We start from the raw sequence: 144179 nt of genomic DNA on the forward strand, positions 1-144179 counted from the left end.
ACTGAGAACTTTGTTCAGCCAGTGGGTTTTAGTGTTTTAGCAATTGTAAAAAACTGTAATAGGTGCGTAAACGCTATTTCCAAAATTCCAGAGGTGCATAAACGGCGTTTACGTGCGTTTACCCTCCACTACAGCCCTGTGTGTGTGTGAGTGTCTTTGTATGTGTATGTGTGAGAGTGTCTGTGTTTGTGTGAGAGTTTGTGTCTGTCTGTCTCTCTGTCTCGCTGTCTGTTTGTGGGATTATTGTGAGTTGAGAATGATGGGTCTACTTGGCTGCTGTGTCACTCACAACCACTCCTGGCCAAGATATAAAGCAGGAGACATACAGTAGTCTGCACAGTAGCAGAAGAGTTACACACATACAAGCACGCACTCACGCATGCACACACAGACACACGCACACGCACACACACACGCACAAGCACACGCACACGCACTCGCACACGCACCAGCACAAACATAAGCACATATGGTGTGGGCTTGTTGTGTTTCATTAGATCACTTTGTATCCAGGTCAGATTAATAAAAACCTTATTAATGTCATGAGCCCATTACAAAGGTCTCAGTTGCATGAACTCATGTAGCTAATTGTGCAGTCTGTTGTCAATACCTTAAACTATTCCACATGATAAAACACAATTTGCAGATCTCACTTTAACTTTTCAGCAAAACTCTAAACACATTCTCAGTCTCAAAACACATTCTGCACTATAATTCACATGTCATCCATTCTGGTAAACACAAGTGGCAACCATCAGATACAAAGAGAGAATAAATGTCATTGATTGAACACAACCACTCAAACTGTATTCCACTTGTATCAAATGATGTGCCACAACCAATATCAGCCAGTTTAGAGTGCAAACAGGTTGTTGAAGGTGGGGAGGAGAATGTCTGAGAATGGATAGAAGAAACAATGTGAGAGGACGAGAATGAGTGTGTATGCTAGGTGGCCGCGAGGAGGAAGAGGAGTAGTAGTGTAGGTATACTGTAGTAGGCCTACAGTGCATTGTAGGCTGTATAATGCACAATAAACAAGTTGTATGGCCCTGAACATTGTGCTTTCTATTGGTTACAGTACCAGTACTGACTGTTCAATAGAGTTTGACTGGTTGCAGGTTCATATCAACAAAGCACCGGAGTGAGTTGTGAGTAGTGAGATGCAGGGTACAGTACTACGTATATGGGGTACAAGGAGGGGAACGAAACAACCAAAGTTAGAGCAAAGCAGAGTAGTTATTTCTGATACATTTGTAGTTATTATGAGAGAACATGTTTTCATTCATCAAAAGACAATGATGGATAAATAGGAAATTTGATTAAGATTAATAATGTATTTCTCCCTGAGATGTTTTGAACAATGTGTTTTCTATTTTTTGGTGTATTGTTTACTTGAAAGTGTATATCATTTTGATCACTTTGTTTATGACTTGAGAGCAGTGTTTTATTTTGAGCACAGGTAAAACTGTTTTGAGGTTTTGTGTTTACAGTTTCGAGAAAATGGGTGACTGTTTCAAGAAATGTGTTTTAGCAATCTTGAAAAACTGTAAGAATCACAGTCCCTGTGTCATTTTGTGCATCTGACAAATGAAATACTTGTAACTTGTAACAATCAGAAGCGTGTATCAAAGTATCAATTTTGGTGCCTCTGTGTACTTTGCTACTTTTGTTGGGGGTGGGTGGGGCTGTGGGTACTCTCCATTCTGAAAAGGAGGGACAAGCAAAGGGGAGTGTTTAGTAGTCTTCACCAACGTCCTCTCATTGAGCATGAGTACGCTCACTGCAGCGCAATGAGGTATATCTTTTGACTGTAACAATACAGAAGACAACCTGAAATCATGTCTGGCAGAGGCAAAGGAGGCAAGGGACTCGGTAAAGGGGGCGCTAAGCGTCATCGCAAGGTTCTCCGTGATAACATCCAGGGTATCACAAAGCCAGCAATCCGTCGTCTGGCTCGCCGTGGTGGCGTGAAGCGTATCTCCGGCCTCATCTACGAGGAGACTCGTGGTGTGCTGAAGGTTTTCCTGGAGAATGTCATCCGTGATGCCGTCACCTACACCGAACACGCCAAGAGAAAGACCGTGACCGCCATGGATGTGGTCTATGCTCTGAAGCGTCAGGGCCGCACTCTGTACGGCTTCGGCGGATAAAGATTTGATCACACATTCAAACTGAACCCAAAGGCTCTTTTAAGAGCCACCCAATTGCTTTACAAAGGCTGTATCCCAACGTTGATGGCGTGACACCAACCGACAATATAAAAGTGTTCCCCTTGAATGGGGATTCTAATAACTCAGATCTGGCAGGAGATTCTATCATTGGTGCAAATAAATGGCAAGATTATGATCAGACCATTTGCCACATCACTATATTATATAAACAACAGACGTGCCTAACGTGATTAGATCAGTACATTCATTTCTGTCCGTAAGCTACCTTGCATTTAATGGTGTGATATAAAAACAAGAACCCCTCTCCTCGCCCGGATGCGTACGGCGCGACGTAAATAAATGTTCTCTTTGGATCGAAGTTTTGTGAATTTATAATTCTTGCAAACTTGGTGTAACATTGGGCTCATACCACGACTCACATATGTGCGTAAAAATGGCAGAATCTCCAGAAACAAAACACAAGTAATTGATTACGCAATCTAAGGCTAGTTTATATATGTATATCTATACATTTGGCATACATCTATTTCGTAGGATTTTCTCCATTTCAACGAAAAGTGCGGGGAATGAGACAAAAGAAGGGGAGGGGGTAACTGCTGATCTGTGGGGGCTGGAGTTGTTTCATTGACCGCCCCCTTCGCTACAAATTGACCAACTGTGCCTGGGCGCTTGGTGTTGGAGGGAAATTACAGAGAATTCTGGACACAGGAGTCTGAAGTGACGCAGTCAGTCATTTGCATAGCACTTTGTATAAACAAGTCACAACCTCACTGAAGCAGCTATATTCTGTTTGCCATAGACAGTGATACATCATGCCTGAAGTAGCGAAGCCAGCACCCAAGAAAGGATCAAAGAAAGCAGTGACAAAGGCTGCAGGAAAAGGAGGCAAGAAGCGCCGAAAGACCAGGAAGGAGAGCTATGCCATCTACGTGTACAAGGTGCTGAAGCAGGTCCACCCCGATACCGGTATCTCCTCTAAGGCGATGGGAATCATGAACTCTTTCGTGAACGACATCTTCGAGCGCATCGCTGGAGAGTCTTCCCGTCTGGCTCACTACAACAAGCGTTCCACCATCACCTCCAGGGAGATCCAGACCGCAGTGCGTCTGCTTCTGCCCGGTGAGCTGGCCAAGCACGCCGTGTCTGAGGGAACCAAGGCCGTCACCAAGTACACCAGCTCCAAGTAAAGACTTCTCTTTACGCACACCAACCCAAAGGCTCTTTTAAGAGCCACCCACCTCTTCCTTGAAAAGTCATTCCAATGCTTTGTTTCATGTAAACCGTTTAATTCTCTCCACACTATTTCTCTTACAATAATACAAGACAAGGGTGAGTTTGACTAAAAAGGCCATGGATTCTTTGCGCACAGATAAGGCATGTTCATGACCTGCGTTTAATGTGAATGGCGACCCCAAGCGTCGCTAAATGGCCTTGTTGTGATACAGCTGAAATGTGTCACAAAAGCTTGTATTTTCTTAGCCAGTGGTCAACCTTTTAGTGGTGTATAAGCCTCAATAAAAAATACGCACACTCCACTCTCACAGTGGAACTGTTGCTTTGATGCACGTATGGCACAAAAGAGTCATGCGTGAAAATGTCGCTAGTAGGCAAATGTTGCATTAGTATATCTGGAGTGTTCCACATGTAAAAGGATAGTGAATTATTTAAGCACGTTGCCCATGGATGCAATGTGTTATATTCAAGACCTGGCAAACGTGAGTAGTTGTGAAAGTAAAAAAGGTGCAGATGCTGCTTAATTCATAAAACAACACGTTTTGAAAGGTCACGAACTGTAAATAGAATTTAGTGCAGAACACACTGAGCATCGTGTATGTCACCATTGACAACTAAACGGAATAGAGCTTTGATCGACAGTTTGGTGGCTCTTAAAAGAGCCTTTTGATTTCTAGAGTGATGAATGAACTTAAGCACGCTCCCCACGGATGCGACGGGCCAGCTGGATGTCCTTGGGCATGATGGTGACCCTCTTGGCGTGGATGGCGCACAGGTTGGTGTCCTCGAACAGACCAACTAGGTAAGCCTCGCTAGCCTCCTGAAGAGCCATGACGGCAGAGCTCTGGAAACGCAGGTCGGTCTTGAAGTCCTGAGCGATCTCTCTGACCAGACGCTGGAAGGGCAGCTTGCGGATCAGCAGCTCAGTGGACTTCTGGTAACGGCGGATCTCTCTCAGAGCCACGGTACCGGGCCTGTAACGATGGGGCTTCTTCACGCCACCGGTAGCTGGTGCGCTTTTACGCGCAGCCTTGGTGGCGAGCTGCTTTCTTGGGGCTTTGCCGCCAGTTGATTTACGTGCTGTTTGCTTTGTTCTTGCCATTGTAACACGCCGAGTTCTCCGCAATACACGTTCTTGACTAGGCAGTCATATATATACTCCAAACACGCTCGCCCCCTGGTGTTTTTCTCCCCAATGATTGGGCGAGATACACAATTTCCGGATGGCGCCACAATTTCAAACATGTGAATACACCCACGCACAAACGGCTCCGCAGATGACGTCTCTGTTTGCAACATAATATGTCAATGTAAGTAGCCTAAAATACCCCCAAAAAGTCACCACAGAACAAAATCATCGGCTGAACAACACAGAGTGTATCCTGTATCAATTATTGTCCATAATAATATGTTGTACTACACTTAATAGCCTGCCACTCTGATTTGTGAAAGTAGTATACGCATGGCCTTATTCCCTGCCCCCCACCCATAAACATGCTTGTGTATTTCTCACTCACTTAATTCTGAATAAAAGCATTCAGTAATGCTGTAGATTCTGGTTTTTATATGCTGACCAGTGGCATTTGGCCTTCTACACATTTGTTTACCACATTAGTGAATAGGCATGGTATGATAAATGAATGATACTTATAGTACACAATAACATGTATGCCTGTAGTTATGATAAATAATGTTTGGAAATATTTCGGAGCATTTTATCTGATGGAATTATGTTGTAACAACAGTGTTTTGATGTCCTTGTTAATCACTGCAAAACCTTTGACTTGGAGACATTGTGTATTCCTTGCTAAAATAAGTGAACTTAGTGACACATTTTATGCAGGAACATTTTGTTTTCGTAAATGTGTGGTATTGAACTGCATTAATTGGTTAAGAGTACCTCGACTAGATCGACTCGTGGTTGTTTTTGCCAGTTCAATTTGGCAGTGCTTTGCACTGTTTTTGAACGGTAACGTTTTGGTGGTCCTTAAAAGTGCTCTTTATCCATTTTTAATTTAGCCCTCTCTCGCTAATTTTTCTAGGTATAGAAGTAAGTTTCTCGTTGCGACAATGACCAAAAAAGAGAACCATTCTATTCATGCGGGCAGCATTGACATAGGCATACTACTAGCTCAGAGCTTCACTTGCTGATGTGAGGATGCTTAGAGCCAATCGTGTCTCACTGTGGTACTACAAGCCCAGCCTACATTCACTGCCGCCTTCTGTTCTTTCCGCTACCGCCTCTTTGACTCCACTCATTAGGATCTATACAAAAGAAATATCCTCGCTAAAAGTTTACACAAAACATTAAGCTGTACATAAAACAAATCACTACAATAGAAATCACGATTCGCAAGGCCTATACATTTGGAATACTGCTTCCACTTATCGATGCGGATATCTGGAACTATATTCTGGAATTTTGTACATTCGATACTCGAATATGTGTTGTTCATAAAGATGATACCCATAGTAATACTTTAGAATATGCATTTCAATGATATGGTTGGGTGGCTCTTAAAAGAGCCTTTTGAATTTAGAAAGTAGCATACACTTGGAAGATTTACTTCTTCTTGGGAGCTGCCTTCTTCGGTTTAACTGTTTTAGGCTTCGCAACCTTGGGTTTAGCTGCCTTAACCTTTTTAGGGCTCTTGGTTGCCTTAGCTACGACGGGCTTCGTTGCCTTCTTGGGGCTCTTTGTGGCCTTTTTGAGCGCTGCGGGTTTCTTCACTTTCTTCGGTGACTTTTTGGCAGCAGCAGGTTTCTTGGCCACTGCCTTCTTGGGCTTCTTTGCTGCAACCGGTTTCTTCGCTGCTGGCTTCTTGGCTTTAGGGGCTGCCTTCTTAACGACCTTCTTCTCCTCTGCCTGTTTCTTGTTCAGCTTGAAGGAGCCGGAGGCGCCTGTTCCTTTGGTCTGGACCAGCGTTCCCTTAGTAACAAGACTCTTGATGGCCACCTTCACACGAGCGTTATTCTTTTCAACGTCGTATCCGCCAGCCACCAAAGCCTTCTTCAGCGCAGCTAGGGAAATCCCTTTCTTCTCTTTGGAAGCAGAAATAGCCTTGACGACGAGTTCACCCACACTAGGACCAGTTTTCTTCGGTCTGGGTGCCTTCTTCTTCGGGGATTTAGCCGGAGCAGGGGCGGGTGCTGGAGCAACTTCTGCCATTGTAGATCCGAGAGTACTAACACTGTTATTCAGAATGAACAAATCCCATGGAAGTGGATTGGTATTAAAGTCGCTATGAGAACCTTTTAGACTCAACCCTATACGCTCACAGTCGACTTGCCTCCTTGGTGCGCCTGATTGTGTTTTCTGTTCTCACATTTTGTAAAAATACGAAACCAGCGGAATGAAATAAAAAGTCAAAAATACATTTCTTCAGTCATATGAAACCTTTTCTCAAGATTAAACTATCCGAGGCTAAATCTCCGGGTAAATGCTCGTTACAAAAACGCATCAACAGCAGAAGTCGGCGTGTGTCTCGAGCAATCACTGTTCATTTTGCGTAACATTTACATGCATACAAATAACTAAATTATGTTATGGTCAAGAAATAAACATCAGCTAATGAAGAAATAAGGCTTAGTTAGTTATACGAGAGATAATATGTTCCGGTGTGTGAGCTACGTGTTTTAAAACAACAGTTTTTTAGACGATGTAAAACACAGAGACGCCATGCCTGTTCAGTCGGCTCGAGCTACGCAGAAGACAATCCCTTACAAAGAACAACGGTCCATAGAAAATATTTTTGGACCACAAAACCTTATCAACATATTGGTGGGCCTAATAAAGTCCACGTTTATGTTGATGTAGCCTACACGCTGGTAGATAAATTGTCGAAAAGTTACAGGCTATAAGACAAAACCGAATTCCTCGATTGTTTGGTGCGCTGGACTGGATGCACTGGCTGAAGTAATAGGATGTTTGTAAATTGTGGACTGTGTTCTTTGGCCAGGTCCAAGTCAAATATATTCGAGGAAACATGTTGTGGTAAACTAGAACGCAAAGCTTTTCAATTGATTGGCAGAATAAGCCTTTACTCGTGGGACAGCCAATAGTGCAATAGCCTGTGTATAACCAAATGCGTTACACGGGCGGACCACGACGTTTTAGATTATTTCAAAGAATATCATACGTTTCCAGTCCTAGGCTAGCTTGAGGTAATATTTTGCAAAGCCTGCTAAATATAAGGCTAAAGGAGTGGACCGAGGCGCAATACCCGTACAGAGTAGTGGCTGAAGTTTATCAAGTTAATAGCCCGCGTCATCATAACGACATTCTTACCGCCATCGTTCGTTCCATATGGCGAACTAGGTTGTCTAGGTTGCAGTCGCGCAAACACCATCATCGCGTTCTCATTGTGATGTCATAACTCATAACGGGTAACCACTTTATAATCTCATGTCTGCAAAGCGATGTATCCATAGCGTACAGCTCGCATACCGTAGTAGACTGATTTTAACACATCAAGATTGTTTGGACTAGAACACACAGTGAAATAAGGTAGGCACAGTAGCCTTGAACAGTGGTCGGGCCTCATGCCCATGTTTCTAAGCCAGTGAATTGCGGGCCAGAACATAATCAAATGCTAATGTAAGGAATATATTGATAAAAAAATGCAACTGGAATTTTAACTGTATACTATCACACGAGAATAAGGTAGGGGTTTGGATTCTTTAACATTTGGATATCTGTTCATTTTAATGTATTATTGACCTGAACAATCTGAATACTTTTTTGAGTTGTCAAGCTAAGGTAACATGGCATGGTGTGGCACAATTGTGAAATTGTGATTTTTCAGTTCCATAGTATGTGTGTAGATAATAATTATTTTATATTATATCATACTAGTGCAGTGCCCGTAGGAATCATGCATTCTAGTGTTAGCAGACGTATGTGTAGCTGTTGAGTAATGTAATAGCAAGACATATTTGCACTCCACATAGGTACAGGTTACACTGAAGTATTATTGTGATGCATGTTTCCTTTTCATTAAGAAATGTTTTAATGTTAGCCTTTTTGGAGATATACCAACAAATAAAGTTTGAGATTATGTAGTGGATGCAGTTGAATATAGATGTCAAAGTTGCTGTCTAAACTATAAACTAAATGTCATGAAGAAAGAAATGATTTAAAATGAAGTTATGGTTGAAATAGGATCACTTCTTTATTGTAAGGGTAAGTGTAGGGTAAGAATGGTCATGCAGTTGGACTCAAATGTAGGTTCATTTTATTGAATGTATGTAGCCTACTGTACTGTAGGCTACTGTATGACTTCGATGATGCTAGCTTTGACAGCCCATTCTCAGACAGATCGTAATCTAATTATGTCCTTACAATGGGAACATAGTTTAAATACTCTGACTGGAGATGGCGTTACTATCCCCCACCCGAATTCAGTGCAGGACTGGGAGGATAACATGACGACGTGGGCCCAACATAATTTACAGCGAGATTTGCGCGTATTTCGTGGACTCCATAGCAACAGATGGGAAAGCAATGGACAATCTGAAAGCCTCCGAGGCTTATCAAAATATTTATATTGTTCATTAGTATAGCGTATTTTTACAGTACATTTCTGCACTTATTTGACTTACAACTTGGCAAACTCATTTCATAAGCATGGTTGAAATGTGACTGTGATTACAGCACTTATTCATGGCATATGCAAAACGCATGAATTTTACTCTATACAACTCTCTCTCTGAATTCATAGTTCGCGAGATATTTCTATTTTATCGTTCGCGTTTGGATTACGCGTGGATTACTATTCCCTGTCTGTTAGATGACTGTACAACTCTAGACATTACTTTAAAACTTAATATAAAGAAGCTTATATAAACGAATAGATAAAATCAATCACTGTCTTAAGATTACCTGAGCAAAAGTCTGTATCTGTTCACCAAGAAGAATTTGAATGCGGACCTCCTTATCGTATCCAACGCTATTCTGAACTTTGAGTGAAGGCAGGATAGTTTAATACTGCTAGGCTTTATTGTTTGATTGTGACGTCACTACCCATAGTGCCGACGGGACGGGAAACGATAACCCATTGTTTCCTACGGGAAACGGTAAAATACAAATATCTCACAAACTATAAATTCAAAAATCTTCAAAATCAAGGATGCACAGCTTCATGACATGCGTAAGCTACATGCGAAATATCATAACTAACGTAACTACCGTCAGGGAGATACGCCCTAGACAGACTGATATAAGCTCATGTACTGGATGTCAGGCTCTTAACTGTAATTGTATTAAATAAAATGTGAACCAGTTAATGTAAAATGTGCCATAACTAATGATGAATATTTTCTAATTCTATGCTGGACAGCCAACATTTGTTACCATGTAATGTAGTAAATTGAAGTTGGCTTCTTGCTGTGAAGGTAACGCTGTATGTAGTTTAATTATATTTCAACTCTGTCTATTTGACATTTTGTTTTGTGATACTTAAGTTTCTATCATGCATAAAGGCAGTATGATGGAGGTGGCAGTGGTACCATAAACATATGAACACCGCATTCGTCTTTGTTTTCGTAATCTACGGCCATCACTGGTCTGGGCGGAACTTAATGGAATCAATCACAAAACGGTTAAAAGGAGATCGGTGGAACAACGGGCTGTGTGTATAACAAATAACATACCCAGTAGTCATAAGTGACCTTTGACCTTTGACCTGTAGTTTATTTGTATCTGTATTTGGTAGCTTAATTAAGTTGAGAGCTGGCTAGTCACTTTAGTTACCGTTATAAACATTCGTGTCCAATAGTAAGGTGGAAGCAGATATAAGTTAACCACATCCTGCTGTGTATTTAAGGTAATCAATGATGACATTGGAATATGATATGCAATGTAACGTTACTCACTTTCTCAATATGGCATTGATAGGCTTCTGTACGTAGAACTTGTCGATGTAGCCTATAACATATATGGGTTAGCCTAATGTTGGATTTACCTAGATATTTGGTGCTGTCATAGGCTACTTCTAGATAACCTTAGTGAAAGTGTTTGTTGTGTCCCTTGTGTTAAATTTCACTTTAGGCCCTCCATCTAGCAAGTGTCTTTGTTTCAGTTCAGCCAGACCAATGACTAAAACACAGACACCTGTACACACTCGAACACCCGGCACACACACACACCTACAGTATAGCCTATGATCCCATCCCACCCACCCCATAATATTTCATGGGATATACATATCCTAGGTCTCATGATTTCTATGCAATTATGCTCAAATAAATTGCAGTTATGCCTACAGACAGCAGTCACATAATATAGAGAGCTGAAGTAGTCCTAATGTACTGACATCACCTGCTGACTGTGATGTAATAAAGGTTTCCATGGAAGGAATTTGTTGAAAACCCCAATAAAGACTTGAATACTCTATTCACTTCTCATACAGCAATACTGAAATCACATGTATAAGAACTGTTTTCTATAAGTGCACAGAATATCACAATATATTAAGGTAGGTGTTTTGATTGCACATTAATATCACTTAAAGAATGTAAATTACTTATTACATTTTATTTTTAATGTCAATTCCAGTTAAATACTATCTACAAATGTGCTATGGCCAATACATTGTGCCAATAGCATTGTGCCTTCCATGCCTCTTATGTTTGTGTACACCATTTGGTTAAATATTCAGTAATAATTCATACATTGTAAACATTTATAAATACATATGACACTGAATAAGTCACCAGTCATTACAAGTTATTTAAGATATAATGAGTTCAATGGAAATTGTTTGTTGTTACAATATTATATTGTTCATTGTGACTGTGATCCTGTTCACATGGTAAATCTGTTTTCAAAATCACTTTCTGAGGTGCATAAATCTGTAGATGCCGGGTTTGTGCTGCATTTGGAAAACGATACAAAAATGATACTGTGGATGGAGAGCGTTTTTTACATTTAATCAGCGTTTTCAAATGTACCTGGCTCAGTGTAGACTCAGTCTGAAGTGGAATTTGAGTACAAACATTATAAATTGTATTCTCCAAGGAACCGTTGTATGACATCACTTGCTGGTTGTGATGTCATAATGGTTGGCAATTAGGTAAAACAGTTAGTAGCACAATTAGTAAGTCACTTCTCATGAAACAGTATAGAGAGCACACACATTTTAAAGAACAGAGAATATCAATAGAGAATAAGGTAGGTGTTTTCATTGTAGACACTTTAATGTTATTTAACTGATTTGATTTATCATAGATTCATCCAATAACTCAAAAAGCCTAGATAGTAAAATAATGTAATACGTTCGATTGGTCTGACTGACCGTAACTGTGGCTAACTAAAGTAGGCCTATACACTGTGTATAGCCTTTGACTTCCATACCCATAGTATTGCATGTATTAGAAAATTATATATTTGAGTAAAATGATATCTTAAATGATATCTTATAGTCTAATGTTATTGGTGTCAGGTTTTAAATGGGAATTTCATTGTCTTCTAGAAGGCCCCGTAGAAGACCTGCTGCAGTGGACACAAGCCAGTCTGCTGGAGGTGAGGGACCTTACTTGTGGAGGAGGTTGTACGGTTTTAATCAATATTCTGATGGCACAATATCAAATATAATAAACTGTGTTAGATGAAGTGGACAGAAGACACATCTGATAAAGGTAGAGGGTGACATGTCTGGGGATAGTAGTGGTTAGATTAATATCATTAACGTCTTAACATTTCAGCGCTTACGGTGTTGTACAATTGCAGAAACATCAAATGGTTTGAACATAATCTAACATTAATTTATATATTTGTACTTATTATATGATATATCTAAGACCAACATTCATTTATATACTTGGATGCAACCTGTGTTGTGGGGGACTGAGATTCACTCGCTGCACAGCTCTGTACCAGCTACCATTACAAATATGTCTCTTTGTCTCTCTCTCACTGTGTGTGTGTGTGTGTGTGTGTGTGTGTGTGTGTCTCTGTCTCTCTGGATGCAACCTGTGTTGTGGGGGACTGAGATTCACTCGCTGCACAGCTCTGTACCAGCTACCATTACAAATATGTCTCTTTGTCTCTCTCTCACTGTGTGTGTGTGTGTGTGTGTGTGTGTGTGTGTGTGTCTCTGTCTCTCTCTCTCTCTCTCTCTCTCTCTCTCTCTCTCTCTCTCTCTCTCTCTCTCTCTCTCTCTCTCTCTCTCTCTCTCTCTCTCTCTCTCTCTCTCTCTCTCTCTCTCTCTCTCTCTCTCTCTCTCTCTCTCTCTCTCAGCTACTCCTACCATGGCCCAGTCTCTGTCAGGGAAATCCTCTCCAGAGGAATCTGCAGAGAAAGACCTCTGTGTCTTTGAGCTTCAGGAAAAGTTTCCATTTCTGTCAGATTACTTGACAGGTCTAAAGGATGAGTAAGTACCATTTCCCTCAGATTATCTGACAGGTATTCTCTAAATCTGATCCATTCCCTCTGCACGTAATCTCTATATATCTCTATGTATTCAAATCAAATGCACAATGTTCACTACAGAGGCACGTCTATGTTTGCATGTATGTATTTCCAATGCTAAATCATTCTTTTCATTTTCTACAGGGAATGGATTACCTTCCGTGATGTCATGGCTAATCCTGTGAGTGTTTTCATTTATATAAATGCATTAAAGTATCACTGCCTGCATCTACACATAGACTTGTCATAATGACACACTTTTCACCGCAATAATACCCCATAATTATGTTTTGGGCGTGCACATTAAGCAATACTCATGTGTGCAATGATGATGATCACTCAGAACTGCCAGGAAGTAATGTCAGTGGAGCTTGTCAATACACAATACACATGTGTCTATGAGACTGCGAGACTTCCGTTTCGCAGCAAACTCGACTGACTCCCTGGCTAAAAGTTCCCTTCTTTCTATCAGTAGATAGTTCTTAACATTTTCTTTGAATTGAAATGCGAACTATAAATACAAATATGCTATCATTAACAATCACTAAATATGAATCTAAATTATATATTGTCTAAATCTGAACAACAATATGAAAATGGCTCTAACACCCTCGTTCTTGTCATATGACACAGATGACCAAGGCAGAGTTTTTCAAGCTCCTGATTGACTTGGTGAAGCACGTAGACCTGACCTCAATGCAGGTGGTCATCCCAGCTCTCCTTAAGATGCTGGGGGAGATGCCCAGGAGCTTCCAAAGTGCCTCCCAAGAGCTTCCCTCTGTCACATATGTTGAGGATGAAACCGATATCATGGTGCTGAAGAATGAGGTCCTGACGGAAATCATTCCCAAAGTAAAAAGTAAAAGTAAAAAGTCATTGTGCTCCTCAAGAAAGAGGTAAGTTAAAGCGTTTAACATATAGGTAACACCTTGCTTTCACATAGAAAACTGTTTCAATCCATGCGACAGCACGATACATTAAAACAACATGCGAATGTTGAGAGGTTTGTTTTCAAATTTTGGGTAAAAGTGTAAATATCTAAAGGGTTGAACACATAGGTAACCTAACACCTTGCTTTCTCCTAGAAAACACGATACATTAAAACAACACATGGATATATAAAGATGTTTGATTTAAAGTTCGGGTCACACAAACTAATAAGAGTGCATTAACGTTTCAAGGTCCCAGTCTTCTCTGCTGAGTGAACTTGGCGTCTCCGAGGACAATATAAAATGCAGCGTTCAGGACACACTGAGCAAAATGCTTGTGATTGGCTCTAACACTGGACATGCAGAAGAGCTGATCAATGCCATTGTCCAGCAGATAGTGGTTAGCATTAAGGTTAGCCTAGCCGAGATGAAGAGAACTGGTACCAAGTCACCCAGAGCTGCTGCTCTACGGAGGAAGTCCAGCACTGAGCAGCTGGTCCAAGAGGTATCCAGAAAGCTCAGTGAGTTCGCAAGTGCACAAGACCCGGTCTGCATTTCTGAGCGAGACGTCGAGTCATCTTTGGCTTCAACAGCGGGGGAAGCAATGACTGCAGTGACCCAGGGTTTGAAAAGAGGTTTGGATGACCAGGAGACCAAGAGAGAATGGGCAAAAAGGTGTCTGGCACGCATCAAAATAGCTGTGCCCGCTCTTACGTGCCAATGTGCCTGTTCCACGGGCGTTATTTCTGATGTGGAGGGTGAAGAGGAGGCCAAGGAAGTGCGGCGTGAAAGTCAGAGGTCTGAGCAGAACATCAAAACTGTTTCCAGTGAGGAATTCCACAGCAAGGCCAAGAAAGCGGTCAGTGATGCTCTCATTGGAAAAATTAAAACATTGCACTCTGCTCCTCGTACTCCTTCCAGTGCCTCACCTGGAGCTGGCAGTGAGGCTTCGTTGTTACCTCCCCAGCCCGTCGAGGAAGCTGCCACCATCCTCATCGAGACATTCGTGGAGGAGATGAAGAAGGTGGCTCAGTCTGCTGAATGTGCGGATGAGCCCATGTCTCCTGACGATCATCTCCCCGGAGTCTCCGGTGTGAAAAAGAAGGAAACGGTTCAGTTGGCCGCAGCAAAGATTCATAGGAAAGTCCAAAAGACACTGAAGGATTTCTTCAACAGGCTTCCCCTCCAGCAGAGCCAACACTGTGCTACCACAGTAACCACTCTCCAACACTGTGCCACCACACTGAGAACTGAGGACCCACAGGGATCCGTTTCATTGGCCCCGGGTGGTCAGTCTGCCGGAGACGAACAGGAAACAGAGCTCCCGGCAAGCAGCAGGAGTGGACAAGCTCTTCCTGTGGCTGAAGCACAGAGGTCAGTTGACATTGGCGGGGTGCGGAGTGACACCGGTTGCCTTTTGACCCCACTTCAGCTGGAGGCCTGCACCAGAAATGTGTTAAAAGGAGTGGTGGCCTCCTATATCTCTGGACAGGAGCAAAAATTGCCCCGTGAACAGGTGGCTTCACTAGAGCTGCCGGGTGCTAAGAGCTGTTTGTTAGACCGCGTAATCTTACAGTTGAAGGATATGGCTTGCTCTAGCTCCAATGTATGCCATGAGGACGATCCCTCAAAACTGTCAGGAACGGATTTCACTGGAGGGCTTAGTAAGCCCTGCTCACTGACTAGCTTGAAGAGATTGTCCAGTGTAGAATTTCAAATGAACGCTTTTGAGTCGGTTACGAATGTGCTCGTTGCTTCAGTGCGCAGCTACTGTTCCTTAAAGTCGTACGCTTCGGACATCGACAAAGACGAGTTCCGAGGAGTACCATGGCAACACTTTTTCTCCAAAGATGTGGATGCTGTCGTCTCAGAAATAGTCAATCAATTTGTGAGTGACATACAGACGGATAGTTCCCTTGCATCTCCAAGTCCGGACCCAAGTTATATGGACGCCTGCTCACCTGAAGCCGAGCCACAGGCGCGGAGGAGCAAGCTTGCCCTCTCACGTAAGCCATTCATTTCCTCAGCTTCGAAAATGTATGAGAATCTGCTGAGTAAAGTTGAAAAGTGTTTTGCTCAGTGCTCCATCGGGTGTAACGCCCCAGGGAGGCAGCCAGATGATGAGCATGAGATGTATTCATCTCTGAACACCCGTGATGCAACACAGAGCAACAATTATACGGAGCAATTAAAGGAGGACACCGCCACCGCCAACGTCACCAAAAAGCGATCCACTACCGCGACGACATACATTTTGGTGGACCCTTCCATCCACAGTTTTGCTGATGGAGAACATTCTGATAAATTTGCTCAGAAGGATTGCAGTGTTTCACTGACCTCAATAAACGAGTTGATTGAGGAAATGATGTTGGACCCATACCTCCACAGTCTTTCCGATGGAGAACGTTCTGTCAAATCTGCTGAGAAGGATTGCAGTGTTTCACTGGCCTCAATAACTGAACTGTTCGAGGAATTCTGCAGGGAGAGTGATCAGATGAATGCAGTCAAGCAAGGCAGTCAAGTGTTGCATCACTCTGCCATCAACCTATCAAGGCCTTCCAGCTCCTCAAGAACAGAGCAGACTGCATGTCAAGTGGCCAAAATATGCTGTAAGCTTTCAACAACGGTTTCGGAGTCAACTTCATCATGCGATACGAAGGATAACCCCTCCTCTGAGGAGGAGGAGGACGGAGACAGTGTGCCCAGTTCACAGTGTACTGAGCAAATGAGGGAAGATCTTAACATAAAAATCCGGACAAGAATTTGTGGGATGTTCAGTACCCCACTGCGAAAAGTGAAGGATTCGTTTAGGACGAGCCAGCCGCTTTACTCCAAGACCACATGCAAATCGTATGCACATGCAAAGGAGGTTATTAGCAAAGCTCTCATCAGGATTAGAGGAAGCCTTCTAAAGTCAGGGGATCTTGACAATCTAGATAATCTTAGCTTTGTTAACGAGATCATACGTAATATACTGGTAAACATTGGAGAGGCAGAGGACCATGCAGTACCAGAGCAAACTTCTACTGAGCTCGAGAGACCTGCTTCCACTTCATGTAAATGGTCAGAGAGCAGCTCCAATTTCCCCAGGGCTGTCACTGTTACAAAGGAACCTGCAGAAGGCGCCACAGAGAGACAGAAAGTCTTCAACTCCCTCACTGACGACTTTGTTGGTGAAATTTATGGCCTTTTCAGGGGCAGCAACAGAACGACCGCCCGAAAGTCTGCTTCAGACTCTGTGCTTCTGGAGTTGGGGCACTGCAGTGCATCAAAGAGACGCCTTGTCTCTCAACTCATCCACGTCTACTCTGAGGAGACAGTGAAACACTACCTTCTTCCTCATTTCAATCTGCCTTCTTCACAGAATGTCAGTCAGGGAGGTCTCTTAAGGCCTGCCTCAGCACCAGTGCGTTGTCCCGGCAACAGCTCCTCATCTGAAACAGCAGTCGATGCACAAGCTACAACAGAAGGGCCAAGGCCCCCGTCAAAAGTCCTATGTGACATAATGGGCCTTGTCATTAAATCTATGGTCAAGGATGTCATGAGCAGCCTCTCTCTGGCATTACAGTCTGGCCAGAATATGGAAGACTGCTTAGGTCAGTCACTTATACCCGCTCATGAGAATATGGAAGACCGCTTAGGTCGGTCACTTATAACCGCTCATGAGAATCTGGAAGACCGCTTAGGTCAGCCAATTACACCCGATCATGAGAATCTACTGAGCACCCAAAGCTCAGCTGCCTCACCTCAAGAGACAGGTTCTGACAGATACGAAGACGCCTCACCTGATTATTTTCCTAAGATCATGCCAGTGGACCTCGACACCTACGCCGGCCTAGTCACCCTGCTGGTCGTTCGGCTGATGATGAAGATCGAGGGCCAGGGGCTGCAGTCCGAAGAAATGCTGGACAAATCCAGGCAGCTGATCGACAATATCTTGTACGTTTTTGATATTGTCTCAGGGAGATCAAGAACGGACCCCTTCCTTCGCGGCACCCGAATCCATGGACTATTCAGAACTGTCTACGGAGATCTCCTAGGTGCGTTTGACACTGAGGAGGCCCTTTCGAAAGCCATGGAAACAGATGACGCCTCCTTTGAGAAGACCCTGGTGACCTCGATCACTAAACAGCTCCTACGGATATGCGAAGAGGATTTGATGGCAGATTCCAGTGGCCCTGTAAAGAAAAAAAAGTGGAGGAAGAGGATTCTAAGATTCATACCAAGAATTCCAACATTGAAGATCTTCCAAAAGGTAAAAAGTTAGCTTAAGAAAAAACATACATTTCTTTGACGGCTTAAACTTGAAGTTTCAGAAATATATATTTGTTATACTTATTTAGCTATACTGTATATATTTGATTTATTAAGTAATGCATAAAAATGGTCTCTCAATCAGAAATCCAAGTCAGCGAACATGGAAGATTTTCAGGACTCCAGAGAAGATCAGACCAGTAAGTTCAGCCGTGCCTATAAGGATAAGACAGAGTTATAATGATCCACTCAACTATTATTAACAAGGATTGAGCACAAGGCCCTGAGTACGTACAGTATGTGACCTTTAGGCTCTGGAATTGAGTAGGTGCGAAAGTGTTATAATGTAAGTCTCATATTGAGTATTGTGGACTACGGTTAGGCCGCCCCTACAAATGTATGTATCATATTAGTCTCATAGTGTGTGCGTGTGCGTGTGCGTGTGCGTCTGTGTCTATATTTGTGTGTGCGTGCGTGTGAGTGTGAGTGTGCGTGTGCGTGTGCGTGTGCGTGTGCGCGTGTGCACGTGTGTGTGCGTGCGTGCGTGTGCGAGTGCCTTTGTGTGCATGTGCGTGTGTGCGTGAGTGCGTGTGTGCGTGCGTCTGTGCATGAGTGAGTGAGTGAGTGAGTGAGTATTAAATATTTCAGTGGTTAGATACTTATTCATGAAAAAATCGTGTCTCTCATCTCACCTCTCCACCGCTGCACAGAATCCACTGTCAGTGCTGACACTCTCAGTGGGAGTCCCACTCCCTCCCAGCAGGGGGCAGAAGGGCGCAAGTCCATCAAATGCCCATCCCTCCTCAGGAGATTCTCTGCCATCATTAGAAGGAAGCCAGCTCTGAGTGACTAAACTAAAGGCCATCATCATCTTCAGCATCCTCATCACCACAATCATCATCATCTTCACCACTCCAAATATTCATCATTCACATCAATACTATTTTATTTCTATTTTTTTTTATCTAACCAATAACACAATAAAAAAATCAATGTTAAAGTCATTGTCATTTCATTTTCTTCTCTTTTTGCCCAGCTGGTAAAAGTTAAGCTAGGCAGAAACAATAAACTCTGCAGTATTGACTATATTAACAAGGGAACAAATGTTGGATTTAGACATATTTTGTTTTACTTGCTAAATATGCCTTTGGATGTGACTGTGAAATAATACAGTTGTTGTGTTTTGCTGGGAAAGTTATTATATGACAACCACAGGGACGGGCAAGGAAAATGTTGACCAGCTGGGTCACTGTTTGAATGGCCACTGGTAAAAAAAAAAAAAAGCCATCATGATTCAATTCAATTAATTTCATTGATGATTGCATTATTTTCATTTGCAGTATTCTAGCATAATCACCGTAATGGATGTTGTGGTTTAGACCAGTGGATGGTGAAGTTTAGAGCAGTGTATGGTGTAGTTTAGGCACTTAGACTTGACTCTAAAAATCTGTGGTTGTTTAAGGTCTTAGACTTTGTTTTCATTAGTACAGGGTTGAAGTAGCCTGGATACCAGCCTGAACTCCGCCCACAAAATTTTTGGTCTGGGAGATTCAGTCTGGAGTCGAGCTAGTTGGGAGGGTTTAAACGGCCCCGAAAAGGGATCTGACCATTCAAATTGTAAGGGCGGGCTTTATACGTTGATTGACAGACATAGATAGAATACCGGTATACATCGAACAAAGATGGCGCCGTCTCGGGAGCTTAGTGGGACATATTTGATATGATTTAAGGTATCTACACGACTTTTTTTATGTCTACATTGACTCGGTTAGTTGTGTATACGCAACACCAATGTTGCCTAGGATTGTAGGTCTTAACTTATGCTCTCTAGACCATTATTGAAAGGTTATGCTAACAGCGTAGACAAAAAAAACGTTTAAACTAATGGTAGCTTCTAGCCTTGAGTGCTAATTAAGTAACATGAGCAGGCATATCTCAACAGATATTGACAGCGCATTCATTTTGAATGGAACAGAGAAACGCGATCAAGGCATTTGTCGATTGAAAAGATGTTTTTGCCGTCCTTCCTACGGGATCAGGTAAAAGTTTAATCTATCAGATGGTAATAATACTACGTTGCTCTGATTGGTTCTAGGTATCCAATTCAGCGAAGAGGAATTTTCTTTCCTGGTTCGTTGAAACACGCCCCATAATCACAGCCCAGTGGTCCGGTCTCAGACTCATATTCTGACTAGAATTATGAGTATGACATCGTCAGGCTAGGGTTGAAGAGTAATGTGAATATAATCTATAGCCTATGTCGGTATATCATATCATAGTATACCTGCTGTTATAATAATAATAATAATAATAATAATAACTTAGATTTATATAGCGCCTTTCAAGTAACCCAAGGTCGCTGTTAGGCCTACTAGGCTACACCTGCCATATACACCTGGAATGTATGTGCTCATTACCTGGTTATTGCCAACTTAAAGCATGTATTATGATGCTTAGGAAGTTCACATTGTTTTATTAGTATACTAGTGTACTCTTCATTCAATTATTGCTCGTCGCCCTTGGTGTGCATGTGAACGTCATTAAAGGTCCCACCTTCAAATTTCGCGCTAGTTAAAAATATATAAAAATATATGGACATGACTGTGATTACGCTATTAATATGCTATTGAAAATTCACTGGGAACTTATGTGTTAATTGAGTATTTGTATTTTTAACTAGAAAATGCATTTCCTGAAGGAAATACCAGTGCATGAAATGCAAAGGTTAAGAAAGGAAGAAGAAAAGAAAGAAGAGTGAAAGAAGGAAAGAAGAAAGGAAAGAAGAGTGGAAGAAGGAAAGACAAAAGGAAAGAAGAGTGAAGAAAGGAGAGAAGAGCAGAAGAAGGAAAGAAGAAAGGAAAGAAGAGTGAAAGAAGGAAAGAAGAAAAGAAAGAAGAGTGAAGAAAGGAAAGAAGAGTGGAAGGAGGAAAGAAGAAAAGAAAGAAGAGTGAAATAATGAAAGAAGGAAGGAAAGAAGAGTGGAAGAAGGAAATAAGAAAAGAAAGAAGAGTGAAAGAAGGAAAGAAGAGTGAAAGAAGAAAATAAGAAAGGAAAGAAGAGTGGAAGAAGGAAAGAATAGTGAACAAGAGTGGCTCTGGATGAAGAGATAAAGAGAGAGTGAAAATATTGAAAAAAGGAGATAAAAATGGATTGAAGAAGAGAGATTGAGTGTGAGAGAAAGTTGACTGAGAGAGAAAGATGGAGAGATGGAGAGAAAAAAAATAGAGAATGGATGGTGTCTTAATGTTCCTAGTTACAGTTAAATTGAGAGGGACAGAGAGAGTAGAGGTTCCTTTGATTTGGTGCAGCTGTCAGTGAAGCACAGGTGCAAGCCAGTTTAAAGACCCTATTATGATGTCATAATGGCCCAATGTAAGTCAATGGGAGACATTTATATTCGTTTTTCTTTAATATCTTAAAAAGTATAAAGTTTAGAAAAGTGAAAAATACATAGCATAAGTGTCGTTTACAAGACCTACGCGACAAAGTTTGAATGAAGTTTCTACGTTAAGCGGTTCGGGCTGAATTAATCGCAGAAAAAGGTAACAAGAATAAGAAGAAGAAGCCTAGGAATAACAATACAGGGCATTTCATGCACTGTAATTATTGCGCATTCATAAGCTATATCTGCCCCGTTTTGAACACAGGGGGCGAAACCCTTTTAGGACAGGCGGTCCACAGACTTCTAAAAGCTCAAACTCGACGTCATTCGTACATGAAGGACCCAACTAGCCATGCTCAAATGTTGATTTCATGCAGTGTCGTAGTAGTAGTGTAGACTGCAGAGGTTTGCCGGCTGCCAACCTACATTTTTCTTGGATGTGATTAGACTAAAGAATTATAAATATGGCGGACGTAAAGGTGAAAAAGGAATCTACAGATCCAGTGGACATAGAAAACAGGTCAGATCATCTCCCCGAATTGACGATATGGCTAGCCGTAGCCAGATAGCTAACGTTATGTTTGTAAGGATAAATATCCATTCATATCTTTTTTTCCCCCCAATTTCCATTGATTATCACCCTTAACATGCGGAAGTTATTAAAGCATTGATGTGTTGGCAAGCTTTTTGGGTCAATGTAAAGTCAACTAACAGTTATTCGAGCTACGTTGCTAAGATGCATAGACCGGTAGCTCATTCGCAAACTTCCAGAGGTTAACGACTCCCTTTCGGGTGTTCGGTAAGCTAATGTTTATCAACGTTTGCACTTAACTGCAACGAACTGACGACACGTTATTCGTATGTGTGTACGTCACCAGTATACATTATACTTCTCTCTCGACGACCACTAATTTTCTGTGCCGTTTTGTCCTACTGTTGAAAAGGATTAAGGAACTGTGTGGGCAGTTCCCGCACGGGATCACTGACCAGGTGATCCAGAATGACATGCCGCACGTGGAACCCAAGCAGCGGGCTATGGCCATCAACAGGCTGTTGTCGGTGGTAAGATTTAGTCTTGTATAGGCGACATGCCACGACCAACGTTAAGCAATACTAGTACTCCGTTTCAGGAAAACATTGAGTTCAGATTTTCTGCTGCATATCTTAATAATGTTACTCTTGTAGACATTGCATGCTATCTGCTGGATGTCAATGCTCACTGTAGCTGACACTGATTTCATTATGTGTGATACTATTATTTATATCACTTCGATATGATTCTAGGTGATCTTTGTGTCATGTTAGACTCAAATGTTTGTGTTTGTGTGTGTGTGTGTGTGTGTGTGTGTGTGTGTGTACGCATAGGGTCAGCTGGACCTCCTCAGGAACAGCAATGGTCTGCTCTATAGAATGAAGGACAACCAGTCAACAAGGTGAGTGCCATTTCACTTTCATCAACCACTAACACCTTCCTAAGGTAGCACACACATAGACTGTCTATGATAGACATGTAATCAGTAACACCACCCTAATGTAACACACATGTAGACATGTAACATTCATCAGACCCTACATTCAACACACACATAGACATGTAGCCACTAACACCACCCTAAAGTAACTGACGCATAGACATGAAGCTACTAACTAACACCCTAAAGTAACACACACATAGACATGTAACATTCATTAGCCCCTATCACCACCCTAAAGTAACACATGTAGGCACTAACACCACCCTAAGATAACACACACACAGACACACAGACATGTAGCCACTAACACCAGCATAAAGTAACTGACATATAGACATGAAGCTACTAACTAACACCCTAAAGTAACACACACATAGACATGTAACATTCATTAGCCCCTAACACCACCCTAAAGTAACACATGTAGGCACTAACACCACCCTAAGATAACACACACACACAGACATGTAGCCACTAACACCAGCATAAAGTAACTGACACACAGACATGAAGCTACTAACTAACACCCTAAGGTAACACCCTTACATAGACATGTAAAGGGCCTTATATAGTACACAAAACGGTCGTGTCGGATGGTTGGACAGTGGGCGGGCGGCCGGATAGTACGTACTAGTTAGCATTTGTGTCCCTTTATAGTACTCCAACGGCTGTGGGTGCTGAAAACAATTCTCTTCCAGAACAGTAGGGGGAGTAACGGTTTAAGTCCCGAAAGACAAGCTACCCCATGACGTCTTTAAGCGATGGAAATCGTTAGTTGGCTTTACCTCTCCTCCACACCAGTCGATTTCTACTCTCCCACCAGCTGCCACTACTCAAATGCAACAGGTGTCAGCAGACACACAATATTGTCACTGTGTCTAATGCTATATATACACCTGATAGGGCAAACTTATCTTTATCATGGTAGGTTTTTTTTTGTGGGAGAAAAAGTAGCAATCTACAACAAAATGATATGCTTAACTTACACTATAGGCCTTGTTTCTCCCAAAAGGAAAGAAGATTTTCCTCTGCTGATCCCGCGTCTATATGGAAGTTTGTAGAGAGAATGCGGGGGAGTAAAATGCTCCCGAAGTAGATTACATGTTTTTAACTTCGGGGTTAATTCCCTTTCGTCTAGGCCTACTGCTGGCTAGTTCATACATACAGACAGCCGGAAAGGTTAATAAACGGAATGAAATAGCTACACATTACACACTATGTTTTAATAAAACCCACGTTACTCACATACTGGTTAACACTGTTTGTTACAGCACATAAACGTTTGTCGCTACATCCAAACCGCGTCACCGTTGTCCCTCCCTGTATCTGCTCCAGCCGCACCATTTTACTTGCAATGTGAATCATTTAATTTAAATATGCTTATTGCCATTTGTTGCACCTTAATCATTTTCTACAAACATGATATGCGGTGTAGTAAACTGAGACTCTATTCACTACTGCACAAAAACTAGACAGGTTTGCAAAACTAGACGTTTGAAATGAAACAACTTTCGCCAATATCTCCGTAAGGGAGATGGGTTGTGTGCTCAAATTTCCTGGGATCAAAGAAGACGTTAGTATTCATGTGCAGACTAAAAATCACGTCTCAGGATTTCTGCGCATGCACGTTATTTCGGGTGTCTCAACTGTAACTAATACCACTGTCATATAATTATGAGTTCAGTAAAATACGGAGCAAACACAGTTTTCTACTGTTGTTGAAACACATCTTTAATTGCCGTCGCTCGTGCTGGTTCTCTGGCAGTAGGCTACTTGGGCCGGCTCATGTATTGTGATATACAGGGAATAGTTTTCAAGGAAAGGATCTGCGCCTTTGACAGTGGCTGTTATGCATATATATATATGGATATAAAGGTAATGAAACAGGAAACGCTAGGTCCAGAAATGTTAGTTTCCGGAGTTGATGTCGTATGGAAATGATGTCGTAGTGTGCCAATCACGGCCAAGGAGTATCCGTCGCCATGAGCGGACCGACAGAAATTTTTGCGGGGACACGGAGAGCTGTCCGACGTCTCTGGAGAGCACGGAGAGGGCGTTTCAGCTACCGGAGAAGGCGTTTCACTTACCTGAAGGCGTTCCTATGTGCCCAAAAACGTGTCGTACGGAGTAGCATAAAAATGCCTTAACATTCATTAGCCCCTATCACCACCCTAAAGTAACACATGTAGGCACTAACACCACCCTAAGATAACACACACACACAGACATGTAGCCACTAACACCACCCTAAAGTAACACACACATAGACATGTAACATTCATTAGCCCCTAACACCACCCTAAAGTAACACATGTAGGCACTAGCACCACCCTAAGATAACACACACACAGACACACAGACATGTAGCCACTAACACCAGCATAAAGTAACTGACAAATAGACATGAAGCTACTAACTAACACCCTAAAGTAACACACACATATACATGTCACATTCATTAGCCCCTAACACCACCCTAAAGTAACAGACACACAGACATGTAGCCACTAACACCAGCATAAAGTAACTGACACCTGGACATGAAGCTACTAACTAACAGGTAGGTTACACACACACAGACATGTAGCCCATAACACCAGCCTAAGGTGACACACACATAGACTTTCAGCATGTTGAATTCATTATCCCTGACGCGATGGCATCCAATTAGTTATTCTCGTAAGAAGAATTTGTAATCTGGTGAATTGATAATGTCACTGTACAGATCAAATCTGAAAGATGTGTTTGGTTTTGTTTAATGGCCATGGGAGAGGTGAGGGTATCCCCTCTGGTGTAAACCAACCATCGCGTCCCAGAATCCCCTCTGGTGTAAACCAACCATCGCGTCCCAGAATCCCCTCTGGTGTAAACCAACCATCGTGTCTCCAGTAGAGATGCGCGGATGGGCTATTATTTCATCCGCAACCGCATCACAAAACGCATGATCCGTCCGCTATCCATCCGCACCAATTTTTTTGACCAATTTTCAAAACCGCACCCGCCCGCCATCCGCCTGTTGTTTTTAGATATAGGCGCTGCTGACGCGAGGCTAGAAAGTTCTTGCCTGTTCTTGAAAGGAGACTGATCCAATGCCGCAAAGATATTTAAAGGATAAAGCCCCTAGTATGAAAGCCTATTGGCTATGTTGTAGCCTATCCCCCGAATATTATCAGTGAAGTGACGTCTGTCTCCGATCGATGCACAGGGAGAAACTTTAAAATAGCCAAGCACATCGGCAAACCTGACCTTACCATAGGCTAGTAGGCCTACACTTTTTTATCATTGTAATAAAACGCAATTTGGTACACCATTTTACTATGGTAATATAGCCTACTGTTTTTAGTTTAGAAGGAAACGCCGAAATTTCACCGCATTGTAGGCTTTATACTGTAACAACCCCAACACTTGCCTGCTTGCCTTGCAAATCAAAGTTTTCCGACTATTTTTCTTACCTTCTTTCTGGTGATGTTACTGAGCTAGAAGTTTAACTTGTTCATCTCGCGCTGACAATGCCCAATGTCACTTCTGAGTCAAATCACTCCATCATCTCTTTGAAATTCCTTATTCCACGAGTGGTAGGCTACAATGACTGGCTGTTTTAAAATATAACTAATAGCCTAACGAAACAAAAAAACCCAGGCAGTTTCATCTACGACACATTAAGGCTGAATCCCATTTCTCCCCCTACCCCTTCGTCTTTCCCCTTCCCCTCCGTTTTGCGCGTTCATGTGGAGGGGTAGGGCTGTCCCAATTCACGTTAAGACAGAAGGTAGGGGAAGGGGAAGCGCTTTCTACCCCTCCAAACGGAGATTTTCCGAGGGCACACTTCAAACGGAGGGGTAGACTGATTTCCCTCAATGCATTGCGAACCCGTGATCATTAAAGAAAAAAAAAACATCGCGCGAGTCCATTTAAAAATGTCGGAAACAGCAGGGAAAGCATCACACAAATGAAAGTATTTTCTTTGTAATTCATGATTATAAAACTTGTTTGATGAAATGTTGCATTGTGTAAATAACAGCTGCAGGCGCCATGTTTGTTTATGTCTGGTGAGTGACAGCTGTCGCTCTCCGGTAACGTAACAGCTGACGCTTCGTACTGATGACGTACGTAATTGTTGAAGTGCTATCCCAATTCGAAGGGCTAGCGTTTCAACCCCTTCGGCTACCCCTCCGTTTGAAAAAGCGAAGGCGAAGGGGTAGGGGTAAGGGTAGGGGTAGAGATTAAAAATGGGATTGGGCCTAAGGCTTCTTCCAATACTGACAGCTGACTCATAGCTTGCAGGTTTGCGGCGTTGCAAAGAGACGCGACATGATAGGGAGCGTCACTTAATTTAAACTTTTTTGCTTCCTTTGTTTGCTTTGTATGCATACACGGAACAAGGCCAATTTACTGCCTGATGAAAATTTTATTATTTCAAAATGTGCTTGGATGTAGGTAACAACATTTAACAATGTGTATATATTTTGAATTTCTTTGGGTAAACCGCCACCCGCCCGAATTTAATTAAAATATAATTTTTTGTCACGTCATCCGCCCGATCCGCAGTTTAACCGCGGAGTCCGCGGGTGCAACCGCCAACCGCGCATCTCTAGTCTCCAGTGCCCTGTGTCTGATGACTATTTATCCATCTCTACAGCAAGATGAAGGGCTCGGACAATCAGGAGAAGCTGGTCTACCAGGTCATAGAAGATGCCGGAAACAAAGGTGGGCAAACTGAATTTTTGACGGGTTCCCCTCTCAGCCCCTCCCCTATTTATGTATGTGTTGTTAATGTGAATTAATCTGTCTCATCAAGATCATGAAGCATCCTACATATGTCAATTTGTTATATGATTATGAAGTTTCAAATATATAAGTTGTTAAAAGATCATATGTCCAGTTGTTATATGATTACTTGTTGTTTGAATGTTACACACACTGACTGATATTGCAGCTTATCTGTGTTTCATTTAGCTCATGTCATTGAGGCCTATAGATTTATATCACAAATAATTCACGTATTTACATTTTCTTTAACTTTTGGATAAGTGTCATTTTTAACGACTCACTATCATTCATGTTGACTTATTATGATTATATCGTCGTCCATTCCAAGCATCTTCATGTCCTACAGATGTAGGCCTATAGATTTACATCAAAGGTGTCATTCTTAACAACTCATAATCCTTCACATTGACATATTATGATCTCCTCGACTCTTTCGTGATGTTCACTGTGTTCTTTGTGTGATTGTGTGTGTGTGTGTGTGTGTGTCCGTCCGTCCGTCCTTCCGTCCGTCTCAGGCATCTGGAGCAGAGACATCCGGTTCAAGAGTAACCTCCCTCTGACGGAGATCAACAAGATCCTGAAGAACCTGGAGAGCAAGAAGCTCATCAAGGCCGTTAAATCTGTCGCTGTGAGTCAACACCGCTCTGTGTGTCTGTGTGTCTGTGTGTCTGTGTGTCTGTGTGTGTGTGTGTGTCTGTGTGTGTGTGTGTGTGTGTGTGTGTGTGTGTGTGTGTGTGTGTGAGAGAGTCCTGTGATATGATGGATGTAGTCTAGTAAGGGGGACTCCACTATTGATTGCTCTTCCTGTGATCCCATGGGATCTTGTCTAGTAAGGGGAACTCTAGTATCCATTGTGTTACCTGTGATCTCATGGATATATTCAAGTTAAGGGGACTCTAGTCTTGATTGTTCTTCCTGTGATATCATTGACATATATGGGTAGATAGATAGATTGATAGATACTTAATTAATCCAGAGGGAAATGTTAGGTAATCCAGTATTTTATACACTTATACACTCAGACATACTTAGATCAGTCACATACATGTAGGAAGAACATGTTCACAACGAGTGGGTCTGACTATAAGGTACAATATGCATTGATTTTGAAAGTGTAGATGCCCAGGATGAAAGTGATCTTGTTCTGCTAGTGTGGATAGTGCAAAGATAGTGTTCTTGTGCTTGTGTGGATAGTGCAAAGATAGTGTGCTTGTGTGGATAGTGCAAAGCTAGTGTCCTTGTGCTTGTGTGGATAGTGCAAAGATAGTGTGCTTGTGTGGATAGTGCAAAGATAGTGTTCTTGTGCTTGTGTGGATAGTGCAAAGATAGTGTGCTTGTGTGGATAGTGCAAAGCTAGTGTCCTTGTGCTTGTGTGGATAGTGCAAAGATAGTCTTCTTGAGCTTGTGTGCGTGGATAGTGCAAATAGATTGTGCAGAATATAAGTGGTTAAGTCTGTGCAAGGGGGCTAGTATAGCCAGTAAAGGGATGGACAGTGAGATGAGTTGAGAAGGGGTGGGCAGACTGAGGTAGACTCATGCAGGGAATACCATCTCCCCCCTTCCCTTCTGCCTGTCGTTGTAAAGCTGAATGGCCTTGGGGACAAACGACCTCCTCAGCCTGTCTGATGAGCATGACCGTGACCGGAGTCTGCCACTGAATATGCTCCTCTGTCTGTTGAGTTCTGTGAAGTGGGTGGTGTACATTGTCCAAGATAGTCAGCAACCGCCTCAGGGTCCTTCTCTCCGCCACTGTTGTGAGGCAGTCCAGTTCAGTGCTAACAACGGCTCCCGCCCTCATCACCAGCCTGTCCAGTCGCCCTGCCTCCCTCTTCTGCCTCCCCAGCACACCACGGCATAAAAGAGGACGCTGGCAAAAACAGCATGGTAAAACATGCGTAGGAGTTTGTTGCAGACATTGAAGGACCTCGGCCTCCTCAGGAAGTAGAGCCGGCTCTGACCCTTCTTGTAGATTGCATCAGTGTTCGCTGACCAGTCCAGTTTAAATTCCAGATGAACTACAAAGTATTTGTAGGTGTTTACCACCTCCACACCAACTCTAGTATTGATGTAGTCTAGCAAGAGGAACTCTAGTATTGATTGTTTTTCCTGTGATCTGATGGATGTAGTCTAGTAAGTGGGACTTAAGTATGAGTGGGAGGTCATACGTCTTGTGTGACGGCTGCTGTGTGCGTGGCAGAAGTAGGTGTGCCATGTTTAGAGTGAAGAAAGGGTATTTTAACACTCGTGGGAGGTGAGACGTCTGGTACATGTACTGGTGTCTGGTGTGATGACTTGTCTGATGTCTCTTGTGCGATTACTCTTGTCTGAATACTGGTGTGTGATTTACTCTTGTTTGATTACTCTAGTCTGATGACCCTTGTGTGATGACCCTTGCAGGCCTCCAAGAAGAAGGTGTACATGCTGTACAACATCCAGCCAGACCGGTCAGTGACGGGAGGCGCCTGGTACAGCGACCAGGACTTTGAGTCTGAGTTTGTGGAGGTGCTCAACCAGCAGTGCTTCAAGTTCCTGCAGAGCAAGGTGCGCAAAGAGGGAGGGGTCTTACACTGTCTGTCTGTCTGTCTGTCTGTCTGTCTGTCTGTCTGTCTGTCTGTCTGTGTCTGTCTGTCTGTCTTTCTATCTGCCTGTCTACCTGTTTGTCTGTCTGTCTCGCGTGCGCTCTCTCTCTCTGTATGTCTGTCTGTCTGTCTGTCTGTCTGTCTGTCTGTCTGTCTGTCTGTCTGTCTGTCTGTCTGTCTGTCTGTCTCTGTCTGTCTGTCTTTCTATCTGCCTGTCTACCTGTTTGTCTGTCTGTCTCGCGTGCGCTGTCTGTCTGTCTGTCTCTCTTGCTCTCTGTCTGTTGTTCTTGCACGCTCTCTCTCTCTGTCTGTCTGTGTGTCTGTCTGTCTGTCTGTCTCTCTTGCTCTCTGTCTGTCTGTCGTTCTCGCGCTCTCTCTCTCTGTCTCTCTCTCGTTTTTGTGCGCTCTCGCTCTCTCTCCCTGTCTGTATCTCTCTTTCGCTGGCCCGTCCATGTTTTTTTCTCTCCCTGTGTTGATGATATTGAATTGGTGAAGTGCATAATTGTACCATGGTGTTGGTCTGTGTGTGTGTGTGTGTGTGTGTGTGTGTGTGTGTGGGGGGGGGGGGGGGGGGGGGATCCATATAATGTTTAAATAAAGGGTTTGAAAGAGTCAGAAAGTCTCTCTCTCCCTCTCGTTCTTAAAATGTATTTTTGTTTTTGCGTGAAGTTCTGTTTATAACGTGTCGTGTGTGTTTAGGCTGAAGTAGCGCGGGACAGTAAGCAGTCTCCTATGGTCCAGAGGAACAGCTCCTTTGCAACGTCCCACGAGGTCTGGAAGTACATCTCAGAGCTGGGCATCAGCAAGGCAAGATCTATCACTCTGTTCGTCTGTCTGTCTGCCTGCCTGTCCCTCCGGTCATCTGTTTGTCCATCTGTTCGTCTGTCTGTCTCCATTTACCTGCCTATCTATCCGTTCATCCATCTGTCTTTCTATCTATCTATCCATCTGTCTCTCTGTCTGTCTGTCTATGTATTTATTTATTTATTTATTCATCTCTCTATTTCTCTCCCTTATTGTTTTTCTCTCCCTCTCTCGCAGGCACACATGCATGTATAAACACATTCTCTATAACACTCACTCACACATTCTCGCTCTCTCTATCTCACACACACACACACACACACACACACACACACACACACACACACTCACTCACGCTCTCTCTATATCACACACCCACACACGCATGCTCTCTCTATCACACACAAACACGCACACTCACTCGTTCTCTATCGGACACACACGGTCATTCTCCTGTGATTGTTATTAACTCTCCTCTCGTCCCCTCTCCTCAGGTGGATTTGTCCATGGAGGACATTGAGACGATCCTAAACACGCTGATCTTTGACGGGAAGGTGGAGATGACCATCATCGCCGCCAAGGAGGGGACGCTGGGCAGTGTGGACGGACAGATGAAGCTCTACCGGGGGGTCAACCCCATCATCCAGCCCACCGGCCTCGTCAAGACGCCGTGCGGACTCTGCCCGGTACGTGTGTGTGTGCGTGTATGTATGTGTATGTATATACAGCGGGTAAAATAAGTATTGAACACGTCACCATTTTTCTTATTAAATATATTTCCAAAGGTGCTCCTGACATGATTGTTTTCACCAGATGTTGGTAACGACCCAAGTAATCCATACATACAAAGAAACCAAAACAAATAAGTTCAGAAAATATATTACGGAAATAATTTAATAATGCACACCATGTTTGGATCAGAAATAGCACTGCACATCATCCCAACAGTGACATTTGGAGGTGGCAACATCATGGTGTGGGGCTGCTTTTCAGCATACAGCAGTGGCGGCTCGTCCATAAGGGCGATTGGGGCGACGCACTGCCTATGGGAAAAGGAAGAAAAAAAAAAAAAAAAATGATAATTCCTGATGTATAAATTCAATTGCATGACTACATGTAAATGTAAATTTCATATTTTTTTTCTGTCGGATTCTACCACTAGACCGTCTGATATGCCTCTGTATGTCTTTGTCGAATCAGGTAACAGTCATTCAGTCAGCCTAGAGTCGTGATTCAAATGGCCCCGCCCCGTCAGGGCGATCTTGTGCAAAATGAAAATCGCCCCAGACCTCTCCCATTGACTCCCATGTTAAATGCGTTTTTTTTCACAAAACAGAGCTCTCAATGCATTCTCTATGGCTTCCGGGAGGGCTCGCCCCTCCAAGTCTAGTCATAAGTAAGCGACGCAAAAGCCTATGGTAAAATGCAATGAGGACGTTGTGTCACACAGCTTCGACAAAGGCATGTCAAGATGGCACCTGTTCAGCACAACAACTCATCCGCTCTTTGACAGAGACTTCTTTTTAGTCAGCGTAATATTGAAGATAAATTGACCAAAAAACCCTAGACCAAAAGTATCCATTCAACAGTTTTCTACAAAGGGAGGGAAATTGGAACAAAAGAAAATTGCGGTCGTGAAGTGGCTAACCCGGTCTGTATCTATATACCACTGTCACTTTTCATAGGTTTCACAGCGTGAACTAACTTTAAATAATGTTTTATGTGATGACCTATTTTGCTTTTGTAAGCCAATACTTTCAAGATCAGTCAATAAATATCGTTGGTTTTGACGTAAGTTGCCCCCTTTATGTTGTTAGTGGACATATCATGTGTCCTGTTCAGCTAGGTTACATCATACAACATTTGAGACGTGTGGATAATGAAAAAGTGGGATCATTTAATGTGGAGCCACATCATGTTTGCTTATGAAGGCTCCTGAATGTAACTTTCTTCCATAGCGTTCCACTTGTATCTTGCTACTCTAGCTATGTAGAAAGAGGGGAGATATTACTGTTGGTTGCTGCCAATAGTGGACAAAAAGGTTTTGCTGTATGAGTAAATCGGATAACTTAATGTGCCTACTGAATAGGTCGCCTTAATCATTATCAAAAAAATTGCCCCCCCTGAGAATTTTTTCAGGAGCCGCCACTGGCATACAGTACTGGCAAATGTCACACAATTGAAGGAAGGATGAATGGAAAAATTGACCAAGCCATTCTAAATAAAAATCTGCTGCCATCTACCAGGATGATGAAGATAAAACGAGGGTGGACATTTCACCAAGACAGTGAACAGCCAAGGAAACTCTCAATTGGTTTCAGAGAAAGAAAATAAAGCTGCTAGAATGACCCAGCCAATCACCTGACTAAAATCTATGTAAATAACTGAAAATCAGAGTTCATAGAAGAGGCCTAGGGAACTTTCAAGATTTGAGGACTGTTTGTGTGGAAGAATTGCCCAAACTCACACCTGTGCAATGCATACGACTAGTTTCTCCATACAGGAAGCGTCTTAAAGTTGTCATTACCTACAAAGGCTTTTGTACAAAGTATTAAATAAATATCAGTTAGCGTGTTCAATACTTTTTCCCTGTGTCATTTCACATTATTACACATAACTTAATTTCTGAACTAATTTGTTCTGGTTTCTTTGTATGTTTGGATTACCTGGGTTGTTACCAACATCTGGTAAAATTTCATGTCAATAGCACCTTTGGAAATATATGTACTGAGAAAAATGGTGACGTGTTCTATACTTATTTTACCCGCTGTGTGTATATACAGTCGTATGCAAAAGTTTAGGCACCCCTCTAAGGCTGCATGATAATTTACTCTGTCTTCACCAAAAAAGATCACAGTGGTCAAATATTTATTTTGTAGTTATCACTGAGTGCTAGGGTGTTTTCCAGACAAAGATATTTAGTGTAGCAGTATTTATTGGTGTGAAATTAAATCAAATGTAAAAAATAGGCTGTGCAAAAGTTTGGGCACCCTCATAATTTTGTTGATTTGAATACCTGTACCTACTCAATGCTGATAAAATGCAACACAGAATTAGTCTGGTTAGCTCGTCAAGCCTATAATTCCATAGAAAGGTGCATCCAACCATTAGAAAAGGTATTTAAGGTAGCCAATTGCAAGTTGTGCTTCTCTTTGATTCTCCTCTGAACAGTGGCAACATGGGGGCATCAAAACAGCCATCAAATGATCTGAAAACAAAGATTGTTCAGCAGTTTTGTTTAGGGGAAGGCTACAAAAAGTTATCCTGGAGGTTTCAGCTATCAGTTTCCACTGTGATGAATTTTATTATGAAGTAGAAGGCAACAGGCAGAGTTCTTGCTAAGGATAAGGAAAAATAACAAAGAGGCAAAGGCGAATAATGGTCAGAATGGTCAAGAATAACCCTCAGACCACCTCCAAAGATCTGCAAGGTCATCTTGCTGCAAATGGTGTCACTGTGCATTGCTCAACCATTCAGCGCACATTGCACAGAAAACAGCTGTATGGGAGAGTGATGCAGAAGAAGCCTTTTCCGCACACACGCCACAAACAAGCTCGCTTGAGGTTTGCCAAACTATATTTGAACAAGCCAGGCTAATTTTGGAACAAAGATAGAGATATTTGGTCACAACAAGAGGCATTATGCATGGAGGCAAATTAATACAGCATTCCTAGAAAAACACTTGCTGCCCACAGTAAAATTAGGTGGGGGGTCCATCATGCTGTGGACTGTGTGGGTAGTACAGGGGCTGGAAATCTATTTAAAGTTGATGGTCGCATGGATTCAACTCAGTACCAGCAAATTCTTGACAATAATGTTCAAGAATCTGTAACCAGGCTGAAGTTACGGCGGAGTTGGGTGTTCCAGCAGGACAATAACACGAAACATTGCTCCAAATCCACTAAGCCATTTATGCAGAGGAACAACTACAATGTTCTAGAATGGCCATCCCAGTCCCCAGACTTGAATATAATTGAAAATACATGGGATGTCTTGAAGCAGGCTGTCCACGCTCGGCACCCATCAAACCTTACAGAGCTGGAGCTGTATTGTAAGAAAGAGTGGTCCAAAATACCTTCATCCAGAATCCAAACACTCATCAGAGGCTATAAGAAGCGTCTAGAGGCTGTTGTTTTGGCAAAAGGAGGCTCCAGTAAATATTATTGTGATTTTTCTGTTGGGGTGCCCAAATGTATGCACCTGTCTAATTCTGTTATTATACATTTGGCATATTCTCTGTTTATCTAATTTACCTTATTTCACTTCTAAAATATCACTGTGTCCATGTAGTATTATATATGTGACAAAGAAGTTCCTGATCCAAATGCCCAACAATTTATAAATGAAAGTAATAAAGATTATCAGGGGTGCCTAAACTTTTGCATACGACTGTGTGTATATATATATATATATATATATATATATATATATATATACACATAATCAACCCTATCATTCAAGAGGTCCAGTCATAGTTAAATGGTCCAACACACAGATTGAATCACGACCTCACAAGAGTTTGTGTTGGAAATGGAGCCAAAAGAGGCCATTACTGGATCTGTAACTTTCACACTGTATAGACCCTTTCGCCGTTGGTAAACAATGCTCAGCGTTCTAGGTTGCGCACGCATTCTGGGGGCAAAAGAAATGGCTTAAGTTCATACCTGCGTTCGCTTTATCCTAATGATCTCGGAAGTTACGTTAATAAATTGACATTAAGTTATGGAATCCAACTTCCCGATCCATATTCGATCACGGATTGGATAGTTGACCCATCAAAATGGACAGATATTTATACATACTTAATAGAAAAACCCAGTGTTTACACAAAAGATACAGTACGATCATTCAAGTCACTCGATGCCTATAACTACGTTGTCTGCGGGCATGTCCACTCCAGGATATTAAGTACTGCGACCTCAATGATGATTTCTGCGTCCTAAAATCTGAGGTGCTACCAAGCCAATGACAAGGAACAAAGACAATAATGTATAAACCATGTGTTTTTATCAACAAACCCACCAACGCTACCGCTTCACGTTAAATTGCACATGCATGGCAGAGTAAGTCGACCTTATCATAAACGTTTCATCGTCAAGGTTTACGTGTAGGAACTACATAACCATTGCAACCACGGTTAACTGTAATGTTAGCGAATGAGCTAATATTTACACTCTTTTAAGTCTCCTGTACGTCCAAGCCCAAACCTATTCTTGAGGTTTCAAACATTTTCCAGGCTATTTGGCATCTAACAAAAAAAAAGCGTTGTAACTCTTATTTATGCTACAATACAACTTATATTTGTTATGATAGCCACATTTAGTATACTCGTTTTTGTCTTATACCATTTTTTTTATCTGACATTGCAGGCTATAGGGTCTTGTTGCAGCCATGCAGCAGCAGTGCTGTTAAAGATTGAGCTCTATGTTAGGATGGGGAGGACAGGGAGGGCATCTTGTACATCAGGAGCATGTAAAACAACACAAGCCTACATACAGTGTGAAAAGCCAGACTATGGTAAAATGATTCACTGTGTCCAATGTGACAGCCACTTCCACTACGGCTGTGTGCAAATTTAAAGAAAGCAGTGAAAGAGGTAAAAAAGCATGAGCTTAAGACAAGGTTCAAATAGTTTTAATTTAATAAAGAAAGTATAGTACATGGGTCGGGAACCTATGGCTCGCGAGCCACCACTGGCTCTTTTGCTGATGGCCGGGGCTCTCGGACGATATGGGTTGGAGAAAAACACGGAGAAAAAAAACGTGTAATCAAGAGATCAGCCTAGGCCTAGTAGAAGGCTTAAATAACAGTCAATACTAGTTATATTAAAATGACAAGGCTTCGTGACAAATACGTAGGTCTATCTGAGTTATTTAAATTTAACTTTCCACCTCACTTGACTCCGTAACCATAGCCTGCAAAATATTGTTACATTCGCGGCTGGTTGCCATGCCAATATCTAACAAAATCACAGATTTCCCTACATTTCCGTAAACGAGAAAACTTCTATTGTTAAAGTTGATAGGCTAGAGAAAAATATTGAAAAGGAAAAAACGTATTGTGCATCCCTGGTGTTTCTATCGGAGATTTCGAAATAGAGGTTGCCGACCTGACCTCGTCTGGCATCTGGGTGGGCAAGTTCAAATCACTGAACGATCAGCTTGGAAGGAATCGCACGTCAGTGAGCGAACACAAGTGGACTGACATGGGAAAGCTTCCATCTCAAGACGAACTGCTTCTAAAAACATGGAATGACCTGCCCATTTCATATTGCAAATTGCAATATGTTAGTATTGCTGTGTTACCCATTTTCCGTTCCACTTATGCATGCGAGAAATCTTTCTCACATATGAAAAATATAAAGACGAACCTGCGCTCGCGTTTAAACGACGAAAGCCTCAATGCTTGCATGAAGCTTCATCTCACAGAATATGAGCCAGACTACAAGGCCATCAGCAAGTCTATGCAGCACCAGAAGTCGCATTAATCTCTGGTAGGCCTAATGTTCAATTTCGAGTGTTGTGTTGTCAACGTTGTTAACTTCATGTCGTTGTTACGCTGTAACGTTGTTAACTTCTGTCATTTCCCATTGCCATTTACATTTCAAGTTACTGGTACAATAACTTTAAAAACTACTAGAAAATGTATTTAAAATACTCTGTTGAATAAAAGTAACTGTTAGTTAAATATCCAAACTTTTTCTTGTAACTGTCTTTTTGTGGCTCTTCTGAGATAAAAAAAATAATAAAAAATGGTAAAAGTGGCTCTCCAGGCAAAAAAGGTTCCCGACCCCTGGTATAGTACATAGTCATTTATTTGTCTGAATATCATTTGTGGATTACATTTATCAGCAAACACAGTTCATTTTATATCATTTGGAAACAACAGACTTGCAGAGATTTGTGAGGGCACCACACACATTCACTATATCATCTAGGAGGTCAACTTGTGACACTGGAATGACCGATTGTAAGATTTTAAAATTCTTCCACCGGCCAATAACTCTTTCTATGTGAATTCTTACAAGTGAAAGTTGTGTTGATGTGTCAACCTCATTAGCTGGTAGTTGTCTTTTTCCTTCGGTGAAATTTGGAATAAGCAGGGTGGCACCAAACGCGGCAAGCTCTTCTCTAATTAAAAAGCCCCTATCAGCTAAAATGTCATCTGTAGGCTCCAAAAGATCTAAAAATCCCATTGATTGGTAATCTGCTTGTCTGACACCCGGCCACCCGAACCTGGGGATAGAAAGGATATGGCCCCGGCGGGTGTAATGCCAACTAAATACTTAACTGAATTGTGGTGTTTATATGTAGACCATGTCTGGGCCTGGGCAGTCAAGTTACTAGGTCTGTCTATAAAAATCTCTGTGCACTTTTGGGCATGTTCTTTAAAACAGCAGTCTGACTTGGCCATTTTATAAGTGGTTTCAACACTTTAGCCATAGAAGGTAACCAGGTTCTCAAAATGCATGATATTGTGCTGTTCGATACTTTAAACCTAAATGCTATGTCAGTGTTAGTGAGACCCAATCTAAGTTTCATAAGCACAATCAGTAGGTGATCTCCCAGGGTACGTATTTCAGTAAACTTTTCTACATTGCCTTTTAGTTTTTTCAATAACCAGTCAAAGATTATAGTAGTTATTCCTGTGAGAAAAAGAAACTGTACACTGTTATTTCTGATTGAGTGGTAAGAATACTTGTTGTTCTGAAGCTCTTCTATTAGCTTCTTGTTTTCATTTTGGATTTCACCAAACTCTTAGTGCAGGCTCACATATTCAACCTGAATCTGTTCATACATGTGCCTCAGATTTTCATAATCTTTCTTTGGGCACATGGCATCCTCTTCCAATGGGGCTCATCTTCAACTGTAAGACATTAATGTGAAGACAGGAATTATAAGTTTTACTGACAACACATGTAAAACACAAATAATGAGTAGCACAAGTACATTTTACATGTTTGATTGAATTGAAAAGTGTGTTCTCACCAGGGCAAAGATCAGTAGTCAATAGGGAAGGTGATTTAACAGATCTCTCAGATAGCAGTTTATTCCTTTGAAAATCTGTAAGATTAGATTGCACATAATAGAGGTAACTACTGACTGTCATTTCTCTCAAAGCTTGCAATACAGAGCAGGCGATGTTACCTTGGATAGCTAGCTTTGATGCCATAAGTTAACATCACCTGCTCTAGGTTGCAGGCACTGTTGGCTGCTAACTTATCAAGAGCAAACACGCCTTACCTCTCCAATTTAGCTTCAGGTCTCTGGCGAAGGGACAATGTCGGGGCTTTCGTAGTTAATTGAGGCTTTTCCTACGAGTAAATTAAGCACAGACTCAACCCACGATCATTGTATGCATTGTATAAGTGTATGAAATGAATAAATGAATGTACTATGAACTAGCTAACATTAACGGTTAGCTAACGTTAATGGTTAGATATCGTTAACGTTAAGTTAACCTAAAATTGCAAGGCTAAAGTTAGATATGGATAACATTAGCTATCTAGGGAGCTGTTTTGGCCAACTAAGTTATCTCAGATTTAACTAACACAATTTCAAGTCAGCTAACATAAACAAAATTCACTTACCGGATATAAAATGTGACCCACATATGCGTGCATTTTTAATGATGTCTTCAGTCCAGTCCACTCGTTTTATAGCTTGAAGCCAGAATCTACGCCTGTTTGCATTAAACAGTCTTTTCCCCGAAGGAATGCGGTAGAAATTGAGACCTTTTTTTTTTAGTTGACCTGTTTTGGCATCCCACAACACAACAAGATGGCATTTTTTTAACGAAGAAACCGAGACGAAGAAATCCTTAGCTTTATCTCTCCAAAATCCTCTTGCACTGTCACTAACTATGGCTAAAATTTCCGCTTTTTTGCCTCCAGAATGTTTGCGCTTAACGTTTATGACGTAGGTCATAAAAGGGTCTATTCCTCTTTTAGGAGTACGATCACAGATATGTGATTAGAATGTTGCAAACTGAAGGTTCCATTTGATGGTGTAATAATGAACTGAAGCGACCCTTATGAATGGCAGTTAACGTAATGATGAATTAAACAATTCTGTAATGTTTTGCAGAAAACTCACTGCTAAAGGGTTACTTTTTTCTATTCTGTTCCCAGGTGTTTGATGACTGTCACGAGGGAGGAGAGATCTCGCCGTCAAACTGCATCTACATGTCTGAGTGGCTGGACTTTTGACCAATTGCATTTAAGCATTTCAACCTTAGTCCTTCCACCTCCTGTATTTTCTCTGTTGAGAAAGAACATGCATCGTTTTTTCCTGGAAGACAAAAGTATGAAAGGAATACTTCTGTGCATCTGTGGAACTTCTTTATATGGACTTGCATGTGAAGCTCTTATGCCTTTCAGCAACCATCAAACAAAACAGAAGACAACAAATGTCAGTGTTTCCTGTGTCTCTAGTTTCAGTTTGATTGTTTACAACAACACTGTAGGTGTCCTGTGCTTGCTGTTCAGCTGATCTGTAGGCAAGGTGAGGAACAAACTGTGAAAGATCAGGTCTGATCCATGCCAGATCATGGCCAAGTCCGTGACCAGAGGTCAGGACCAATTTGTCCCGTATCAGGGCTGGTTAGTTCCAGATCAGGGCTGGTTGTTCCAGATCAGGGTCGATTAGTTCCTTATCTGTTAATTCAGTACTGGCTCTCTCACTGGTGCCTGAACATGACTTTTACTTGTTATACAGACCTGTTTTCAGTTTGGAGAGCTTTTCAGAGTGTTTCTTTTTTTTTTTTTTTTTTGGAGTGGAACATAATTAACTCGAGCGAGGTTTCCAGAGGTAAGAGCAGGGTCTGCATTGGTTACCTTGAGCTTGCACTAGAATATACACCCAGCGCAGAAGCCAGATGTCTGAAATGTGTTTGCTATGTGATTTATTTTACCCTGGTGCCTCATGAAGAAGCCAATAAATATGTAATTAAATATGAACTTGTTTATGGTTTTAAATTAAGCAATAAGCCCCAAGAGGCCGTGCTTTGCGCTGATTTTAGAACAGGTAAGGGAGTTGTTAGGCACGACGCGAAGCGGAGTGCCGTTAAACCCCCTTACCTGTTCTAAAATCAGCGCAAAGCACGGACTCGCGGGGCTTATTGCTTTTCTAAACCGGTTACTACACATATTTGATATGGTTTCATAAATAAAGACAATTCAATTTAAGAAACAATAGTTTAATGATAAACCGTCATTCTTCCGCCACTAAAAATTATAGTTCCTAAATAAATCGTTGCCACGCAACCCTTGAAGCAACGCAACAGCCAGATGGAACACTGGTATGAAATGCGCTATATGAATGCCTTGCCAATTGCTGCGCAGTAATATGGAATGTAATCAGGTCAAATTGTAAGGTAATGCTGGATTTTACAACGGCTTTTAGCCAATCACAATCAAGGATTTGAACAATCAGGTTTAGAATGACATTTAAGCGGAGTGCAACAAAAACAGTAGACATTGTTGACGTTGTCATAAGACTTTATTTTCACTCTCCAGTCAGGTTAGATCGAGTGTTCTGATTTAGTATATCACAGACAACAGCAGAGTAAAAACCCTATCCTCTGATTATTAAAAACATTATTGGATAAAGAGACAATTTATAAGTAGCATTTTCTGTGTTTCCAAAATTTGACACACAAGCATATGGTTCTGAGCACAGATTAAAGCAGTGTGCATGATTTTCTTATAAATGTTTAGATTGTGGTTTATGCAAACATAACATCCCACCCCCACCCCACAAACACACACATACACACTAAAAGCAGGCTACACTAAGTGATTAGATTTCAATTTATTACAGGTACTTCTAAGCCTACTGAAAATTTCAATTAAAAATACAAATCTCAAATTTTCAAGTACTTCTATTTTGCTCATGACATGTATTTTATATAGGAACACAATATCCTCCTTCACTATACTGTCAAAGTAAGCTACACTCTGCCTCTTAAATGTATCTGATTCTGAAGCATGTGCACATTAATTAGGATTATACATACTTTGCTATTTTAGGGAGGCCTATTCAATCCTACACAGCAACACACTATCCTCAGTGTGAAAATTGGAGACAAACCCGATTCCTGGGTAGAGGGGCTCTGTGAATCTGTGATGAAATGTGTGCAGGTGGTTGAGCGTGTCAGAGGAGACGCTGTAGAAGGACAGTGTGCCAGCCAACCAGTCCAGGTACACTCCTACTCGTGTGGAGGAGCACCCAGACGATTCGATCATGGTCATTTCACCTTTTTCGTAAGCGCTGTAAGAATTCACTTCTAAGACGGAGCCGATGTAGTCGCACCGCAGCGCCCAAGACTTCTCGTTGTGTCCCAGGCGACCCTTCCCGCCTTGCCTTTCCACGTCTTTGTATGTCATGCCGAGGTACACATGGAACCCCTTCCACTCGGCCTCCCAGTAGCAGCGCCCTTTGAATCCCTCTGTGGCCAGAACCTGCTCGACCGACGCAAACCTCTCTGGGTGAAGCGGGTAGTCGTGTTCCCCAAACTCACACTTCACCCTCCGGTTCCCTTCTGACAGGTAGAGCTGCTTGTTCATGGTGTTGGTGTCCATTGTGAGCTCACAGGCATCTGCCGACAGGGAGAGAGATTGGACAGGAAGGCATATTGAACATTTCAACATGGAAAGGGATGAGGCTAGATGGTTTGGGACGGTCTCTACACACAGTTAAGAACCGGATGATAGATGATGGATAGATAGAAGGCACTCAGAAAGTGCATACCTTCACCAAGGCCATATGTCATATGTTATATAGTAGAGAATCAGGGAACATTTAACTAAATTCATGCATACAGTTTCATGACAAGATGATACAAGAACTGTTATGACCTGCTAACAGGCCTACTACTTCCACAGCAGTTAAAACCAACAGAAAACAATTACCAGGGGCTACTGCTACTATAACTACCACTACTACTGCTACCACTACTACAATTACTACTGCTACTATAACTACCACTACTATTACTACCACTTCTACTGCTACGACTACTACCACTTCTACTGCTACGACTACTACAATTACTACTGCTACTATAACTACCACTACTATTGCTACCACTACTACAATTACTACTGCTACTACTACTACTAATACTACTGCTACCCATACTGCTACTACTAGTACAACTACTAATGCTACTACTGCTACTAGCAAGGACTTTATAAGGCACATACTATAAGCTATGACTGATTCCACAAATATCAATAGTCAATACAACACTTATGTAGTAATACAGTCGTATGCAAAAGTTTAGGCACCCCTCTAAGGCTGCATGATAATTTACTCTGTCTTCACCAAAAAAGATCACAGTGGTCAAATATTTATTTTGTAGTTATCACTGAGTGCTGGGGTGTTTTCCAGACAAAGATATTTAGTGTAGCAGTATTTATTGGTGTGAAATTAAATCAAATGTGAAAAATAGGCTGTGCAAAAGTTTGGGCACCCTTATAATTTTGTTGTTTGAATACCTGTACCTACTCAATGCTGATAAAATGCAACACAGAATTAGTCTGATTAGCTCGTCAAGCCTTCAATTCCATAGAAAGGTGCATCCAACCATTAGAAAAGGTATTTAAGGTAGCCAATTGCAAGTTGTGCTTCTCTTTGATTCTCCTCTGAACAGTGGCAACATGGGGGCATCAAAACAGCTATCAAATTATCTGAAAACAAAGATTGTTCAGCAGTTTTGTTTAGGGGAAGGCTACAAAAAGTTATCCTGGAGGTTTCAGCTATCAGTTTCTACTGCAATGAATTTAATTATGAAGTGGAAGGCAACAGGCACAGTTCTTGCTAAGGCTAGAAGTGGCAGGCCAAGAAAAATAACAAAAAGGCAAAGGCGAATAATGGTCAGAATGGTCAAGAATAACCCTCAGACCACCTCCAAAGATCTGCAAGGTCATCTTGCTTCAGATGGTGTCACTGTGCATTGCTCAACCATTCAGCGCACATTGCACCGAAAACAGCTGTATGGGAGAGTGATGCAGAAGAAGCCTTTTCCGCACACACGCCACAAACAAGCTCGCTTGAGGTTTGCCAAACTACATTTGAACAAGCCAGGCTCATTTTGGAACAAAGTGCTGTGGAATGATGAGACAAAGATAGAGATATTTGGTCACAACAAGAGGCGTTACGCATGGAGGCAAATTAATGCAGCATTCCTGGAAAAACACATACTGCCGACAGTAAAATTAGGTGGGGGGTCCATCATGCTGTGGGACTGTGTGACTAGTACAGGAACTGGAAATCTATTTAAAGATGATGGTCGCATGGATTCAACTCAGTACCAGCAAATTCTTGACAATAATGTTCAAGAATCTGTAACAAAGCTGAAGTTACGGCGGAGTTGGGTGTTCCAGCAGGACAATAACACGAAACATTGCTCCAAATCCACTAAGCGGGACATCTACAATGTTCTAGAATGGCCATCCCAGTCCCCAGACTTGAATATAATTGAAAATACGTGGGATGTCTTGAAGCAGGCTGTCCACGCTAGGCACCCATCAAACCTTACAGAGCTGGAGCTGTATTGTAAGGAAGAATGGTCCAAAATACCTTCATCCAGAATCCAGACACTCATCAGAGGCTATAAGAAGCGTCTAGAGGCTGTTATTTTGGCAAAAGGAGGCTCTAGTAAATATTATTGTGATTTTTCTGTTGGGGTGCCCAAATTTATGCACCTGTCTAATTCTGTTATTATAAATTTGGCATATTCTCTGTTTATCTAATTAACCTTATTTCACTTCTAAAATATCACTGTGTCCATGTAGTATTATATATGTGACAAAGAAGTTCCTGATCCAAACGCCCAACAATTTATAAATGAAAGTAATAAAGATTATCAGGGGTGCCTAAACTTTTGCATACGACTGTAAATGCTATACTTGTTTTGAGTATTTTTGACTTACATTTCCTGAGCCCTGACTTCATCCAGCACTCTGCGTCCTTTTCCACGCTATAGGACACAAAGATGTACAGGTCAGTGTGTGTGTTTGTGTGTGTGAGAGATCATCTGAACATTTGTGATGTTTAGACTCAGCTCAAAAGTTAATTTCAGCATTTAGTCACATTTGATGAACTAAGGAGAATACAAGAAGACCAGTAAAGTCAATACATCGAAGATAATAGCAATTAAACACTATTCATAATGCTCTCCATCTCTCAAACTTTCTGTATCCATCTCTCTCTCATTCCTCAGATTCTGATTCAGCACTACTCACTTGAGTGTCTCCAGTTTGCAGTCTGGGTCGTCCTTTTTCCCAGTCAGAAGTCTGACTCCTGTCTCTCCTGGGTGATTGTAGCTCAGGTCTAGATCTCTCAGGTAGGAGGGGTTTGCACTCAGGGCAGAAGCCAGACTCTCACAGCCTTTCTCAGTCACACCACAGAAAGACAACCTACAGGAGGAGGAGCTGTCATTCTCACACACTATCTCCCGGCTTTTACCAGACAATCCACAGACACATTTCTTATTTTACTACTGAATTAATAGTAGCATTATAGATGTATACTCATGATTCTGTGTGTGTGTGTGTGTGTGAGAGAGGGATTGTGAGTGTGTGTGTGTGTGTACCTCAGTATCTCCAGTAAACACTGTGAGCTCTTGAGTCCATAGCAGAGCTGCTCCACTCCTGAGTCCTGCAGGTCGTTGTGTCCCAAGTCCAAACCTCTCAGGTGGGACCCATCTGAACTGAGGACTGAAGCCAAAACTTCACAGTGGCTATCCTTCAGAAAGCACTTATTCAGTCTGTTAACAAATGAGAAGAGGAGGAACTTATAGGTTTGTTCGAAATCAACACAGTCGTGCATTAGTGTTTGTATTGAATAACCCATTTCTATTGTTTATATGCCGTAACGCACAGCCACACCTGAGGGTGTTCAGTCTGCAGTCTGGGCTCCTCAGTGCTGTTGACAGCTGCTCCAGCACTAACAGCTGCAGGCTGCTCTCACTTAGGTCCAGTGTCCCCTGGAAGACGGACGTCAAACGCCTCCAGGACGACTCGGTGAGGTTACAGCCAGCAAGTCTGATAAGGAACGGATCACTCAAAGTTAAATGAGAGAGATGTGTTGTGTCGTAACGTGTCATCAAGTAGGGAATGAGGGTCACATGTTCATTGAACATTCCACATCTGAGGTAACCTCAAAGACACTTATCATTTGAATTGATGCAAACACAATGAAGCAAACTCTTTTTATACATCATGCATTGTTAGGCCAATACAGAGTTACATGTCAAGTAACTAATATGTATTATTATACATACATACAGTATTATAATTCTTTAGTTTAATATTATTTCTTTGGATTAGTTAAGATTATATATCACAAGACATATTGATTACTGGATATACAGGAGATAAGCTCATGTGTAACAGAAAACCTTGGCCCCAGGCTAACCTCAATTTCTCCAGGTTACACTGTGGGGTCTTCATCCCCTCAGACAGCAGCTCTATCCCTGTGTCTCTCAATGTGTTGTCCCTCAAGTCCAGCTCTCTCAGGCTGCACGGGTCCGAGCAGAGAACACCTGCCAGCATCTCACAGCCATGATCTGTAAGGGAGCACTTCTGCAACCTGAGAGAAATATCACAATTATTTTTTTAAATGCTATTGCTATTTTTTTAAATGCTAATTCATTTTGAAAAAACACGAATGCTAATTCATGGGTTTTTTTTATTCAATCACGTAGAAGAGACTTATATACATGAGAAATTTACATTATTTTGCAACAACTGCCACTGATAAAAAAAACTAGCTGGCTAGCGAAAAGATTGGTTGTAGATGTGGAGGAGTTGAGTGGTTAATCTAACTACTGCAATGCCTCACCTCAGTTTCTTAACCTTACAGCCGGGATTCTTGAGTCCAGAGGCGAGTGCCCTCATGTCATCACTGCACAGCATATTGTAGCTCACGTCCAGCTCTGTGAGGTGGGAGCTGATGGACTGGAGAGCCGTGCCCAGCGCCGGACACATGAAGTCTGACGTGTGTCTGGCACCAGATAGACTGCAAGAGAGACGAGAGATATGGATCAACAGGAACAATATATCTGAAGATATCTGTATTGTCAGCCTGGAAAACGAATAGGCTTAGTTTAAGGGTTAGGGTCAGAATATGCACACACCGTCCTTTCAAAGGGCCTTTTTAGTCAACACACACATCGGAGCCTGCCATTTAAACTGTTTGTTCATAACGCTATCCCACTCACCTCAGAGCCTGTAGTTTGCAGTGTGGGGTCTTGAGACCAGAGCAGACTGCCTCCAGTCCAGGCTCTGTGAGGAAGCTCATCTCCAGATCCAGCACCCTCAGAGGCGAGTGCTCTGACTGAAGTGCTGAGGCCACAATCTCCCCACAGTCGGCCGTGAGCTTGCATTCAGTAAGCCTGAAACGGCAATCCGGAAAAAAAGGTGTTTAGCTTAGTTGAGGTTTAAGATTGGGAGGAATTATAATACTCTATGACTCTGGTATCCATTGGAATTTATTTATTAAAGAGAAATAGGAAAAATGTTAGGAGTAGTCACATTTTTAGAATTATTTAGTTGAATATTGGTTTCTTTTTTGCTACTGAAAGTTTTTGCTCTTATTACACTAAAGAGCATGAAAAACATTATCATGCAGATATATACCTGGCTTTCTTGCACCACCTAACAGCTGGCATGAGCCTCTTTCTCCCCTCGTCTCCCACATTGTAGCGTCTGAGGTCGAACTCCTCCATTGGTTCCTCCAACAGCAGGGTCATGTTGGCCAGTGCAGAACAGTGGGCTGGCTCAAGCTCTGTTTCCGGGCTTTTTACATACTGCAGGTACCGCTGCAGCTCCTTGTGGACCGAGCTGTCCTTCATCTCCGTCAGGCAGTTCATGAGGTTTATGAATCTCTCGGGGGAAAGATCATTCTCCACCAACGATTTGATGTGCCTGACTGTCAATTCCATGGACTTTCTGTTGTCTTCCTTGTCCTCGTCCACGGGTTCTGGCAGCAGGCCTTGCAGAAAGGTCTGGTTGGAATCCAGCGAGATTCCCACTAGGAAGCGGACAAAGAGATCCAGGTGGCCGTTGTTGCTCTGAAGGGCTTTGGCTATGGCGCTCTTCAGGAGTAGGTACAGGAACACCTTCTTCGGTCTCTTCTCAAGAAAAGGCTTCAGTGCCACCATGTCCTTCTTCAGGAAGGAGGCGAACACGTGGAGGGCAGCAAGGAATTCCTGTATACTGAGGTGCACAAAGCTGTAGAACCTCTTCTGAAACATCACGGGTTCCACCTTGAAGACTTCTGTGCACAGGCCGCACAGGATGGACGCCTCTTCCAAATTGATACCGCACTCTCTCAGGTCGTCTTCGTAAAATAGGATTGACCCTTCTGTCCCTTCCAGTTTGCGGAAGGCAAGTTCTGCTAGCTTGAGGATACCATCCTTGTTTTCTGCCAGGAAAGCCTCCATGACCATTATCTTGTTTCCGACAAACTTGTGGTTTGTCATCTTCAGCTGCGTACGAAGGAAGTGGACGTACATTTCTGTGAGGGTTTTAGGAATCTGCTCAGTGTTTCCCTGGGCCATCATGCCCTGCATCACAGTGGCAGTGATGCAGCAGAACATTGGTATGTGGCACATGATGAAGAGGCTCCTTGTTGTCTTGACCTGGGTGATGATTTTCTCTGTCTGAGGATCATCACCGAGTTTCTTCTTGAAGTACTTGACCTTTTGTTCGTCGTTGAAGCCCCGTATTTCGGTAAATCGGTCAATGTATTCGGAGGGGACTGGAACTGCGGCTGCTGGACGTGAAGTTATCCACACTAGGGCTGATCGAAGAAGATTTCCCTTAAGGAGATTGGTTATCAGCACATCCAACGATGTCTTCTTATCGATGTTGAACACAGGTTTATTTTTCTGAAAATCCAGCGGAAATTTGCACTCATCCAGACCATCGAGAATGAACATGATCTTAAAATTCTGGAAGTTAATCGTTTCTTTCAGTGGTCCGAGCTCCTCATAGAAATCAAACACAAGGTCTCGAAGACTATACTCGTCGTCTTTGAGCAGGTTAAGTTCTCTGAAAGGAAGACAGATGATGAAATTCACGTCATCATTGGCTGGTCCCTCTGCCCAGTCTAGTATAAACTTCTGCACGGACACCGTCTTTCCAACACCAGCAACACCCTTGGTCATCACAGTCCTGATGTGCCTTTCCTCCCCTGTAAAGATTTTATTGATGCTAATTGCAGTATGCTGCTGACTTCTTTGTTTCCTGGATGCCGTCTCAATCTGCCATATTTCATGGTCGCTGTTCACTTCTTTGCTCTTCCCCTCCGTAATGTAGAGCTGAGTGAAGATCTTGTTGAGAGGCGTTTGGTGGTTCTCCTGCACAAGGCCCTCATACACAGCGCCATACTGCTCATGCATACGCTTCCTGTGGGCTTCTGAGACTTTCTTGAGAGTGGCAGGATCTGAAAAATTAAATGAATACTTAGATACACACTTAGCAGATCCTGTACATGATCAGCTGGGGGGTGGGGGGTGGGGGATCCAAGGAAGCTGTGTGCATTTTCTTTGTGTTTGTCTAAGAAACCAAGTGAGCTGGAACTAGATCTGAAACCAGAGCCGTGTGTGTGTGTGTGTGTGAGTGTGTGTGTGTGTGCGTGCATTGCTTTCAGTGGATGATCATCTCTAAATACATATGCTGCTGCCATCAGTGCAGAGAATATACCTGGTCCTTTTGTTTCTTCTGGATAATTTCTAACGTTACAATTAATAAATGTAGGAGCGTTGATTTGGCCTCCATTTTGAGCTGTGTAAGTGGCATTTACTGAAGGCAGTTGCTGTTGGAGGCCACTTCCTGCGTTTGTGAGAGGAGAGAGAGACGACAGAAAGAGCGACAGAGAGATGGTTTGGACCTTAACACTCATTGTATTTTCATAACCTCACATACACAGCATACAATTAAACAGATGACATTTTGATTACAGGCATTGATGAGATGTTCACTCAAAATGTTTTTTATCCAAAGCAACTTTCAGGCAGCGCTGCTAATCACTGTATCACATCCACCTTGTGTGTCTGTGTCTGTGTCTGTGTCTGTGTCTGTGTCTGTGTCTGTGTCTGTGTCTGTGTCTGTGTCTGTGTCTGTGCCTGTGCCTGTGTCTGTGTCTGTGTCTGTGTCTGTGCCTGTGCCTGTGCCTGTGCCTGTGCCTGCGCCTGCGCCTGCGCCTGCGCCTGCGCCTGCGTCTGCGTCTGCGTCTGCGTCTGCGTCTGTGTCTGTGTCTGTGTCTGTGTCTATCCAAAGCAACTTTCAGGCAGCGCTGCTATGTCTGTGTCTGTGTCTGTGCCTGTGCCTGTGTCTGTGTCTGTGTCTGTGTCTGTGTCTGTGTCTGTGTCTGTGTCTGTGTCTGTGTCTGTGTCTGTGTCTGTGTCTGTGTCTGTGTCTGTGTAAAGAAGTAACCTACCTCCGCCCGTCCTCTCGCAATCCTCCATTGGCTCTGACATTGTGGAAGAGTCAGGTGATCCAGAGGATTAAATTAGTGCTGAAAACAATTAGAAAAGACAAAAAATTAAGCTAATATGTCTTCCAATGTTTGTTAAAGGGTTCTTGAAGATTTCCAAAAATTAAGATAATATGTCTTCCAGATTTCAGGAAATTAAGGAGGCCTCTCCTGTTGACTCCCGTTTTTTCACAAAACACAGCTCTCAATGCGTTCTCTATAGCTTTCAGGAGGGCTCGCCCCTTCATTTCGTGTCATAAGTAATGAACGTAAAAGCCTATGGTAAAAGCCTATAAGGACGTCACACAGCTTCGACAGAGGCATGTCAAGATGGCACGTCTTCAGAACAACAACTCCATCCGCTCTTTGACAGAACCTCCTTTTTAGTCGGCGTACTAAGGAAGATACATTGAAAAAAAAAAAACTAGACCAAATGTATCCATTCAACAGGTTTGTACAAAGGGAGGGAAATTGGAACGAAAGAAAATCGCAGTCGTGAAGTGGTAACGCGGTCTGTATTTCTATGTACCACTGTCACTTTTCATAGGTTTCATAGTGTGAACTAACACTGAATTATATTTTATGTGATGACTTATTTTGCTTTTGTAAGCCAATACTTTCAAGATCAGTCAATAAATATTGTTGGTTTTGACTTATATTGCCCTCTTCTTTATTTTGGTACAGGACATAGTATCATGTGTCCTGTTCAGCTATGTTACATCATACAACATTTGAGACAGGTGGATGATGAAAAAGTGTGATCATTTACAGTTTTTTTTACCATCGGATACACACAATTTTGACTCCTTGGTTTTGTTTTTCAATCGGCCTCACACAATAAGCACAACCACACACCCAATGAGCAAAACCCCTCAGATCTTTTGCAAATGAAACACTCTTGTAAAATCTATACACTTATTTAACAAAACCATATTTTGTTACCATATGAAACACACACATTGCATATGACTGAATTCTGTTTGTACCACTTACAGACTGCTGTTATAAACCTAAAACACTTTTAGCAATTCTATTTCTCAGTGATTAGTGTAAGTGAAGTACACAGAGAAAGTGAAAATCAGTCAACATGTCAACATGGAGAATCACAACAAAACATGTCTCAGTTTTCATGCTACTTCAGTAGTGTGCATAACACTGTAAGCTCAGCAAATATCAGATGTAAAAAGATGTTTCCTGTACAGGTTACAATTTGAAAAAATGAAAATAAAATTGCATTTTACCCTGATGATTTTTTAGGATGTCAGTGTTGACTGAGAGACCTGATGGACATTACTGTATTGAAAATGGCATGGTCACCGATAATGTTCGCTTGAATTTCTCTGAGCCTGATAGCATTACGTATTTGACAAAAGCATGTTTATGATCTCTCTATCTTGTTCTTGCGAGAATATGGGCCTGTCCTCCTTTCAAGTTTATTTGATAAATGTGGCACATTTTCCTCCCTGCTTCAGGTCTTCCTCCTCCTCTACTTCCACCTTGACCTCAGCCTCATGGCATGGACTCGGCCCCTTCCTCCTTCTCCTCCTCTGTGGATTTCCCCTCACTCTTTTTCTTCTGACTCCTCCCATTATGGTTGAAGACAGATGACAATTACTCATCTGCTGCATTTCTATAGTGCTTAAACCTGTTTGTTGTGTCTACAATTAAGCAAGCATGTGTTTGGGCACTTGATGGCTGTGTTTATTTGACCGGATCATAGGTGTGGTAATTTGGCAGTCAGTGTTTTGGAGTTGCAAGGAAGTGACCTCTTGATATACGTCTGTGTCTAAAGCATAAAAGTGTGTTTAGAGCTTTGCAAATCACTTGTGTGTATGGTTTCGCAAAAAAGTGTGATGTTTGAATGTGCTTATATTTGTGCAAATCTGAGACGTTGTTTTGCTCCTTGAGTGTAGGTTTTGATAATTGTGATTTTAGTGTGTATCCGATCGTAAAAAAACTGTAATGTAGAGCCACATCATGTTTGGTAATGAAGGCTCCTGGATGTAACCTTCTTCCATAGCGTTCCACCTGTAACTTGCTACTCTAGCTTTGTAGAAAGAGGGGAAATATAACTGTTGGTTACTGCCAATAGAGGACAAAAAGGTTTTGCTGTATGAGTAAATCGCCTAACTTTATGTACCTACTGAATGGGTCGCCTTAATCATTAACAAAAAAATGTCCCCCCCTGAGAATTTTTTTAGGATCCGCCACTGGGTGTGGGGTACAGATGGTAGAGAGAGAGAGAAAGAAAAAGAGAAAGAGAGAAGAGGGGAAGGGAGAGAAAGAGAGAGAAGGAGGGAGGCATGGGGGGTGGGACGTTTACTTCAGATTTCGGTCGGCTCTGTGCTCACACATGAACAGCTTTGTATCTCTATCAAAGTGAAGATAAGACGGTGATATAATTGTTCCTTTCTTGAAGGTGGGTGTGGTTGAGAGATTAGAGAGAGAGAGAGAGATAGAGAGAGAGGGAGAGAAACAGAGAGATAAACAGAGAGAAACAGGGTGAGAAAAAGAGAGAAACAGAGTGTGGGTGAGAAATGGTACAGAGATAGAAAGAGAGAAACAGAGAGTGTGGGGGAGAAATGGGGTACAGATGGTTGAGAGAGAGAAAAAAATGAGAAAGAGAGAGAAAGAGGGGAAGGGAGAGAAAGAGAGAGAAGGAGGGAGGCACAGGGTGTTACGTCTACTTCAGAATTCTGTCTGCTCTGTGTTTACACATGAACAGCTTTGTATCTCTATCAAAGTGAAGATAAGACAGTGATATAATTCATCAATAAACAAAAAGGTTATTGCTACTTCATTGTTCCTTTCTTTAAGGTGGGTGTGGATGAGAGAGAGAGATAGAGAGAGAGAGAGAGAGAGAGAGAGAGAGAGAGAGAGGGAGGTCTATCTCTTTCTATAGGCCTACATTGTAACCCCAAGATATATCAGAAGGGAAAGGGAAAAGTGGAAACAAATAAAAACATTATCAAGGATTTAAACTTGACAATTCCAAATGCACCACACCAGCCCTGACAAACACACACACTCACATACACACACACACACACACACACACACACACACACACACACACACACACACACACACACACATTTGATTAATTTGTTTGGAATGACCAATACTGATAACAACACCACAGCATCTAAATATTAGTATTCATTCAGTTTGTTTGACATGACACAGGAAACAGGTACTTACATTCCATTCCGAGCCTCGGCTGTAAACTGATCTGTGGTGAGGGACCTGTGTGGTTATATCACAGAGAGAAGCCACACCATAGGCTGAGTCAAAGTGAAACAAGAGTCCTGATTGGTGTTTTTTCCTGTCGTGTTTGTCCAGTTTCTTTCCCACTGTTTCTACAGTCGACGGGGAGGGACGTCTTCCTCAGCTTTCTGTCCGCTCAGTACTGACACGTGTACAGTTTCTTATCTGTGTCAAAACGAAACAGATGACTGTGATATAAAATAACGATTAAAGAGAGGTTATGGCTCAATTTACAACCCCTATTTATTTCGCTCTCTTCCACTCACTCTCTGTATCCCTTACTTTCTCAAAGTCAAAAGTTAAAAATAAGTTTTATTGGCATAATCTTAATGTTCTACGGTATTGCCAACGCATTTGGGTTGGGTGTACAAGCCTACACTGAATGCCCAAGATACATCAGAAGGGAAAGGTGGAAGTGAAAAGAATCATCATCATCAAGGAAGCAGGATATTAACAACAAACAGGAACATTTGTAAATGATATGAATTAATGGGTGGGAGAGAAAGAGGGGACCAAGGAGAGAAAGAGAGAAAAGGAGAGATTGGAGGGACGTCTCTCTCAGCTTTCTGTCTGCTCTGTTTGGACACGTGTACAGATTCTTATCTGTGTCAAAGCGAAACAGAGGACTGTGAGAAAAACATCCATAAATGAGAGGTTATGGCTACTGTCATGCTATAGTTTTGCACTCACGCATATCTGTGCATACTGTGGCATCACGATGGGCCAGCTGAGAGGGGTGTGGCGTTCCCTTGAAGGACTGGCTGCCACACCACAAGATGGCTGCTGTTCAAATCACTACATCTCCCAGAATGCAACAGGGCCCACCCAGGTGTAGGTGCATAAGGCACCTAAATGAAAGGGCCCTTAAGCGTGGTGGAACATGTGGTGAGGGAGCACCAAGAGCACCAAGAGCACCACAAACACCTAGAACACCTAGAACACCTGATGTGCAGGTTAAACGCTTGGTGAAGCGCTTGGTAAAATGCTTGGTGAAGCACAACCGAAAGGGGGAAGGATAGCACCAAGGTTGAAAGGAGCTGGACCGATCAAATGGGAACTGACATCTGACCAGAAGTTACTTGAATTGTTTCACCCTGAAGGAAGAGGGTCAAGGGACATTTTGTGTTGGACTTTTGGGTTGTATTTCAAGAACATACATTTGCCTTTGTTTGAAGAAATATCTGAGTTGTACCTTTAAGTGAAGTTCTGGATTAAAAACCTTCTCTTAACCTCCAATTGTGACTGATTTCTCAGTAACTGCACTGCCCAACCCTGCAACCTGTTACACTATATACAGGGGATTGTCTGTGCAAACAGCCAGAGGATTATCTCTGCATACATTATATGTGCTTTCAAGGATAACAGGAAACAGGTGTTTCATTAGTCTGTATGACTAGAAACAATCAAACAAGAAACAGGAAACGGGCACATTCCTTCCCACTCGAGCCGCGGCTGCAAACTGTTCTGTGGTTGTACACATCCACAGAGAGAAGCCACATCATTGGTTGAGAAAGTAGAGTCTTGACTGGTGGTGTTTGTCCAGTGTCTCTGACACTGTGTTTACTTTCTAGCTTGACACTCACGCATGTAACACACTCACTCTAACATGTGCACTAACTCGAACATATGCATTCACACGTGTAACACACTCACTCTAACATATGCATTCACACATGTAACACACTCTAACATATGCACTCACACGTTTAAGACACTTACTCTAACATGTGCACTCACTCTAACATATGCATTCACACGTGTAAGACACTCACTCTTACATGTGCACTCACACGTGTAACACACTCACTCTTACATGTGCATCATCATCATCGTCAGCACCACCGTCACCATTTGGGCTAATGGTGAAAGGCCAAATTAATGTTCGCTCAATAAAGAAACAGTAGCAGATGTATGTCAGTCATGGAGCTTACTACTTTTTTCAGAATATTAACACACAACTTTGGGGTAAAAGAAATATCTGTTTACATCGCATTGTTTTGCTTCCCTGAATAACAGGAAACGGGTGTTTCTCTGGTCTGTTTAGCAGGAAACAAAAAAACAGAGCACAGGAAACTGGTACTTACCCTCTTTTCTGAGCCTTGGCTGTAAACTGATCTGTGGTGAGAGGTATGTGGGGTTATACTGTATGAATCCAAAGAGAGAAGCCACACCATAGGCTGAGTCAAAGTGAAAGAAGAGTCTTGATTGGTGTTGGTCCAGTTCCTCTGACACTGTGTTTACTTTTTTTTTTTTTAGCTTTGCCCTCACATATCGACCAGTCAGTGGCCTTCTTTAGACAATACCCAAACACTTAATTTTGGATGATTCCACATACATTTCATCATATATGTTTTTTTTTATTTTATAACATTTGAATCCTGGATGGACACATGGAATAAAATGATAGTGGCTATGGTAACACTCCAAGGTATGTATAGTTTTCTAGATGAATATTCTTAACTCTGGGCTAGTATTAGATGTAATATAACTACAGAACCTTAAGGAATGAATGTCCACACAATAAAGAAACTGGAATCAGAGGGTAGAATTAGTATGAACTATATTGTAAAAATGGACAGAATAGAACAAAAGATGGGGTGTGAACATCAGTGGTATCATCAGTAGCGTTGCATGCTGGGTGTGTGATTGTGTGTGTGTGTGTAGGGGTGTTGAAGGTGCATAACAAAACAATAAGTTAAGTAACAGAACCTAAATTAACTCTTCAGGCCTGGGTTCATTATAGTCACATAGTAATATAAAAACAATATCAGTATATTTATATTTTATTATAACCTCACTATCTAATCTATGTAATATATTAACATTGTTAACGGTAATTTTAGCATAACAAGCTAGCTAGTTAGCTTATTTGACATAAATTATTAGAAATGATTAGCCTGGATACCAGCTGAACTCCGCCCACAACATTTTTGGTCAGGGAGATTCGGTCTGGCGCTGAGCTAGTTGGGGAGCGATATCAGAAGGTAGGATTCTGTCGGACCGATCAAATTGTCAGGGCAGGCTTTATACGATGATGAACATATGACCAAGCAACGCTTGAGTTGATTAGATAGATAGATTATAACTTGAACAAAGATGGCGGCTTCTCGGGACCTTAGAGGGACATATTTTATTTGATTTAAGCTATCTACACAACTTTTGTATCTCTACATTGACTCGGTTAGTTGTGTGTGCAACACGAATGTTGCTGAGGATTGTAGGTCTTAACTGAAGCGCTCTAGACCATTATTGATAGGTTATTGCTAACGCTTAGACAAAAAATTAATTGAAACACATGGTAGCTAGCTAGCCTTTCTGCTAATAAGTACGTGAGCAGCCATATCTCACATATATTGACAGCGCATTCATTTTGAAAGAGGAACAGAGAAAAGCGATCAAGGCATTTGTCGATCGAAAATACGTTTTTAAAAGTTTTAATGTATCAGATGGTCATACTATGTTGGTCTGATTAGTTGTAGGTATCCAATTGAGCGACGAGGAATGTTTTTTTCCTGGTTCGGTTAAACACGCCCAATAATTACAGCCCAATGGCTCAGCATCAGACTCACATTCTGACTAGATTTATGAGTATGACATCGTCAGGCTAAGACATTATAAGATTGCCCTCTTTAAAACTACCACCATGGATAGCTTGCTCATCGATTGTAAGCAAGAGACTACGGCTAACGTCCTAAATTAGATAATCTCGATGACGACAACAGCGCCAGCTTGCTTATTTTAACAGATCATAACGGTGTCAATTTACCTACGTTAGCTAGGCTAGTTTGTAGGGAACGTTACCTCATCTGTGAAAAGCAAGCTAACATTGGCCAAGTCAACACAAGCTCTGTGTAATATGGAAAAAAGTGGGAGGTGCCGGTGATGTCAGAGGGAGGGCTGGTTGGTGATGGACGATCTCCCTTCCGTGCAAAGCATCTACCACCAGGATACCTTAGAAAAGCACGGAACATCATAAATTACCACAGCCACCCAGGCTATGGACCTCTCACACTGTTGCCGTCTGGTAGACGTTATCGGAGCATCTGCTTAACTTGTTACTGCTTTAACGCCCCCTAATGGACCCGCGGGCGGGCCCGTACTGGATAAATCGCCAAAACAAATCCTGAAAATTCTATTTCTGAAAATATGATTCAAACTCCCATTTAATATTTTTTTGTGGTAATCCAACTATATGTAAACCGATTTTCAGTTGTCTACATGCATCCGTTACAAATAAATACAATTTTAAACACACCATGACACATCCTCATTTTTTACATATGGAGCAGCCTCCTCCCATAACTAAGCCATTTAAATGTGTTTCTGCATTATCCGTACCTTAAATAACGTTATAGAACATTCATTTACCTTCAAAACTACTAAAAAAACAGACTAGAACTGCATGGTTATGTCCATAAAGTTGTTTATTCACTTGCTCACGACATTGAGAAAAAACGTTCACTTTCTTGTATGTTTCTGATGGCGATCTCCTCGCTCTCTTCCTGACAACACTACACGAAGTTATCACGTGATGTTATATATAGTTACAAAGCTTAAGACCCCCTCTTTCAGAATCTTTGGATTTTATTGGCTGTTAAACACATGTTTGTCATGAGTGACAGGCATTACCACCAATGGCATCAGCTCTCAATCATGCAGCTGCTCAGGCATGTCCTATCATATCACTTTACACTTCTTGTAAGACTTCTCAGTAGTGATTGACACCTGTTTTACCGAATAATAGAGATTCTAACAAAAAAGTAGGTAGGTCATTTGCCCTGATTGCTCAGTCCTGGAGTTTAGATTTTTGAAAGCGCAACTCAAGAGTCTCAGCTGCGCTCCCGGGTACTATTCGCTGACGCTCGCTAAGCGGTTTAGCGAGCTAAATTCCAGGCTAAAGAAAGACAACACCGCTTTAGCGGATTCGCGGAAGCAACTTTTTATCAATCACCATGGTAATTAATCGCTTAGCACTAACCTGCTCCAGGGCAGGCTAAGCAAAGTTTTGCTGGCTAAAATTGCCACACCCACGCCAAAAGGAGGGATCCCATTGACAAGGAGTCATATTGTAGTTTGATTAGCGTAGGAAAAGTTCTTTGCGATCGCCAAGAAGATCAATTTTTCCATCATGATGAATTCTTGTATGAGCGCTACCGATCCACCCGACAAAGAATAATTAATTTAGAAGACCTTCTCGAGTCATTTATTGCATAGCCCACCACCGTAGAACATTGAATGTCTTCACTTTCTTGCGAGTCGTTGCCTTTATTTTTGCAATGTCGGCGATGCAGAGAACAAAGCACTCATAATTCTATGACAGTGGTAGCCTATTAGTACAGTTGAGACATTGGTACAGTTGATAAACCCGAAATAACTTCCATGCTCAGCCTGAAACGTGATTTTTTGTTTGCACATGAATACTAACGTTTTCTTTGATCCCAGGAAATTTGAGCTCATAACCCATCTCCATTACGGAGATATTGGCTAAAGTTGTTTTACCTACTTTAACTTACATCATTGCAAACGTTTAGTTTTGCAAACGTGTCTAGTTTTTGTGCAGTGGTGGATGGTGGATGTGGATGGTAAGGTGGTTTCATGATAAGAAGAGAGAAAGAAACACAATTTATTTGCATTGCTTCAATTTATTGAATTTCTTATTAATACATTTTCATTTAGTCATTTAGCAGACGGTTTTATTCAAAGCGATTTAAAACTACAATTCTTACGGAAGTGAAGGGAATCGAACCTGCAATTAACTGCATGCAAGCCCTACGCTCTGCCCGCTGCACCAAAGTCTCGTGTTTGGTACTAAGTATCACTACTTAGACAGCCTATGGACAGTTTCTTTAATGCTGTTGCAGTCGCGACAGGGATGAATTTTGACATGATTATGGTCTTGAATTCTTCATAACGCGTTCATGGTCATATCACGCCGTAGCGGAGAAAAAAATGAGTCTTTTTCTTTGAGTTTAGACTATAATGCCGTTCAAAAAATCCTGGTTTTGGTTATCGACCTTTCATGCCTTTTAAAGCAGGACGTGCACGCGCAATTTAGCCGATGATTTTAGCCTAGGATGAATTAACGAGAGGTTAAAATAAATTAGCGCCCGTTGCCAGACGGGCTTGGCCTGTTCTCAATTAGCGAGCTAGTTAATCTCCAGTTGCGAGCTAAATTAATTATCTTAGCTTCAGTTGTACGCCGAACAGGGCCCCGGTGCGTAAATGGGCCATTTTGTTTACCTTCAAATGCGCACAGCAAGTGGTTTGGTCCACACGATCCTGAGGGCTTGTTTGTGCATATTTTTGGCTGCAATTTGTCTCCCTTGTACTCATCCATCATGGCAAGACGAGGATTGCAGATGAGTGAAATATATGGGATGATTTTTGATGAAGACGTCGACGGAAGCCAGTGGACTCAGCATGGACTAGCATGCTAGCATGGACTCAGCATGGACTCAGCATGGACTAGCATGGAATCGATGCCATCCTCGATGCGTAAGTAATTTAAATCAACTACTTTTTAGTGCATACCAGTAAGCTATGCATATGCCTTATTCTCTTTAGTGCTTTATTTTTTTTTATCATTGTGGGATGTAGTTTGTTAGTAATGGATATTGGTTAGCATGCTGCTGCTGTATTCACGTAGCTGCAATGTAGGTTACAACATACTAACATAGCACAACCTGCTTCTTGCCTCAAATCGCATAGAAATGTTTTATTTACATCTGCTAAATGCATGCTGAATGCATAATGCCTATGTTATTATCACACTTCAACTTGACTATGGTGTTTTTTACATATGTTTACATTTTACATATTTGTGCATTAGCTTAGTAAATAACATGAAGCAACATTCAATTGTAAGGCATGACCCAGTCAAAATATTGATATTGTCCAACGTTTTTATCTTGCAGTGACCCAGCTTCAGTATCACCCTCACCCCCACACCCACCCCTGTCGCCACCACCACCACCACCACCCCTGTCGCCACCACTACTACCAGCTGCACAGTCTCCAACAGTGACACAATCCAATCTCAAAAGAAATTATAATATTAGTCTAAAATGGAGTTATATATGTCTGTACAACGAAAAAAAACAATGATATACAATGAGAACATTTTTTATGCATTTGGAGAGCTTGGAGAGGTTTTGGACACTTGGAGACGCCTGAATGCACCATTTAGATATTGCTGTGCAACACCTGGACATTTTTAGATATCTGCTCCAAACTTTGTACTTTGTTTCTCAGGAACATGTTGAATCAGGAAATATAGGACATGACAGTTTTTTTTTTCCTTGAAACCATCCACACACTGTCAAACATAAAAATGAAAGGCGTTTTTTACATTTTTTACATTTTGTTCTGTATATGATGCTTTGAAATTGATACTTAATGATGAAAATAAAAGTCAGGAGGTGAATGCATGTCTTGGCCCATTTGTCTTCTTCAATTTAAGATATGAATGATCTTTGTATCTTGTGTACAACTTCAGATATTGAGTGTTATTATGTGTAAGTACAAATCGTTCCAAATTAAGGCGAAATATCCCACTGCAGTAACAGGTTAAACATTCTGCTCCCTGACTCATACAACTCACTTACCGTACACACATATATACCGTATTTATTTTATTTTATTTAATATTCCTCACTCCTACCTCCTGTAAACTGCTGCTAGCCTTTCATTTAAATTTAAATAGTTGTTATGTTAATGTACTTAATTATATCCTATATATCTTTATTATCTTTTATGCCCTTCTACTGCATAGATGTTGCCTGCCAGGTCACAAGAATTTCACTGCTCTGATGACGCTAAGCTATTTGGTGACAAATTAAACACTTTAACTTTGACTTTGGACTTGCGTTTAGCTCTGACTGCTACGCTTCATCTCACGGCAGCAAGACATGCGTGAACACACTCACTCTCTCTCACACACCCTTTCACTCTCCCTCAACACACACACACACACACACACACACACACACACACACACACACACACACACACACACACAGACACACTCACTCTCTCACACACCCTTTCTTTCTCCCTAACACACACAGAGACACAAACACACAGACAGACACAAACACACACACAGCCCTCCCCCCCCCCCCCACACCCAACTTTTGATTATATATGCTGGTTAAATATTGCACAAGAGTGAATGCTGCCAACATTTTCCATTCAGAACTCCAAAGACCTTCAGTCTTACCCTACCATTGGTTGGTTTACTTTACTGGTATAGCCAGTTTGGTTGTGGTTAGTAATTTAATCATTAATCCAAATTGATAGTTTAGTGTTCTATCTGAGATGTATTAGATTGATTTGTAACTGGTGCTGTTGTACCAGCATTATAGAGAACAAAGTATAAACACATGCACAATTGCACTGACATTTATTGTAGTTATAGCCTACACTATATAATAAACATATATAATCTACTTTCCCCTTTCATAACATTATTAACATGTTACAAAACACAACCTTTACACTTCTGTCATGTCTATGGCACATTAAAACTGCAGTGAAAGGTGGCAGTTTATGTAATGTTGCTGGTATGCTGTCAATATGACCATTTAAACATCTTTTTACTGACTATTTTTAATGAGAACCATTTTCCTGTGCCTAAGCCCAGCCTGTTGACCACTGGCAGTGAATGTGTGCATATGCCTGGGAATGTGTAGATACGTCTGTGAATGTGTGCATAGGCCTGTGAATGTGTAGATACATCTGTGAATGTGTGCATAGGCCTGTGAATGTGTAGATACGTCTGTGAATGTGTGCATAGGCCTGTGTATGTGTAGACAAGTCTATTAATGTGTGCATAGGACTGTGTATTTATAGACACATCTCTGGATGTGCAAATAGGTCTGTGAATGTATGCATAGGCCTGTGAGTATGTGCTTAGGCCTGGGCATGTGTGCATAGGCCTGTGCATGTGAAGAGAACTCTGTGGATGTGTGTATAGGCTTGTGAATGTGTGCATAGGCCTGTGCATGTGAAGATAAGTCTGGGGATGTGTAGATAAGTCTGTGGATGTGTGTATAGGCCTGTGAATGTGTAGACACGTCTGTGGATGTGTGCATAGGCCTGTGAATGTGTAGACAAGTCTGTGGATGCAAACATAGATACTAATGCCTGAAAAGTATTTTGCTCCAAGAGCTCAAAATACAGACAAGTCATAAACAAGGCTTCTAAATTGGCTGTAAGTCGCCTTCCATTGTTGTTAGACTTCTGGGTTGCAAATGCATGTGGAGATTAGCTTTTCTGTATTTATTAACCCTAAGTTGAGTAGAGGCAAGCCAAAGTAGCCATTTTTCATATTTTCTTCGCACGCGTGACCCACACACATATATTTTAAGACATTACATTTTGCCATCCAGTGTCACTTACAAAACATGTGAGTCCCACTTTTATTGCACAATAGTTCTCAATGATCTGTTGATTGCTGTGACATGATTACTCCCTATTACTAACCTGCTGTTTTTCAATCTGACCTGTAGGTGGCAGCAGTATGTGAAACACTATCAAATTGGTGGCTGGTCTGCCATGGTTTTACTTTGTTGTCCTGACAGAAAACATTTGAGTAAACTACTATGTTAACCCATGTTTACCACATACTCTGAATTAACTTACTCTAGTGTTATGTTCACATAAATATCTATTATGGGAACTCCTTTTAGTTAAAATTATAGGAACTACTTTTCTGTGATATGATACCATTGATGTAGTACTGAGCGTGCATTGATACTCTGAACTAGAGCAGACGGTTCATGTTTGTAACGTGTTGAAGAAATCCAGTAAAGGCATGGTTAACTTAACTCCGGTGTTTATTTAATGCATGTTGTGCAAGTGTGCAAATACACAACATCTAGTAAGTGCCAACACCTGCTTTCTAGACCACCCATGTGACTCAGTCAAGGTAAATGTTTTTAAGTAGAGAGTTTATAGTCCTTTATTCATAACAGGATTCAAACATACAGAAAAAAACTGAGAGTGAGACAGGGAGTGAATGATCAGTGAATGTTGCTGTTCTTGGGGTCCCACTAGGGCTAAGCGGTGGTGAATTTCCTTGGGGAAGGTTGTGGACGTCGTAAACCTCACCAGGGCTATACTGGGTGGGCTCTAGGGCCCTGGGGAGGTGCTCTGGGGACTAGGGAGGTCGTAGTGGGAAGCTCAGCTGCAAACTATTTGATTAGATTAGCACTGAGCAGCCACTAGATAGACAGGGGGTTTTGAAGTCAGTATGAAGCAGGGCTGACAAAGGGAAGGAGCCAGTTATACTGTGTGTAAGCCTAGGGCTTTGTTTTGTACAACTGAAACCAGTGTCATCTTTTGTGTGCAGGTCTGAGGAGTGGAGTGGACAGTAGAATAGCCAAAGGCTAGCCGTCCACCATACAGACAAGAAAAAGTGGAGAGTTTTCAGTTATTTTTTACTTCCCCAGTTTGTAAATTTAAAAATTAATAAAAGGACCTGCTTTACTAAATATACCCTCATCGTGTCTCTTGAAGTTAAGGGTTCACAGTGTGTGTGTGTGTGTGTGTGTGTGTGTGTGTGAGTGTGTGTGTGTGTGTGTGTGTGTGTAAGTAAGTGTATGTGAGTATATGTGTGTGTTTGTGTGTCTCTGTGTCTGTGTCTGTGTGTGTGTGTAAGTACAAGTGTGTGTGTGTGTGTGTGTGTGTGTGTGTGTGTGTGTGTGTAAGTACATGTGTGTGTGTGTGTATAAGTATGTGTGTGGATATGTGTGTGTGTGTGTGTCAGTGGTGGACTTAAGTAACATTTCCATGTATCTGTACTTTACTCAAGTACATTTATTTGGTAAGACTTTATACTTTTACTTCACTACATTTAAAACGAAAATTATTACTTTTCACTTCTTTACATTTACAGAAACACTCGTTCCTTACTCGTTCCTTTTTTATTTTTAATAAAATACCAAAAGGTCAAAGTGTATCGCGACTATAACCAATCAGCGGCAGCGCCCAGCGCACGATTATCTGCTGAACAGGTGTCGTCCTGATTGAAGAATTGCAAAGTCACGCTGTAGCTGGAAGCACAAGGTGGTGTGTGCTTGTGGTCATTGAGAGTTGTTACTCCTAGAGATTATTAATATTATTTGTCAGGTAAATGGCTGAGGCGCTGACTGCAGCATCATCGGATGAAACAGAAGTTGGTGCCCAACACCCCTGGCCTTATTTAGCCGAATTGTTTGAATTCATTGAAAAGAAAAAAGAGTCCTATTACTTCAAGTGTGGCCTCTGCATTAAGAACACTAGGCTGTCGGCATTCTGGAACTCGCCATCAAATTTAAAAAAGCACATCAATGGAAGTTCGCCATCACATGACTAGTACTAACAGAGTGGTTATAAATATGCCCCGGTTGATTATATTACATTGCAATACATTACATGTGCTTTTATCCAAAGCAATATGCTAGCAGCCAAATTATCTGTGGAGATGCTAAGTGCCAGTTTAATACAGCCTCCCTCACCAAACGTTAACGCCGGGGACACAGTCGAATTCATGGCCAAGCGAAGTGAACTTCGAAATTCATTCCTATGACTACTCTGTTTATGTCAAGTGAAATGAATGGAAAATAAAATAATGAAACTTGAAGGAATGCTTTTTGTGTTGTTGCTTCAAAACCACTTGGTCTTACTTAAAGATAATATACTTTTGAGTATTTTGGGTTTGATTAGGCAAATGTAAAGCATTGTTCACCTGTTCAAGTAGGGGTTTTGATGTGACAGTTAAAAAAAAATAATACTTTTACTTTTAATACTTAAGTATTTCTGAAGGCCGATACTTTTGTGCTTCTACTCAAGTAAAACAATGAGGTGAATACTTTTACTTTTACTTGAGTAATATTCAATGCAATGTAACTGTACTTTTACTCAAGTACACAATTGGTTTACTTCGTCCACCACTGGTGTGTGTGTGTGTGTAAGTACGTGTAAGTACATGTACTGTAAGTACGTGTGTGTGTATCTGTTATAATGCAGACAGATATATACTTGATAAATGTGTCTCACAAAGTGACTTGTCTGCCTTTTAATTGGAATAGCTAATTATGAATACTCACTATCAGATCCTGCTGTGACAGTAGTATGTGTTAAGGCCGCTTGGCTCAAAGCAGACCTAACATAAAGGAGACCACACCGTAGCGTTACTATAAATAGTATAAAAGTAAAGTGTAATGCAAGATGTGTCTAGGGGTAAATGGATAAACAAAACATAAGGCGACGGAGACAAAGAAGGAGGCGAGATCCCCAAAAGGGCAACGAGTTCGGGCAGAGCTCCCAACGAGGTCTCCCGTCCGAGCAGGTAGGAGAATGAGAGAGAGAGTGACATCACACCAGAGCCGGCCCTCTTATGGCGAAGCCAATTTACTCCAAAGCCACCACACCTGTACTCAGCACCCTGCAGGAGACAGACAGCAGACCCGCAGTGGAAAAGGGGCGGAGCCTCCAAGGAAGGAGACCCGCCGGGTCGTAACATATGTGAAACACCATCAAACCTTCCAGAGGGAAATGGAATCTTCACATGACACCCCATTCAACACTAACCCAAACCCTGGATAGACGGGCTCAGTGAATGTGTGGTGAAACGTGTGCAGGTGTATGAGTGTATCAGAGAAGACGCTGTAGAAGGACAGAGTGCCAGCTGGCCAGTCCAGAAACACTCCTACTCTTCCGCAGTCAAATGCAAATGAGACTGTGGGGGAGGCCTTACTGTTTTGGCTAGCAGTGTAGCTACGGGGATATAAAGAGTTAGGTGACAAATTGTACAGTAGACCCCAGGATGTGTCGTTGAGTCCCAGGCGACTGTCTCTCTCTCTTCTTCCATTTAATCTGTACGCTGCACCCATGTAGGCCATGTTTAGGCCGTTCATCTCGGCCTCCCAGTAGCAGCGTCCAGTCAGGCCCTCTCTGCACAGAACCTGTTCAGAACCCATGAACCGGTCCGGATGTGCGGGATAGTCCCCTTGAAACAAGCCAGCAATCAGCTTCTGGTCTCCCTCAGACAGGCGGATGTCTCTGTGGACTGTGTTTGGGTCCAGTGTGAGCTTGCAGGCATCTGCACAGCACAAACTATGTTAGCATATATTAAGAGGTTGGTGTGATCGGCTACGTTGTGTTAGCATACATTTAGAGACTGGTGTGTTCTGCTACGCTATGTAAGCATATATTAAGAGTTTGGTGTGTTCTGGCATGTTATGTTTAGCATACGTGTATTGAAAGGTTGGTGTGTTCTGTTATGCTATGTTAGCATATATTAAGAGTTTGGTGTGTTCTAGATTTCAGTTATAACTAGAATGCGTTTCGTGAACGAACTGCGAGAGTGTGCTTGCTCTGTGACAGAGAGAACAAGTGCCTATGAATTAACATGTATTTACATCTACTCAATCAGTGTAGTGGGGCCTTCTTCCAATATATTTTAGCAAGCCACCAAGCTCAACCATTATATTTTGGCTCCACTGACGTTTAGACATATGAGGGTATCTCAGAGTTTCGTTATACTGACTTACTGAGCTAAGTGAATTGTTGAAATTGCTATCTTGGTAAAAGGAAACATCTCTGTAACAATATTGGAATGAATGCGGTTACATAGCCAGCTTTACTTAAAGTTTATTGTAAGATAGGCCTATATGTTAGACTTAATGCAGTTAGAGTTAGACTGTAGGTCTAGTATCAAACGTAAGCAACACTTTTACTGTATAGCTAGAGAGCACGTGTATCACATTGGTTTATAGTCTGTCAAATTAGTTCTAGTTATTGGTGTTCGTTGGCATAAAAAGTTAGTCTTCTCTTATGAGCCTATAGTACATCTGATTAGAGCTAGCAACCATGAAAAACCTCTTCTGAAACTAAGAAGGATAACTATGACTAAATGTGACTAAAACTAATATGCATTTTTGTCTTAAGACTGAATCTAAAATAGCTGCCAAAATGAATACATCTCAGTGTTCATTTTGGCAGCTATTTTAGATTCAGCAGCTATTTTAGATTCAGTGCATATTAGTTTTAGTCACATTTAGTCATAGTTATCCTTCTTAGTTTCAGTCTAGTTTTCGAAAACTGAGCACACTACAACAGCTACATCCTCAAACGTTTTTCAGTTAACCTAATGATTCAAGGTCTCTCATGAATCATTACTCCCAGGACACGGGTTAATGTTAACTCACGCTATCGGCCACAACAAGTTAACCATTCTTTCAGTATAAGCAACCTTTGCATAGCCCCGCACAGCTAGGATAGCTCACGTTACCGTAGTAGGAATACAAGCCTTAGCTCACTTGACCACACAACTAAATTCATGAATTACTTCACAGGTTTACTTAACAACTTGAATTAAGGAAAATGATCCCCCGTTACGGCTAGCTGAAACTGCCAGTGGATACTCCCGTTACGTAGTGTTAGTTAGCCTTTAGCCCCGTACTCAGATGTTACAGCTGCTTAACACAGCTAGGATAGCTCTGCTTAACACAGCTAACGTTACCGTAGTGGGAATACAAGCCTTAGGTCACTATATCCACACAACTAAATTCATGAATTACTTCAAAGGTTTACTTCACAACTTGAATTACGGAAAATGTCGTCTCCAACGTTAACGTAACGTTAATTTATATGTTAGCTGCTACGGCTAACTATCAGTTTCCATTAAAATTTCAGTCAGTACACTGAAAATGCTGCCATTCAACTCACCTTAACGAAGTGGAAATACGGTAGCTAGGTTAGAAACTGTAGTTACTCTTATTCTTTCTCAAAGTTGAATTGAGAGGGACAGAGAAATACGGTTCCTCTTATTCTTTTTCAAAGTTGAATTGAGAGGGACAAAGAAAATGCGGTTCCTTGGATTTGGCGAGCGGAGGTGTCAGTGAGAAGCACAGCTGCAAGCCAGTTTAATGACCCTATTATGACGTCATAATGGCAGAGACCTCTGCCATGCAAGTCTATGGAGAAAAAAGGGGATGAAAAAGAGGGATAAAAAAGGAGTGGCATGGGGTACCGCCACGAAAAGTCATAGCAGCTTGCACCGGATCGGGCCGGACGTTTTGGTGTTTGAATGGCGTCTCTAGCTCAATCGGGCGAGGAGTAGTTAGCTGCAAGAAAAACGTACGGAATAAATAAATAAACTAGAATGCGTTTCGTGAACGAACTGCGAGAGTGTGCTTGCTCTGTGACAGAGAGAACAAGTGCCTATGAATTAACATGTATTTACATCTACTCAATCAGTGTATTGGGGCCTTCTTCCAATATATTTTAGAAAGAAACCAAGCTCAACCATTATTTTTTGGCTCCACTGACGTTTAGACATATGAGGGCATCTCAGAGTTTCGTTATACTGACTTACTGAGCTAAGTTAATTGTTGAAATTGTTATCTTGGTAAAAGGAAACATCTCTGCAACAATATTGGAATGAATGCGGTTACATAGCCAGCTTTACTTAAAGTTTATTGTAAGATAGGCCTATATGTTAGACTTAATGCAGTTAGAGTTAGACTGTAGGTCTAGTATCAAACGTAAGCAACACGTTTACTGTATAGCTAGAGAGCACGTGTATCACATTGGTTTATAGTCTGTCAAATTAGTTCTAGTTATTGGTGTTCGTTGGCATAAAAAGTTAGTCTTCTCTTATAAGCCTATAGTACATCTGATTAGAGCTAGCAACCATGAAAAACCTCTTCTGAATCTAAGAAGGATAACTATGACTAAATGTGACTAAAACTAATATGCATTTTTGTCTTAAGACTGAATCTAAAATAGCTGCCAAAATTAATACATCTCAGTGTTCATTTTGGCAGCTATTTTAGATTCAGCAGCTATTTTAGATTCAGTGCATATTAGTTTTAGTCACATTTAGTCATAGTTATCCTTCTTAGTTTCAGTCTAGTTTTCGAAAACTGAGCACACTACAACAGCTACGCTGTGTGTACATCCTCAAACGTTTTTCAGTTAACCTAATGATTCAAGGTCTCTCATGAATCATTACTCCCAGGACACGGGTTAATGTTAACTCACGCTATCGGTCACAACAAGTTACTTGGGATATGCTACCTCATAGTTAGCTAACGTTAGCTAGCTAAACGTTTACAGAGGCTAACGTGAAGCTTCAATCAAAAATTATTAGCTAGCTTTCCAAGCTAGCTGACACAACCTAAACACTCGACTGCCCCTTTGAAGTCAACTTAACGTTGGCTAATATATTCTAATAACTAGTTATCATTGACAGTTACAAGCTAATTTACCAAACTCCTTTCTGTCCTAAATTGAGCAGTTGCTGGTGTGAGCTACAATATGGGAGCTAGCAAAGCCATTTCTAGCTCTACTTCACAATACTGCTGCCTAGTGTAATAAGTTAACGTAAAACATAAATGTTTATAAAGTATCAGACATAAACAGGATACAACACACCAGTTACCAATTGATATTATGTGTTTATATATACCGAAAATGTCAGTAAATCCAGATGATGATTATGCTGCTGCTGCTGTTGGTCCCGTCGCAGGTCCCGTCGAAAACCCTGGAGTCGCGACCCTGTCAGTTGTTTCCATGTGAAATCAATGGAATGCTTCACTTTTTGGCGCCGTATTGACAACTGTCTGTCACTCGCACACTGTGCTTGTAAATAATTTTTCAAGTTTGCACGTACCTATTTATGCGAGTGAAATACTCGCACTGTAGAGCCCTGGAAGGTGTCTCTTAATATTCCTACAGTTGAATGGAGAACGACTGATAGAGCGGGTGACGTCACAATGGCTCAACCTTCCCCATGTTAGTCAATGAGAGAAAAAGGGGATGAAAAAATGGAATAAAAAAGGAGTGACAAGGAGTACCGCCACGAAAAGTCATAGCAGCTTGCACCGGATCGGGCCGGACGTTTTGGTGTTTGAATGGCGTCTCTAGCTCAATCGGGCGAGGAGTAGTTAGCTGCAAGAAAAACGTACGGAATAAACTAGAATGCGTTTCGTGAACGAACTGCGAGAGTGTGCTTGCTCTGTGACAGAGAGAACAAGTGCCTATGAATTAACATGTATTTACATCTACTCAATCAGTGTAGTGGGGCCTTCTTCCAATATATTTTAGCAAGCAACCAAGCTCAACCATTATATTTTGGCTCCACTGACGTTTAGACATATGAGGGTATCTCAGAGTTTCGTTATACTGACTTACTGAGCTAAGTGAATTGTTGAAATTGCTATCTTGGTAAAAGGAAACATCTCTGCAACAATATTAGAATGAATGCGGTTACATAGCCAGCTTTACTTAAAGTTTATTGTAAGATAGGCCTATATGTTAGACTTAATGCAGTTAGAGTTTGTCTGTAGGTGTAGTATCAAACGTAAGCAACACTTTTACTGTATAGATAGAGAGCACGTGTATCACATTGGTTTATAGTCTGTCAAATTAGTTCTAGTTATTGGTGTTCGTTGCCATACAAAGTTAGTCTTCTCTTATAAGCCTAGGTAGTACATCTGATTAGAGCTAGCAACCATGAATTGCAGATTAAGGGGTCCCCTATCTCAGTGTTCATTTTGGCAGCTATTTTTAGATTCAGTCTTAAGACAAAAATGCATATTAGTTTTAGTCACATTTAGTCATAGTTATCCTTCTTAGTTTCAGTCTAGTTTTCGAAAACTCATTACAATTTAGTCTAGTTTTACGCCCGACTCACATTGTTGCGTTGATGCAACGGACGGTGGAGGAGGAGTTTGGCGCATGTGGTTCTGTTGATAACGGAGACGTTATAGTGAGATTGACAGGTCAACAAACCAATCACGTCATTAGTAAGCTTTTACCCTGTGAGTAGTAGCATGCTAACCCTAACCCATCATTAGACAGTGTGCTCAGACACCTCGCAAATCCTATGATACGTATTTCTCAGTTACAATAAAGGGGTTTTTACATTGTACAGTGTTTATTTCTCGGTAACTTTTAAAAAATCTAACCAAAAAAAAGTCAAACAACCAACTTGTAGGTACAAATACGACCATCTAAGGAGTTTGGCAGACATGTTTTTTTTTTTTTTTAGTTTGCCGCTCTGTAGACGTGAGCATATACGGGATATGATTGGCTAGTGCCTGTGCTGTCAGTTATGCATGAAAGGCAATATGATTGGCTGACGCATGCATTGCCTGTTGAAAAGTTTAACCTTCTTCAACTCTTGTCGCGAGCAAAGCATGAAACGCAACGCACGCGAACCAAACGGAGCCACAATTCAGTTCGGCAAAGGATGATGTCACCCCATGCAAAGTGAATGGGGATGCGTTAACCCTGACGCATCAACGCAACAATGTGAGTCGGGCATTAGGCACATTTAAAATTCCATATTATAGCCACATTAAACTCATTCCCTTCCCTTCTCAGGCCCAGGGACCTCCTGTGTTGTGTCAACTGCATAGTAGTCTAGCTTGCAGTACTTACATTGTGGATGCAATTAGTCTCCAAGATACAGGTCTCATGCCTACAGCTGAATTCGAATTTGTTTGTAATAAATAATCGAATGTGATGATGAAGTACGGTACGCAGCGTCTTAACTGAAGCTCAACTCAACTTTTACAGCAGCTAGCTTGCCGCTAACGCTAACTGAAAACACATCGGAACACAGTGGCTAGCTAGGTAGCTAGCTGCTAATAAGTAACATATATAAGTAACACATCAGCAGTAATGAATCAAGTGTACTGATATTAAATGTACTACTAACATGCCATTCTTAAATTAAAGCCAGTGACATGATGGTTAACGATTAGCGAGTTAACGATGGATACCGACAATTAGCATACCTAGCTAGGTAGCATTACCATTGGATTTCAATGGCAGTTATGCTAGCTCTGGCTATCCAGTCAAAGGAGCCTTGTTTCTGGACACGTATCACTTGACGAGCGAGGGCAATACAGTCATCTGGAAAGTTTAAAATGATACTAAACGAAGGGAAATCTACTGTATGGAGAATTTTCTGCTCAGTAGACAATGCAGATTCTAATTAGGCTGGTGGATATGTCCAATGTAAGAAGTGTGAAGTTTTAATGAAATATGATTGATGCAACTGTCGTTCTCCATAACAACTTGGATTAACCTGGATGGCTGGATGAAGTTTCAGACCGAACGTCAAAGATCTTCAATGGTAAGACTTGTCGGTTGTGCCTCTGTTGGTGTCTCGTAAAACGTGAATTTTATTAAAGCATAGCGTGTGTATTGTGTAGCTATTTCATTCCGAGATTGCAGGGGAGTGAAATGCTCCGCTCTGCTGCTGGTATACAGACAGCCGGAAAGGTTAACAAACGGAATGAAATAGCTACACATTACACACGCTATGCCTTAATAAAACCCACGTTACTCACATACTGGTTAACACTGTTAGAGCGGGTGTATAAACTGTACCTGAAACTGTTGCCACTACATTCGTTTTAATATTTTGCACTCTCTATCTAACCACTTCTGGCATTTAAGAGAGCTTCTCCTATGTCAACTGATCTAATGTCAGTTGGCTAGAGTGCGTGACGTCACAATGGCTCAACCTTCCCCATGTTAGTCAATGAGAGAAAAAGGGGATGAAAAAGAGGGATAAAAAAGGAGTGGCAAAGAGTATCGCCACGAAAAGTCATAGCAACCTGCACCGGATCGGGTCGGACATTTTGGTGTTTGAATGGCGTCTCTAGCTCAAACGGGCGAGGAGGAGTTAGCTGCAAGAAAAACGGGGAGAATAAATAAATAAATAAACTAGAATGCGTTTCGTGAACGAACTGCGAGAGTGTGCTTGCTCTGTGACAGAGAGAACAAGTGCCTATGAATTAACATGTATTTACATCTACTCAATCAGTGTAGTGGGGCCTTCTTCCAATATATTTTAGCAAGCAACCAAGCTCAACCATTATATTTTGGCTCCACTGACGTTTAGACATATGAGGGTATCTCAGAGTTTCGTTATACTGACTTACTGAGCTAAGTGAATTGTTGAAATTGCTATCTTGGTAAAAGGAAACATCTCTGCAACAATATTAGAATGAATGCGGTTACATAGCCAGCTTTACTTAAAGTTTATTGTAAGATAGGCCTATATGTTAGACTTAATGCAGTTAGAGTTAGTCTGTAGGTGTAGTATCAAACGTAAGCAACACTTTTACTGTATAGATAGAGAGCACGTGTATCACATTGGTTTATAGTCTGTCAAATTAGTTCTAGTTATTGGTGTTCGTTGCCATACAAAGTTAGTCTTCTCTTATAAGCCTAGGTAGTACATCTGATTAGAGCTAGCAACCATGAATTGCAGATTAAGGGGTCCCCTATCTCAGTGTTCATTTTGGCAGCTATTTTTAGATTCAGTCTTAAGACAAAAATGCATATTAGTTTTAGTCACATTTAGTCATAGTTATCTTTCTTAGTTTCAGTCTAGTTTTCGAAAACTCATTACAATTTAGTCTAGTTTTAGGCACATTTAAAATTCCATATTATAGCCACATTAAACTCATTCCCTTCCCTTCTCAGGCCCAGGGACCTCCTGTGTTGTGTCAACTGCATAGTAGTCTAGCTTGCAGTACTTACATTGTGTATGCAATTAGTCTCCAAGATACAGATCTCATGCCTACAGCTGAATTCGAATTTGTTTGTAATAAATAATCGAATGTGATGATGAAGTACGGTACGCAGCGTCTTAACTGAAGCTCAACTCAACTATTAGAGCAGCTAGCTTGCCGCTAACGCTAACTGAAAACACATCGGAACACAGTGGCTAGCTAGGTAGCTAGCTGCTAATAAGTAACATATATAAGTAACACATCAGCAGTAATGAATCAAGTGTACTGATATTAAATGTACTACTAAATGTACTACTAACATGCCATTCTTAAATTAAAGCCAGTGACATGATGGTTAACGATTAACGAGTTAACGATGTATACCGACAATTAGCATACCTAGCTAGGTAGCATTACCATTGGATTTCAATGGCAGTTATGCTAGCTCTGGCTATCCAGTCAAAGGAGCCTTGTTTCTGGACACGTATCACTTGACGAGCGAGGGAATACAGTCATCTGGAGAGTTTAAAATGATACTAAACGAAGGGAAATCTACTGTATGGAGAATTTTCTGCTCAGTAGACAATGCAGATTCTAATTAGGCTGGTGGATATGTCCAATGTAAGAAGTGTGAAGTTTTAATGAAATATGATTGATGCAACTGTCGTTCTCCATAACAACTTGGATTAACCTGGATGGCTGGATGAAGTTTCAGACCGAACGTCAAAGATCTTCAATGGTAAGACTTGTCGGTTGTGCCTCTGTTGGTGTCTCGTAAAACGTGAATTTTATTAAAGCATAGCGTGTGTATTGTGTAGCTATTTCATTCCGAGATTGCAGGGGAGTGAAATGCTCCGCTCTGCTGCTGGTATACAGACAGCCGGAAAGTTTAACAAACGGAATGAAATAGCTACACATTACACACGCTATGCCTTAATAAAACCCACGTTACTCACATACTGGTTAACACTGTTAGAGCGGGTGTATAAACTGTACCTGAAACTGTTGCCACTACATTCGTTTTAATATTTTGCACTCTCTATCTAACCACTTCTGGCATTTAAGAGAGCTTCTCCTATGTCAACTGATCTAATGTCAGTTGGCTAGAGTGCGTGACGTCACAATGGCTCAACCTTCCCCATGTTAGTCAATGAGAGAAAAAGGGGATGAAAAAGAGGGATAAAAAAGGAGTGGCAAAGAGTATCGAAACGAAAAGTCATAGCAACCTGCACCGGATCGGGCCGGACGTTTTGGCGTCTCTAGCTCAAACGGGCGAGGAGGAGTTAGCTGCAAGAAAAACGGGGAGAATAAATAAATAAATAAAGAAAACTTGACGATAACAATACTGTGCTTCCCTTCGGGCAAGCACACTAATAAAGAAAACTTGACGATAACAATACTGTGCTTCCCTTCGGGCAAGCACACTAACTAGAATGCGTTTCGTGAACGAACTGCGAGAGTGTGCTTGCTCTGTGACAGAGAGAACAAGTGCCAATGAATTAACATGTATTTACATCTACTCAATCAGTGTAGTGGGGCCTTCTTCCAATATATTTTAGCAAGCAACCAAGCTCAACCATTATATTTTGGCTCCACTGACGTTTAGACATATGAGGGTATCTTTGTTGTTCTGTTTTTGTTTGTTTGTTTGCTTGTTTATTGTGAAAGGGTCTAGTGTGTTACATTTGGTCATAGCCTAATAGTTCCAGAGTCTCGTTATACTGACTTACTGAGCTAAGTGAATTGTTGAAATTGTTATCTTGGTAAAAGGAAACATCTCTGCAACAATATTGGAATGAATGCGGTTACATAGCCAGCTTTACTTAAAGTTTATTGTAAGATAGGCCTATATGTTAGACTTAATGCAGTTAGAGTTAGACTGTAGGTCTAGTATCAAACGTAAGCAACACTTTTACTGTATAGCTAGAGAGCACGTGTATCACATTGGTTTATAGTCTGTCAAATTAGTTCTAGTTATTGGTGTTCGTTGGCATAAAAAGTTAGTCTTCTCTTATAAGCCTATAGTACATCTGATTAGAGCTAGCAACCATGAAAAACCTCTTCTGAAACTAAGAAGGATAACTATGACTAAATGTGACTAAAACTAATATGCATTTTTGTCTTAAGACTGAATCTAAAATAGCTGCCAAAATTAATACATCTCAGTGTTCATTTTGGCAGCTATTTTAGATTCAGCAGCTATTTTAGATTCAGTGCATATTAGTTTTAGTCACATTTAGTCATAGTTATCCTTCTTAGTTTCAGTCTAGTTTTCGAAAACTGAGCACACTACAACAGCTACGCTGTGTGTACATCCTCAAACGTTTTTCAGTTAACCTAATGATTCAAGGTCTCTCATGAATCATTACTCCCAGGACACGGGTTAATGTTAACTCACGCTATCGGTCACAACAAGTTACTTGGGATATGCTACCTCATAGTTAGCTAACGTTAGCTAGCTAAACGTTTACAGAGGCTAACGTGAAGCTTCAATCAAAAATTATTAGCTAGCTTTCCAAGCTAGCTGACACAACCTAAACACTCGACTGCCCCTTTGAAGTCAACTTAACGTTGGCTAATATATTCTAATAACTAGTTATCATTGACAGTTACAAGCTAATTTACCAAACTCCTTTCTGTCCTAAATTGAGCAGTTGCTGGTGTGAGCTACAATATGGGAGCTAGCAAAGCCATTTCTAGCTCTACTTCACAATACTGCTGCCTAGTGTAATAAGTTAACGTAAAACATAAATGTTTATAAAGTATCAGACATAAACAGGATACAACACACCAGTTACCAATTGATATTATGTGTTTATATATACCGAAAATGTCAGTAAATCCAGATGATGATTATGCTGCTGCTGCTGTTGGTCCCGTCGCAGGTCCCGTCGAAAACCCTGGAGTCGCGACCCTGTCAGTTGTTTCCATGTGAAATCAATGGAATGCTTCACTTTTTGGCGCCGTATTGACAACTGTCTGTCACTCGCACACTGTGCTTGTAAATTATTTTTCAAGTTTGCACGTACCTATTTATGCGAGTGAAATACTCGCACTGTAGAGCCCTGGAAGGTGTCTCTTAATATTCCTACAGTTGAATGGAGAACGACTGATAGAGCGGGTGACGTCACAATGGCTCAACCTTCCCCATGTTAGTCAATGAGAGAAAAAGGGGATGAAAAAATGGAATAAAAAAGGAGTGACAAGGAGTACCGCCACGAAAAGTCATAGCAGCTTGCACCGGATCGGGCCGGACGTTTTGGTGTTTGAATGGTGTCTCTAGCTCAATCGGGCGAGGAGTAGTTAGCTGCAAGAAAAACATACGGAATAAATAAATAAATAAACTAGAATGCGTTTCGTGAACGAACTGCGAGAGTGTGCTTGCTCTGCAGTGCAGTGGCCGAGTGCGCATATGTTGTTGAGGGGCCTCACAGACTGATATCTGAGAACAAAATCTGTATAGTACTGTGTTTTCTGTGGTCATAGTCATAATAGTTCCAGAGTTTCGTTATACTGACTTACTGAGCTAAGTGAATTATTGAAATTGTTATCTTGGTAAAAGGAAACATCTCTGCAACAATATTGGAATGAATGCGGTTACATAGTCAGCTTTACTTAAAGTGTATTGTAAGATATAGCTTGTTAGACTTAATGCACTAAGAGTTAGACTGTAGGTCTAGTATCAAACGTAAGCAACACTTTTACTGTATAGATAGAGAGCACGTGTATCACATTGGTTTATAGTCTGTCAAATTAGTTCTAGTTATTGGTGTTCGTTGCCATACAAAGTTAGTCTTCTCTTATAAGCCTAGGTAGTACATCTGATTAGAGCTAGCAACCATGAATTGCAGATTAAGGGGTCCCCTATCTCAGTGTTCATTTTGGCAGCTATTTTTAGATTCAGTCTTAAGACAAAAATGCATATTAGTTTTGGTCACATTTAGTCATAGTTATCCTTCTTAGTTTCAGTCTAGTTTTCGAAAACTCATTACAATTTAGTCTAGTTTTAGGCACATTTAAAATTCCATATTATAGCCACATTAAATTCATTCCCTCAGGCCCAGGGACCTCCTGTGTTGTGTCAACTGCATAGTAGTCTAGCTTGCAGTACTTACATTGTGGATGCAATTAGTCTCCAAGATACAGATCTCATGCCTACAGCTGAATTCGAATTTGTTTGTAATAAATAATCGAATGTGATGATGAAGTACGGTACGCAGCGTCTTAACTGAAGCTCAACTCAACTATTACAGCAGTTAGCTTGCCGCTAACGCTAATTGAAAACACATCGGAACACAGTGGCTAGCTAGGTAGCTAGCTGCTAATAAGTAACATATATAAGTAACACATCAGCAGTAATGAATCAAGTGTACTGATATTAAATGTACTACTAAATGTACTACTAACATGCCATTCTTAAATTAAAGCCAGTGACATGATGGTTAACGATTAGCGAGTTAACGATGGATACCGACAATTAGCATACCTAGCTAGGTAGCATTACCATTGGATTTCAATGGCAGTTATGCTAGCTCTGGCTATCCAGTCAAAGGAGCCTTGTTTCTGGACACGTATCACTTGACGAGCGAGGGCAATACAGTCATCTGGAAAGTTTAAAATGATACTAAACGAAGGGAAATCTACTGTATGGAGAATTTTCTGCTCAGTAGACAATGCAGATTCTAATTAGGCTGGTGGATATGTCCAATGTAAGAAGTGTGAAGTTTTAATGAAATATGATTGATGCAACTGTCGTTCTCCATAACAACTTGGATTAACCTGGATGGCTGGATGAAGTTTCAGACCGAACGTCAAAGATCTTCAATGGTAAGACTTGTCGGTTGTGCCTCTGTTGGTGTCTCGTAAAACGTGAATTTTATTAAAGCATAGCGTGTGTATTGTGTAGCTATTTCATTCCGAGATTGCAGGGGAGTGAAATGCTCCGCTCTGCTGCTGGTATACAGACAGCCGGAAAGGTTAACAAACGGAATGAAATAGCTACACATTACACACGCTATGCCTTAATAAAACCCACGTTACTCACATACTGGTTAACACTGTTAGAGCGGGTGTATAAACTGTACCTGAAACTGTTGCCACTACATTCGTTTTAATATTTTGCACTCTCTATCTAACCACTTCTGGCATTTAAGAGAGCTTCTCCTATGTCAACTGATCTAATGTCAGTTGGCTAGAGTGCGTGACGTCACAATGGCTCAACCTTCCCCATGTTAGTCAATGAGAGAAAAAGGGGATGAAAAAGAGGGATAAAAAAGGAGTGGCAAAGAGTATCGCCACGAAAAGTCATAGCAACCTGCACCGGATCGGGCCGGACATTTTGGTGTTTGAATGGCGTCTCTAGCTCAAACGGGCGAGGAGGAGTTAGCTGCAAGAAAAACGGGGAGAATAAATAAATAAATAAAGAAAACTTGACGATAACAATACTGTGCTTCCCTTCGGGCAAGCACACTAATAAATAAAGAAAACTTGACGATAACAATACTGTGCTTCCCTTCGGGCAAGCACACTAATAAAGAAAACTTGACGATAACAATACTGTGCTTCCCTTCGGGCAAGCACACTAATAACAGTGATAATAAATGTGCACAAATAATGAATGATAATTCATATGAATGTTCTTTGACTAAATTACATGCATGCTTCGTGGGTGTGTATATCTGACGGTAAACATTTCAGTAGCAATAATGGTGTTCATAATGGTGAATACATGAACGCACACAAAACATGTCAATGTTTGTGTCTCAGTACTCACATTTCTTGAGTCCTGACTTTAACCAGCATTCTGCATTGTGATCAACACTATTAGGAAAGACAAGAGAATAAAGAAAACACTAATCTGAGTAGGAACCACAAACTAAGCATGATATGAGAAGTACAAACACACCCACACCCACAAAAACACACTTAATTAGGTCTGCAGATCACCTACATCAGTGTGTCCAGTTTGCAGTCTGGGTCGTCCTTTCGCTCAGTCAGAAGTTTGACTCCTGTCTCTCCAGGGTGATTGTAGCTCAGGTCAAGCTTTCTCAGGTAGGAGGGGTTTGCACTCAGGGCAGAAGCCAGACTCACACATCCTTTCTCAGTCACACCACAAAACGACAACCTGCAAGAGGAGAGGAGCTCTCACACACTATCTCCCGGCTATTACCAGACAATCAACATACACATTTCTTATTGTACTGCGTGTGCAGGAGAAACAGGCCTTTTATTTTACCATTCTATCCACACAGAGATTATTGTGTGCTCTGACCGTTTTAGTCCAGTGGAGAGCAGATCCACTCCAGACTTCTATTATGTGTGTGTATTTTGTGTGTTTGTGTTTGTGTGTGTGTGTGTGTGTGTGTGTGTTTGTGTGTGTGTGTGTGTGTGTGTGTGTGTGTGTGTGTGTGTGTGTGTGTGTGTGTGTGTGTGTGTGTGTGTGTGTGTTTGTGTGTTTGTACGTGTGTGAGTGTGTGTGTACCTCAGTATCTCCAGTGTGCACTGTAAGTTCTTGAGTCCAGAGGTGAGCAGCTCCACTCCTGAGTCCTGCAGATCATTGTTTCTAAGGTCCAACTCTCTCAGCTGGGACCCATCTGAACTGACGACTGAAGCCAAAACTTCACAGTGGCCATCCTTCAGAAAGCACATATTCAGTCTGTAAACAAATGAGAAGAGGAAGAACATAAAGGTTTGTTCCAAATCAACACAGTCGTGCATTACTGTTTATACTGTTTATATAACCCATTTCTATTGTTTATATGGCGTAACGCACAGCCACACCTGAGGGTGTTCACTCTGCAGTCTGGGCTCCTCAGTGCTGCTGACAGCTGCTCCAGCTCGGACAGCTGCAGGCTGCTCTCACTCAGGTCCAGTTCCCCCTGGAAGACGGACGTCAAACTCCTCCAGGACGACTCAGTGAGGTTGGAGGCTGACAGTCTGCAAAGCCAAGATCATAATTTCCAATGAAACACATACCAGTAATACTCGTATGATGGCAACAATAGTAGCAGTAGCAGTAGTAGAAGTCTCAGATGTACAGCAGAATGTCTCCAAAGTTTCCAGTCTCTGCGAGCAGATTCACTGCTTGAATCGGCAAGTCATATTTGTAATGTTTTAGTGATTGTATTGCTGTGTATTGAACATGCTTAATGTGTTGGTTTTGTCTGGGGTTTGCGAACATTAACAGTATTTCGTTGTGTGTGTGTAATGTGTTTGTGTGCATGCATTATGTGTGTATCGTTTAAGTTAAATACTGCTTGTTTTGTTTGCTGCATTGCTGGTTTATGACAGTGTGTGTGTGTGTGTGTGTGTGTGTGTGTGTGTGTGTGTGTGTGTGTGTGTGTGTGTGTGTGTGTGTGTGTGTGTGTGTGTACCTCAGTATCTCAAGTGTGCACTGTGAACTCTTGAATCCAGAGGAGAGCAGCTCCATGCCTGAATCCTGCAGGTCGTTGTCTCTCAAGTCCAGCTCTCTCAGGTTGGAGTCAGAGGAGCAGAGAATTGAGGCCAAATCTCCACAGTGACTTGAAGAAAGACAAACCTTCCTCAGGCTGCAGAGACGGAAATCACTCTTAAAAAATGGCAAATATGCAGAATGTTTCACTGCATGTAGTGTGTTGTGTTGTGTTGGAGCCCTTGTTGCTTATACTAACAGCCATTTCACAGCATGCTGTGTTTAGGTGGTCTTAATCAACAGGATACATGCCTTTTTGAATGATCTTCTACTGTTGTGTTTTGTTTGTCATTTAAAAACAGCATTGTATACCATATTTAAAGGAAAAGCACAATAACAGGCAGATATGGAAAAGTACACCTAATAAAGGTTATTTCAGAGAACAAATACACCATTAAAAGCTCTTACCTCAACCTCTGAACTTTACAACAAACCAATCCTGCTGTTAAAAGCTTCATCTCCTCAACACTGCAGATACAGCAACTCAGATCCAGTTCCTCCAGCTGTGAGTCTTTCATGGACTGAAGAGAGGATGCGAGGTGTCCAATCATATTGTTTTTCCAACGTTTACAGTCAACAAGACTGCAGGATGTTCAAAATAAGTACCTCAATGTCCATTAATAGCACACGCTTAGTTAGAGGATCAATCAAATCAATCAAACAAAAACTATTACAATTGGAGGTCACACTTTATTTGGATGGTCCACTATAGACCATTTATAGATGCTCAGATTATAAACAAACTCTCTGTTCATTCTCTTCTAACTACAATGTATGGTTAAGATGAGGGTTAGGGATTGGGTTTGGTTAAGATAATGTTCAGTGAATAATTCAAAAGAGTAATCTTGAATACAAACAAACCATCTGTAAAGTCTCTGTTCTCTTGAGAGTCTCTTGTTTACCTTAGCATCTCCAGCATACAGTTGGGATTAGATAGGGAGCCGCAGACAGCCTTCATTCCTGACTCCGGCATGGTGGTGCCGTCAAGATACAGCTCTCTCAAGTAGGAAGATGTTGATCGCAGGACCGAGGCCAGTATCTCACAGGAAAGCTCATTAAAATTGCAGTCTGTAAGCCTACAAAAAGCAAAGTGACTTTCAGCAAAACAGCTTCATCAACTCTGATCAATCTTTAAAGGTTTCTTTTTACAGTTCAAAGTTCAAAATATTGCACAAAAGTTCAGCAAAGTCCCCTTCTTGAAGTGTTGCTTGAAGCAGGTTCAACATTCATTATATATTAAAAAATAATACATTTATTATTATATTTAATGTATAAAATAATGTATTATGTGTTCACATTTATATAATTTCACCTTTGCTGGGATACATGATAAAGTAAATCGGCAGTTCTGGGATTCTAGGACCAATTTTCTATTGAAACAAGTAAGCATATTCTTTAAACACTTTTTTCACTAATCTATGGACACAAGTGGCTTATTTGATACTTGCCGAGCTTTTTTGCACCATTTCACAACTGGAACAAGTCTCTGTTGTCCGTCGACTGTTGTGTGGTACTTGTCAATGTCAAACTCGTCCAAAACCTCCTCAGACTTCAGAAGGATGTCTGCTAAGGTGGAACAGTGTGCTGATGATAGTTCTGTTTCTGGTCGTCTCTCACAGGTGAGGAACATCTGCAGTTCTTTCTGAAGTGAGTGGTCATTCATTTCAGAAAGACAGTTAACAAGGTTGATGAATCTCTCAGGTGCAGCATTCTTTCTGTGCACGTCTTTAATATGTTGTATAATTAATTCCAAGCTTTTGGAATTCTCCTTGCTGTTCTCCGCTAATGGACGTTTCAGCAGGCCTTCAAGGAGTTTCTGACTGGACTCCAGCGAGATGCCCAGGAGGAAGCGAAGGAAAAGATCCAAGTGTCCGTTCTTGCTCTCCAGAGATTTTTCAACAGCACTCTTCAGCAAGAGGTACAGGAACACCTTTTTGGGTTTTGCCTGCAGAAAAGACCTCAGTGCAGCCATGTCCCCATTCATGAAAGAGACAAAGACAAACAAAGCAGCCAGGAACTCCTGGATGCTTAGATGGACAAAGCAGTAGAACTTACTCAAAGCAAACTTCGACTCTTCTCTGAGAATTCCTGTACACAAACCAGAATGCACAGAAGCTTCTTCCAAATGAATGCCACTCTCTTTCAGGGCATCTTCATCAAACAAGATTGTGCCCTGCTCCAGGTTTTTGAAAGCCAGTTTTGCCAATTTTAAGATGGCATCCCGGTTTGCCTCCAGGATCGTCTTTTTGTCTGGTTTGACACCATCGTACTTTTTGTTTTTCTTGTCCAGCTGTATGATCAGGAAGTGAATAAACATTTCTGTCAGGGTTGAGGGGATATCTGCACTGTCGTACTGACCTAACATTTCCTCCAGGACAGTTGCTGCAATGTAGCAGAAGACTGGTATGTGGCACATGATGAAGAGGCTTCTTGTGGTCTTGATGTGACTGAGGATTTGCTGAGCTCGAGCCGGATCCTCAATTCTCCTCATGAAGTACTCATCCTTCTGCTGGTTTTTGAACCCGCGAACTTCTGTGATGCGATCAACATATTCAGAGGGGACTTGACCAGCTGCTGCAGGGCGTGATGTTATCCATATTAGGGCAGTCCAGAGCAGGTTTCCCTTGATGAGGTTGGTGACCAGCACATCCAGTGTTGCTGTCTTTGTGACATCAGACACAGGTTTGTTGTTCCTGAAGTTCATCGGAAGTCTGCTTTCATCTATACCATCAAAGATGAACATCACCTGTAAGTCTTTGTAACACGTTTCTCCTAGTTCTTTCAGCTCTGGGTAGAACTCAAGCAGGAGATTGTGAAGACTGTATTCATCATCTTTGAGCAAATTCAGCTCTCGGAGAGGATGGAAGAACATCAAGTGGACTTCTTGATTAGCTCCTCCGTCAGCCCAGTCGAGAATGAACTTCTGCACAGACACCGTTTTTCCGATGCCAGCAATGCCCTTGGTCATCACAGTCCTGATGTGTCTCTCTTGGCCCGGTAAGGCATTAAAGATGTCATTACAGTCAATGGGAGTTTCATCTGGCTTTGTTTTTCTGGACATGTTATCCATCTGCCTAACTTCATGATCGTTGTTCACCTCGTCACTGTCTCCTTCAGTGATGTAGAGCTGCGTGTAGATCTTGTTAAGAAGAGTTTTGCTTCCTCTCTGTTCTAGTCCTTCAAATATACACTCAAACTTCTTTTGCATCCTGCTCTTGTGACTCTTCAAAACTTTCTGTACAGTTTCAGGATCTGGATGGGAGGAAACACACACAAGTGTTTTTTTAATTACTTACAGATCTTTCACACACCGGAAGGTCTTTGGTCTGTAATGTTCAGCTATTTGAAGAAACCTCATGTACCCATAACAAACAAGACAGTAAGAGTAACTGAATGATTATTCATCTCAAAACTGTTTTAAAATAATGAGTAATATCTGAAGAGAAGTATGACTTGTAGCATGTTTTATAGACAGACTTAATTTTAGGCAAAAGGCCACAAGGCAGCTATGGATTGTTTAGGTAAATCATGTAGAAAATAGATGACATACCTGGCCCTTTTGATTCTTCCTTGAAATACACATTTTCAATGATACAATTTGTCATTATAGGAGCGATGATTTGGGCTCCATCTTGGGCTGTGATTTTGGCATTTACTAAATGCTGTGGCTGTTGGAGATTACTTCCTGTTAGGGAGAGAGAGAGAGAGAGAGAGAGAGAGAAAGGAATGATCGAGTAGAAGTTTTGATTTTGTTTAACATATTACAGCATAAATCAAAACTAGTGGCATATGGACTAGCGTCATGTAAAAAAACACTGAATTTTAGTCTTAATCTATTAGAAGCCTTCAAACATACACTCAAACTGCTTCCGCATCCTGCTTACCCTTGATAAGGGTTTTTCTCTGGGATTGAACCAGAGTCGCAGGGTTTGTGAACCAGCGTCTTAGCCAGGTGAGCTATTAGCCTGTTACCGTATTACGGCCCCCTAATGGACCCGCCGGCGGGTCCGTACTGGATAAATCGCCAAAACAAATCCTGAAAATTCTATTTCTGAAACTATGATTGAAACTCTCATTTAATATTTTTTTTTGTGGTAATCCAACTATGTATAAACCGATTTTCAGTTGTCTACATGCATCCATTACAAATAAATACAATTTTAAACACACCATGACACATCCTCATTTTTTACATATGGAGCAGCCTCCTCCCATAACTAAGCCATTTAAATGTGTTTCTGCAGTAACCTAACCTTAAATAACTTTATAGAACATTCATTTACCTTCAAAACATCTAAAAAACAGACTTGAACTGCATGGTTATGTCCATAAAGTTGTTTATTCACTTGCTCACGACATTGAGAAAAAACTTTCACTTTTTTGTATGTTTCTGATGACGATCTTCTCGCTCTCTTTCTGACAACACTTCACGAAGTTATCACGTGATCTTATATATGGTTACAAAGCTTAAGACCCCCTCTTTCAGAATCTTTGGATTTGATTGGCTGTTAAACACATGTTTGTCATGAGTGACAGGCATTACCACCAATGGCATCAGCTCTCAATCATGAAGCTGCTCAGGCATGTCCTATCATATCACTTTACACTTCTTGTAAGACTTCTCAGTAGTGATTGACACCTGTTTAACCGAATAATAGAGATTCTACCAAAAAAGTAGGTAGGTCATTTGCCCTGATTGCTCAGTCCTGGAGTTTAGATTTTTGAAAGCGTAACTCAAGTGTCTCAGCTGCGCTCCCGGTGCGCAATGGGCCATTTTGTTTACCTACAAATGCGCACAGCAAGTGGTTTGGTCCATACGATCCTGAGGGCTTGTTTGTGCATATTTTTGGCTGCAATTTGTCTCCCTTGTACTCATCCATCATGGCAAGACGAGGATTACAGATGAGTGAAATACATGGAATGATTTTTGATGAAGAAGACGACGTCTTCGGGGAAGCCAGTGGACTCAGCATGGACTAGCATGCTAGCATGGACTCAGCGGAAGAGTGAATGGAATCGATGCCATCCTCGATGCGTAAGTAATTTAAATCAACTACTTTTTAGTGCATACCAGTAAGCTATGCATATGCCTTATTCTCTTTAGTGCTTTATTTTTTTATCATTGTGGGATGTAGTTTGTTAGTAATGGATATTGGTTAGCATGCTGCTGCTGTATTTACGTAGCTGCAATGTAGACTACAACATACTAACATAGCACAACCTGCTTCTTGCCTCAAAACGCATAGAAATGTTTTATTTACATCTGCTGAATGCATAATGCCTATGTTATTATTACACTTCAACTTGACTATGGTGTTTTTAACGTATGTTTACATTTTACATATTTGTGCATTAGCTTAGTAAATAACATGAAGCAAAATTAATTTGTAAGGCATGACCCAGTCAAAATATTTATATTGTCCAACGTTTTTATCTTACAGTGACCCAGCCCCAGCTCCAGCTCCAGCTCCAGCTTCAGCATCACCCTCACCCCCACCACCACCCCCGTCGCCACCACTACTACCAGCTGCACAGCCTCCAACAGTGACACAATCCAATCTCAAAAGAAATTATAATATTAGTCTAAAATGGAGTTATATATGTCTGTACAACGAAAAAAAACAATGATATACAATGAGAACATTTTTTATGCATTTGGAGAGCTTGGAGAGGTTTTGGACACTTGGAGACGCCTGAATGCACCATTTAGATATTGCTGTGCAACACCTGGACATTTTTAGATATCTGTTCCAAAATGTGTACTTTGTTTCTCAGGAACATGGTGAATCAGGAAATATATCAATATTTTGACTGGGTCATGCCTTACAATTGAATGTTGCTTCATGTTATTTACTAAGCTAATGCACAAATATGTAAAATGTAAACATATGTAAAAAACACCATAGTCAAGTTGAAGTGTGATAATAACATAGGCATTATGCATTCAGCATGCATTTAGCAGATGTATGATGATCTTCATCAAAAATCATCCCATGTATTTCACTCATCTGCAATCCTCGTCTTGCCATGATGGATGAGTACAAGGGAGACAAATTGCAGCCAAAAATATGCACAAACAAGCCCTCAGGATCGTGTGGACCAAACCACTTGCTGTGCGCATTTGTAGGTAAACAAAATGGCCCATTGCGCACCGGGAGCGCAGCTTGAACACTTGAGTTACGCTTTCAAAAATCTAAACTCCAGAACTGAGCAATCAGGGCAAATGACCTACCTACTTTTTTGGCAGAATCTCTATTATTCGGTAAAACAGGTGTCAATCACTACTGAGAAGTCTTACAAGAAGTGTAAAGTGATATGATAGGACATGCCTAAGCAGCCTCATGATTGAGAGCTGATGCCATTGGTGGTAATGCCTGTCACTCATGACAAACATGTGTTTAACAGCCAATAAAATCCAAAGATTCTGAAAGAGGGGGTCTTAACCTTTGTAACCATATGTAACATCACGTGATAACGTCGTGCAGTGTTGCCAGGAAGAGAGCGAGAAGATCGTAATCAGAAACATACACAAAAGTGAACGTTTTTTCTCAATTACCACAAAAAAATATTAAATGGGAGTTTGAATCATATTTTCAGAAATAGAATTTTCAGGATTTGTTTTGGCGATTTATCCAGTACGGGGCCGCCAACGGGTCCATTAGGGGGCGTTAAAGCAGTAACAAGTTAAGAGGACCCAGTTGAAGGATGTTGTTTTGAACAAAATATTAATAAAAAAAAAAAAAAGATACTTCCACAGTGGAAACTCCAAAAACACAAAAGATCAGCAAAAAGGGCAAAAGGCATGAACTAAATAATATACTAAATGTAGCTCTCAGGTGAGCCTGAACAATAGCTACCTAAGGGAAGCTACACAAAGCCAAAAAGCAGCTTGAGAGCTGCAGCAAGACACCAACCCGGAACTAGTTCAAACTAGAGGCACCTCAGTGCATGCGAGGGCTGCATGCCTTGTAGCAAGACTAACACACAGTGGCGTAAAGACAATCTAACGACCCACCAAAGGGCAGGGAAACTAGCCAGGTATTTAACTCCTGGCTAATCAAGGGAAGTGGCAATCACACCTACACAACCGGTGAGGAAACACAGAGGGAAACCAGCGAGGGTACACAATTGGGAACAAGTGAGGGCACACAATGGGTTACAGGTGAGGGTACACAATGGGTTACAGGTGATCACAACAACGGCACATTTGGACACAAAAACAAACATAGAAAGCACAAAGTCCATGAAAAGGTCCTTTTGCCACCAGAGGCCGCCAAATCGTGGCATTGGCTGCCACGATCGTGACACCCTTGAAGACTTTCTGTAGGGATTCTTGAGATCGATGGGACAACACACATAGCGGAACAGTGTCAAATACGGTAATGTAAGTACGGATGCTCACAGAGGTCAAATCCGATTACTCTGGTCGTTTAGACCCATGTCAACATGAAAGGCACCAGTTGAGAAATTGGACGGAAGAATAACGAGATTTGGTGGAGGAGTTCGCCTTCCATAGTTGCGTTTACAGTTGAACTAAAACAAAGTTGAATTAGATAAAAATGTTGTATTTCCACAAACAATAGTAGAATTACAATACCCTTATATTGATGTCTCATTTTTAATACATAACATAGATAATTATGCCATGTTTGTTTTGTGCATGTTTACAGTTTTTTCCTATCGTTTTAGTCAATTTACCTAAACCATGTTCACATTCCCAAAACACTTGACACATTGAGCATACCAGTAGACCATGTGAACCAAACTGTGGATACTTGCCCCTATGCTTAGATACAAATGCTGGCAATGACACCTTCTTCCAAAATTCATGGATACCTGTCCCAGTCAATGTTCACTCCCGGCAAAACGCTGTGCAACTACAGCATATTTTACCAATGTTTAGATACTCTGTTCAAAACAGTTAACTTCCAGTTGAAAACCTAACTTATCAGTTCTTAAGATCATTGTAGATGGAAAGATGCTGCATTTGGACTGACAAATGAAGTTACTGTATATGTTTGAAAAATTATTCTTATTTTAGCAGATAGTTTATTTATTTTATTTTAATTATTATTATTTTTGTTTTCCTGTGCACCATAGTTCTTTGTGAATTGGCGTGGAATTCCCTTTTTGAAATACAGCTAGACAGGCAGAATTTAGCAACTTTAGTGATTGTATGGGATATTCTGGCCTTTCACAACTCCCGCCAAGTCACAGGGTGGTTTGCAGCGCCTCCTAGGATGGTGTCCCAATTCCTGCCTCCGTACTCTCCTTTCCTCAACCCCATTGAGATTTTTGTTTCTCCGCATGGAGATGGAAGGTCTATGACCAACGCCCACAGGACCAGAAGTCACTTTTAGAGGCAATTGCTGCTGGGTGTATATAGCCCCCGAAGACATCCAGGCCTGGATAAGGCATGCACAAATATTTTATCCATGATGAATGGCAAGAGAAACCATATGTTACGATGTTGGCGAAAATCTGTTGTTTTTGTGATTTGTTTCTTGATCAAATACAGTATTACGTAATTTCCTCAAAAAAATACTTATTTTAGGTTTCTGATAAAACACTCATTTACTGTATTTGCAATTACAGTAAAGTACATTTACAACATCTGTCAATTGTGACATCTATTGTGAGAGGGAAACCGATATATGAACACTGTCAGCAGATTCTTGGCTTGGATTGACATATTTCAGCATTTTAGAATTATTTGTTTACTGTCATATTACAAATTGTATTACTCTAGTCCAAAGAAGTGTTTGTCTGTGTTTTTTCTCTTTTTTCAATGCAACACTACAGGAAATCTATGCCAAACTGGAGGACACAGCAACATTTTATATATGCAATTGGCAATGCTTCAAGATGTTAGTGTTTTTTTTAGATCATTGTGTTCTGAGAGGAAACATGTGTTATGACAGCATTGGTTGTGGTGTGGTTGTTGTAGTGCATTTTGCACCAAAGGTTAACAGATATGCAGAGGTGTGTGTCTCTAAAGCCCACTGTGTTAAGTGATAGGGAAAAGTGACCATGGTATGGGTACATGACCTAAAACGATAGGAAAAAACTGAATAGACTGCACCTACAACTGAATCAGGTCAAAGCCCACAAAATACCCAAATTAAACTAAAATAACACTAGTGAGATTAGCGTTTGCTTGTACATATTGTGACTAACGCATTTGTACAGAACTTAGATCGGTATATGTCAAAGAAAGAGGAAAGCATATTATTATCATGAATTCAACACGGTAAGTGGAACAAAGTGGGAGTGTACGATATTTGACCCATTTAAAAACGTACTCAAAAACACGTCACCGTAGACATTAACAGACATTTTTAGAAATACGGTTTCTTGTGGGTTTTAAACGAGTAATACAAGTTGAAATGGACAAAAATCTCTCTCTCTAAGAAAAAATCTCTCTCTCTCTCTAAGCTCATACCTAACGTTAATTTATAAATAGACTTGGTACAGCAATTTCTTAACAAAAGTGCCGATATTTAACACAGCTACAATAATATAATTAAAACTGCAAGCAGTGATGAGAGGGCCATCGCCACATCGACACATCTGGTCAGGATCGGACAATGTGCGATGTTTCCAACCACCAACAGGTGGCGCTATAGGCGAGTGACATAATGGGCATATATGCGAGTTCAGAACGGATCCAGCGTCCAGCCTATGAAGTTTGGTCAGGATCGGACAATGTGCAATATTTCCAACCACCAACAGGTGGCGCTATAGGCGAGTGGCATTATGGGCATATGTAAGCGTTCAGGCCGGGTCCAGCGTCCACCCTATGCAGTTTGGTCAGGATCGGAGAATGTTTAATGTTTCCAACCACCAACAGGTGGCGCTATAGGGGAGTGGCATTATGGGCACACTGCAAAAATGCTTTTCTAACCTAGTGTTATTACTCTTATATTGAGATGAAAAAATCTAGTTGGTCTTGTTTCTAGCTAAATTGAACTTACCTAGTGCTCTTTGGTAAGGTTATTTTTGCCTATTTCAAGCAAATATTACTTATTTTAAGAAACCTTAACAAGCCAAATTTGCTTAACGCACTGGCAGCCAAATTTGCTTGTTTTAAGCTAAATCCTGCTTAAATATGTAATTATACGTCTTAAATCTAGAGGGGCATTTTTTGCAGTGCATATGTATGCGTTGAGGCCGGGTCCAGCGTCCACCCTATGCAGTTTGTTGAGGATCTGACAATGCAGGCAGGATTTTTAAGTGAGTTTGTGGTTTTGGCGAGTAGTGGCGAGTCGATGTTTGAGGGTCTGCCACGCCCACACCTTTCAGATTTTGGACAATCCCTCAATACAATTTCATCCCCCATGGCTGAAGAGTATCCTGACCAAGTTTGAAGGCGTTTCCATTAAATCTGTAGGAGAAGTTCAATCAGATGCGACGTGTGTAAATGGCGAGCACTGGCGAGTCGTAAAAGTTTGAGGGTCTGCCACGCCCACACCTTTGAGATTTTGAACAATCCCTCAAGACAATTCGATCCCCCATGGCTGAAGAGTATCCTGACCAAGTTTGAAGTCTGGAAACAGAGTGACAATTCCAACCACCAACAGGTGGCGCTATAGGCGTGTGGCACTATAGGCATATGTCCGCGTTCAGGCCGGGTCCAGCTATAACCCTATGACGTTTGGTCAGGATCGGACAATGCATGCTGGAATTATAAGTGACTTTGCGTTTTGTGGCGAGCATTGGCGAGTCGTAAAAGTTTGAGGGTCTGCCACGCCCACACCTTTGAGAAGTTGAACAATCCCTCAGGACAATTTGATCCCCCATGGCTGAAGAGTATCCTGACCAAGTTTGAAGTCATTCCCATGAAATCTGTAGGAGGAGTTCGATCAGATGCGAGGTGTTTCGAGCTGTGCCAAACTAACCCCAATGCATAGGGGTATTTGCAATGTTGTAGGGGGCGCTATAGAGCCATTTTGCCCCGCCCCGTTATATCCTTTCCGCCAAAGTTCTTAGAATTCCCGGCATAATGTTCCTGCCAAATTCGGTGAGTTTTCCATGGAATATCGTACAGAACCTAAAAAAGAATAGACTATAGGAAAACAATAGGGCTTCGCTGCCTACAGCAGCTCAGGCCCTAATTATGAGAGATTATAAAAGGTGAGAAAAAACGTGTTCACATCTTGTTTGCCTAGCCGGACAAGGAATTTGCTCCGGAATGTTGTGGTTTGTTAAGGAAACTCATGAAGTGAACTGGAATAAACCCTGCTGACTCATCACCTAGTCCCTCACTTACTGGATTTTCTTGTTTACCTGCGACATCATTCAGTACCACTGGTCTAAATAGAAATGTGATCCAGTATGCAGCACTACAGGCTTACCTCTGAGTTCTTCATCCTCCTCCTTTTTTCTGCTCTCATCCGCTTGTTTTTGTCTCTGTTCCACCTGGAGGGTGAGGCTCAGGTATTGTATGGCATCACTCAGCTGATTATGAACCCTAGCAAAACTATCACCCCAACCACCAGCCTTTACACAATGCACAAACACATTGGAGCGTCCGTATTTTTTCAGGAGTTTCTCAGCAGACTCTAAGGCCTGTTCAAATATCTCAAGCCCTTTCTGCACCACGTTTTCATCCACACCCTGGTTTGTCAGTGTTTCCAGGACCTCTGTCACCTCCTTCACACGAGTTGCAAGTTCTTCAAAGCTTTTCTTGTTTCTCTTTGCCTTCTGTAACTGACTGTGCAGTGACAAGGCATTGCTCACTACTGCTTGAATCCCTTTGCAAGCTGTGAAAACAGCTGCAACTGCCATTGCTGAAAAAGAGAAATAGAACGAGAGATTTTTAGTTCGATTTAAAAAAAGCCATTATTACAATATTTTGAAAAAAAAAAAAAAAAAAACAAAGGCCTCACTACGTCCTTTTGTCATAAAAACGATGCAAGGAAAAAGCAAAAAATAAATAATGAATGACTACCACATCTGAAAAACGCATAAACAAGAAAAAACACATTCACAAAACAATACTAAAACTTTTAAGCATTATGTACAGAAACTTTTATGAAACAATTAAACTGCATCGTGTCTGCTAAGACCTTGTCAAAAGCCTGCTGACACAGAAATCTTAAAGACCCCGCCCATGATTGAGCTAGTCTATCATTACAATATCTAACAATATCATCACTTCTACCTAAAAATCATATATCATCTAGCAGGTAATCTAGCATCATAACATTTATCTGTCAACTTCCCTGCTGAAATACTTGAAGTAAAAACGCCCAGCTAAAAGTAAATACATATGTCTACAGTATGAAGTTTGATACTGAGGCTAAGGGCTCATAGTTATTTGTATCTTGTCGTAGGCCTACATGAAGGTGTGAATCGATTTGAAGAAACAGTAGCTGATTTATATCAGCCATGGAGCCGACTATTTTTAATTATAATTAATGTATTCATTTAATGATTAATGTTTCTGGTACGTACCTTCCCTTCTGAGCCTCGGCTGTAGACTGATCTGTGTCGAGAAGTCTATGGGGTTATATAAATCCACAGAGAGAAGCCACACCATTGGCTGAGTCAAAATAAAAGTAGAGTCCTGACTGGTGGTGTTGTTCTTTTCCTGTTTCTCTGACACGGTTTCTGCTTTCTAGCTGTACACACATCAAGGAGGAAATGGAACATGTCAGAGCAAATACTGCATTCCACATCGGAACCTGGCACAGTCAAAAATTGCATTCCACATCAGAGCCTGGCAGAGTGCTGCAGTACTGCACAGTAAACAGAGTAGGGGGCATACCCAAACAAGTTACTTTGCCCTCCCCCTACTGACTTCCATTCCCGTTGCCCATAAGCATATTGATTGGAAGTGAATAAGGCTACTTTATAAAATGTTTCGGGTGAAGATTTTTTAAATCGAGGCCTACATGAAATTCTGCAGCTGTTTAAATGTACTATTAAATTATTATATACATTTAATTGATTTCCCCTCGCAGGGGCACTTTGACTCGAGGAGGGAAAACGGCCAGTTGCCCGGGCAACCTTAGCCACCCCCTGTGCACGTCCCTGCTCACTGACAACAGTAGCTAATTGGATGAATATTAGATAGCTATTGTGGATAGTGATTTCCTCTCGGCTGGTTCGCTAATTCTTGCCAAAAATGAAGAGATTTATTTTATTCGACATGCACAGTTTGATACAAAACAATATGCTTCATTAAAAACAACCTGACCTTTGACCTTGGCCCTCAGCAAGTCAAATCATTGCTTCATGTGTTGTTTTGTCTTCGTCATGTATAGCCAGTTTCACTTGATTTATGAGGAAGCAACTGCTCTCTCTCTTTATCTACCCCTCTCTCTCTCTCTGCCTCTCACTCTCTCTCTATATCTCTTTTTTTTTAGCAATTGCAGTTGCGGATGTTGTCATAGCTTGCAAAGGTATTCCAGTAGTTGTGAGCAGAGCCTTGTCACTGCACAGCCAGTTACAGAAGGAAAAAAGCTCTGAACACTAGACTGATAAACAAGAAGGACGTTGTTGACTGATTCAGAATTGTTGGTCGGATATGTCACCCTCTGCCCTTCTCTACCAGAACACGTTCATGTCTCACCTCATTGGAGGAGAGAGAATGGGATGATACTGTATGCAGACCACTCCCTCCACACAAAGTGAAGGGCAGAGGGTGACATATCCCACAGAGGATTCTGAATCAGTCAGCAACATCCCAGCAGCCCATTCATCTGGTTTCTTCAGGATTAAAAGAAAGTGGTGAAATAAAATCTGAACTTTTAGATGAAACCTGCCTTGATACTTAAGAAATAAGATTACTTGCGGAGTAACAGAGTCGTAGAAGTATATTTCGGCCTTAAAGGCACCCAGTGCAACTTTATGCAAACATTCAATGAAAAATAAACATTCAATTTCTAGTCTTTTTTACACATAGTAAGTTTCAATAACTCCATACCATTACATATCGACATTCAAGGAGCAAAGATGAGACGTTGTTGTGTGGTGAGAACTGATAGAAAATCGTAAACAACAACAATAATGAAGAATTCATTGTCATTGTCGCTGCCAAATGTGAGTCCGCTGCCTGATGTGAGTCTGCATGCGCAAACACAAACGGTTCACGCATAATGTGGGTTTATTCACTGGTATATTTAATTGTGTTGTAAACGGTGACAAGCGCATTTGTTTACGTTTGAAATCCACCAAGGTTTATGATGTTTTGCTTCAAGTTTATTGAATTATTAGTTAAGCAGTGCATTAATTACTAGTAACAGTAATACAACATAGCCCCATATGTTGACGTTGAGCCTTAGCTGGTCACCGTTTACAACTCAATTAAATATACCAGTAAATAAACCCACATTATGCGTGAACCGCTTGTGTTTGCGAATGCGGACTCACATCAGGCAGCGGACTCACATTTGGCAGCGACAGTCATGCAGTTACATTGTGAACTTCTTCATATATACCCCTGGCTGGTCAATGATACATATGTCATGCTGCCACCTATTGGCATAGCTAATGAACTACCTTTCATTACAAGAAGTAGTCCTCCGTGTTATTTCCTCCCCTTCAGGAAGCCCTGCCAAACTCAGGGGCGTTGCTAGACCTAGAGCTTTACTGGGGCACAGGCCCCAACATAAAAAACTTGTCTGACACTGTAAAAAAATATATATATACAGTACTGTGCAAAAGTTTTAGGCAGGTGTGAAAAAATGCTGTAAACTAAGAATGCTTTCAAAAATGGAAGTGTTAACAGTTTATTTTCATCAATTTCTTCTGTCTCTTCATGTAAACCCAGACAGACTCGATGATGTAGAGATTAGGGCTCTGTGGGGGTCATACCATCACTTGCAGGACTTTCTGTTCTTCTTTAAGCTGAAGATAGTTGTTAATGACATTGGCTGTATGTTTGGGGTTATGTTCCTGCTGCAGAATACATTTGGTGCCAATCATACGCCTCCCTGATGGTATTGCATGATGGATTAGTATCTGCCTGTATTTCTCAGCATTGAGGACACCATTCATCCTGACCAAATCTCCAACTCCACTTGCAGAAATGCAGCCCCAAACTGGAAAGGAACCTCTACCATGCTTCACTGTTGCCTGCAGACTCTCATTATTGTACCTCTCTCCAGCCTCCAGCGAACAAACTGCCTTCTTCTACAGCCAAATATTTCTAATTTTGACTCATCAGTCCAGAGCACCTTCTGCCATGTTTCTGCACCCTAGTTTCTATGTTTACGTGCTTAGTTCAGTCACTTGGCCTTGTTTCCTTGTCGGGGTAGAGCTTTTTGGCTGCAACTCTTCCATGAAGACCACTTCTGGCCAGACTTCCCCGGACAGTAAATGTCTGTACCTGGGTACCACTGGTTTCTGCCAGTTCTGAGCTGATGCCACTGCTTGAAATCTTCCGATTTCGAAGGTAAATAAGCTTGATGTGTTTTTCATCAGCTGCATTAAGTTTCCTTGGCTGAACACTGCGTCTACGATCCTCAACGTCTTCTTCAAAAGAGCTGGAACTGCACATTTTGAAACCCCTGTCTGCTTTGAAATCTTTGTCTGGGAGAGACCCTGCTGATGCAGTATAACTACGTTGTGTCTTGTTGCTGTGCTCAGTCTTACCATGTAAATGGATAAAAAATAAACATTTATTGTTTACATTTTTCAAAGCATTCTTAGTTCATAGCATTTTTTCACACCTGCCTAAAACTTTTGCACAGTACTGTATATATATGAAATGATGGAAGAACTAAAAATATACAACTGAGTCAAGATTTGTGTGTGGTGTTAATTTAGTAGGTTGTCCTGCCATCTTACAAGCAGCCATTGTGGGAGGTCACTTGAAAGTTGCTGGAGTGAAAATCAAATATACAAAAAGATAGATGAATAATTAACTGAATTATTTTTACTGTTCTACAACCAGCAATGTTTTAGTTTATTTCAATCACTTCCAGGTATGTGACTCCGTGACAAGTAGATAGCCAGTGGACAGACACACACACACACACACACACACACAAACCACACCACACCACACCACACCACACCACACCACACCACACCACACACACACACACACACACACACACACACACACACACACACACACACACACACACAGTGACAGCTCCTCTTTGACGTTTCTACCAAGTGATCTAGTATACTGTTGTAATCATAACCCTGTGTGATTCTAATCTCTCATCAAACACGTGTACTTTTATTCACCTACAAAAAATCAGTATCTAGCAAATATAAGGACAGCTTAAAACGTTATCGCCTACAATAAACACTACTGCAAATGCCTTGGACAAAACATGAGATTTATTTCACAGGAAAACTATAAAGATACAAATTGTACAGGAATAGTTCATAGACATGGCTGGACTCATTGTACCAGAGACAAATCAGAACTGATAGGTTCATGTGAGCACAGATGAAGAGGTCCTCATCACATAGTCAAGCTGGTGGAGGCCTACATGTCCACACGTGGGGGATGTCAAAAGGATGCTAAAGATGATCAGAACTTTTACAAAGGGACTATGAAAAAATTAAAATCAATGAGAATATGAAAAAAAGATCATCTTTTGTCTTGTTTCAAAACGTTATAGTAATAAACAGTTGCATAAGCATGCGTTTAAAATGCAGCTCTCACCTAGCATAACAAACAGTGTCTGTCTCACTCTGTAGAGCTCTGTGTCACACCAGGTAACCTTTATTAACAATACCTTGAAACTACTACGCTATAGTCATTTTTTATCTAGAAAACCCGCACTTCCACCGTTTACTTGCGTTTGTTTACAGGCCAGTCTTCACCTCTCCCATATGGCTGCGACGTTGACGTAAGGCCAATGTGGCGTCTATGTATGTCTGTCTATGAGCTCACCACCACTGTCAAAGTGAGCAACCAGTATTTCTGTTTTATGGTAAGATGACATAACAGTGGGGGTTGGCTAAAAGACTAAGGGTGACACTATCTTCTAAGAGGTGTGTCTAATCTGAGGCTTTCACATACTACAGGAAAGGTTGTAGAATGAAATCTTCATAACAGAAGTTGCAACTTCCTCATAGCTTTGCTTTTGCAGAACTCATCAGATTTGAATTAGTTGCTCCATAGACCACCTCAGTAGGGGATTCCTCTAAAATTCAGTTTGTTCCACCACCTGTTACTTTGGAATTATTGGTAAGTTTTCTTCTCCACGAAAATCTAACAAAATGTTGTTGGTGACATGATAACGGCACATAATGTGGATAATATACATTGGACAATGGGCGGGGAAAGTAAAACGGTTCGGGTTTCCGAAAAGTCAGGTCGCTTCATGTATTATATTGAGCTCTACACTACGACTGAAGTATGTGATACGAGGTTTCGTACTGACTGAGTGTTCTGCATGTCGTCTGTTGCTCAAGCTGGAAGTGCAGCCTAACCTTGACCTTACTTTCACTAACAAATGATGCGCCTAAACTTTAAAGCTTTATGTCGAAGCTTATTTTGACATTGTTCCAGTGTGAAGCTTATGTTTATGGGGGCTTCGGGTAGCGTACAACGTTTGGCGATTTGTCAGCGGATGTATGTACGTGTGGACATGTGTATGTCGCAAGTGAAAGCGAGATGGTCGGGGTTTCCGAGAAGTCAGGTCTCTTCATGTAATATTGTGAGAGTCCAAAGTCCCGTCCCCTCCCCATGGAACACATCCTATATCTGATGGTATAAAGCGGTTGGAGGTTTGGCACAGACTGAGTGTTCTGCTGTGTTCTCCATGTCGTTTGTTGCTCAGGCTGTATCAAAGACGTAAGTTAACGCAACTAAACCGTGTAGTTAACCTACAGGGTTTAGGTCTATATGGCCATGGAGTAACTACGTTCTATCGTGGAAAGTGATAGAATGCTTTCAAATATATATATGGAGTTCGTGATTGTGTATCGCCACTTTGTATGTTTGAAATGTGTGCGTTGACAGCAACGATTGTTCCCTAGTCTGTTGGCATGGGCGCCGAAATTAAATCGAAACCCAGCCACACGCAAGGCAGCCAGTGTACGTGAGACCTTACAATCAGACTTGTCATGAACTCTGAGCGCATTTATTACAGGAAAATATTCCACAGAAGTGTAATGTTTCTTAATTTAAAGAAATAAAAGAGTAATACCTTTTAATGACAAAGACATTTTCATGCAGTTACATTGCGAACATCGTATTTACCCCTGGCTGGTCACTGATACATACTGTATGTTGTGCTGCCACCTACTGGTTACCTAATGAACTATCTAACCCTGTCTGACATACACAAAAAAGAACTACAAATATAAAACTGTGGTGTTAATTTTGTAGGTTGTCCTGGGAGTGAAAATAAAATCTACAAATACATAACAGGGCATTTCGTCATATAATTATTATCTAAATTACTCTTTAATACAACCCGCAATGTTTTAGTTTATTTCAATCACTTCAGGGAGGTATTCCAGGTATGTGACTTAATGACAAGTAGTAAGTCACTTGTCAGTGGACACACACACACACAGCTCCTCTTTGACATTTCTACCACGTGATATACTATACCATTGCAATCATAACCCTGTGATTCTAATCTGTCATCAAACACGTGTACCTTTATTCACCTAACCGCCAACACAAATGCAGTATCTAGCAAATATAAGGATAGCTTAAAACTGTAAAGCCAACAATAAACACTACTGCAAAAAAGCCCATTCTACTTCTAGGCTCTTCTCTTCTTCTTAACCTCTGGTTGGAGGCTATCTATTCATCAAGCTTCAGCCCTTGAAAACACTCTCAGCCCCGGGGCCTCATTAATGTTACTCCTCAAGGCTGCTTTTCCTCTCACAAATGTTACTAACTTGGTGGAAACAGTGTTTCCTTGAACTCATTACACACACATATTACACTGTTACAAGTAAACAAAAGAATGGCTAAACAATTACTAAAGACAATTCTACCTTCGTAATCCTCTTTTTTCTACTATCACCTCTTATTTAACACGTATATGCACATATACACACGCACACACACAAACACATTTAAATAAATAGGGGGAGAATAGAATGTCATTGTGAAAATTCTATTATGTTTTTAACAATTGCTCATTTTTTTTTTTCGTTTTAAACATGAACTATTTATGGACTCCCCAACATCTTGCCTTTTTGAAACAAGGCTCTGGCCTGACCCCAAGCATTCAGGTATAGTGGACTAATATCCAGACCCCACAATGACCACAAAGACCAAGAAGGAAATGCTGAGGGACTGTCTGGATGAGCTCACAGGGGTGGAGTTTAAGAGGTTTAAGAGCACCCTTCTGGACCAGGGCCGAATGAAAAAGGGGAAGCTGGAGAAGGCCGACACAGACGACACTGTGGACTTGATGGTGGAGGCGCACAGCACGGAAGTTGGGAACGTAGTGTTGACCATCTTGAGGAAGATGAACCACAACCAGTTGGCCATGGACTTGGAGAGAGATCTTGGAACATGTAAGTGTGTGGCTCACAGTTTCTGATGAGGCACCTGTTTTGTGTGTGGGAAGAATGGGAAGAATGTATTCATTGTATCTATTTTTCCTAACACACTCTCTTGCTCTCCTTCTCTCTGCTTACTTTATCTGTGAATTTGACATGTGATCTCTTTTATCTCCTCGTCCTTTCTCGTGTATATACTGAATGGTTTCGGTGATGAGGAACAATGTTTTCAAAGCCATTGCCAATTGCAGGCAAAGGTCGTGCTATAAGAGAAAACTAAATCTCTGTCTTTTTTTGACCACTTCTCTCTCTCCATCTCTCTCACTTTTACTTTCCATATGCTCTTTCTCTCTCCCTGTTTTTCTGTTCTTCACTCTCCATCTTTCTCGTCGCTATCTCCCCCTCCCCCTTGCTCCACCCCTCACTCTCTCTCTCTCTCTCTCTCTCTCCCTCTCTCTCTCTCTGTCTCTCTCCCTCTCTCTCTCTCTCTCTCTCTCTCTCCCTCTCTCTCTCTGTCTCTCTCCTTCTCTCTCTCTCTCTCTCTCTCTCTCCCTCTCCCTCTCCCTCTCTCTCTCTCTCTCCCTCTCTCTCTCTGTCTCTCTCCCTCTCTCTCTCTCTCTTTAAGTGGGAGGCCAGGAGTGTTCCCCAGGTCAGACCCCAGGGGCTGGAGGGGCTGGAGGGGGTGGAGGGGTCAATGTGAACGCCACAGCTCATTCTGGAGGGAAGGTGAACGCTCCGGTCATGCACGGCTGCAACATCAGTGGTCCCATGACCTTCAGCATGTGAAGAAGTGCCACAGCAAAAAGGGGGTAATGGCCCACTATCAGACCTTTTGGAACACACACAGACACACACAGACACACACACACACACACACATACACACACACACACACACACACACACACACACACACACACACACACACACACACACACACACACACACACACACACACACACTCACACCCAAACATGACTATTACATAAACCTAGGGAATGTTAGTTATACAAGGATAGCAAGGGTGGCAGGATACAACACTACGGCACAACTGGCTGATGACAGCTGCAACACACACCACATGCTGTACCTTTGTTCACAGCACTACACAGTCAGCAGCCAAATTTGATGTATGCATGTTAGGACGTTTATAATTTTATAATTGTATTATGTATTCAGTGTGTGTGTGTGTGTCTGTCTGTGTGTGTGTGTGTAGTGTAGGTGAAGTAAATACCCTTCCGTACTTCATATAACTTTTAAATGGCTATTAGCCCTCGCACCACAACTACATGGCATTCAGTTTTACATTATGACATGACATAACATTGAATAAACCACGGTTAACAAGGGGGTGGTCAACACATAGCTTTGTTTTATAAAAAATGACATAAAATAGCCTACTGTTATACGGCTTACACACAGTGCGGTTAATAGTTGGGAAAATGTGGTATTCAAGCAACATTTATAAAACAATGATAGTTGAGCCTTACAAGAGGGCTTAGACATTTAAAACAAATAATAATGTAACCACAGAAAAGGTGGAAGTGAAATGTTACATTGATGATACATACAAAGCCACATAGTGAAAACCATATCCTAAGATGAAGGTATCATATGCAATATTGATATTTACTTGATATTTATTTCTCCATTTCACCATATTACATCCTATTGTTGTTGTTTCTCTGTCTCTGCCACCTTTTTTACTTTCTGTTTAATTTGATCTCTTTTATCTCCTCTTCCTTTCTTGCCTCATCATCCTCTCTCCATATCTCTCACTCTGCTCTTTTTCAATTTCTCTCTATCCCTCTGTCCATTTATGTCTTCTCATTACTGTTCTATATCCCTCTCTCTCATCCCCAGGTCAGCGCAGAGGGAATGGTGGGGTCGAAGTTGACATCACTGCTCACCCTAGAGGGAAGGTGGACACCCCTGCTTTGACTGGAGGAATACCCATTGCCACAGCAACGAAGGGGTTGTTGGTACACCTGGAATTAATCTATTGTGTTTGTTAAGATCCGTATGTTTGCGTATGTTTAATCGGTAACTCTGACTATAATCAAGTTTGTGTGTGTATCAATCACATTCCTTTCTGTACTGCAACATGGCTTTTCTGTTTCTGTATGTCGTTGATTCTTAAGTGCTGACCATTTCTATTCTATAAGACTTTATCTTCTGTATCTTCTGTGAGTGTATCTTCTGTGCGTAAGTACGGTTTGATAAGAAAGGGGAGATAACCACAGATGTGGGAGACTAGCAATGTCTGTGAGTTGTGTAAAGTGTATAAGCTACTGGATGTCCTAAAATTTCCCTCAGGAATAATTAAGTATCCATTTATCTATCTATCTATCTATCTATCTATCTATCTATCTATCTATCTATCTATCTATCTGGTTATCTCTGCTGACATTGTTTTGGGGTCAGAGAATATCAAACTTCATTATAAATCTTGTGTGATGTATTCAACTTTGCTTCTCTTCTGTCTGCCGATGTGCATATTGAATAAAAATATCTGCTTCACTCAAAAAAAGTCAATCAATATCCTACATTGTATCAGAGTTGTTAAAAACAATAAAATGTTGTACTCTGAATTCAACTCCACTTTGTTCCTCCTCCTGACATATACAGAGAGAGAAAGATAAGATCAGTGTAAACAGCCCTCCCTCTTCTCCACCTTGGCGCAGGAAATGCGACACAGAAACGTACACAGTTCTGGCACTGTGAACGCGACACAGATTTATCTGTGTACAAACACTTATACACTGCCAGCCATGATAGTAAGGCCTCCCCCACAGTCTCATTCCCATTTGACTGCAGAAGAGTAGGAGTGTTTCTGGACTGGGCCGCCGCCACTCTGTCCTTCTACGGCGTCTCCTTGGACACATTCACACATTTCACCACAAATTCACAGAGCCTATCTATCCAGGGTTTGGTTTAGTGGTGAATGGGTGGTTGAGTAGAGATTCTATTTCCCTCAGGATGTGATAGTGAGTATTCATAATAATATAATAATAATAATTAGCTATTCCAACTCAATGGCAGACCAATCAATTTGTGACACACATTTATCAAGTTTATATCTTTCTGCATTAGAACAGATAAGCACACGCACACAAACACACACACACACACACACACTCACACATACTTCCACTTTTTTATCTTCTTTTAAAAACAGACTTTGAAATCTTTTTGAGAGAGTTGTTTTCTGTGTTCTTAGATATTGTTGACTGAGTCACAGTCCTGAGGGGTGTTCTAGAAAGCAGGTGTTGGCACTTACAAGAGTAAGAGTCAGAGTGTGTGGTAAACATGGGTTTACATAGGCACTAACTAGAGTAAGTTGACATGGTTTTACATAAGCGCTCACTATAGAGTAAGAGTCAGAGTATGTGGTGAACATGGGTTTACATAGGGACTTACTAGAGTAAGATGAGTTTACATAGGCACCTACTAGAGTAAGAGTCAGAGTATGTGGTAAACATGGGTTTACATAGAAGTTTACTTAAGTGTTTTCTGCCAGGACAACAGCCTAAAACCAAAGCAGCCCAGCCACATTGTGACACACTCACACGCATGTTTCTATATTTATGCATATTTGAGTATTAGAACACACACAGCATTCACAAACTTCATTGTGACTAATGCCTTCAGTTGTGTTACAGTGGAAGTATGGTTAAGTGCTTCCCTCTACAGGCCTCAAGTAGGCATGGCGCTTTAGACGTACGTCACCACAATCAACAGCTCATTGCTGTGCAATTGCTGTGCAAAAGAAGTGTGACTGATTGACAGTGGATGACAACTTCTTAAAACGTAAGCTTTACGTCTGCTTTATTTTTTCCTTTAATTAATGAATCTTGTTAAATGTTCTGACTGGTTTATTTGTGGAAATCTTTTGAAACATTTTTTTTTTTTTGTGTGGAAATGTAGGGGGAAAATATCGTATTTAACACAGGTTACTCCTCCTCTCAGTGCAGTTCGTTCTGCTTCCAAGCTGTGTGAATGTGCTGGTCTCGAGGGGGAGCTGTGTGACTGTGCTGGTCTCGAGGGGGAGCTGTGTGACTGTGCTGGTCTCGAGGGGGAGCTGTGTGACTGTGCTGAAGTGGCTCCTTCTGTGTTCTGAGGATGGTCTATCATGGGTGTGTGTTGGTGCACGTCTTGCACCAGGCCACTGTTTGTGTCCATATTGCACCAGGCCACAAATAATGCGTAAAACATTAAACTTTTGGGGGTTTTGAGGGCCTTTCTGAATGATGACAGTGTGGGGCATTTTTAATGTGGTGTGGTAATGAGTTCCAAAGGGAGGGGGTGGAGACTGAAAAAGCCCTGTCACCCCTGATTGGCGCTTGGTCCTCTGTATTGTCAGGAGGTTGGCATTAGCAAACCTGAGGTATCGGGAGGGGCCATGTTGGTGGAGGTCGAAGAGGTAGGGGGCATCCAGGTTATTAAGGGCCTTGTAGGTGGTGGTAGAATAAAAGTTTATCCTGTGTTTAACCGGGAGCCAGTGAAGGTCATGGAGGACTGGGGTGATGTGGTCACTTGAGAGGATACTGGTAAGTAGGCGGATGGCAGAGTTCTGAACGTACTGGAGTTTATTACATACTTTGTTAGTGGTACCATAGAGCAGTGTTTCTGAAACTCCCTACTCAATGCATCGACAAACAAAAACACATACTGTATGTCTGCAAATGAAGCTGCTTGCAGCTAGATATATCTAGATAGCGAGCTACATTTTTGCTGGGTAACTATCTAGTTAAGATAACATCCACAAACAGTTATGGTTAATGCTAACTAGCATTATTACCACTTCTAGTACATAACTAGTCTCTTCAACAAATGTGTTAATGTTTAAATCAAAATGTTAATGTTGACGTCAAAATGTTAATGTTACCGTCTGCAATTGCACTGAGCTATTCCCTGATTGAGACCTCGGTGTAGCTCGTTAAGCGGTTTAGCAAGCTAGATTCCAGGCTAAAAAAAGAGGCCGCCCTCTTATCGGGTTCGGCGAAGCAACTTCTGATAAATGACCATAGTAGCATATCACTTGGCACTAACCTGCTCCAGGGCAGGCTATACTAAGTTTAGCTGGCTAAGCTTGCCACACCCCTGGCAAAAGGAGGGATCCCATTGACCAAGGACTAAAATAAGTCATATAAGAGGTTTGATTAGTGTTGGGAGAGAGTTATTTGCGATCACCAAGATCCACTTTCCCATCATGATGAGTTCTTGTATGAGCGCTACCGATTCAGCCGAAAAGGAATAATTCATTTACAAGACCTTAAGTCATTTATTGCAAACACCACAGTCGAACATTGAATGTCTTGCACTTTTTTTGTGAGTGGTAGCGTACATTTTTGTAATGTCGACGATGTGGAGAACAAGGCACTCATAATTATATGACAGTGTTATATGACAGTAACCGATCTCCCTTACGGAGATATTGGCAAAAGTTGTTTTACCTACCTAAGATCTTGATTTTATCATGTCCCTTCTGCAATCACGATGTTATTAACCATACGTCATCAACAAATGCAACTTACATCATTGCAAACGTATAGTTTTGCAAACGTGTCTAGTTATTGTGCAGTAGTGAATAAAGTCTACCTCAGTCTACTTCACAGCATATCATTTTTGTAGAAAAGGTGGATGCATGATAAGATGCTTCAAGATGCTTCAATTTATTGGATTTCTTATTAATACAATTACATTTAGTCATTAAGCAGACGCTTTTATTCAAAGCAATTTAGAAGGAGATGTAAACTATAATTGGGAGGAGAAAGGAATTGAACCAGCAATCTTCTGAGTGGCAACCTTGAGGTCTGACCACTACACCAGTCACATATTCCACATACTAAAAGATATCACCCCTTGCTATCGCAGCAGCTGCCGTGTTGGATTTTGCCATGATTATGGTCTTGAATTCTTCATAACGCGTTCATGGTCATCTCCTGTAGTCTTTTTCTTGGAGTTTAGACTATTGTACCGTTAAAAAAATCATGGTTTTGGTGAACGACCTATCCTGCCTTTTGAAGTAGGACGTGTACGCGTAAGTTTAGCCTGGATGACATTAATCCGCATGATTAAGGATCCGCCCGTCCATCGGCAGACCGGTATAGCCTGTTCTCATTTAGCGAGATCATTTAGCGAGACAATTGATTAACTTCAGTTCTACACCGAATAGGGCCCTCTATGCTTTTGCTTCGATTATTGTTGTGTCCCCTTCGATGTTGATCTTAAAGTTATTGATATGTTCTTCAACTGCATATTGCAGTCCATTTTGCCTTGATCTGGAGGATATTGCGGATATATTACTCCAAAAAGAATCACTGTGACTGACAGATACAGCGCTTGTCCTCATCCTAGCCATGCTTTTGGGTTGACAGTCCTAGGAGTTTTGTCCGACGTAGCAACGGTAACTAAGGGGGATTTTGTGAACGGTCAAAATCGCATTAACGTGCGCTATGACAGCTGATTCGCCAAACCTGCTTGGGGTCTGTGTTCTACCACAGTCCCCGAATTTTTTCTAAAGATGATTATATTTTGTAACGAGTAACGAAGGTTTCAGGGGAAATGTATCGGAGTAAAAGTATCAGTTTTCTTTGCAAAATGGAGGGAAGTAAAAGTCACCAGTCAACTGTCATTATCAAGAAATATCGGACCTGCGAACATTGGGATGGCTCATTCAAATCAACGGTGCTTTTTGGAACATTCTGAAGAGCCATATAATAAAATAACATAAAATACATTGGCTTTAACATGACAGCATTGTTAGCTAGCGGAACGTGGGGAATGTAATGTAAATCATAGAATGAATAGCATAATAAGCAATCCAAATCAGATCATATTTACATTTACAAATTTCCTCAGCATATTAAGCTACACATCATCTTTCTATACAGATATATTCATAATACAAGTTAAAATTATTAATATATTCAAATAGTCTACTAGTCTACTAATCTGAAAACACCATCACTATCATAACCTGCCCAGTTATGGCGAAACTCATATTACTGTTAAACTGATTTTGCAACTTAAAGCTAAGCACCTGGTCACACAAGTTTTAATGTCCATTAGGCAAGTGGTGAGGGTAGACAGGGTGGCAACAGTGATGATGCTCATTTCAAAACAGCTGCTTCAGACAGGCCTTATGTTGTGTTAAAACCTCTTCCAGGTTGCGATCATCTGATAGGAATTAATGCACAAAACAGAACGTTACAGTGGTTGTTTCTAAAAAAAAGAAAACAATGACTTATTTCAGATAATTCAAATTGGTAAACTGCTCTTTTGTTAGATTAAGATCAGTTGTTAAAGTAAAAAAGAACACAAATGCATTTTAGACAAAATTATCCCATGGATGTCCTTCCTAAGAAATTATGAGTTGAGAGGTATGCTAATACATGTACTACTGTTGCTTCATATCATTCAAGTTGTATAGCTGATAATGGCAAGAAAATAAATCTTACATGGTATCTGCGTAGTCAGTGACATTGGATCAGTTTGCAAATGTCTGCAGAGGAGGAACATAAATAGAAAGTAAATAACTAAAAAAAACATATATAAAACTATTTACTGTCTTTCTCACTGCGGCTCAAGGAGAACCTACTGATTTATCACCCAAAGAGAATACTTTAGGCAAACCATGTAAGGCGAACCAACAAAAGGATGCAAGCAGCTGCTGCTATTGAACTAACAGGATGAGGTTAGGGGAGCAGATTGTACTCAAACCTATTGAGCAGAGACAGCCAGACTAGCAGCTGCACCCAAGAGTACACTACTGAGGTGCATGCTAAACCAAGCAACACAGACTGAATCTCTTGATGAATATCTGGCTCAGGAGACTCCATACTCGTCCTTAAAAGACTTGAGACTTTGTTTGTCGCATTCTGGTCATTCCCTCCCTTATCTCCTTCCCTTAGAACACAGGGAGACTAAAATGCACCAAATACACCATGGCATATCTGCAGCTTCTGTCCTATTTGTCATAATATGTGGCTATACTTACTTCACACAAGTCCTGAACAATATAACTGCTAAATGTAATGTCTTTGGTACCAACATAAATTATGTTGGTACCAAAGACATAAAGGATGCTGGATTTAACATATGAAAACTCCATCATGCACCTGAAAACACACATCAGCCATGAACAAAACAGCTTATAGTTACTTGTTCCATGTCATTCACATTTATTTGAATGCAATATGTATATATTTAACGTGTGCTTTGCACTTCTGGTTAGATGCTTAAAAGCATTTCACTGACTGATTTAAAATCATCTCATCTAATCTATATATAAGAGATGTAAGATTACTAAACTTTAAACCGGCCTTTTTACTCACCTAGGATCATCCAGTATGGAGTCACTGGCAATTTTGGGCGGTTCCAACATAGACTGGACTGGAGACACTGGTCTTTCACTGCTCATCTTAGGTGGCTCCAACATAGACTGGTCACTCTGCATGGACAAACCACTGGGTACTGGAGACACTGGTCTCTGTGTCTGTGTTCTAGAAAATAATTTGACATCACATTCAACAACTTTTATTGGGCCAGGGTCTTCATTTTAATTTGCTCCCACTCAAATAATTCTAACAAACTTCAAATATGTCCTACATACACATAAACACACAGGCACACAGGTGTAAATGCATAGATTCACTGGCAATTTTGGGTGACTAACTTTGACTTGTCATTCTTTATATATTTTGGTCTTAAATATTGTAAGCCTATATATATTTGACATTGACCATTCATTTTTAAAATTCACTTCAAAATGTCAACAACAAATTAAAAAGTAATTCCATAACATGTCTTGGCCATGCAGATTTGACAGAAAAGGGCACATTAGTATTAAAACTTGTAGGAATGAAGACCACAAGGGTACCTCAGATCGAGGCTCACAGATTGACCGCTCCGTCTGGTAGGCGCCGACTTGGACCTCTTCAAGGGTGAAACAGGCATTTCGGGTGGCAACCGCATAGATGCATGCAGATTCCATAACCTGTCTTGGCCATGCAGATTTGGCAGAAAAGGGCACCTTGGTTCAAAGTCGACCGGTTCACCACTCAGCTCCAACATAGACCGGTGACTCTTCATGGACAGACCACTGGGTGCTGGAGACACTGATCTTTCATCGCTCACCCAGGGCGGCTCCGACATAGACCGGTGACTCTTCATGGACAGACCACTGGGTGTAGGAGAATCAGTTTTTTGTACCTTTTTTCTGAAAAATATCATTCAAAATATAAACAGTTTAATTTCATATAAGACCTATTAAAGTGTGCATTATATATAAAAAAGCTTTCACTTCATGACATTAGTTTTAAAACTTGTAGGAATGAAGACCACAGGGGCACCTCAGATCGAGGCTCACAGGATTACGGTTCCGTCTGGTAGGCGTCGACTTGGTCCTCTTCAAGGGCAGACCACTCAGGCTGGGTGGCAAACGCATAGATGCTATTCTCTTAATTTCCATCTGTACTTGAACTAATTGAAGACAAAATGGCCGTGTATGTTTTGTAACGACACATTCAAATCATGAACATCTGTGAATTATATTTCATTAATTTATATTGAAGACACATCATTTCTTTGATAAACCTGAATAGATTAATCTGATGAACCTGAAGTTTTGGCGCAGGTCTTTGCTCTTACAAAAAAAGCATTAATCTGCACATGTAATTTATAAAAAGTGTGCTCATATGAATTTCCATACATTTTATCTGAAAATAAATAAATAAATAACTAAAGATCAGGCAGACAATCTAATAGGGATGAGGCAAAAGCAGGGTTTGTAAAACAGACAGAGGTTGGAAACACTAGGAAATCAAATGCTAGGAAAAATTGCTGGGACCCTAGAAACATGGAAAAGATGAACTGGCAGGGAGACCCAGGAACACACAGACTAAATACATTAGGTGGCAAACAATGAAAGTGGTGCAGACAATCAAAAAGGCAGGGCAGAGGTGAGATGAGTAAACAAACAAAACACAGAACTGAAGAATAAATTATAAAAAAGGAATACATAGCAAGGATATAGGATGAACAGGCAGCTTTGAACCTCTATCAGATTCACTTACTTGCCAACTACACACAACACGCGGGACGTCAAAGAACAATACCCTCACATAGACACATTTTTCACATTTAAACTGTTCTCAATAAGAAATGAAATACATTTCATTTTACATTCCAAAGGATTATGAAGATTATTTAACCCCTCTTCATTGCGTTACTCACTTTTCATATATATATATATATATATATATACAGTACTGTGCAAAAGTTTTAGGCAGGTGTGAAAAAAATGCTGTAAACTAAGAATGCTTTCAAAAATGGAAGTGTTAACAGTTTATTTTCATCAATTCTTCATAAATTAACAAAATGCAGTGAAGGAACAGAAGAAAATTCTAAATTAAATCATTATTTGGTGTGACCACCCTTTGCCTTCAAAATAGCATCAATTCTTCCAGATACACTTGCGCAGTTTTTGAAGGAACACGGCTGGTAAATTGTTCCAAACATCTTAGAGAACTAACCACAGATCTTCTGTGGATGTAGGCTTCCTAAAATTCTTCTGTCTCTTCATGTAAACCCAGACAGACTCGATGATGTAGAGATTAGGGCTCTGTGGGGGTCATACCATCACTTGCAGGACTTTCTGTTCTTCTTTAAGCTGAAGATAGTTGTTAATGACATTCGCTGTATGTTTGGGGTTATGTTCCTGCTGCAGAATACATTTGGTGCCAATCATACGCCTCCCTGATGGTATTGCATGATGGATTAGTATCTGCCTGTATTTCTCAGCATTGAGGACACCATTCATCCTGACCAAATCTCCAACTCCACTTGCAGAAATGCAGCCCCAAACTGGAAAGGAACCTCTACCATGCTTCACTGTTGCCTGCAGACTCTCATTATTGTACCTCTCTCCAGCCTCCAGCGAACAAACTGCCTTCTTCTACAGCCAAATATTTCTAATTTTGACTCATCAGTCCAGAGCACCTTCTGCCATGTTTCTGCACCCTAGTTTCTATGTTTACGTGCTTAGTTCAGTCACTTGGCCTTGTTTCCTTGTCGGGGTAGAGCTTTTTGGCTGCAACTCTTCCATGAAGACCACTTCTGGCCAGACTTCCCCGGACAGTAAATGTCTGTACCTGGGTACCACTGGTTTCTGCCAGTTCTGAGCTGATGCCACTGCTTGAAATCTTCCGATTTCGAAGGTAAATAAGCTTGATGTGTTTTTCATCAGCTGCATTAAGTTTCCTTGGCTGAACACTGCGTCTACGATCCTCAACGTCTTCTTCAAAAGAGCTGGAACTGCACATTTTGAAACCCCTGTCTGCTTTGAAATCTTTGTCTGGGAGAGACCCTGCTGATGCAGTATAACTACGTTGTGTCTTGTTGCTGTGCTCAGTCTTACCATGTAAATGGATAAAAAATAAACATTTATTGTTTACATTTTTCAAAGCATTCTTAGTTCATAGCATTTTTTCACACCTGCCTAAAACTTTTGCACAGTACTGTATATATAGTATATATATATATGACATATATGGGCCATTCTGCCAAATTCGTGTAATATGCAGTCCCTCAACAATAAAAACTATTTACAAAACAACTAGGTATTTAGGCATAGACATTTACTACTATTTAATGTTATGGTCTATATAAACCCAATGCATTTAATGAGATAGTGATAAGCTAAATATATACAAAATCATCATTTATGATTTCTAATGATCATTTACTTTCTATTGGGAAGTAGCTGTCCCCAACCCTGACATCTAAATTTCAATGCCTGTAAATAACACTTTTCAATTTTTTCAGATTTTTTTTCAATTATCTAATTTCAAATATCTTTATGATTGGGTTTAAACAGAACTTTGAATATTTATATTTATTGTGGGTTTAATTTTTAAATAAATAAATAATACTCAAAAAATCATGTCCCCAGTTTTCATGTCACTACCGAAACACAAGCGTTTTAGTCCATTGGCTGAGCCTGTGTTTTAGCCACGACCCTGCATTTTTGACCATGCAGTGACACTGCATACCTGTCCCTCATGGTCAAATGGTAAGTAGCTAAATCCCATAGTTTTTATATAAATGTGTTCCAAAGTCTGAAAATCGACGTGTAACCTTAAGAATTGTCACTACCGAAACCCACGTTTTCTTCAATTAAGTTAACCTTTTGGGGTTTCATGCAAAATCTTATGTTTGTATGTGTGTACACCTCTTCAAAGATTTGTTTGCAAGCCCTGTGCTTGCTAGAATTTTTTATTTATGCTTAAAGTTAGCTAGAATTGTCACTACCGAAACAGTCACTACCGAACACATGGTAGTGACCTGATGGTACTTTAAGTACGGAAATTTAATTTGAGGACCCTACAGATTCACAGTAACCTGTGCATCACTTGTATCTGTTTACGTGTCGGTGTGCAACTTCTTATCACGTAAGGAGGGCATGGTCAAACTTGTTGAAAATTGTTCACATTCCTTCGCTTTACACTGTGAGTAGCCAATAGGCTTACTGTGGCTATGGTCACCAAAGGAAAGTTCGTGCTTGTGTGTTCTTGTGAATCTGAGTACAGTTTGCTATTATATGGCTGTGTGAAGTAGTGTGCAAATTGTCTTTGAACTTCTATTGTCTTTGAACTTGAAAAACAGTCATAACACTGTGTATGATGTATGTTTTTATTATCTTAAACAGTTTTTGTAACAAGTTAAACAGGCTTTTCCTTTCTTCATTGCTTTACTCACTTTTCATACATTTGTAGCGCCCCTCATGCCCTTGACTATGGCATGACCTTGTAATTAAACTAACCTTTTACAGTGGGCGCTCCCCAAGTTCTCTAAAACAATTACGTACACTATATGAGTGATAAACCCTTACAGTGTTTGTTTTAATCTTATAATGTTCCTTGCATAAACTCTTTTCACCACCATTAAGCAATCGTAATTTCCCTATTAATATACATATTATTTCCAAATCCTAAATACACTAATCCTTCGGTATAGCAATCAATAATGAAACACACAATATCCTCTTTGTAAGTAAAATCAGAAATGTTTACTTATTTAACGTACTCCGCTTAACCGTAGGTCACGCTATTCCAAAGCTAGGTAGCTTTGAACTATAAAAGCTAAGGTTACAATGCGGCTACCGTTAGCCCAACGTGGTATACACAACTATATACTCTAGTACCAATGGCACGATAAAATATTGTAAACGCACGTCACACATATATACTTTAGTAGCAACAGTCACTTCTAATCACATCAAACAAAAACAGCACACAATCCTATATATACAGTCCTATGCTATGCCGGCATAACCTTTTCATTACCCCCCAAACGTTGCAGATCTGACTGTAGCTTGTGAGCGGTGGGACCACAAACGAACGGCCGCTTCGCTTAGGAGCAAACAAAAAGGTGCTAGCAGATGATTTAACCTTTCCCTCAAGGCGTTGGGAAAACGTGGTTGAAGGACGATGGAAAGTCCGGTGTGGAACGTCCGGTGTGGAAAACTCAGTGTGGAAAACCCGGTGTGGAAAACCGGTGTGTCGTCTGGCCGAGGAACTTATTCACCATTCGTCTCACCCTATAGCCTAGGTGTAGACGTTACCAGTGTGTAAAGTGTACGTTATTGTACAGTGTCAATCTCCAAAATCCAGAGCTCAAAACTAGCTGGCTGCTATCTTTGCTGCTCTCTCTCGTTCTCCTCGTGTTTCCCTCCAGCTTCCGTTACCACAGCCTCAGTTCAAGGGTCAACTTCTCACACAACCAATTACATTACAAGAATGAAATATTCAAATGAAAATAAAATACAGGCTATTGAAAAACCCGAAAAACATTTAAGTATACAAATTGAAAACATTTTTGAAACATTTGAAAATACTTTAACATTTAAGAAAACTAAGAAAATATAGCTCAGGGCTACATTCTCCCCCCCTTAAACGGTCCTCATGACCTCATGAGACCTAACTCAGATATGAATAATTAGCTTAACATATTTTTATGGTAATACCCCTATGAATTATAGTCAAAGGTTGATCTTTAGGTCTTCCTACCCTATCATACGTTAATCTTATAACAGGCTTAATTGACCTCTTCTCTCGTTGAGGTGAATTACTATGAGGTGCAACTTCCTCATCAACTGATACTTGAGAATCTCTAGCAGACTCTGCACCTCTTTGTCCAACAGGTGTTTCTGCATCATCAACAGTATTCTCCACACAATCACTCTCATCATTGACATTTTCAGTCTCTGATGTACCACCAGGTTCACCATCACTCTCAACTGGATCAGAAACAACCTCAAGCTCATCAGCAGTGTCCACTACTGGCAAAACATTGTCACGGTTTCTCTGAGCAACATGAGCTCCCGAATCGTCATGCTCAGGCTCCCACCTGAACACTGGTCTTGTCTCACATTCAGATTCACTGGTCTCTTCATCAAGTAAGTGACTGTCAGTGTGTCTTAAGCTACATCTCTTATGTGGCACAGGGTCTCTTAGAGATCGTGTCACAGGTCTGTGTACAGGCAATGGAGCATCTTGCTCATCATCAGCTATCCTGACCAGGCTACCAATAGGCAAGATGTTGTCTCTGTGTATCGTTCTGAGCTTCCCCATCCCACTTTCAGGCTTAACCTTGTACACCGGCAAGTCAGGGAGCTTTTCTTCCACTACATAAGGTAGGGAGTTCCAGCGACTCTGTAACTTATGCTTTCCTTTCAAACCCAAATTCTTCAAAAGTACCCGATCACCCTTTGCTAAAACTTGGTTTCGCAACACTTTCTCATAGTTTCTTTTGTTTCTCAGATGAACTTGAGTGGCTGACTTAGTAGCAAGTTCATAAGCACTCTGTAGGTCCTTTTTCAGTTCTTCCACATAGCGTGAATGACTGACTGCTTCATGTTCATCAGTTCCGAAACACACATCAATAGGCAATCTAGCCTCTCTGCCAAACATAATGAGATAGGGTGAAAACCCTGTGGCATCGCTCTTAGTGCTATTGTATGCGTGCACCAGTTGACTGACATGACGGCTCCACTGTCTCTTATTAGTGTCCCTCAAAGTCCCCAGCATTGAGAGCAACGTTCTGTTAAAACGCTCAGGCTGTGGGTCCCCTTGGGGATGGTAGGGAGTCGTCCTGGACTTACGGATCCCCAAAGTCCTCAAAAGTTCCTTAATCAATCTGCTTTCAAAATCACGGCCCTGATCCGAGTGTATTCGGGCCGGAAGACCATAATGCACGAAAAATCGCTCAACCAAGACCTTGGCCACGGTTACAGCCCTTTGATCTTTCGTTGGATATGCTTGTGCATAGCGACTAAAATGATCTGTGACCACCAGTATGTTTGCATATCCACTGGAGTCTGGTTCCAAAGACAAAAAATCAATACAAACCAGCTCCATAGGACCACTAGACGTAATTTGATGTAACGGCGCCGCACGGGGACATGGGCTTTTCCAGGTTACACACTTCCCACAATTACCTATGTATCTTTCCACAGTCTGTGCCATTTTAGGCCAGTAAAACCTGTCCCTCACCAGGTCTATCGTCCTCTCTACCCCCAAATGTCCCATATCATCATGCAAAGCACGAACCACAGGCAATCTGAACTTCTTGGGAAGTAACAACTGACATACCTCTCTTCCAGATGCTTTGTGTGTGATTCGGTACAACAGTCTGTCTTCAATTTTCAGTTTCTGACTCTCACGTTTCAGCAAACCTACATCAGGATCAGACTGGCTCAAGTTAGATGGCCACCGGCCAGTGTTTAGGGCGTCTCTTACTGTGTTGAGTACACTGTCCTCCATCTGTGCTTTTTGCAAGTCCTCACGGGTAAACTGTTCTAGCTGGCCTAAAGTGAGGCGAGTTGCACAAGCATACAGCTCAGGAACACCTTCTGCAGGGACTCCTAGAATGTCTGCCACACGCACATCATTGTCATGAGACTCAAGCACGCGTGCATGACCACAAATTGCCCTCACATCACCCTGTGACAACTTTTTCCAGGGCTCAGTGTCTTCATCAATCCAGTTCCTGGAAAGCAGATCAGCATCAACATTGACCTTACCAGGGCGGTATTTAATCTCAAAATCATACGTGGCGAGACCTGCCAGCCATCTATGCCCTGTAGCATTGAGTTTCCCAGTTGTCAATACATAGGTGAGAGGGTTGTTGTCTGTCATCACAGTGAATCTTACCCCATATAAGTAATCATGGAACTTATCCACTACGGCCCACTTAAGTGCTAAGAACTCAAGCTGATGGATGTGATAGCGCTGTTCTGGAGCACTTAAGCCTCTGCTGGCAAACGCTACAGGCCTAAGACCTTCGGGATGCACCTGATTCAAAACAGCCCCTAACCCTTTAAGGCTAGCATCAATGTGCAACACATAGGGCTTGTTCGGGTCTGCAAAGGCTAACACAGGCGCATTAGTGAGACACCCAATGATCTCACGGAAAGCCTTGGAACACGAATCAGTCCATCGCGAGCCAAACGGTTCGGACTCTTTGTAGTACTGCTGTTGGTCTGTCACACTTATTTTCATTCCCTTCCTCACTGGAGGATAACCTTTTGTGAGTTCTGTCAACGGCTTCACAATGGAGGAGTAGTTGGCTACAAATCTGCGATAATAACCGCAGAAACCAAGAAAGGATCTCAATGTCTTCAATCCAGTAGGCTGTGGCCATTTAGTCACTGCTTCCACCTTAGCGGGGTCTGTGGCAATCCCATCAGCTGACACAATATGTCCCACATATTTTACTCTAGGCTGGCAGAACTGGCATTTGTCCACAGAAACTTTAAGACCCACCTCCTCGAGACGGTCTAACACTTTCATCAATCTCTCCTCGTGCTCCTCCAAAGTTGCCCCAAACACAATTAAATCATCAAGGTAAACAAGAACTTGTAGTAAATGCATGTCCCCTACGGCCTTCTCCATTAAACGTTGAAATGTCGCAGGGGCTCCCATTATACCCTGCGGCATTCTCTCAAACTGGTAGAAACCTAGAGGACATATAAACGCTGTTTTCTCCTTATCTTCCTCAGCCATGGCTATTTGATAGTAGCCGCTACGAAGATCTAAAACTGAGAACCAACAGCTCCCAGCTAGGCAGTCTAATGCATCATCGATGCGTGGTGTGGTGTATTGATCAGGAATGGTCTTAGTATTCAGAGTCCGGTAGTCAATGCACATACGTACGCTACCATTTTTCTTTCTCGCAATCACTATAGGTGATGCGTATGGACTCCGTGACTCTTTAATCACTCCTGCAGCTAGCAGGTCCTGAAGGTGCTTACGTACATCCTCTATGTCATCAGGCGTCAAACGTCTGGACCTCTCTCGAAACGGTCGGGGGTCAGACAGACGAATGCGGTGCTCCACCTCTTTGGCTAGGCCAACTTCCCATTCATGGAGTGAAAACACATTGCGCCTGCGGCACAGCTTCCTAGTAAGTCTCTCTTTCCATTCCATAGGAATAGGGGAATCACCAAAATCAATCAAACTCGGGTCCATCTCCCCTGACATCTCACCAGTCACTCGCGGACTCGCCAAGTCAGCTGTCTGCACTTTACCTAGCGTTGTACCGTGAGGTATCTTAACCTCTTTCTTTGTCTCATTCTGCAGTAGCAGAGAGAAACACTTTGTATCAAGAGCCTTGACAGGGGCTACCACAGGCTGAAACATCACACCTTGAGGCAATGGCATGGCATCACTCGGTTCCACAACAACTATGCCCTTAAGCTGTGGCTGGTAAAAATCCAAATGACAAGGCACACACCGGCTTTCCTGTGGCAGGATGGTCAACTGTCCAGGGCCCATCCATTTCACAAAACCCACTGTCTCATCCAAATCCACTTCACTGATGCTATGTGGAACAGTCTCTTTTTTCAACTCAAAACTGTTGACATTTAAGGCACGGGCCAGAGTTTCACTCTTTGGATGGCCACACAGAGCAGCAAGCCTATGGAACAAACTTGCGTTGGTGCCTAAAATCACTGGGACCTGATCTGGCGTGTTAGGCCCAGGACAAATCAAAGCCAACACTGACAACGTCTCTGGTTTACCAACAAGCTCTTTAGGGAACTGCATGTCAACAACAACATATCCTAAGTATGGGTAGCTTGTATCACTAAGACCCCAAATGGCCAAGCCAGACACAGGTTGGATGTCTACATCCGACAAGTGTTTCTTGTACCATTTCTCAAAGATTATGGTCACTTGTGACCCACTATCCAAAATCGCAGTACAGGGCTGACCATTTACTTTCACATGCACAGTAGACGGTGGACCAATCAGACCCTCAGGAAACGAGGTAGTCGTCTTGACATGCACAGCTTGTTTTTTGGTTGAGCAGTGAGTGGTTTCACCTTTTGAGTCACTGTCAGGATCACGTCTGTCTTTAGCTTTGTTAAGTGAAGCTATCAGTTTCCTAATCACTTTTTTCTCATTCTCGGGAGACGAGCACTTAGAAGCAATATGGCCGTCTTCTCCACACCTGTAGCAGAAGCAGTCACTATCACCTCTAAAACTCTGCTTGTGTGCAGAAGAGCCACGATCAGTGGTCTTCATCGCAACGGCAGCAGCTGCAACCTGATGTTCAGCTACATTGTCCTTAGCCTTTAATTTATTCTCTAATCTGTTGATTTCCTTGCGTAAAGCAACCGCTTCAGAATGGTCATTGCCTGACTGGAATGACCGGGATGCTGACGTGTTAACTTCAGCTTCCTCTCTGGCCCAAGACGGCCTCCTATTCATCTCAGACACGTGAGCTTTAAGAGCTTTGAAGTCAGCCTTCAGCCCCTCCACAATGTCAGTCTCTCCTGACTCATCTCGCGCAGCAACACTCCGAACACGAGTAGTTACCCTTTGCCGTGTCCGCTCCTGCTCTTCTTCCGCTCTGATCTCAGTAAGTAAATTCAGAAAGTTAGGAGGAAACATCTTTCGCTCCTTCAACCGCAGTTGCAACAGCATCCAATCAGAGCCAATTGCTCCACGAAGTAACTGTTCAATTCTCACTCTATTTGTGTCTCGTGCTAAAATCCCACCTTTCTTAACCACTTTAGCCAGAAAAGGTTCAAGCCTCCGGACATAGTCAGACAACTTCTCACCAGCCTTCTGCTGTATGAGGCGGAAAGAGAAATAGAGGTCCTCGCCAGACTCTGCAGAACCAAACACATTATCCAGTGCATTCAAATACTCCTCAGATCTGGCATTAGGCTCACTAATACGCAATGACTTCACAACCTGTAAAGCAGGTCCTCTCAAACACTCAAGAATTCTGCGTCTCTTTTCTTGCTCAGTCAATTCACTCTCTTGGACCATTATAGTTGCCTGCTCTAACCAACAGTCCATAGACTCTTCCCCAGCCGGGGTTGGAATGATACCGGAGAAAATTCTGAGACGGCGATAACTATGATTTTCAGTCTGGCCTCGGTTTGCTCTGCTAATAGCATCAGCTAAAGACTGCATAACTGAATCATTCCCTCCAGAGGAAACTGGAGTGCAAAAACCCTTTAAATCAGCTACTGTTTTGCCTTCAGTTGCTAAAAAGATTTTCAACTTTTCTGAAAAATCATCCGAAATGGGAATTTCAAGAATGGGAGTTTCATTAGCAATCACTATATCCCACACGGCTTCCTCATGCCTCACTTCAGGGGGAACCATCTGTGGGTCAAGCTCTTCCTTGCATTCACAAAGAACCCACAAGCCATCAGTAGAACTGCTAAATCTCCTACCCCTTACTCTCACACGTCCCCAACATCGCACAGTATGTAGAGCCTCTTCAATTTGGCCAACTGCAAGCTCTTCACTCACACCAACGACTAGTATGGCATGCTTAGGCTGAATGCCCTCTCCTCTGCACCATTGCAGCAGCTCTAATTGCAGCCTAACTTTAAAATCAGACTGACTCTGCATGATAAAAGTACAACTCCTCAAATTATTTAAAGTTAAACTACTAAAGACTATTTTCACAAGACAACGTCGACAAAAAGAGTTCTAAACACTATAAAAAAATCCCAGCGATGCCTCCATTTTATGTAGCGCCCCTCATGCCCTTGACTATGGCATGACCTTGTAATTAAACTAACCTTTTACAGTGGGCGCTCCCCAAGTTCTCTAAAACAATTACGTACACTATATGAGTGATAAACCCTTACAGTGTTTGTTTTAATCTTATAATGTTCCTTGCATAAACTCTTTTCACCACCATTAAGCAATCGTAATTTCCCTATTAATATACATATTATTTCCAAATCCTAAATACACTAATCCTTCGGTATAGCAATCAATAATGAAACACACAATATCCTCTTTGTAAGTAAAATCAGAAATGTTTACTTATTTAACGTACTCCGCTTAACCGTAGGTCACGCTATTCCAAAGCTAGGTAGCTTTGAACTATAAAAGCTAAGGTTACAATGCGGCTACCGTTAGCCCAACGTGGTATACACAACTATATACTCTAGTACCAATGGCACGATAAAATATTGTAAACGCACGTCACACATATATACTTTAGTAGCAACAGTCACTTCTAATCACATCAAACAAAAACAGCACACAATCCTATATATACAGTCCTATGCTATGCCGGCATAACCTTTTCATTACCCCCCAAACGTTGCAGATCTGACTGTAGCTTGTGAGCGGTGGGACCACAAACGAACGGCCGCTTCGCTTAGGAGCAAACAAAAAGGTGCTAGCAGATGATTTAACCTTTCCCTCAAGGCGTTGGGAAAACGTGGTTGAAGGACGATGGAAAGTCCGGTGTGGAACGTCCGGTGTGGAAAACTCAGTGTGGAAAACCCGGTGTGGAAAACCGGTGTGTCGTCTGGCCGAGGAACTTATTCACCATTCGTCTCACCCTATAGCCTAGGTGTAGACGTTACCAGTGTGTAAAGTGTACGTTATTGTACAGTGTCAATCTCCAAAATCCAGAGCTCAAAACTAGCTGGCTGCTATCTTTGCTGCTCTCTCTCGTTCTCCTCGTGTTTCCCTCCAGCTTCCGTTACCACAGCCTCAGTTCAAGGGTCAACTTCTCACACAACCAATTACATTACAAGAATGAAATATTCAAATGAAAATAAAATACAGGCTATTGAAAAACCCGAAAAACATTTAAGTATACAAATTGAAAACATTTTTGAAACATTTGAAAATACTTTAACATTTAAGAAAACTAAGAAAATATAGCTCAGGGCTACACATTACTGTAACAATGAACACTGAAGCTATTAAAGGGGGAAGGCCAGCAAATAAAAAGTAAGGCACAGGTCCTACTCTGGGGTCCTCAGTGAGTAAGGCAATGGAGAAAAGTGATGGAATGTCAACAATTTTCAACAAGTTTGACCATGCCCTCCTTATGTGATAAGAAGTTGCACACTGATACATAAACAGATACACGTGACGCACAGGTTGACCTTGACAGAGATTTTGTAAATGAATGAATGTAAACAAACAGATGAATCGCATTGTTAGGCAATTCATAACCTGTTAGAGCATTTATCATTATGGCCTAGGGTGTAAGTCAATGTCAAGGAGACAAAGTTGACTAACGATTTTCTTATTGTTTTAGAAAGGTTAGACAAACACACAGTTTCCACTGTGTTAAACAAAACTTCACTAACGCCGACGGCACAGACGGTGATCAAGCTAATTACCTTTATCCCATTACCTTTATCCCACAGCACTGCCAACAGACTGCAGCACGAGTAAAATACTGGAAGACCAAAAGAAACAAACCACGCCATAATGCACAATTATGCAGTCCGTCCAGTCTATGCACCACCCAGTACAAATCAGCATATAAACCAACGCGAAACAGTTTCTACCATGCAACTAACATATTAGAAGAATGATAAGTAGTAACAGGGGCATACCCGTGTAGTGTGATAGTCGCACAAAAGGCAGAGGAGGGAAACGATAAAAACAATAAAGGCTTTTAAACGCAGGAACCCTCTGCTACTTGGCACGCAGTGTGATTATTAAAACACCTTTTTACTGTCTATGTTTGTCTGTCTATGTTACAACTGCTTTCCTCACCCGTGAACAGTAGGCCTCACCCCGAAATTCTGTATGACTCGCGGCTCGTTTCTCGCAGGCAGTGTGCATGTGTGAAAATGGTCTTAAAATGAAATATCCGCATTTAGATACCGCTCCAGGAGCACGTCTCTCGCAGGCACATTTTGACAAAGGTTAGCCAAGCAGTCCTAGATAAACAATTGATCCCGTTATGAATATGTAGTCTGAAACGGACTCTAGGCTAAATAGACTTGCTCAACACATAAACATTAATTAATTAATACTGAAGCTATTAAAGGGGGAAGGCCAGCAAATACAAAGTTAGGCACAGGTCCTACTCTGGTGTCCTCAGTGAGTTACGCATGAAGAAAGGAAAAGCCTGTTTAACTAGTTAAAAAAACTGTTTAAGATAATAAAAACATACATCATACACTGTAGTGTTATGACTGTTCAAGTGCGTCACTCACGTCTGACTGCTCGCTATCCTATACTTTAGGTTATTTAAAAGCCATACAACAAAAGCTGTGAATCTTTATGGTCCTAAAATAAAATGTCGGCATTTAGAGGCGGGACGCAGGCAGTGTGATTATTAAAACACCTTTTTACTGTCTATTTTTGCGGACAACCGCTTTCTTCACCCGTGAATAGGCTACACGCCGAAACTCTGTATGACTCGCGGCTCGGCAGTCGTCTCTCGCAGGCAGTTTGCATGATACAACCAGTTACCCTGATAAACGGAAGGGTAATTAACAGCTAATGCAGCTGCCAGGGTCACACAATGCAGGCAGCATGAACCGGGGTCTGGACTTAACAGACTATAAACAGTCCATATAACAAAAGCGAACTTTTCTATGTGGACACTTGTGCTCTATAAACAAACATATTGGCTACTCACCGTGAAAAGCGATGGAATATCAACAAGTTTGACCATGTCCTTCCTTACACGATAAGAAGTTTCAAACTGTCACGTAAACAGACAGAAAAAGTGTCGCGTGTATCTACGGTCCTACAATAAAAATGTTTTCATTTAGAGGCGGTGACGTTTTTTGTGCAAGATTCAACCTGTTATCATTGACGCCAGAATGAAATGTAGCCAATGCAGGCTCTGGAGTCTGGACCAAACAGACCTACTGATCACTTGTGTACTAATGGTGTGGCCTACACAAATGCACAAAAATGACTGTGGAACAAATAAGGAATGTAAATACCGGTGTTGTACCCGATTCAGCACCCTCGGCGTCAGATGCACCCCCTCGCGGGAGCGCGCACCTCTCGCTTGATCGGAAAGGAAAGCAGTTCGCCTAAACAAACGCACGGGAAAATACTATACTACGATTTAATTATTTGTGAATGAGATGGAAGAGAAGAACACAAGTGATTACAGTCTTTAAAACTGTTCTATAGAGTACAAACAACCGATGTTTTTCTTCCAAAAAACTCGGATAATAGGCCTAGTGAATGCAAAAGAACACCTTTTTGTTCTGTGGAAATATATAGCCTACCCCAGCCATGACTACAAAATGAATTAACTTAATTTTGCTTTGACACGGCGTTTCACAAGACTAAATATGATTCTAGCATTTCTTGCAATTCATAGGTTCAAAAGTAAGTGCTTTTAATTGGGTTCACCTGTATATACTGTAGGTCGAAATAAAGTAGTTACACTACATGAAGGGGCAAATGCTATTCATTTCTAAGCTACTTATGTTTTAGATTTGATTAGGTTCAACTTTATTGTCATTGCACAGAGTAAAGGTACTGAGACAACGAAATGCAGTTTAGTATCTAACCAGAAGTGCAAATAAGCAGAAAGTGCAGAATATGTGCATATGAATGGCAGTGGTATATAAATAATGAGATAGTATATAATAAGATACAGTATGTTCAATGTGAGCAGTAAAGTTGTAAACTATGAAAAGACTATAAATAAGATATATACAGTATGGATAGATATGTACAGTAACACGGAGTAGTAAAATATGACAAAGACTATAGACATGAGAAATGTAGGCCTACAGTATGAAGTAGGATATGTGCAGTACAATATAAGACTATAACATGACTATAAAAGTGAGCAGCAGTTTTGCTAAATAGCAGAGGGGAGTGCAGATCAGGGGGGCAGAGTTCAGCAGGAAGCTGTTCCTGAACCTGCTAGTCTGGGAATGGTTGGGGTGGGAGCTGTACTTGGTGATGCTGCGCGCCCTCCGCAGACATTTTCTGTGCTAGACAGCCTTGATGGTGGGGAGTGAGGAATGTTGCCTACATTTCTATTAATTTCATATGCAAATACTATTCAGTGTAAAAATAAAAACGAATTAAATTCAACAATGACATTATTTTCATGAAAGTGGTGTGTTTTTCCCAGCATCACTACTGTACTTGTCAGAGTACAAACAGGACTGATGAGGGGAGTCCATTTCATAAATCTGCCACCTTCCTTGGAAAAGTTAAGAGGGGGTGCTTATTCTGCCTGTTGTGAAAATAGCCCTGTCGTGATATACACCCCCCCGCCTTTAAAATAATTCTGTTGATCCCAGAATCAAATGCTTTTCAGAGTACAGCCATTGGACTAGTATGGACTACTTTAAAACTGTTCTAAAGAGTACAAACAACCGATCTTTCTCTTCCAAAAAACTCGGATAATAACGAACGCAAAAGAACACCTTTTTGTTCTGTGGAAATATATAGCCTATATGTTCTGGTTTAAACACAGTATTTCTTTTAATATATGTAACCTAGTGGTAGTTAGGTCTTGGCTCTGATTTGCGACTACGCCACCTGATCACACCAAGATGTATTGTTTTGTGTAATGGTACCTTTTCACAGAGACAATTGGGCTCTCCCCCTAGGTACGTTCCAGTGACGACAGAGACAATGAATTCCAGTATACAACTAACAGCATTTATTAATACAAGGTTAAAAGATAAAATATGGCAAGAGAGTTGGTAATGGTTGCCCCCAGAATGGTAGGGGATATAGGGAGCAGCTGTTGCAGGGGGTTACCTGTCCTGGAAAAGGGAGTGAGGCCGACACGCCACCCGTGCTCTGGATTCCTATGCCTACTCACACATCCACACACAAAGTAGTTTTTCAGTCAGCATTGCGTATAACCTACCCACTTCTCAAAACAGGGTGTTTATCCTGTGCTGTAAGGGCTGCTTACAATTTTTTTTGAGTATACCCACTTCTTCAGGGACCACTACCTTACTGGGCCCAAGCACTGAGTTGTATTCTCTGCCACTAGGTGTCAGACTATTCTAATGATGTAGTTATGAATACAGTACGTATGCAGATTAAGTGAAGAAGTGGAGTGGCATGCACATGTGCTACTGTACAGGTTATGTACGAGTTCTAGTAAAGTACTATTGAATAGCATTACAAGCCTCTTCATTACTAACAATACATATCACACTGCAAATAGGTATCACAGCAATGATGAGGTGCGCGTTACCATTTAGTAAGACATGCAGTGCCCTCTCTCTCTCTCCCCATGGAGGTGAGCCCCATGGATGTGGAGGCGTGGCAGAGCAGGGCCGGGGCTACAGTTGCTGCTGGGAAACAGGACCGTAGTTCTGCCGGTTCCATATACAAGTCTCGAAATGAAAAGACCCCGCAACACACCCTGTTTACCACAAACTGTCACGCTACAGTACAGCTGTAAGAAGACACCAAGTTTAAATGGTGATACACTCTCAGACTTTACATGGATGAGTGTTGGCGTTCGCAATGATTTCTTAGTTTGCCTTAAATATTGCACAGAACGTTGTACTTTTCTGAAAGTTACGCTTTAAATCCCAAACTTTTATGACTTCAAGACATTTTGACAAGGATGTTTGTCCATCCCCTGCTTGGGCTTCTTAATTTCAGTGAAACAGGAGCAGGTAACGGAGAACAGGACGCAGCTCTGAGTACCTAAAGCCGAGAGGACTTTGACCTTTGACATCTTCCTCATGTTCTCTCTCATTATAACCCCTTCAATCTCCTCTCTGTCAATTTTGGTCGAAATGTCGTGACTCTCTCTTCTGAAACACACTCATAATAGACCTTCACAATTACAAAATGTCACAGTGAAAGTGTCTTTCACACCCATACACACCTTAGAGTCTACACATACACACACAAACACACATCTGCACATCTGTCTCTGGGTTACAGGAAGTGTTATAACGGCCATTTGTCCAGCTTGACATCTGACCCTCCCATCTACGCTGATGTCACCTGCGTTGTGTCTGGTTGCGTCTCGAACCAGCCGCCACAGGCGTGGAAGGCAGGGTGTGCTAGCGAGCAGGCTAAAATCCATGGTTGCTAGCGTCTGTTGCTAGCTCATCTCTAAGGGTGTTGAGGAGTGAGGTTTACTCACTGCACAGCTCTGTACCTGCTCGCTACTATTACATGTATCAGTGGACAAATCAGCTAATATTTAACACAGGAAAAAAAATCTCACACAATGAAATGTACAAATGCACATTAACACACTCATTCAAAATATGAATACATAATGGTATAACCTGATATAAAGATCATAAATACTCACTTAAAAAAAATTCACAGCATGAAAGAATAAAATGTTTCTGTGTTTATTTCACCAAAACAGGACAAGAATACAGATTTGAAACCACATTAAAAAATATTGATGATTGTAGACTGAAAAAATACAATGTAGTATCAAAATAATATAAACAAAATAAAAAGATGCAGACACCGTACCTATATTTAAATCAAGACTAAAGACATTCTTCTTTAGTGCATCCTATAGCCACAAGTAATTGCGTCGACAAACCCATCACCTGCTGGGCCAGCCAGCAACACATATCCGAACAGAATTTTTTTAAATAAAAATATATGCTACAGACAGCGTATGTTGTACCGTGTATGCGTACCTCTCCCGGGTAGAGCATACGGCGCTGTGTACCTTGCAACCCTAACCAATTTTACGACTAAAATCTCAATAATGTACCAAACCAAACAAAATGCTAATTGCCAGCATTACTAAACATATCTTTTCCCTCTCTCTATCACTTTTAATATCATATTGCTAATGCCAATAATAACACTGATAAAATAGCCATATTGCCTACTGTTGAATCTACTACCCAAAGGTATCTCCTTATCTGTTTCTGAAATTGATGTCTACTAACAAAAATGTTTCCTCTCCCTTATATAGAAGTGGAAACATTGCTCCTCACCACCACCACTCATCTACGCATATGGACAGTCAAACTCTACCGACTCACTCTGTTCCTTTTCTTTCCCTCCAAATTTAGACTATCTCAGCCATGGGACGCTGCTGTAGTCCCTCCACCTTGTCTACCTGTAGAAACCCCCTGCCAATTGCACCCACTGCCACCGCACTGCCGTCCACTTACTCTACCCCATACCCTGTGCTAGCATTTATATACAATATACATTATTGCCACCACTGAAATGTTTCTCTGTCCCTACATCCCTTACCCCTGTAACAGTAATCCTCTGAGCACAGTGTATACCCCCTAAACTGGTCTTGCCTATATCATGTATTTACCACCGGATGTCTGTATATCCTCTTTGGCTGATCAAAATCCAAATGCAATTGCAATCTCATCACCTGAAGAACTGAGAGACCTGTCAGCCAATATCTATTCTCCTGTAAACTGTCTCTGATTGGTCCTGCCTCTGTTCATTGAAGATTATATATTACAACACTGGTGTTGCTTTTACTGACATTCAGTTACGTAGTGATAAACTACTGAAAGTAAGGGATTATTGGGGGCTACAGCCACCCCTCAATTATTTATTTTACTGACTTTTAAAAATCTTACCTCTAAGGAAAGTCAAGACTGAAAAACACCACACTACATTCATCTTCTTTCTATGCGCTAGCCCAAGCAGAAGCCCCCATGGCTGACGAGAAAGCATCACCAGTCCCATGAATATCTCTATCGTTATCACATCAACACAAGATAACTTGTTTTGTGTACAATCTGTCGACCCCTCTAGGACCCCACAGTGTCAACTGAAATCAGCACCTATATCCAGCACTCTCTTCTCACTCTCTTCTCTTCTCACAACGTTTGCCCATATCCACCCTGTTCAGTCAAACCCTGTCAACTCAAAATATGGTTGAAAATAAACTCTGCTGGCAAAAGGAAAGCTGCAATGACAGAACTAATGCTTGTCCATCATTTTAAAGGATCTCCTAGATGCTGCAGAAAGGGACACGGCTGGACAGATGCACAGGTAAGCACAGCAGCACACAGGTGATGTCTGAGAGAGTGCCCTTGATATTGTTGATGTGTGGGAGAGTGGGCTTGATATTGTTGATGTGGCAACGGTGAGCTCAGGAGTATCTGCAGACAAGACAATGATGCCCATGTGAGCACAAATACACAAATGCAGAGAAATACTGAGAGGTTAAAGACATGTTTAGATGTTTGACTGGATCACCAAGATTTACACTCATCTATGCTTATACTGGAGGTAATCTGATAGTGACTATATGTATGATTTGTAATAGGGCTATCAATTTTGCTCCATCTTGTCAGGTGCCCAAGTTGAGATGGTGGGCCTACATATTACCACATGTGAACAGCGCAAAGTATACAAAGAGTACAATAATGTGCTGACAAAATGTATTTAGCCATTTTTCTGTATTGATAGCTTACATTTAGAAAAAAAGAAATATTTCAATCCCAAAGAACAAATACCCGTGTCCTGCCCTAATCTAATCGAGCAAAATATGTCTCTCGAAAAATGGATTTGCTCTCTTACTTGAGTATCTCCAGTGCAGAGTTTGGATCTTCCTTTCTTTCCAAGAGTATCTTGACTCCTGTCTCTCCTGGGTGATTGTAGCTCAGGTCCAACTCTCTCAGGTAGGAGGGGTTTGCACTCAGGGCAGAAGCCAGACTCTCACAGCCTTTTCTGGTGATGTCACAATCTGACAACCTACAGAGTGATATGTGATATATTAAATACAGTAACATACCGTATCTGACAATATATTATACTATATCCTTGTCAGGACATAGCATAACATAGCTTATCATATCCCAGAGAATCAGTATCAGTTAACTTATGCACATCCCTACACACACACTTTACAGCCTGTACCTGTACCTTACAGTATCTACTATGGGAAATCGCTATCAGGATATAGTTGAAAATATCGTAGCATGTCCCATCAGTTTCAGTTACACCTGTGCATAAATATTATCCATGTGAGTTTTTGCTTTTGAAACCAAGATCTGTACATCTAAGCAAGCGTCTCCTTCCTCACCTCAGTGTCTCCAGACAGCAGTTGGGACTCCCCAGCCAGGTGGAGAGGTGTTCAACTCCAACATCTTGCAAAGGATTTCTGCTAAGGTCTAGCTCTTTCAGGACCGAGTGTTCTGATGTCAGGGTTGAAGCCAAAGCTTCACAGGATATTGGTTTGAGGTTACAGTCAGCAAGGCTGGAAGACATAAAAATACTTTTAAGAGACAGTAAGACAGATGGATAGAAATAGGCAGATACGTCAGGAAGTTCTTTTTTTTTGTTCTTTAATAAGGAAATTCAAGCATTAAAAACATCTCAAATGCTTAGACACAAACCTTAAACTCTCCAGTTTGGAATCTGGACTCATGATGGCACGGAAAAGAGGTGTCACTGAATCCTGCAGGTTGTTCCCACTCAAGTCCAGCTTTCTCAAGGCTGAGGTTGCACACTGCAGAGATGAGGCCAGGATATCACAAGACCTCTTTGAGAGTATGCAATAAGCAAGTCTAAAAAGGAAAGAAAGAAAGAAACAAACAAACAAACAAACAAATAAAACAAAAACAATAAGACGCTGGCAAATCATTTTGTACATGTCCTAACATAGCAACCGCTTTGAATTTAATTGGATATGTGTATTTCACCTCTTACTTAACCTCTCTTAATGTGCAAACACACAGACAAACAGACCTCAGTGACTCCAGCTTGCAGTGTTGACTCAGTAGCCCTCGAAGCAGTCTCTCCTCGGACTTCTGCAGGTCATTGTGACTGAGGTCTAGTTCGGTCAGAATGGAGCGGGCTGAACTGAGAGCCGACGCCACCACCTCAAAACACTTCTCTGTCAGCTTACAGCCAGCAAGCCTGTCAAGAGCACACATGATTGATCATTGAGCGATTTATCAATAAGATTGATCATTCTGTGTTCCACTTTGGCAGAACCTACCACATGCATCCATAGGGAAAGAGTGCAATAAAGTGCCAAACAGTGGCATAAATGTATATCAAAATAGTTTGAGGATGAGCACCCCTTAAGAATGGTCTGGGTATGTGGTTTTATTTAAGAACTCACAGAGCCTTTCTGCAGTGCCGCACAGCTGGGACCAGTCTTCTCCGACCCTCGTCTGATGCCTTGTACTTCTTCAAGTCCAACTCCTCCACAGGCTTGTCTGCCACCAGAAACATGTTGGCCAAGGCCGAACAGTGTGCCAGTCTCAGCCTTCTCCCAGGACCTGCCTCCGTCTTCAGAAAATCACTGACGTCTTCATGCACAGACGAATCGTGCATTTCCACCAGGCAGTGAAGGAGGTTGATCCATCGATCTGGGGAGATGTTTGGCCTCTTCATCTCCTTCAGATTTTGAATTGCTTTCCTTTCACTTTCTGGTTTGTACTCTGATCGCGTCAGAAGACCTTCTAGGAGCCTTTGGTTGGACTCCAGGGAAATGCCATGAAGAAAGCGGACAAACAGATCGAGGTGCCCACTCTTGCTCTCCAACGCTCTGTTCACTGCGTTCTTCAGCAGCTCATCCAGTGATGTATCTTTTGGCGAAGACTTCCCTTTGAGAAACGGCTTCAGTGGCTCCTCGTTCTTGTTTACATAAGATGCAAACACGTATAGGGCAGCGAGGAACTCCTGGACGGTCACGTGCACAAAAGTGTACATTTTCTCAAAAGGGGCAGATTCTCCTTTGAAGGCTTCAGTGCAAAACCCAGAGTACACCAAGGCATCAGCTATGTCAATGCCACAGGCGCTCACCTCTTTCTCAGAAAACATATAGCTTCCTGCTTCTAGATGCCTGAAGGCAAGTTCAGACAACTTCAGTATGACCTCTTTTTGTGATTCCAAGGGATTGTGGCTTTCCTGGCCACTACCACTGCCTTGGTATTTCCGATTCCTTCTGGTTGTCTGGATGATCATGAAGTGAATTAACATCTCAGTCAGAGTTGTTGGGGTTTGCTCACTGGTTCCCTCTTCCAGTATATGCTGAAGTACAGTGGCTGCAATCCTACAGAAAACTGGCAGGTGACACATAATGTGGAGACTCTTTGATGCCTTAACGTGTGAGATGATTCTGTTGGCTTGGTCCTCATCACTGATTCTCTTTCTGAAGTATTCTTCCTTCTGAGAGTCAGTGAACCCTCTTACTTCTGTAACTTTGTTAATGTACTCGGGAGGGATTTGATTGCTTGCCACTGGGCGTGAGGTAATCCAGATGCGAGCAGATGGAAGCAGGGAGCCCTGAATGAGGCTCGTTATGAGGGTGTCCACCGTGGACGTCTCTGTTACATCACACAGTTTCTGGTTCTGCAGGAAATTTAATGGGAGACTGCCCTCATCCAAAGCAAAACAGATGAACAAAATCTGACAGTCTTGGAATGTCACACTTTTCGGCAACTTTTTTAACTCAGGATAGAAGTGGAAAAGGAGTTGTTTGAGATTGTATGGATCATCTTTGATCCTATTAAGCAATCGGAAAGGAACCAGAAACACAAAGTCTATGTCTTCATTGGTTTTTCCCTCTGCCCAGTCTATAATGAACTTCTGCACTGAGACCGTTTTTCCAATGCAAGCCACACCTTTAGTAAGCACAGTTCTGACGTGTCTCTGCTGTCCAGGTAAGGGCTTGAAGATTTCACTGCAGTTAATAGGCATATCTTCAATGCCTTGTCTTCCAGATTCAGAGTCTACCTGGCAGACTTCATGTTCTTCGTTCAACCCCACAGTCTCTCCCTCTGTGACGTAGAGCTCTGTGTAAATGCTCTTGTGAGGTGTCTTGGTTGCTGAACTCAACAGACATTCATGTACATTTTCTAACTGTTTCTTCAGACGGGCCTTATGTTGTGTTATAACCTCTTCCAGGATGTGATCATCTGATGGGTATTAATGCATCAAACAAAATGTTACCGCATTTGTTTTTTTGAGGTATCATTTTAAAGAAAGAAAATGTACTATTTGAGATAATTTCTAGTCCTAAATTAAGATCAGCGGTTGTTTTACCAAAAAAAAATACATTTTAGACAACACTATTCCGTAAAATGTTCTTCCTTAGAAAATCAGAGTTGATAGAGAATATATTTACTACTCTAGCTCGGCATTGTTGAAGTTGTACAGCTGATATGGCAAGAAAAGTAATCGTACCTGATATCCAAGTAGACCTCTTCATGGTTTCTGGAGATTCTGGTCTGTGTACCCGTTTTCTAAAAAATATCATAGCAAATACAAACAGTTACATTTCACAAAGGACTTATTTCTTTGTATGTGTATTATTTTACAAAAAAAATTTCACTTCATAACATTAGTTTTAAAACTTTAAAAAAGGGCACCTTGGATTAATGTTGACCGGTTCACCGCTCAGATGGGGCGGATCCAACAACAGACCACTCGGAGCTGGAGACACTGGTCTGTCACCGCTCAGCTTGGGCGGCTCCAACATAGACTGGTCACTCTTCATGGACAGACCACTGGGTGTAGGAGAATCTGGTCGTTTACCGCTCAGCTTGGGTGGCTCCAACATCGACTGGGCACTCTTGATGGACAGACCACTGGGTGTAGGAGAATCTGGTCTTTTACCGCTCAGCTTGGACGGCTCCAACATCGACTGGTCACTCTTGATGGACAGACCACTGGGTGTAGGAGAATCTGGTCTTTTACCGCTCAGCTTGGGCGGCTCCAACATCGACTGGTCACTCTTCATGGACAGACCACTGGGTGTAGGAGAATCTGGTCTTTTACCGCTCAGCTTGGGCGGCTCCAACATCGACTGGTCACTCTTCATGGACAGACCACTGGGTGTAGGAGAATCTGGTCTTTTACCGCTCAGCTTGGGCGGCTCCAACATCGACTGGTCACTCTTCATGGACAAACAGCTTGGTACAGGTGATGCCGCTCTGAGTCCCTGACCTTCAACCTTTTTCTCATCTCGGTCTCTGCTTGAACTCATTTTAGACAGAATGGCCGCTTACATCTGTAAACACACATTAAAACATGAACATCTATGTCTTATTTATTGATATTGAAGACATTTTTTTTTACAAATGTTTTGGCCAAAGTCTTCGACAAAGGTAGGAAAGGATTAATGTCCCCATTATTGCTATTTGTATTTATTGATTTGCTACATTACTTCCATTTGAGTAGTCATGCCTACTGAAGGCCTAAATGGTGAAAACACTGCACATGTAATTTATATAAGTGTGCTGATATACATTCAATATATAGATTCATTTCTTCAACAATGAACACTGAACCTATTTAAGGGGGAAGGCCAGCAATATAAGGTAAGGCCTGGGTCTACTCTGGGGTCCTCGGTGAGCAGTGCATGAAGAAAGGAAAAGCTGGTTGTATTTGTATGCAGCAAAGCATCCCACCTCATAACTGTATGGTTTTACTAGGGTGAAATAGTTAAAAAAAAATATCATACTGTGATATGACTGCAAAAACACGGTGCGTACTACTTCAATTAAACTTACATAGTCATAAGAACAGCAGCTTAAAAACTTGCTTGCCATGAACACTCAAAAATGGGAAAGCCTGTTGTCTTTGCAGGCAGCAGAGGGGCACAATGGTATGGTTTTATTTGGGTGATTAACTAGTAAAAGCAGTTTAACTTTTTTAAATCACACACTCTAGTGTTATGACTGTTTTCCAAGCTCAATGACTATGCGCACTAATTCAATTAACCTTACATGGCCACATAATAACGGCAGCTTAAACATTCTTCTCAGATTAATTTCTAGGCGTTAGGCAATCAAATTGCGTTTATGCTAATAGCTAAAGAGCATGACGCTGAAAATAAAAGATTGCAGAAATTCTCAAACTGGGCCCTGTTCGGCGTACAACTGAAGCTAAGATAATTCATTTAGCTCACAACTGGAGATTAACTAGCTCGCTAAATGAGAACAGGCCAAGCCGGTCTGGCGACGGGCGCTAATTTATTTTAACCTCAAGTTAATTTATCTCGTCAGCTGAATTGCGCGTGCACGTCTTGCTTCAAAAGGCAAGAAAGGTCGATCCCCAAAACTATGATTTTTTTGAAAGGTACAATGGTCTAAACTCAAAGAAAAAGACTATTATTTTCTCAGATAAGGCAGGATATGATCATGAACGCGTTATGAAGAATTCAAGACCATAATCATGTCAAACTTCAACACTCCCGCGGCTACCACAGCAATATAAGAAACTGTCTATAAGATGTATAACACGTGACATCTTTTCCCCACACAGAAAGGTACTATGGTGCAGCGGGTTTAGCGTATGGCTTGCATGCTGTAGAGCACCGGTTCGACTCTCCTCACCCTCGTAAGAATTGTAGTTTTAAATCGCTTTGAATAAAACCGTCTGCTAAATGACTAAATGTGAATGTATTAATAAGAAATTCAATACATTTAAGCAATGAAAAGAAATTGTGTCTATTTCTCTCTTCTTATCATGCACCCACCTTACCATCCACCTCCACCATCCACCATTCACTACCGCACAAACACTAGACACGTTTGCAAAACTAAACGTTTGCAATGATGTAAGTTAAAGTAGGTAAAACAACTTTAGCCAATATCTATTTGGGTTATGTGCTCAAATTTCCTGGGATCAAAGAAAACGTTAGTATTCATGTGCAAACTAAAAATCACGTCTCAGGCTGCATTATGAAAGTTAGTTCGGGTTTATCAACTGTACCAATGTCTCAACTCTACTATAGGCTACCACTGTCATATAATTATGAGTGCTTTGTTCTCCGCATCGCCGACATTACAAAAATGAAGGCTACCACTCTCAAGAAAGTGATGACATTCAATGTTTGACGGTGGTGTATGCAATAAATGACTCGAGAAGGTCTTCTAAATTAATTATTCCTTGTCGGGAAGATCGGTAGCGCTCATACAAGAACTCATCATGATGGAAAAATGGATCTTCTTGGCGATCGCAAATAACTCTTCCTACGCTAATCAAACTATGACTACTTGTCAATGGGATCCCTCCTTTTGGCGTGGGTGTGGCAAGTTTAGCCAGCTAAACTTTGCTTAGCCTGCCCTGGAGCAGGCTAGGGCTAAGCGATTAATTACCATGGAAATTGAGCAAAAGTTGCTTCGCCGAATCCGCTAAAGCGGTGTTGTCTTTTTTTAGCCTGGAGTTTAGCTCGCTAAACCGCTTAGCGAGTGTCGCCGACTAGTACCCTGGTCGTATTTGTTAACACAAGTTGTTTGTTTGACTTTGTTTTGCTTACATTTTTAATAAAAATCCCATTATTGTACCTGAAAAAAAAAAACGTCGGAGGGAATTTGCAAGGTATCTAGGCCAGCTATCTAATGTTAGTATGCTGCTACCCACAAGGTAAACAACTCGCCAGCAGCGTGATTGGTTGTTGACCTGTCAATCTCACTGTAAATGCATCCCGTGTGAGTCAGGACAAACTATGAGCAGCTAGACGCAGGAGACAGGCTAATAACAGGACTGTGTTTATAATCATGGATTAATGTGATTGTAGAATGACTGCGAAGATCTAATCAGATTCTCCCCAGATTGGCTGCTGGGTGCCGGTTGCTGGTGCCCATAACATTTCTGGTGATCTGCCATCTGGTTTCGAATCTGAATCGCATTACCAGTCTACAACATAAGCTAAGGTCCGTCATTCGGTTAAGAGCTTGCTGACGGAAGATTCACACTCTAGTGCTGTGAAGACGAATGTTGAGATCATTGCAATCCCTTAAAGTCAACGAATGCAAAATGCACTGCGCTGGTTATAAAACATTATTACTGTCAACGAAAACATTTGCATGCTTCAAACTATAACCCTTACATACACAGTGGCGATAAAAAGTTACAGAAGACGTTAATATATTCTCTCTTTTTCCACCAAAGAACTTAGCTACCTCATGGCCATATAGATCTGAAGCCTGTAGGTTGACTACACACTGTGTTTGCGTTAACTTACGTCTTTAATACAGCAACAAACGACACAGAGAACTCAGCAGAACATTCACTCAGTGCGAAACCTCCAGCCCCGTTTAGTTTGACTCATACGGAGGAAACCTTTGAATGTAGTCTAGAACTAAAACAACATTCACTCAGTGCGAAACTTGCCCTGCAGTTTAGGGTGTCTCATAGGGAGCAAGCCTTTGGACTTTGGATGTCACCTGACTTCTCAGAATGCCCGACCGTACAGTTCGTGTTTGTAAAGGGCTACACAGTGGCATAAGCCCAGGTAAATCAAGCTTTTTTGAATTAAGTTTAATCTTGATGATCATGCTTAACTCTGTCGTCAGTTTGATATTATGTTATTTTCACAATGTAGATCTCATGGCTCTGTTGGTGTTAGGTTTCATCTTTGAACGTTAAGACATTTAGTTTAAAATTATTTTTGCAGTATAAATCAGGGCCATAGGCCCATGTATAGTAGACACTGCAGTCTCAACAAGGAGGTCATGTTAGTAGTGAATACTATTCTATTTTAAGTATTTTGTACAATATAAGACTAGCCCATGTTGGTCTTTGTACGCAGCAAAGGAGCCCAGCTCATAACTGTATGGTTTTATAAGGGTGACAAGTTAAAAATCAGTTTAATATTGAAAAAATATATACCATACATACACACAATGTGCACACTAATTCAGTGCATGAAGAAAGGAAAAGCCTGTTGTCTTTGTAGGCAGCAAAGGGGCACAGCTCATAAAGGTGTGGTTTCACAAGGGTGATAAACTAGTTAAGAAGTTTAAGATTTAAAAAATATATGATGCACTGAAGTGTTATGACTGTTTTTGAAGTTTAGAGACAATGTACACACTACTACAATGAAACTTACATAACATCTTAAAAACTCTACTCAGCTTAATCTTCTTGTCAAGTACACACAAACACGTGGAAAAGAACAATACCCTCCCCGCCCTCACGGGAATGCAGTAGACAGCACAAAGTTTTACAGATAACATGTTACCCAACTCCTACAATAGGGAAAAAAATTGAATAAAGATAGACAAAAGTATGACACTTAAACCTTTTTTTAAATGAAATTATATAAACGTAACTACACTTTCCAAATGATTATGAATATTGTTTAAAACTTTGTTTCCTTTATCTCCCCATAACTTGTTGTTCTCCTTGTTCTGTTCAGATTTGTTTGTTTGCTTCTCTGATAAACAGGTTCATCTACTTTTTACGGATTATGAAAACAGTTGGATGTATGAGATGGTAAAAACTCTATACAACTCCTAAAACATGCAAGCTGAAATGTGTTCTCGATTAAATATTCGCTGAGATTGTGTAGAAAGTGAGGCAATTTAAGTTAAATTACTAACTCATTCCAGTCAGGGCATGATGGGTGCTAAATAAAATGTATTTGTCCACCTCACACAAAACGCCATTTTCCTTTAAGAAAACCTGCACGTCACACGCCCTCAGTGGGCGTTGACTTTAATAGTAGAGATAAATGCAACAATAACAGACTTAGAAATTGTTAACTATGTTTAAACTATGATATAAATTAAATAATATAATATTCGACAGGATTTCTTGTTGTTGTCCGCCATATTCAGCATGGTCCACCCATCAACCTTTTTATATTTGTAAACAAACGGATGCATCGCATTTTTAGGCAATTCATAATCTGATCCAGCAGTTAGCCTAATGGGGTTAGCCTTAGGGTGTTAGAACATGTCAAGGTAGCGACAACCATTATGAAATGAGTGAAGATTCATTTTTTAGAAAGGTTAGACAAGCTCCTCCAGCCTTTAAAGTGCGTCACTCTCATCTGACTGCTCGCTATCCTATTTACTTTCATTTCTTTAAAAGCCATACAACAAAAGAGAACCTTTCTATGTGGACACTGTAACTACGGTGTTCCCTTCGAAACAAATATATTAGCTACTCACCATGAAAAGCGATGGAATATCAACACGTTTCAACAAGCTTGACCATGCCGTTCCGTACACGATAAGACGTTTCAAACTAACATGAAAACAGATACAGGTGACGCATGGGCTACTGTGAATCTGTATGGTCCTACAATTATATTTCTGCATTAAGAGGCGGGACGTTTAGGCCTGTCTGACGCAGGCAGTGTGACTATTAAAAATTCTTTGTACTCTCTATTTTTGGCAGACCACCGCCTTCTCCACCCGCAAACAATAGGCTCCACGCCGAAACTCTGTTTGACTCGCGGCTCGGCAGGTGTCTCTAGCAGGCATTGTGCATGATCCAACTAGTTAACATGAACACTCACTGAAAGGAAAATCAACAGCATCGGTCAGGCTCACGCAACGTAGGCAGTGTGAAACGGGCTGTGGACTTATAACAAAAGCGAAGTTTTCTATGTGGACACTGTAACCATGGTTCTCTCAAAACAAAGATATTGGCGACTCACCGTGAAAAGCGATGGAATATCAACAATGTGTTTGACCATGCCTTCCTTCCATGATAAAAAAAAGTTGCAAACTATCACGTTAACAGACGGAAATGTGACGCATGTATCTGTATGGTCCTTAACTAAAATGTCCTCGAGGGTGGGGAGGGATTCTGTGTCCAACCTGTTATCATTGGCGCCAAAATGAATATCAATAAGTAATGCAGGTAGGCAACGCAGGCAGTGTGAAACGGGCTCTGATCTAATCATCAGACCTACTCAACACATGAGTATTGGTGTAGCCTACCTAAATGCACAACATATAAGGAATGTAAATATATTATAAATAATATAAAATATTAGATCAAATTAATCGAGGATCGGACCCACAGTAGCCTACAGACGGTTGAGACAGACTTTAGATAATGTCTTAAACATGTTGCCTGAGTTGCATGTGCATTGAGATAAAAAAAATAGTTAGGTTATGCACAACCAGTGTTGGATCTTGTTGCATGTTTTGCTCTGATTTTGAAAGAAATGAAAACAAGACATAAAGGCACGGGGAACTGCTCCTCTGAAGAAAGAGAGCGCGCACAGCAAGGTGCGGAAATTATACTCGCCAAAATCGCGACCGTCGGTAGTTAGAAAGACATACTTAAATATCCAAAATACTAAAAACAAAGAATTAAAACATTACATTCGTTGCATACCTGATTTCGAAATGAAAACAACTCTCGAAGAGCAAGTGGCGTCACAGCTCCCGCCCAATAAAGAAGGTAAACAGTAGCACGTTGCAGACATTTGCTTACTAAACACAATATCCACTGTGTTAAACAGAACTTCAATAACTAACAGACGGTGATCAAACTAATTAGCTTTATCCCAGCACTGCCAACAGGCTGCATCATTGCAGTAATACTGGAAACCCCAAAGAAACCAAAAGAAACAAAACATGTAATGCATAATGCATAGTTTTTACCATACAGATAACATATTACAAGAATGCTAAGAAGTATTGGAAACCGTGGTCATACCTCTGTAGCGTGACTCTAGCAAAAGAGGCAGAGGAGGGAAATGATAGGAGCAATAAATGATTTTAAACGCGGGAAAATCTCACGTCACGTCCTCTTCTACTAACAGGTAAGAACTAGTATTCAATAAGAGGAGTAGCGCACGATGCGAGTCGCCTCACCTGGTGCATGCGATCTGTGGCGTAGCGCACGAAGCAAGGAGCTCGAGGCGCATTGCGCAAGCTCTCACTCATTCTCACAGAGACAAAACAAATAGCTACACGGTCAAGCAATGTAATTTATTTCCACGAAAAAGATAATGTATAGAAGTTGTACTAGCATTTGTATTCAAAGTTTACACTTTAATCTACCAAAGTACTCACCGTTTAACAATACAACTCCACAAGTTGACAATGATAACATGACGCAAATGAGAACATCGGTGCGCACATGTGATTGACAACACTGGCGCACGCATGTGACATCACACAGGGGGTTGTGGTCAGCATTACACATGAACTTCCCCAAAAATCAAGAGGTCAAAAAAATTAGATTAGATTAGATTAGATTCAACTTTATTGTCATTGCACAAGGGTACAAGTATTGAGGCAACGGATTTTAACCAGAAGTACAGATAGCAGAAGAGTGCAGAGTAGGCTATTCTATATTCTATAGTGGTAATATAAAAATAAATAGATGGGATATATACAGTATGATATGACAGTACAAGATATACGGGGTATGAGCAGGAGTAACATTGGCAGCAATAGTTGGTCATTAGTGCAGACATGATATAGGTATATGCAAAGTGCTGATGCAGGAGTGCATGTGAAGGTAGCAATAGAAGTTATTAATGAGGTAAGAGGCATAATAAGATATAAGTACAATGAATGAGGTAAGAGACATGATATGAAATACAGTATATATACAATGAATATGAGGTAAGAGGCATGATATGATATACAATGAATATGAGGTAAGAGGCATGGTATGATATGAATACAATGAATAGGGACAACAATTTTAAATAAGCAGATATAGATATGAATACACTAGAACATCTCAGCAGTAATACAATGGAAGTAAAAGGAATGTAGTAAAAAAGTGTTTTATTAAAATGAATGAATGAATACTCCAGAACACATCAGCAATAATACAATGGCAGTAAAAGGAATGTATTAAAAAGTGTTTTATTAAAATTAAATCTAAAGACACTAAAATTGAATCTTGTTTTAGAGGTGCTCAGACTTTGTACAAAAACACATTGTACATATGGAAGTTTTCTTTTTTACTCTGAACCTTGTAAACAGAGGTGTTGGTCCACATAGGTGAGTTTAGCATTCAGAAACTGTTTGTGGTTTCTATACTAATAATAATAAGTAACTTAGAAAGTGACACTATTCTTCACCTAGAGCACTATGCATTGATGAGAGTGGTGTAAACACATTGGGGCACTGCACATTGGGCCAGACAATGGCCAGGGACAAACCTCAAAGACAATGGACAGGGTGATTTACACATCTTCGTGTGTTTTTGTGAGTGTGTATTTTCTATTTCTATGAATAACTTTGAAGAAATAAATGACATTGCTTGACCGTGTAGCTATTTGTCTGTTTTGTTACCAACTCTGTTTTGTTACTGACTTTTCAACCACAAGAATGAGTAAGATCTTTAATAAGTGTCTCAAGAACGTTTATCGTGACTTGTTACCGACTTTCAACCACGAGAATGAGTAAGAGCTTTAATAAGAGTCTCAACCACGTTTATAGTAGGCTATGTGTGCCGTCTCAACCAGGTGTATAGTATAGGCTAGGGGCCACGAGCGACTCGCTTCGTGCGCTACGCCTCAGATCGCATGCAATGCGCGTCTCATTCACTAGGTGAGGCGACTCGCATCGTGCACTACTCCTCTTATTGAATAACAGAACTTAGCTCCTACTAAACATGTTTACGCAAACGAAGTTGCACGGACTTCAAAGTGTTATTTTAATAATTCATATTCCTCCTTAAATAGAACATGCCTGAGATGTGTTTGTTTTGGTTGCTCTGATGAATCTTAATAGCAGCGTTTAACAGTTGTGTTGTGTTTTGTGAACTTCAGGTGTGCATCTTGCCTTTAAGGCTCTGGTACGTGCTCATAGGCTTGGGTTTCCTTTAAGAATGCAGAGGATCTGCAACGGCATCCTTGAAAAGTCTCTGTACCCATGATTCAGTCTTACAATTAGTATTAGGATCACTGCTAAGAATTTGAAGGATCCCTGAATAAACACCTGATCTATACTAAAATACAACTTTACCACTTGTATTACCTTGGCCAGAATCCAAGTAGGCCTACATTTGGAAAATAAAAATCAAACAACTTGTATCGTTCTCTGCTATTAGAAATGATTACAACAGTTATGACATCAGCAGTCTATTTACTGCTGTTGGTGGCCACAGCCAAGCTGTAAATTAAATATTTTGCAACCCCAAAATAAACGTTCTCTTTGTTACTCGTTCATAGTATCAAGGCAAAACAACTGTTCTCGTTGTGAATACGAAACTCTTTCATCCTCACGTATCTCTCTCCATTGTGAAGACAAATTCTATAGAATAGGAAGATAAAAATGATTTGATATTCCTTCCCCTCTTTAGTTACTCCAATTTAGTTGTGTTTGTGTTTTTATGTTGCATGTGTGTGTACATTCATTTGTATATGTGTTTTTATTGATGGATGTGTGTGAAATGTGAATATTTTATATATCTACTACACCCTGTCTCTCCCACAATGGTAGTCCATTAACAGATACAGCCTCATGATCTCTTTGTTTACCTGTTGGTAGCTTTTGTCTCTCTTAACTGAAGTTATTTTCTCTCAGAATTCAGGGTGAGCTTGGACTGGGGCACATCAGTGGCTGCTGTTATCTGCAGTCTGTTCGCAACATGTGTTTGCATACCCCCTTAAGGCAAGGCAGGGTAAGTTTATTTATGTACTATCTATTAATATACTATCAGTAGCCACTGCATGCCCCCATCCCAGGGGATCAACAGCAGAGGTTGCAGAGGGATGAGGAGTGGAGGGTAACAGATGTCCCCTTATTAATCTTCCCATGCCTATTATTTATGCAAAGCAGATGGATTCCCACCGCTGATCTACAGTATATTGCAAAGACCAATCCTATATACTTGGCAGGTGAGGGTTAGCATATCATTTAGAGTAAGCATGACATGCATTTTCCGCTACTCTTTTCTAAGACCTCACTGGCCTTTCGTTAATCTCAAACCAAACAGCCCGGTAACTCTCCTTATCTATGAAACCCAGGGACTGAAACAGTCTACAGGAGACATGATTTGTTTCGTCCACGAAACAGTACACGGGATACCCCTTCTCCAGCAGCATCTCGGAGACGCGTGACACCAG

At 41.3% G+C, this 144179-nt stretch overlaps 9 protein-coding genes across 9 annotated transcripts in view; 3 read left to right on the forward strand and 6 right to left on the reverse strand.

Annotated features, from left to right (window-relative positions):
- Positions 1 to 1838: 1838 nt before the first annotated feature.
- Positions 1839 to 2150, forward strand: LOC308377206 (histone H4; the record flags this gene model as incomplete). The annotated part of the gene is made up of 1 exon (XM_080853790.1): positions 1839 to 2150. One exon carries the CDS (start codon positions 1839 to 1841, stop codon positions 2148 to 2150), a length of 312 nt encoding a protein of 103 aa, XP_080709916.1.
- An 833-nt stretch (positions 2151 to 2983) lies between these two features.
- Positions 2984 to 3358, forward strand: LOC308372507 (histone H2B 1/2-like; the record flags this gene model as incomplete). Its single annotated transcript, XM_080847663.1, has 1 exon — positions 2984 to 3358. One exon carries the CDS (start codon positions 2984 to 2986, stop codon positions 3356 to 3358), a length of 375 nt encoding a protein of 124 aa, XP_080703789.1.
- A 737-nt stretch (positions 3359 to 4095) lies between these two features.
- Positions 4096 to 4506, reverse strand: LOC308378619 (histone H3.2; the record flags this gene model as incomplete). The annotated part of the gene is made up of 1 exon (XM_080855564.1): positions 4096 to 4506. One exon carries the CDS (start codon positions 4504 to 4506, stop codon positions 4096 to 4098), a length of 411 nt encoding a protein of 136 aa, XP_080711690.1.
- A 1386-nt stretch (positions 4507 to 5892) lies between these two features.
- On the reverse strand, positions 5893 to 6573 carry LOC308372498 (histone H1-like; the record flags this gene model as incomplete). The annotated part of the gene is made up of 1 exon (XM_080847654.1): positions 5893 to 6573. One exon carries the CDS (start codon positions 6571 to 6573, stop codon positions 5968 to 5970), a length of 606 nt encoding a protein of 201 aa, XP_080703780.1. The 3' UTR covers positions 5893 to 5967.
- A 15154-nt stretch (positions 6574 to 21727) lies between these two features.
- Positions 21728 to 40932, forward strand: polr3f (polymerase (RNA) III (DNA directed) polypeptide F). The gene is made up of 9 exons (XM_080835037.1): positions 21728 to 21898; positions 22323 to 22440; positions 22744 to 22811; positions 27493 to 27560; positions 28139 to 28251; positions 30021 to 30164; positions 30902 to 31009; positions 31501 to 31692; positions 40137 to 40932. The coding sequence occupies exons 1-9, from the start codon at positions 21843 to 21845 to the stop codon at positions 40212 to 40214; spliced, it is 945 nt and encodes a 314-aa protein (XP_080691163.1). The 5' UTR covers positions 21728 to 21842; the 3' UTR covers positions 40215 to 40932.
- A 1109-nt stretch (positions 40933 to 42041) lies between these two features.
- Positions 42042 to 93519, reverse strand: LOC308376852 (NACHT, LRR and PYD domains-containing protein 3-like; the record flags this gene model as incomplete). The annotated part of the gene is made up of 10 exons (XM_080853336.1): positions 42042 to 42604; positions 44943 to 44989; positions 45255 to 45428; positions 45605 to 45778; positions 45900 to 46055; positions 46429 to 46602; positions 46855 to 47031; positions 47234 to 47407; positions 47652 to 49461; positions 93087 to 93519. 10 exons carry the CDS (start codon positions 93517 to 93519, stop codon positions 42042 to 42044), a joined length of 3882 nt encoding a protein of 1293 aa, XP_080709462.1.
- LOC308362797 (NACHT, LRR and PYD domains-containing protein 3-like) lies at positions 66154 to 84940 on the reverse strand (the record flags this gene model as incomplete). The annotated part of the gene is made up of 10 exons (XM_080835522.1): positions 66154 to 66187; positions 66334 to 66519; positions 66625 to 66844; positions 80056 to 80102; positions 80233 to 80406; positions 80764 to 80937; positions 81063 to 81218; positions 81656 to 81829; positions 82635 to 82808; positions 83181 to 84940. The coding sequence occupies 10 exons, from the start codon at positions 84938 to 84940 to the stop codon at positions 66154 to 66156; spliced, it is 3099 nt and encodes a 1032-aa protein (XP_080691648.1).
- Positions 93520 to 129957: 36438 nt separating the features above from the next.
- Positions 129958 to 139360, reverse strand: LOC308377865 (NLR family CARD domain-containing protein 3-like; the record flags this gene model as incomplete). The annotated part of the gene is made up of 8 exons (XM_080854628.1): positions 139300 to 139360; positions 133765 to 134405; positions 133580 to 133638; positions 131511 to 133311; positions 131132 to 131302; positions 130780 to 130950; positions 130467 to 130640; positions 129958 to 130135 (listed from the first exon to the last, which is right to left on the reverse strand). The coding sequence occupies exons 2-8, from the start codon at positions 134379 to 134381 to the stop codon at positions 129958 to 129960; spliced, it is 3171 nt and encodes a 1056-aa protein (XP_080710754.1). The 5' UTR covers positions 134382 to 134405; positions 139300 to 139360.
- A 4648-nt stretch (positions 139361 to 144008) lies between these two features.
- The window catches only part of LOC308377460 (glycine N-acyltransferase), a gene marked incomplete at both ends in the record, with an annotated part of 3139 nt that continues 2968 nt past the window's right edge, over positions 144009 to 144179 (reverse strand). Inside the window, one exon of the mRNA XM_080854122.1 lies at positions 144009 to 144179. This exon is cut by the window's right edge and continues 256 nt beyond it. Within this exon, the coding sequence (XP_080710248.1) occupies positions 144009 to 144179 (171 nt within the window).

Source organism: Sprattus sprattus, assembly GCF_963457725.1.
Source record: "Sprattus sprattus genome assembly, chromosome: 1".
NCBI classification, from domain to species: Eukaryota; Metazoa; Chordata; class Actinopteri; order Clupeiformes; family Clupeidae; genus Sprattus; species Sprattus sprattus.

Bases quoted from the DNA above. Each gene is read 5' to 3' on its own strand.
- polr3f (XM_080835037.1), top strand. From the start codon at position 21,843: ATGGCGGACGTAAAGGTGAAAAAGGAATCTACAGATCCAGTGGACATA. The intron at 22,812-27,492 runs GTGAGTGCCATT...CCATCTCTACAG, and splicing joins AAGGACAACCAGTCAACAAG to CAAGATGAAGGGCTCGGACA. The intron at 27,561-28,138 runs GTGGGCAAACTG...CGTCCGTCTCAG, and splicing joins AGAAGATGCCGGAAACAAAG to GCATCTGGAGCAGAGACATC.